We start from the raw sequence: 138628 nt of genomic DNA, 5'->3' as shown, positions 1-138628 counted from the left end.
TAGCAAGACACCGAATCCCGGCTCCTCTTTATAAAGTAAATGTTTTAAAAAGTTGTGAGAGTGACAGTTCCACAGCCTTAACAATTACCTCTACCCCCCAGCTATTCTCAGAGAAAGTCTTAGAACTGGATTGCAAAGATATGATCACAATTGATTTCAGTTCTTAATTGAACATTTGAACCACTTAATCCTAAATGAAGCGTCAATTCACTCGATTCATACTGTAGGTTGAGTTGTTTACTCATGTTCACTTTACACTGTTCTTCAGCTCAAGACTCTAGTTCGGAAAAGCTGACGCTAACGTGGTAGGAGTTAAGTTAAATAGCCATAGAAGCTGAAAGGGGCTCTGAAGATTGCCTTCGTGCTGCTTCTGTCAAGAATTTAATGGAGGAGGATCTCAGACTCTTGTGATGTATCCTCCATTTTGAAGTAATCTAGTTAAACCTTTGGATGTTACTAAGTGGAGAATACCTGGTACAGAAATTTGTTACTCATTTATAAAAATGAAAGCATATCCTCTTTAAGGTTTGACCCATAAGCTTTTCCATTGCTTGATAAGAAAAGTTGGAAATAAAACTAGTTTGGTTATTTACTGAACAAAATACAGGACTGGAAATTAGGAACTCCAAGTTCTATTTCTGTGTGCTACCACTGCCATGGTTGGTCTGGCTAGAGGCCAAATCCTAAAGATTAGGCCAAACTGTTTTGTTGCTGAGTCTATTCATCTAATGTTCAATCAAACCTTCGACTTCCTTCTCAGCTCGCTCCTTTCAGATGAGTTGCTTTGTAGTTTATGACAAATTCTACAATAGACTATTTTGTATATACCTCAGTTTCCTTTTTAAAATTTTTATTTTTTATTGAATTTATTGGGTATGCCTCAGTTTCCTAATTTGAAAATGGTATTAATGCTACCTCATAAATATTTGAGAAGTAACTGTTCTTCAGTTGCCATTTGTCTAAACATTTACTTGCTATAACTTCCTTATTTGGGAACATTAGCACTTCTGCTTTGAAGTTCATTTGGAGTAGTTGGGAGGTCTGCCTTACTGAAATGCGCCCATGGCAGTACAAAGGGTTCCCTGCCCATCCAGTAGGCTGAACGAGGGTCAGTCTCTCAGGGTACCAAGCAGTTGTTGCCACAAAGTCCTGGATGTTGTACATTTGCCTGATGGTCCAACTTTTGGGGACTAGTTGGCTATGTGGGAGCATTAAGTAACAAACTTTGCTCAAGAGCTTTTATTTATTTTTTTTTAAATATATATTTTATTGATTTTTTTACAGAGAAGAAGGGAGAGGGATAGAGAGAGAAACATCGATGAGAGATCGATCAGCTGCCTCTTACACGCACCCCACTGGGGATGTGCCCGTAACCAAGGTATATGCCCTTGACTGGAATCGAACCTGGGACCTTTCAGTCCGCAGGCGCTCTATCCACTGAACCAAACCGGTCAGGGCCCAATGTAACTGTTCTTGGTGCAGTATTAAAATCACACTATTTCAGCCAGAACCGGTTTGGCTCAGTGGATAGAAGGGTTCCAGGTTCGATTCCGGTCAAGGGCATGTACCTTGGTTGCGGGCACATCCCTAGTGGGGGGTGTGCAGGAGGCAGCTGATCGATGTTTCTCTAATTCTCTAACCCTCTCCCCTCCTTTCTGTAAAAAATCGGTAATATTTTTTTTTAAATCACACTATTTCAAAAGACTTACCAACAGTTTCCTGTAGCATCTCAACCATTTGAAAGAATTTTGATAATTGAACCAACTCTAAGAAAAACAAACAAGAAAAAGTTAATTTGGGAAGATTTGTAAAAGCTACAGCATTGATTTGTCTAAACCCAGCCTTTGTTTTTTCAACAAGAGATGGAAAGAAGTTGTAAGCTTTCCAATATTCAAAGACAACTGGCAAAACTTGGCCAAAGATTGAAACTTTCCCTCCTAGACCGTAGATCTGGTCCCATTTGCAAAGTGTGACTATTACACTTTGGTCAGCAGACTCCACTGTGTTCAGGTCCTAAATTTGACATTTTCTCTTAAAAATTACTTTTTATCCTACCATCAACGATTTACACTTCATGTGGGAAAGAATAGTAAAGTGGAGTTTTATTCCAATGATCTTGTCAAATGTGAAAAAATAATTTTAAAAAACCACAACATACGGAAGTGTATCTAGTTAGGTACAAGTACCATCCTTACTCTAGCCAACTTTTCCATCACACTATTGTGAATATTCATTGCCAGCAATTCTGGGTGTAAGTGGCCAGGGGGACATTTGTAGTGTATTACCTAATGTTTGATTAAATATAGCCAGTTCTTGATTTTCTGAAAGTAAACTTGGATTGTGGATTTTTTATTTTTTTAATTTTTTTTATTTTTTTTATTTATTTTTTTTTTAATTTATTGGATTCACTCTTTGGTTTCTCTAATTTTTGAAGTCATTAGGATAAAGTATGTTTGTTTACATTTCCCCAAACAAAGGATTTTTATATTTATATAAAACATTTTTATAAATCCTGGATGAAGTGAAGAACTACTGATCAGGTTATGGGTTTGATCCCTAGATGGACACGTACGGGAGGCAACTGATCCATGTTTCTCTCCCTCCCTCCCTTCCTCTCTCTAAAGTCAATTAAAAAATCGTCGGATAATAAAAAAAAACAAAAACATCAAATGGGCAACTGCTATATGCATGTGTAAAACATTTTCATACTATTCGTTTCATACTTTTAACAGTTCTGTAAAGTAGCCACAGCCCCCTTTTGCTGATTAAGAATGAGGCTCAGAGCGTTTGAGAGATGTGTCTAGGATTGCATTGCTAGCACATATATGTTAAAGATATGACTGGAACCCGGGTTCTTTGACTTCGAGTCTGGTCTAATTTTTACCATTTTCCTCTCTTTAGAGATACCTAGTCTATTTTTCAGAAATAAACTAATCGAACTCCCTGGCTTTTTCTCCTCACACTGAAATCTGAAGGTACCTGTCTCCTGAGAGCCTCTTTTATGTTCTAGGCTAGCCCAAGAAAAGTTTTTCTTACTGAGGGGAGGATTAAGCTACGCAGCCAGTTGTCTCAAAGTTTAGGCAGTGCTTTGTCCTGGCTAGATATCCAGGCCCAGTATTAGAAACTGAAATTGCCAATGTGTAAGCATGGTCTTTTGTGTCGCTCAGTTGAAATGTTTGGCAGGAGATACTTTAGTGAAAGAGTAGAGTGGATTCGAGCATATCTGTCATCACAAACCCCCTGTTAATATAGGTAATTCAGTCTTCTGCCCTGAACGCAATAGACTAGTCAACTCTTTCAATGTAGAAAGTGTTGATAGAAACTCCTATTTCACACAAAACTCATCATTCCAAGAATATAAATGCAATAAATATAGTAAAATACCAGTGCCTTTGAAAGCAGAGTTCAGAAAGTTGTATAGCTCAAGATAGCAAATTTATGAGTTAAATATATTTTTAAAAACGGGACTGCATTTGTCTCCTAAGAGTAAAACATACAGTATTTTCTGATAAATGTACTTGTGAAGTCTCTCCAAGACTAATAGTAGGGGAAACAGGATTCTTTGACATCAATCTGTCTTCAGAAGAGGTTCTGAAATTAGAGGTTATCACTGCTGCATTGCATCCTTGTGCAATCAAAACGAGGCTTCTGCTCCGCACTAAAAGCCAGAGGGCAGTGTTGCTGCCCTTCCATCAAGCAGCGCTGTTTCTGGGACTGCTGCATGATGTCATAGTAGAAGAAATATTAAAAACACGAAGAAAACTATTTCAAATTAGACATTTAATGCAAATTTTAGGCCAAAGGAAAAACTGATTATACATTGTCTCCCATGGGCCATTACCAGAATAGGGCCAGAGGCCAGCTCAGTCCAGCTTTGAGGGCCCTGAGTCAGTCTTGACCAGCATAATTCCCTTTGACTCACTGGTTTGTGTATGCTCCTTATGCATCATAAGGTGCGCTTCACTCTTGAAGTTCCACCACCTCCACTGTTTACCTGCAAAAGGATCTACGTAGTGGGAGGCTTTTCCCTTTCCCGGAAGGGGTTTTTAAACCTTCAAGTTTGACAATCTCATTCTCTTGAACCCTTTCCTTGGAAAAGTGTACATATAGCACAAGTCTACATATAATTTTATGGGGTTTGTGGACCCCAAGGCTCCCTATCGTTTCTAAGGCCCCAAGTTAAGGAACCCCTGTGCTAGTGATTTGAGTGGTGCAGTTACCCTAAGGAAACGGCAGCTGAAGGTGATGGGCAGGAGGGAACGGTCCTAATTTCTTACTATTTTGATTTGTGGGCAGAAATTCTTAGGGTCTCCCTGCATTTTCAAGATCAGAACTATTCAAGAATTGCTATCAGCGCAGTTTAGGAGACAGAATAGCAGCTGTACAGGAAATACGTGCAGGGTTCTCACTCAGCCCCCAAGGAGTTAATTTAGCTCTTTAACCAGAAGCTTTATATTCCACTTGCAGTGAGGGGGGCATTTATAATTACAGTTCTACCCTCATAGAAAGGTGGGCAGCTCCTATTCCTTTTTTTTTTTTTTTTTTTTTGGTATAGGGAGCACCCTAAATATTCGACAAGTAGGGTAAGTCCTTGGAATGCTCCAAACAGCTTTCTTTTATAAATCCAATATCTCTAAACATTTTAACATAAAGAGCTGCCCCATAAGGTTATCCAGCCATTGTTTGCATTAAGCAATAGGTTTACCTAGAGCCTCTTCCAGGTAGGTATCTAGGAGCTCCTTCCAGTCTCAAAGGGGAGGGGAGAGGAGGCGGGTGGGGTGGAGATTACTAAAAACCTACTGTAGGAATGAAAGGAGGCTGTCAGTTGTCTCACTGCCAAATTAGATGTTTATTTTTGTTAATAGACTTTTGAATGGCTAGTGAGCAGAATTAAATTTTAAGCTCCCAATTGTAGCCACTTTCTACTCCCCAAACACCCAATACTGGTTTATTTCTCCAGCATCGGGAAGGAAAACCAAGGCACTAGGAAGCAAGCACACTAAGTTAGAAGCTATTTAAATCTTTATATTTTGCCTGAACTATATATTGTAGCACACAAGAACTCATTCAAGAGGAAAATCAGCACATTGAAAATTCTCCCATTAAGAGATTTCTTCCAAACAAATTTAATAACTTCTTTACCTCCCCAAAATGCAATCGCATAAATCAGCACTATTTTGAATTAGTTCTAGAAATCACACTTAAACTATGTTACATTTACAAATATTAAATTTATTATAACTAGAATGAATTTAATGGTTCTCAGATTTGGCCACCTTATAGATCAGTTTGAGAGGATTTTTAACAGAAAATGCATTGTAACTTGGTCAAATTACACATAAAAAAAAAACAACCTTCTAAAAAGAAAAGTAACGCATCCCTCAGTTTCACATAATTAAAGAACAGGAGAAAGCACGCAAGCTACAGCATAGCTAAGTTTACCAAACCAAAGCCGGGGGGATTTTCTCTTCTGATTATGTGTCATAAAAACGTCCACTGTCTTATATACACATGTATATAATGTTACATTCCATCACTGTAAAAAGTCCCCTTTGTCCCTCCCCTCCGAAAAGTTTCGGTCTAGTCCCCAAACTTGGACAGCGGCGCCCGCTCCTGCTGCCGGTGCAGTTCGTTCTCCGTCAGCAGCTGCAGGTTCTCGGCGCGCAGCCGGTCCAGCTCCAGCTCCAGCTCCCGGACGCGCGCGTCGTCGCCGCCGCCCAGCCGCTTACTTTCCAGCCGCAACCGGTTGTTCTCGTCCTCCATGCGGGAGAGGCACTTCTCCAGCTCCAGGTACTCCCTGATGAGCTCCTGCTTGCTCATGTTCTGCAGGCTCTCCGCGTGGAACCGCTCGTACGTCTCCGAGAAGTCCCGCTGCAGAAACTCGCTGCCGTCTCCGCCCATCCCGTCGCTGCCCCCATCCTCCTCACCCGCCTCTTCCATAAACTCTTCGTCGCTGGTGTCCGATTTGGCCGCAGTCCGCTTGGGGTAGAAGCCGGTTTTGAGGTCCGGCTCCTCCTGGTCATGATCATCCATGAGGAACTGCGTGGTGTTATAGGGCGCCACCGGCTGGCCCTTGGCGAACATCTCGGCTCGAACCCTCGAAGCTCGAAGACTCTGTTTCTCGTCGAACTTTCTCTTCTCCTCCCAAGTCAGCTTGTAGTACGGCTTCCAGTGCCGCTTCTTCTTGGAAGGGCGTCGCCTGTGTTTCTTCTTGCCCAGCTGTCTCTGCTGCTGTTTCCACGACTCCTCGCCTCCAGCGGCAGGAGCCCCCAACTTGTTGGCTTCGGAGTCATGACACGGTTGGGTGAGCGGCTCGGTCTCGGGCCTCTGTTCCCCTCCCGCTGGCGGCGGGGCGGGTCCGCCAGCGGACAAGTCATCTCCATTCTGGCCCTTTTCGTCCGCTTCCAGGCAGCTAGGTTCTGGACAGACCTGGGTTGGCAAAGGAGACGGCTGGGGGTCCAGGCTCCCTTCCCCCTCTGGCCCTGGACGGCCACCCGGCTGGGGGAGCGCTCTTGCTTGCCACCTACTGTCGTCCTCGGGCACCGGCTCCTCTGCGCCCGGGGGGCGGTCGGGGTTCCGCTCTTCGTGGACAGCATCAGCACCTGCACAGTTGCCAGCTTGAGGCTGGTGCTGAAATTCCGACACGAGTGGCTCGGCCATGGCAACAAGAGTCCTCAAAGTTTGGAGAATTTTGGCTGCAAGTCCTTGAAGAAAATAGAGGTTTTTCTTTTCTTGAAAAAAATGTCCAACAGATTCCAATTCGGTAATTCCTGCAGTGATGCCTTCAGCCGGTCCTGTCAGCAAACTCCAATTGCAACTTGGGGGCGCTCAAGTCAGTAAAGGGTTAAGCGCCACCGCGCGATCAGCTAAGCAGGTCCAAAGGGGTGCAGCAGCAGGAACAGCACGTAATGTACGAAGGGGGTCGGCCTCGAGCCCCCCCCGCAGAGCGCCCCCCACGATGGAGGAATTGGTGGGCTAGATGAGGTTAAGTCCAGTGGGTTAAACCCAGCCCCGAAGGGGTTAAAAGTACCCGATGACGCTGCCTCTGAGGGGCCGGACCCACAAAGGGTTAAATCCCCTGCCGCAGAGCTCACAAGGGGTTAAGGTCCCAGAGCCACCTCCTCCCACTTCCACGGGTGTCGCTCCAACCCGAGCTCCCAGTTCCTTAGGCCGGGCCGGAGCCTCATCCGAGGACAGACAAACTCATCTCCCCTTTGGCTCAATGCTCTGCTCAGCTCAGTTCTCCTCCTCTCTTCCTCCCTCCCTCCCTCCTCCCCCTCCCGACAGCTCTTCCGCCTCCTCCCCCAGCTGCCCCTCCCAACCTGCCTCCCCACCTGCCAACTTCCAACTGCTGCCTCCCAGCGCTCGGCGCCGCTTTTATATACAAGCTTGGCCGCCGCCCATGCGCATGCGTGCTGGGGTCCCCATCGCTGGACGCTGGGACTCGTAGTCCCCATCTTTGCGGCCCGCCGCTACACGCGCCGTGCGACGTAGCCAATGCCAGGTCGCGTAGGGAGCGTCTCCCAGGCCGCCGCCCTCCGCCGCCTGTCCCTCGCTGGGAAAACGTGAGTGCCCATTGGCTAACAGTCACACGTTGCGCGGAGGAGGAAAGCCAATGCAGAGAGAGGGGGCGGGCTCTGGACCGTACCATTCCGCTTCAGGAATACGAGAAGGTTCGAAGGTCTGTGAGGGCCCACACAGAATATTTTAATGCAAAGGTGCGTCTTAAAGCATACTATCCTATTCTGTACTCAGTGGAAAGGTGCCGAAGGTCGTAATCATTTGTTAACTGGGTCAAAAAAATGGTTTACTCCTAAAAAGTAGTCCCTAAAGTGTAAAAAAAATTAAGTCTTATAAAGAGACCTATGGGCCCATGGCTGGTAGCTTTCGATTCTTAAGATTACGGAAATGTTTTAAAAGTGTATTGCTAGAACCTCGGACTGACGATTGCGGACGGATATTGTGACACATTTTGCAAAAAAATGAAAAGCGCATGAAGAAGTAAACAAATGAGGTATAAAAAGTGCCGCCTTAAAGGGACAGTGTGACTGCGTTAGCACAGCAACGTCGGACTAGGCCTCGGAGATGAGAAGGCAGGTTCGAGTCCCGAGCGACGTCCACCCGCGGACTGGCCTCGAGACCTAGGGGGGACGTGGCCCAGCCCCAGCCCCAGCCCCAGCGTGGCCATTCGGTGCCGCCGCTGCCCCGGGGAGGCCGCCGCTGCCAGACGGTGGCCTGAGACAGCCTCTCGCCGGCCGGTATCCGGGGAGCGCGGGGTGTGCGCCAGGGGCTCCCTGGAAACCCCGGGGTAGGAAGGCCTCGCCCCCCCCCCCCCCCGGGGGCCTCAGCTTCTAGCGAAGAAAATGGCCTCTTGGGGCCGACGTGGTCCGCGCAGAGCATTTCCTGAGACGGACAGGGGAGTCGGCCCGCGGGTGACCTCCTTGTTGGTGAATTAAGTAAATAATAGTGGATTTAATCAACCCTGGCTCCCTGAGAGGAGGGGTATCGCCTGCAGAGGCGCTTATCGGCAGTGGGTGCGGGGCAACACCGGGCGGGGAGCAGCCAGAGGCTCCCCAAGGAGGAGGCTTTATCCCGAAACGGGGGCGGGGGCTTGGCCCCGACGGGATAGATTCATGGGGCGCGGGAGGAAGGCTTGTTCTCGAGAACATTCTCCGGATTCCGAGCACCTGCCCCCAGGACAGGGCCGCCGGGGAGCAGCTCAGCCCTTTGGTCCTAATTACTTAGGCCTAAGCCCATCCTAATCGTCATGTCTCCCTCCTCCCACACACCCAGCGACCCGTTCTGATGATTTCTCCCTTAATAGCAGTAGCGGCTGACATCCCAACAGCTTTTCATCGGATCGTGTGCTTTTACCGCAGAACCGTTTGACCCCACCACGGCCCAACCCCACCACGGCCCAGGGAGAAAGGATAGAAATGATTGCCTCCATCTTAGACATGGAAAGTCTCTAAGACCCAGAGAAATTAAGTGACTTGTCCAAGGTCACATGACAACGAAGTGTGACGGCCTCTGTGACCCCCGGGCCATTTTTCTTTGTCACAAACACAGAATTCCTCCCCCCCCCCCCCCCAACAACTCTAGATTTAGTTCCTTTTCATTCCTAACAACTTCAGCATAATCCAGGCCCCCTTTTCTTCATTTAGCAAAGATCTGTTAGGAGGGCATGATATTTAACATGTCATCCTTGCTGCTCAGAGGCTGCGTACAGAGGCCGTCAAACACAGCCAAAGTGGCAGGGGACAGAAATCAGCTGGGAGTCGGTGGGCCCAGCCGCTGAGGAGTGGACGATTGTGTGCAGGTTTCCAGGGGAAGTGACTTACTAGCTGTCTTTGAAGGATGAGTGGTTTCCAGGCAAAGTGGCACAAAGAGGGGCATTCTCTGAAGAGCAAGCCTCCGTTCAGGAGTGGTTCTGTGGGAAAGTGGCGAGGGCATGCCCAAAGGGAGAGGCGGGCGAGAGTGCCTGTGGGGCAGGGCCGGGTGTTCTGAAATGGACCATCCCCGCCTGTTTCCCCCGAGCTGCTGAGAACTCAGTCCGTCTGACAAGCCTGCCTTCTGCGCTGCTTCCTCCGTCCAGCAGGAGGTTCCTCGCACTGGGAGCACCGGGTGGGCGCCAGGGGCTCCCTGGAAACCCCGGGGCAGGAGGGCCTCCCCCTGGGGCCTCATCTTCCATCAGGGAGTCCGAGACCTCCAGTTTGTTACCACAGTTTTAGACTCCGAAGGACTCCTGGGTACCCTTCATCAGGGAATCTGGAAGGTACAGCTGAGCCCAGCCGCAGTTTTCTGGACAGGGCTCAGCTGTATGGACTCATTTGTCATATTGGGGTTCCCAGACCAATAGGTTGTGGAATTCTAGAATGCTGTCAAACAGGAGGCCAGGCCCTTACTCTTAGCTGAGTTTTAACCCGTTGCCAGGCGTTTTATATACCCTGGTCATTTAAACCCCAGGACTGCCTTATGGTCACCATCTTTATTTCACAAACAAGACCACCCAGGCTCAGAGCAATCAAGATCTTGTCTTGCCCGGCTGGTGTGCCTCGGTGGTTGAGTGTAAACCTATGAACCAGGAGGTCATGGTTCAGTTCCAATCGGGGCATAAGCCTGGACTCCATCCCCACTCGGGGGCATGCAGGAGGCAGCAGATCGATGATTCTCATCATTTGATGTTTCTATCCCTCTCCCTCTCTGAAATCAATTAAAAAAATATTTTTAAAAGATCTGGTCTTGCCCAAGTCCCAACAATTAGTGTGTGCAAGTGGTGGAGCTGGCTTCCGCTCCACCCTGCATCCCCAGCACCAGTCTGCCCCTCTCCCCCTGCCCTGCGGTGGCCTCGACTGTAACCCTGGGCCAGCTGTGGAGCAGCGGGGCCATGTGTCTGTTCGGAGGGATCGCCTTGAGAACAGGACTGAGGATAAAAGAGAGATGGCCGAGCCGGGAGAGTGGGCAAGGCCAGGGCTGACCCCGGTAACTCAGGAGCTTAAGGATCTCCAGGGAGGGGCATTCAGAGCTACTCTTCCTCACCCAGGGGCAGGAAGGCCCTGGGGCCCAGGTGGCAGCAACAGGGGTCTCCAGGCTGCTGCGGCCCTGCACGGGGGACGTGGCCAGTGGCCTGAGCGCCAACACGGCCTGGACAGGGCTGGTGCTGACCCAAGGGCGGCCGGAGTTGCTAGGAGGTGGGAAGGATAAATGTTACTGGGAGGTCTGTGCCCGCTCGGGCTTCTGCCCGCACCAAAGAGGGGCTCCTGGCGCAGGTCCCCGCCCCGCCCCATGCCGACGGGGGGGGGGGGGGGGGGAAGGCTCCCACTAGGTCTTGGCCTTCCAGAAAGTTCCCTGGGAAAGCCCAGGGGGAGATCACCGGAAGGGGGCACTTCCCGGCCTGGTGCCTGGAGCCCAGCCCTACGCGCCCACCCCCGGAGCAGCCGTTCTTGTCTACGGGTGACCTCCCTCTGGGCCCCGACGGGGGAGGGAGGAGGAGTCCTTGGCCGCGACCCGCGCCCCTCCCAGGACCCCCGCTCCCCCCTACCCCGGCTCTGTGCTCCCTTCACTCCCCGTGGAGGAGGGACAGCCTTCCCCAGAAGCATCACCCATGGCCTCTCGGGTTGTCGAAGGGACATGGGGTGGGGGAGCAGGGGAGGGACTGTGCCTCGGGCGCTCGGGACTCGACTTCCGCCTCACTTCGCAGATGGCAGAAGATTGTTTTATTTTATTTAGTGAAACATTCATTTGTAAGTGAATCTTCAGAGAAGACGTCCTGAGTGTGCGCGGGAGAGGAAGGCCAGCACTCGGGGCGCTCGCCCTCCCGGGGCCTGCTCTCTGCCTTCCCCCAGCTCGGCGGGGCCGCCCCCAGCCCCCAGGCAACCAATCCCAGGACCCGGCCCAACCCAACCTGCCCGACAGCCGGGCCTCCGCGGGGAGGGGCTGGGCCGGGAGAAGTCAGGTGACCCAGGGTTGGGGCGGGCAGACGCAGAGATGGGCAGCCCCGCCCCCAGGACGGGCACTGCCACTGCAGCCTTCCCAGGAAACCCGGGATGGACTGGGGAAGGGGGAGGGGTGCGGGGAGGGGGGGCGGTGGAAGCATCCCGTGAAGCTGCGGGAAGGGTGGGGTCTTATTTGCCGTGCTCCCCATTAGGGGAGGGGTGCCAAGGCAAACACTGATTGGTAGTGGTGGCGGGTGGGGTTAATGCTGTTCTCTTAAACCCTGGCAGGCTCCGGGCACAGCAGGACAGGGGGCACATAGCCTCCTTCGTTGGCTGCAGACTCCTCCATTGAGAATCACCTCTTCAGGATCCGAAACTGCCTGACGAGCCACTGGACAATGAAGGGCCACAGGAGGAAGAAGAGCAGCGTGGGACCTGAGAGCCTGGGGGACGAAGGCCGAGCACCGGATGGGAGCCTCGGCTGCCAAGAAGGAGGGACGGAGTCAGAGGCCAGCCCAGCCTCAGCACAGCCGGCCCTCCCCAGGAACCTGCTTCCAGAACTCAGGTCTAGAGGCCTGGAGCAGAGAAGTCCTGCCCCCACATCCGCACCACTAGAAGGGAGGGATCCTGGGGTTCCTAGTGGGTCCCTGACAGATGAGCTCCAACTCACTTCCACACCCTCCGCCAGGGCAATCCCCGGTGCCAAGAGGCCTGCAGGCTGGAGGGGCTGCCAGGTGGAGGGACTGGCTTCCAGGCTTTTTCCTCTGGGCCACAAAGCAATGGCCCCCTTGGTGTGGCCTTAAGACCCTCATATTGTAAAGGATGTGCCACATATTTCAAAGGAGGACCCCAGAATGCTCAGATTTTAATCTCTAAATATTTTTTGCTAAAAGGAGCCAGGACTCCTTGGAAAAGTGGCCGATTCCAGGTCTGGAGCAGGAAAGGTAGAGGTGAATGAAAGCAAGGAAGCTTTTAGGGATTAATGAGGTCATGATAGGACCCAACTTGAAAGGGTCTCCACTGACCAAAGTTGTGACAATCTGAGCATTAAAAAGAATGATTGCAGTTGATTAAAGTCCTTTAAAAATATTATGAGTCCTAGTCAGTTTGCTCAGTGGATAGCGCATCGGCCTGCGAATCAAGGGGTCCTGGGCTCGATTCCAGTCGAGGGCACGGACTTTGATTGCAGGCTCCTCCCCAGGCCCTGTTCAGGGCACATACAGGAGGCAACCAATTGATGTATTTCTCTCACATTGATATTTCTCTCTGATTTTCCCTCTCCCACTCTCTCTAAAAATCAATGGAAAAATATCCTGGGGTGAGAATTTAAAAAAAAAAAAGATAATCGAAGAGAATAAGCTCTTATGCTGCCTTTTCATAAGGCACTGTGTTCCAGGGAAATCCTAGATGATCAAGACAACTACAGCCCTGACCGGTTTGGCTCAGTGGCTAGAGCATCGGCCTGTGGACTGAAGAGTCCCAGGTTCAATTCTGGTCAAGGGCATGTACCTTGATTGCGGGCACATCCCCAGTAGCTGTCGATGTTTCTCTCTCATGGATGTTTCTAACTCTCTATCCCTCTCCCTTCCTCTGTAAAAAATCAATAAAATATATATATATATTTTTAAAAGAAAACTACAGAAAAATAACAGCTAATTTAAAAGTAAACCTTTTTGCAACTACTAAATAAATTATTGATTCAGGCAAGGATTACCTATCAATTGTTGTCAAAACCTGTGTGACAAATGGGGTAGACAGAGCACTGGACATTCACTGGCTCCAAGAGAAAAAGCTGACTTTACAATAGTGGGACCAGACTGTCACCCCTTTACCCGTGCTAGTGGTCCGGGTTAGGATCATTAAGGGCAGGACATGGATATGTGTTCCCTGATGTGAAGGACGCCACCTCTGATGAAATCTGGCCATGTAAACCGCCTGCCAGGATGCAGATAGACCCAAAACGTGGAACAGTTCTACAGGACCACTGGCTGTCTCATTAGCAAGTTAGTAGCAAGAAAAAGGGACTGGTCTGGGTTAAAAGATTCTCAAAAGGACAGCAATTAGATGCCGCGTGTACTCCTGGGCTGGACAGACAGAGCAGCTGGAAAAGGCAATTTTGGGACAACCGGAGAGATTTGAATTTGTATTGGCCATTTGACGATATGAAGGAATTATTGTGTGTGATAAAATTAGATAATAGAATGTTTTTGTTTTTAGAGATGCAAACCCAAGCATGTCAGGGTGGAACTCTTTAAACTCTTTAGCATATAAAATTAGTAAAAGGTAAACAAAATATAAAAAGCCTCAGAGGGTGGTGGGGATGGTGTTGAAATGTTAGCCACTGTGAATGTGAGGAAATTCCTGCCACCCTGGTTGATACTCACTGTGCCAAAGGGATTAGGGGTCACCCAAATGACTGCCCACATCCAGCAACTCAGCCCTCGCCTGCCCCCACCTACCCAGGCTTCTCAAGAACAGATCCACTCAGAGTTAATGGTGGGTGCCAGCTCTGGAGACAGACAGAGCTAGGGCCACTCCCAGTTCCATCACGTAATGTTAATAATAATACTAATCACAATGAACTCCATTCCAGGAGGTCGTTGTGTGTGCTGAGCTCAGGGGAGTAACAACGAGTATTATCTAGTCCTCACAGCAGCTCTGTGAGAGTCTTCCCGGCTGTTACTCAACCTCTCAGAGCCTTAGTTTCCTCATCTGTAACAGGGAAATGAAAGCCTATTTCACAGGGTTGTTGTGTGGATTAAGTGAGATAATGCAACTAATGGTATTTGGCACATAGATGGGCTCCAGAAATGGCAGAAGCTGAGGTGTAAGGGGCAGGCAGATCTTGGAGTCCAGGGGGGAGTGAGGAATGCAAGGGCTGAACTGTTTGGAAGTAAACCCTAAATCTGGGAACAGAAGTCCAACTGAGGAACAACAGGCACCCCCAGCCCCAATGCAAAGAGCAGACACATCCTGGCCCTTCCAACTGTTGGAATTAGCCCTCCTGCTCAGTGTCTCTTCAAGCAAAGGGAGGTGAGGGCAGGAAAAGAGGAAGCGCTTCAGAGTCCGGCCTGCACTGTGAATCACGCCAGTCTCTGGAGGAGGCAAAGGTGCGGGCAGGTAGGGATGTGGGGACAAAGAAGTGGCTGGATGAAGAGCCTAGGACAGAGACCTTCAGAGCTCTGCCCCGATCCTGCCTTAGGCCTTGGGGGCTCACCTCCTCGCGGGGGGCAGGCATGCTCTCCAGGCTTTGCAGTCGCCCCTGGACATCCCGCATGCTCTCCTGCAGCGCTCGAACTGTCCCCACCAGCCATGAGTCCAATTCCTGGGGCCCCGGCAGGCTGCCTCTCAACCCCTCTGCGGAAAACGGACACATAGGGAAGAGGACTCAGGAGGCAACTCAGCCAGGGGCAGGGTGTGGGCAGGCTGGGGCAGGTCCAGGAAAAAGTAAGAGTAGGGCACAATTCCTTGTACCAAGTGTGACTTTTGTCAAGTCCATCCACATGGCTGAGTAACAGGCTACCAGGAGTAGCTGTGTGACTTTGGGCAAGTCACTAACTTCTCTGAGCCTCTTTTTATCACCTGAAAATTAGGAGAAGATAGCATCTCCCTCACAGGGCTGCTGGCTCAAAGGAATAAAGGAGATGACATTTATGAAAGTGCCCTTTACTGGACATTATAGAAGGGAATGGGGCAGAACTCATTATTGTCTTTTGAAAGTCCAAAATGGGAGGCTCAGAGAAAAGAGAGAGCGAGTCTGACTCCCAAAGCCATGTCGCTGCAGCTACGTGGGAGGCCAGCACTTCCTGCCCCAGCCTCCCTTCCTCAGTGCCTGATGGCTCCCGATGGCCTTCAGGGAGAGAAGGCCAGGCAAGGACTTTGCCCATCCAGTGTCCGGCTGTTTGGCAACCCTTCCTGGGCATAGGCTGCTCTCTCCAGTTCCCAGAACTAGACTTTCATCTCTGCCCCAAGAGGGCAGCCAAGGAAGGGCCTGGGCATTAGAACCACGGGGCAGGCAGAAGGGGGTTAAGGGTCAAACAGTGATTCACCTTTCCCTGTTGGGGGCACAGGGCTGTGTCTGCTGTCAGGCTCTCCTCCAGGGGCGCCCTTCTGCTCTGCCCACACCTGCTGGGATAAGTCACAAGGTCCAAAGGGAGCAGTGGGAGCAGCCTGGGCAGAGTTGGCTGGGAGAGGGAAGATCCAGGGGTTATCTCACCAGCTCAGGCTCCAGCTGCTCCAGGGAATCACAGAAAACCTCGGGGTCCGGGTCCCTGGGTGGCTGAGACTCTGGGGAGGGTGCAGGTAGGTTAGTGACCAGAGGAAGGCTATGGAGGGAGGGGAGGAGTGTAGAACTGGGCAGATACTGCCACAAGAGGCACAGATGGGTCCTAGAAGTGAGGCCCTAGATTCTAGAACTAAAGTCTCAGAAACTTCCTCCTGGCTTCCCCTGGAGCATAGGAGGTCTCTATCTGTGGGCATGAGGTATGACGGGCACAGCATGGCATCCAGCCTTCTCCCCTTCACCACACCAGGAGGTCTTCCCCATCCCTGGCCTGTATTTGGCCTCTACCCCTCCTGCCCAACCACTGACCTGGGCTTGGGGGCGCTGGTTCCTTGGGAAGGCAGGGAGACTCTGGGGTAGTCCCAGTATCTCCATTCAGTACCTGCTCTTCAAAACCTGCAGAGACATAGCACCCAGGGGTGGGGCTGGCGCCTCCCAGTGAGGTCAGACCTCTGTTCCCCATTAGCCACAGACACTGCCTGAGACCACCCCCTCAGGGCAGTAGTTGGGGTCCTTACAGGGACATCACCTGGACCCCTCTACCCCTGGGTCCCCCTCCAATGAGCAGCCCCTTCAGCCTGAACCTGACCATTGACCCAACACCTGCAGGGCTCCCGTCCTGGGGGTCCTGACCTGTGACCTTTCGCAGGAAGGTTTCCGGGGGTCTCGGCATGTCAGGGATCACCTGGTACAGGGGCTCAAAGTAACCAAACATGTCGTCTGCCACCTCGCCCAGCGGCACTGTGTCGATCACCTGTAGGGGATAAGGTTTACTGGGGAATAGCTGGCCCCTTCCATCTCTGCCCTCCCATCCCTTTGAGCTGGGCCCTCCCCTCTGCTCCTGTTGTCATACCCCCCACCTCGTGCCTAGTCAGACCAGAGAAAAGGTTGGGGGGACAGCATGAAGGTGGTAATTCCCATGGGGTGTCAACATGCAGGAAATATAATGGGAGCAACAATGGGAGGGTGGGGGGCAGGCCATCTGGCCGGGAGCTTAGGGACAGAGAGGAGCCCACAGCCTATCCCTACCTTCTGTGCCACCACCTTCATCTCAGTGATGTAGGCAAACATGGCCTCCTCCCTACTCATCTTGCCCAGGCTGTTCCAGGCATCCCTGGGGGCAGAGAGTTGTGAGAGGCTAGTTGACAATGGAGGCTTGTTTGCCCAGCCGGTGGGGAGCTCACCACTTATATCGTCCAATGGGGTCCCAAAACCCAGGCCGGGGGACCAGGCAGGGCCCCATGGTAGCCTGCTTGTAGTAGCTGTAGAATCGAAGCATCTCTTCATAGGAGGGGCGGTAATAACCTGGGCAGGAAGTTGGGGATTGGAGAGCAGAGCATCACCCCCCAGCTCCAAGAGGATGGAGGTTGGGGGGAACTACCCTAGGAGAAGGCAGAGGTGGTGAGGAGTCTACAGGGGCAGGAGGTAGAGGGGACCCATCGGATGACCCAGGCAGAGACTCGTCTGCAGAAACTAAAGGGATCAGAGGGTCTCCTGGGAGGCAGACCCCTGCCATCTTGACCCCCAAATGCAGGTCCCCGGCCCTCACTCACTGTTGTTCTTAGGCAGGTTCTGAATGACTCTGACTGCGGCCTGGAACTGTTTCTGGCAGTCCGGTTCCGGGATTTCTTTCTCGGTACCCATCTCCAGCTGCTCTGAGCCCTGGGACCCTACTTTTGCGCAACTCTGCAACAACAAGCCTCCGTGGGAGCAGGCCTCCAGGGGCCACCCCGGCACACACCTCGACAAACCACTCTGATTCACTTTCCAGAGGGGCAAACTAAGCTCTTTTAGAGACCTGAGCGAGATACCGAGGAGGTCAGAAGCTGTGGCTGCAGAGAGCCCTTTCCTACCCCAAGCAGGGTACGGGCGGCTGGGGTAGGTGGAGAGGACCGCGGTGGGTGGGTGGAGAGGCAGGTGGTTAGGGTCGCAGGACCCCTTTAGATGCGCATCTACAACTCCTAGGCAGGCGATGGGCAAGCCAAGAGGAGTCAGGCAGGCGAGCAGCCCTCCCCCCGGGCCCCCGCACCCCGGCCCGGCAGCCTGACACTCACCCCGCGGAGACCCCTGCCCGGACACCTGGGTCCTCTCGCCACTAGCCGAGGGCTTCCTACTGACCTCCCGGCCCCGTCGGGCCCGAAGGGAGACGCTGAGCGAGGTGGCATTGGAGCCAATGAGAGAGCCCGTTTCAAATTTGGCTTCTCTACTCTAGCCACTCAGCGCACCCCTTTCAAGAGTATGCAAATAGCTGTGCCTCTCCCAAGCGGGCGGGGTGGATCCGGGGGCGGCTTCCCTGTCCAGGACTGCCGGAGAGGGGCGGAAGCGCCTCCTGGTGGACATAGTGAAATAACACGGAGCACTCTCGCCCCCTGGTGGAGACCAGCGTCTGTCAGCTCAGCCCAAGTCTCTTCCGACACCTGACAGCCACTGCAGATAAAATAGGGAGCCATGCCGTGGCTGGTTTGGCTCAGTGGATAGAGCGTCGGCCTGCGGACTCAAGGGTCCCAGGTTCGATTCCAGTCAAGGGAACATGCCAGGGTTGTGGGCGTGATCCCTGGTAGGGGGCGTGCAGGAGGCAACCAATCAATAATTCTCTCTCATCATTGATGTTTCTATCTCTCTCCTTCCTCTCTGAAATCAATAAAAATATGTTTTAAAAAAATAGGGAGTCATGCCCTGGTCAGTGTGGCTCAATAGGCCAGGTTGTGGGTTCAGTTCCAGTCGGGGCGCGTAGGCGATGCAACCGATCAATGCTGATGTTTCTGTCCCTCTCTATTCCCCTCTAAAATCAATACAAACATTTAAAAAAATAAATAAAAGCCGAAACCGGTTTGGCTCAGTGGATAAAGCGTAGGCCTGCGGACTGAAGGGTCCCGGGTTCGATTCCGGTCAAGGGCATGTACCTTGGTTGTGGGCACATCCCCAGTGGGAGATGTGCAGGAGGCAGCTGATCGATGTTTCTCTCTCATTGATGTTTCTTTTTTTTTTCTTTTTTTTTATTGCTTAAAGTATTACAAAAAGTATTACATATGTCTCCTTTTTTTTCCTCTCATTGATGTTTCTAACTCTCTATCTCTCTCCCTTCCTCTCTGTAAAAAATCAATAAAATATATTAAAAATAATAATAATAATAAACTAGGGAGTCATGTCTGGGGTAAGGTGTTCTGGAGGAGGGGCATCGGAACTGAGCTGTGGAAGGTTTAGGACTAAGCCAGGAGCCCTGGCCGGATTGCTCAGTTGGTTAGAGCTTCCTCCCCATACGCCAATGCCTTCAGGGCACATCTAAGAATTAACCAACGGACCTGGCTGGTTCTGCTCAGTGGTTAGAGCGCCGGCCCGCGGACAGTTTGGTACCTCGGTTGCAGGTTTGGTCCCCAGCCCAGTCGGGGCACGTTGGGGAGGCAACCAGTCAATGTGTCTTTCTCAGGTCAATATTTCTCTTCTCTCTTTCTTCCTCTCTCTCTCTCTCTCCCTTCTCCCTCCCTTCCACACGCTCAAAAAGTCAATGGAAAAAATATCCTCCGGTGAGGATTAAAAAGAAATCAACCAATGATTGTATAAATAAGTGGAACAACAATTTCTCTCTCTCCCTCAAATCAAATTTTAAAAAGGGTGGTAAGCCAGGAAAAGAATGAGGAAGGTCATTTTGGAGGAAGAAATTGCAGGATCAAAAGTGCAGAAGTGGGGGGGGGGGGAAGTGCGGAAGTGAAGACGTGACATTCAGAAAGAATATCCAGAAAGGGGTGAGGACCCAACCCAGAAGGGGGAACCTCCGAGTCGAGGAAACTGAGAATGGGGGAGAGCCTGGGGCAAGGAGCTGGCCAATCGAGGTCCTGATGGCGCGCATCGGCCGCGCGGCGGCGTGCGACCTGCTCCTCGCCACACCTGGGCACCGGGAGCAGACAGCGTGCCCTCGTGCAGTCACGGTCCCTCCCACTCGTAGGAGCAAACACGCAGGTGGGTGTCTGTATAGTAAGTGTCACGCAGGACACCGGAACCGCACTCCACGCTCACTCGCGGGCTGGGGTCAGGAGTGACATCGACGCAGCGTGCAGGGGCCGTTCCGGGGCGATCAAGCAGGTGCTGGGCCAGCCCGGCCAAGCCTCGAACCCCAGAACCTCGTCTTGCCGGCAGCCGCAGTCTAGGAGGCACCCCCTCCTCTCCAGACCATCAGCTTCGAGCTTCTACAACTGAGGGGTCTGCCCGGGCCGGTGCGGGAGGGGTAACCCTGTGAGCCACCCCCCTTCCCGCTCCCCCACTCCTCGGGTTCGGCTGCCCTGCCACCAGCTCAGCGCCCGGGCCCCCTCGGCTTTAAGGGGCCCCGTACCCCCGGCCCGGGAGGAGCCGCCCTGAAGCCCCGCCTCCCCCCACCCCCACCCCCCTGGCTCTCATCCGAGCCCTCCCGCGGGGTTGGAGAGGGAGCGGGAGGAGGGGCCCGGGGTCCGCGCTGAGCTCGGGGTCCGCGCTGAGCTCGGGGTCCGGGGAAGGTGCTGGCGCTGGAGCGCAACCCTCGCCCCTCCGGTGCCCTCCGGTGGCTCAGGCTACTGACGGGGCGGGGATCCGGGGATCGCTGGGCGAATAGGGACCCACGAACGGGGGGGCCCCCTCCCCTTACCTCGGGGCGGGCCCCACTCCCGCCGGCCCCGCCCCCTCCGCGCCCCTCCTTCCCCGAGTCCCTCCTTCCCGAGCCTCGTCCCTTCCTCCCTCCTCCGACACTTACTCCTCCCGACTCGCTCCCGGCGCCGCTAAGTTCTCCGCTGGGACCGCGCAGAGCCGGGGCCGGGCCAGAGCGGCGCCCCCCGGCCCTGTCCCCGCGCGCAGACCGGGCCCGGCCCCGGCCCCCCCAAGACCCCCCCCGACATGCTGTGTGGCCGCTGGGGGAGCCGCCGGCGCCGGGAGCCCCCGGTGCCGGCCCAGGTCGCGGCGTCGGTCGCGCTCCCGCCCCCGCCCGCTCTCCAGGACGGCGGCGCCCGGAGGCCTGGGCTGCGGGCGCTGAAGAAGATGGGTCAGTGACCGGCGGGGCGCGCGGGGGGCACGGCGGGGGGCGTGCGGGGGGCACGGGCCGTCCCCGCGGCGCACCCGGGAGGCCGGGTGTTCCGGGAGCCGGTAGTGGGCTCCCCGGCTGCGGGGGAGCTTGGCGACGCGTGGGACCAGCCCGGTTCCGGCGGGGGTCGCACCTGCGGCACCGAGGTCCCCGGCCGGAGCGTGGCGCCCAGGACGCCTTTGTTTCCCACCAGGAGGCGCCCGCGGGGCGTGCTGGAGGGGAGTCTGGGCGAGGGGTGTGGATGGGGGGGTCACCTAAGAGTCCGGGGAGTGGAGTGGGAGACAGACTTGGGGCGTCCTTCACCCGGCTTGCCAGCACCCCGTGCCTTTCAGGGCAGCCCTTAGCAGGGCCTGAGGGTGTGGGAGACACCCGGCTCAGGCCAGCCCCCAGCCTAGAGCCCCCGGGGTTGCAGCAGCAGTAGGACTCTGGAGGGCTGTCTCACTGGGAGAACTGTCTTCAGTATCAGAAAGCCAGACCCCCGCCCAGATGTGGGGATTCCCTGGGCGAAGGGCCTGTAACGGTGACCCCTTAAGCATCTCGGAGACCCGCAGCCCCGGGTAGCTACAGGCCCGGTGTCACTCGGCCCTCCCCTTCCTGACAGGCAGGTGGGACCGTCCCCATTCCACAGGCTGGAAAGTGGAGGAATGTGTCGGTGACCACACCGGTGGTAAAGGCACAGGCTGGCCCGCAGGCTGTGCATCACCACATCCCGCCCGCACCTCAAAGTCCGGCAAAGCAGGACTGCCTGAACCAGGGGTCCTCAAACTTTTTAAACAGGGGGCCAGTTCACTGTCCCTCAGACCGCTGCAGGGCCGGACTATAGTTTAAAAAAAAACTATAAACAAATTCCTGTGCACACTGCACATATCTTATTTTGAAGTAAAAAAACAAAACGGGAACAAATACAATATTTGTATTTGCATGTGGCCCGAGGGCCGTAGTTTGAGGACCCCTGGCCTAAACGGTCGAACGACCCTTTCACCCTGTATTTAAAGGGCCAGAAGGTTGAGAACCACTGGCTAGGTGGTTGAGTGGCTTGAAAAACAGGGCTGTTTGTGTGGGAGAATTTTGTAAAGTGTCAAGTGCTGCGAAGCTGGTGTATGGTGGGAACTGCTGTTGGCAGAACAGTTCACGATGGAGAGATCGGGTGCGGGGCTGAGGGGACGGACGGGCAGGGCTGCCCAGGAGACCTGTGTGAATCTCGGAGCAGAATTCCGGGTCCCAGTTGCCAGTCTTGCTTCCTCTTTGCCACTGTTCTCTACCCCCCACCCCCCCCACCCCCCCGCCTTGTTCTTACCTCTACCTCCTCTCACTCATTTGACCTGAATTTATTGAGCACTATGTTCTGAGCAACTTGCCTGGCAGCCTCCTTATGCGGACATAAAACATGATCTCTGCCCTCCCTCCATCAATCATGCATGCATTCACCTAACACTCATCGAGTGCCTGTAGTATGCTGTGTCCTGGGAATTCAGCAACGAATAGGACAGGCACCGTCCTGGCCCTTGGAGAGCTGAGCATCAGGAAGGAGGTCAGACAGTGAAGCAAAGAAGCAAGACTAGGAAGGGAGGGGACAGAGGAGATGCTGGGCAGCCAGCGAGGGCCAGAGGCCAGCGAGGCAAAGGGGAGAGGCAGGTAGGGCCAGATCTTCAAGGCCCCTCCTCACAAATTAGGGACTTTCTCTGGAGCGCAGGAGTTGTGCCGAGTAGGGTTGGGTTGGATGAAGGGAGACTCATAGGAGAGAGGCTGAGGGGTCAGTTGGGCAGACAGACTTGGGCTGGGGTAGTAGAGAGGGATTCCGGAACTGCCTAGGGCAGCGGTTCTCAACCTGTGGGTCGCGACCCCTTTGGGGGTCGAACGACCCTTTCACAGGGGTCACCTAAGACCATCGGAAAACACATATATAATTACATATTGTTTTTGTGATTAATCACTATGCTTTCATTATGTTCAATTTGTAACAATGAAATTGGGGGTCACCACAACATGAGGAACTGTATTAAAGGGTCACGGCATGAGGAAGGTTGAGAACCACTGGCCTAAGACCATCGGAAAACACATACATAATTACATATTGTTTTTGTGATGAATCACTATGCTTTAATTATGTTCAATTTGTAACAATGAAAATACATCCTGCACATCAGATATTTACATGACGATTCATCACAGTAGCAAAATTATAGTTATGAAGTAGCAATGAAAATAATTTTATGGTTGGAGGTCACCACAACATGAGGAACTGCATTAAAAGGGTCGCGGTGGCCGAAACCGGTTTGGCTCAGTGGATAGAGCGTCGGCTTGCGGACTGAAAGGTCCCAGGTTCGATTCCGGTCAAGGGCATGTACCTGGGTTGCGGGCACATCCTCAGTGCAGGAGGCAGCTGATCGATGTTTCTCTCTCATCGATGTTTCTAACTCTCTATCTCTCTCCCTTCCTCTCTGTAAAAAATCAATAAAATATATTTAAAAATAAATAAATAAAAGGTCGCGGTGTTAGGAAGGTTGAGAACCACTGTCCTAGGGTGTGGACGGGGCTGGACTCTGCAGTCGGTGTCCCTGGTGGGCGACAGTGTTATGCATTCTCTGGGCTAAGGAGCAGGGGTGGTTTGGGGAGAGGGGGAGCGCTGTGGGAGTTGAGGTGCCACTGAGACAGCCAAAGGAGTCTGCCACTCACAGGGGTTCTGGATGCGGTGGGGAGCAGAGGTGATGCCCTGCACACCTGTCCGCCTCTTCACGCCACACACCGGGCTGTGCCGGGCTGGGGCTACGGAGATGAATAACACGGTGCCTGACCCTCAGGGGGCGCACAGGTTGGTGGCAGACACTTGTGGACACGTAATTACAGCTGAGCCCAGGCTGAGCAAGGCTGCATGGGCACTCGTCACGGTGACACTCAGGAACCATGTGGGTGTCAGAATGTCATCTGGCTGCCCTTCCTTCTCCCCACTGCCTTGTCCTGCTGAGCCACTGCGGAGAGGAATGCCCGCCCGTGTGAGGGGAATGCCCACAGGGTGGAGAAGAAACCCAGGTGTCCCGGGTCCAGCCCCTCAGGCTGTCCACACCCTCAGGGTCGCCCTGAGACGGCCATCTAGGCCATGGCCACACCCCTTATGTTCACAGAGAACAGATTTTATTTTAGATCAGGTCAAGAGAGAGATCAGAGCAGGGAGTGGCTCAGAAGTCAAAGGCTCAGAGGGGCCCAAGGAAAAGAAAGGGCCTTTCGGACCAAGGTGGGGGAGGGGGGCCAGGACGAGGGAGAGGAGAGAGGAGCACCACCCACTGTCCCTGCCCCGGGATGGCTGCTGGCTTGGCCTGCCTCCAGGAAGCCGGGGAATAGTTGAAGAGTGAGAAGAGGAGCCCAGTGAGCACCTGATGGGCCAGTCACAGGGCTGAGCCTGCATGAGCCCAGATCCTATTTAATCCCGGAGCTGCGGAGGGGAAGGTGCTGCTGTCCTCTATTACAGATGAGAAACGCCAGGGGACGGGGGTGAGGTCACCGGCCGGAGTCCACACAGCCTCTGCCCGCCTGCTGCCGAAGGCTGGTTTTTAGTGATGGATCTTTCTTGCCAGAATGAATGGATGCTAGCGAACACCTTTCTAACACTGTGCCCAGGCATTTCACATGGCTCACTGAATGCTCACAGTCATATGAGGTGGACGGTACTGAGCCTCATCTTGCAAATGAAGAAGCTGAGGTTCAGGAGGTTCAAAGCTAGGAAGTAGCTGAGAGAGGATGTGAACACAGGCAGCCTGGCTGAGAGTCCGAACTCAGAGCACAACGAATGAGTGATTTTCCCTCTCGGGCCCTGGCAATTTCCAGGGGCGCCCTCACAGGCTTGCCACATAAAATGCAGGATGCCCGGTTAAATGGGAATTTCATAGAAACAACAAGTGATATTTTAGTATAAGTTGGCCCGAATTAATTGTTGTTTGTTTGAATTTCAAATTTTACTGGGCACCCTGAATTTTATCTGACAACCCCGTCTCCCCAGAGCCCCTGTCTGACTCTGTGCCTTTAATGCTCCACCCTGTCCCTAATCCGCCCAGTGAGCAGAGCACTGAGTGGGCAGAATCCGGCTCCCTGCCCTCCTCAGCCTGCACACACCACCAGGTGCCACGGGGCAAGACGCTCTGCCGATGGCCTGCCAAAGATGTCCCCTGCGGGGTGAGTGGGGCTCCCTGGGTGGGGGTCTTCAGAGCGGCACCCAGTGCTGGCAGGTGCCTGGCCTGGTGGTGGGGAGGGGAGGGCAGCCCTCCTGGCTAAGCAGGAGCATGCCAGGCAGGATGGGGGGAGGGGGGTGTCTGGCTGCTGTGCCTTGTGCCCCCCTCTCCTTCTTCAGCTCTGGGGAGTGACCTCCCACAACCTCTGCCCTTGCACAGGCTTCATGGCTGTTCTGCCAGGAAGGGTGCTGCCACCTTCACCTCACTGGGTCCCGCCCAGGGGCAGGGGAAGCACTCCTGCCTTTCCTGACTTTGTTGATTCTCCAAGGAATGTTATGGACTCTGGCTCGGAGCTCTGCTGGGCTCCAGCCCTGGGTGTGGCAGCCAGTGGGGACCAGGGGGAACATGTTTGGTCTTTGGTGTGCTGGGGGGCTGCCTGCTGGCTGGAGGATTCAGGTGGAAGGTGTTTGGGAACCCTTGCCAGTTGTGTGTCCCCTCCCAGAGCCTCATGACCCCAGCCACCAGGGAAAGCAGCCCTCTGCCCCCTCCCCCATTGGCATGGAGCTGTCGGCTGTCACTGTTCCCTGCATGTCTCACATTCCTCTGGAGCCCATGTGCCCTCCTGAGTGTGCACTGACGCGCACGCACACACACACACACACACGCGTGCGCACACACACACGTTGCCTATTTTCCTCCCCAAGCTGATCCACCTTCCTCCTTCCCACCAACCCCATACACCACCCCCTACACACACACACACACACACACACACACACACACACACACCAGTGCACACACCCTGTATGTACACATCACTTACACACACCCTCACTGGAGACCTAGCACTCCTGTCACACACACCCCGTTCTCTGCGTCTTACCCTTCTGTCTACATGCCCATGACCACACAGCTTATCTATGAATCTGCCAGTGGCCACCTGGGTCCTTCCCACCTTTTGGCTATTTATTGTTTGTCCTTGTTTTTACTGCTGTTATTTCATGATTATTCCCCTGCCTGCTCAGTGGAGGTAGCCAAGGTGCTGCCCAGCTCAGCTTGAAGGCAGAGTGGATAGATAGAGAACCACCCAAAACGCAGAAGGCAGGCAGCTTGTGCGCCTGCTCCGAGCAGGTAGGAATGTGGTGGGTGAAACACCTGTAGGTTTGGGCTTGGCTGGACCTATAAATGTTACTGCTCCTCCCAGCATCTCTGCCCAGGGCCTGGGGACTCCTCCTGACCTCAGCCCTTTACTTCTGTTGGCCCTGCTCCTCCTGTCTGACACCCCAGACCCCTCACTACCTCAGGGTTCAGCAATGGGGAGACAGAGGCACCCACCCAAGAACTCAGCCCTGGCCCAGCCTGGCCCTGCTCCCTCATTCTTTTTGGCTTTTCCACTGGGTGTGTGGTTGGGGGATAGTGTGACCCAGGGGCCAGTACCAGTTGGGTGGACAGACTGGAATGTCACCCCTTCCCACCACAGGTTCATGGGGCGCTGAGGATGAGGGCCAGGAGCAGGGGCCCCCTCAGCATGGGAACCTGTCCCAGTGGGAGGCTGGTCAAGAGTCCAGGCTGCCTGTCGCCCCGTCCTGTTTGCAGAAGACTGGACAAAGCAGGCCCTGCATGACTCACCTCCATTTCCGGCCTTAGTCATTCACTACCCCCTCCTCTCCACCCCACCCCACCCACCCCCCAACCATGGACTTGGCATCGGAGGGCTGGCCAGATCAGGGGAGGTGGCCGCATCTGCAGAGTCTGGCAGTCGTGGGACTGCAGGGCCTTTTCCCCACAGCGGAGCAGGTGGAGGAGGGGTGGCCTTAGTTGGGGTGTCCCTGCCGGTTTCCCTGACTGTCCTGTACCTACCCCGTTGTTTCTCAGGATGAGAGAATTCATAGGTTGCCCAGATGTGGGAATAGGGGTCTGAGGGTCTGGTGAGTCTCTTGGCCTGGCCCATGCTACCTTCCACCTCTCCTTCCAGCCTAGGGGGCACCGAGTGGGCACTGCCCCTTCCAGAGGGCCACAGTCTAAACCCTGAGAAACACCGTGGAGCCATTCGGGCCACAGGGCTGGCCTCCAGGGGGACCTTCGCCTCCTAAGGATGGCAGGCTTCTCCTCCTGCCTCTGATGCCCTGATTCTCAATCACGGTTGCCCTCAGAGTCACAGGGTAGGTTGTTAAACACACAGATGCCTCGGCTCCAGCCTACACCTGCTTGATGAGAGTCGCTGGGCCACGGGTTTTGCAACCTCCCGCAGGTGGTACTGGTGCACAGCCAGGATTGAGAAACCCAGACCCACAGGCCTCTGCTCTGAACTCGGGGTGGAAGAGGCCAGGCTGGAGGTAGCGCTGTCTGTCCATCCGCCTCCCCTTTCAGAAAACTGCCTGCTAATCTGGCTCTAGGACAAGCACTGGGGTTAGGAGACTGGTCTCATCCCTGCCCTTGGGTTCACGGAAGTCCACGGAGATTGCCATTTAGGTGGACGTCTGTTTGTTTTAATTAAAGTAAAACGTTGGTGGTCAGGGAGGGAGAACTCCCATCTGAGGACAAAGTCTGGAAGACGTTCCAGAGGAGGTCATGTCTGAGCTGGACCTTGAAGGATTCTGGAATGAGGAAGAGGAAGGAAAAGGACAGTACAAAGGCTCCAGGAGAGAGTGAGAGAGGAAGCCCAGAGATTTCGACTTGATTCCTTAGGTCAGAGTTTGCAGGTGGGCAGGCAGGGGCCTGGGCCCACAAAGCCCAAAGCCAAACCCGGCTTTGGGGGCTTGTTAAGTGAAATAGAGGGAGGAAGAGACGCCCACGGTCCTGTTTCCTTTGGCCCACGTGGTAGTGTTTTGGGGTTTTGTTTGTTTGCTTCAATTTGATTTAATTGCCAACATTGGAAAATCTGGAGGATTCACATACAAATCCAGATTCCGGTTCTCTGGAAACTGGGCCCTCGTCCACCTCTGGCTGGCCCCCTGCTTCCCAGAGGGCGTGGCCCTACTGTTTGTCCAGCTCCCACCCCTTCCATTGTCCCCAGGCTCTTCAGTCTCTGGTTTTGACCCCTGCTGAGGGGATCCAAGCAGGCAGGGTGTGGCACCGCCAGGATGGGCAGCATCTTGGCTGGATTTTGGGTTGTTAGCAGGTACTACTGCCATTTCCATTTTATGCACGGAGAACATGCTGCTGAGAGCAGGGGTAGGAGAAATGGGCGAACTTTTCTTTAGTTAAAATAAATTGAATATAAAATAAACAACTAATTAAATTCTGCTCTCTCCTACCTCCCGTGCCCAGGTATTGGTGGGGCCGGGGGAAGAAGGAGGAGGATAGGAGCCGAAAAGTTCACTTCATAGCCAAGGGCACATATTTCCACCACTTCCTTAGAATTCCGGCCAGTGGCGGGGGGGGGGGGGGGGGGGGGGGGGGCGGGGAGGATTCTGGCCAGTGACTGAAGCTTGTTTCCTTGTGTGTTAGGACATGAGCAGGGTCGGGAGTGTGTGCAGTAGGTGCTTTGTACGCATTTTATTTTAATGAAACCAGACAACCAAGGTGTCCAGGCTGCCTGTCACTACTTGAGCCAGTTCAGCAGAGACAGGGTTGAATCACATATGAACGTTTATTCCAATAACGCCAACAACATGGGAGAGCAGCAGGCCGTCCACAAACATCTGCTCTGCAACCCACCCCCCTCCAGTAAGCCAGCTGTTTATATTGGGTAGGAAGACAGAGATTACATAGGGAAGTAGGGATTACAGGCCCGGGGAAGTCGCCTATGCAGTCTGGGGTGGGACTCCATTGTTTGTTTGGGCAACAAGGTTGTTAATCTTGGCACGATAACAGGCAGTTCTTGAATGAGAATGGACCCCATTCCAAGGTTGACTCCCAGGTCCAAGGTCGACTCCCAGGTTCCCGGGGTGTGTGTGTGTGTGTGTGTGTGTGTGTGTGTGTACAGCTCCCAGCCAGGTTAGAATGTCCTTTAACCAGAACAAGGCAGTCACGGTTAACAGGGCGTGATTACTATTTCCCACAACCATAGCTAGTCCCCAATATTCTATTTTTGCCCCTAACACAGGGAAGGTGGAGACTAACGGGAGAGGACCTGTGGGCCGGGGGGTGACATGGGGTTGTCATAGAGGCTGGGCAAATGCCAGACATCACAGGAGACCATGCCTTCAGCGGGGCCCCACCAGGGCACACAGATGCCAGGAGATCAGCCTCCTCTTAGCCAGGCAGGCCCTGGAAGCCTTGGTCTGTGACCCCAGAGCCAGAGTGGCCTCTGCGTCCTCCCTGGCCGGGAAAGCAGAGTGAGGAGCTTGGGTTGCAGCAAGAGGAGATTTAGGTTAGATAGTGAGGTGGCTTTCTCGATGGTCAGGGTTTCCAATAAGTGAAAAGGCTGCGGGTGACAGGTTCTGACTTGCAGGCTGGAGGGCTTGATGGAGGAGAGTGGCGGAGGGGTGACAGGGAGGCCTGAGTCCCTTATCCTGCGGGGGGGGGGGGGGCGGGGGGGGACGGGGGACGGGGCGGGGCGGGCTGTTCTGCTCCAGGGCCTCCAGAGACTACTGCCTGGCGGGGAGGAAGGGCCTGTTACTGGCACCCCTCCCAGGGGGACCTGGGCCAGGCACTCCAAGCCTCAAGTCAAACCCAGTATCGGGCATGTTCCGCTCCGCAGGGAGAGGCCTGTGTGGGTTCGGAGAGGCTCAGAGAGGGAGGCCACAGCTCTCGCGGGGAGCAGGGAGGAAGGAGGTCCGGGTGGGGCGAGGCGCTAGTGCACCCCGGCCTCCCGCCCCGCAGGCCTGACGGAGGATGAGGACGTGCGCGCCATGCTTCGAGGCTCCCGCCTCTGCAAGATCCGCTCGCGGACGTGGCAGAAGGAGCGGCTGTACCGGCTGCAGGAGGACGGCCTGACCGTGTGGTTCCAGCGGCGCATCCCGCACGCTCCATCGCAGCACATCTGTGAGTCGGGGCGGGCGGGCCGGGTGGGCCAGGGCCGGGCGAGGCCGGGCAGTTCCCCGCCGCTGACCGGGCCGCGCTGGGCATCCCCCCGCGCAGTCTTCGTGCAGCACATCGAGGCCGTCCGCGAGGGCCATCAGTCCGAGGGCCTGCGGCGCTTCGGGGGAGCCTTCGCCCCGGCGCGCTGCCTCACCATCGCCTTCAAGGGCCGCAGAAAGAACCTGGACCTGGCGGCACCCACCGCCGAGGAGGCGCAGCGCTGGGTGCGCGGCTTGGCCAAACTGCGCGCGCGCCTGGAGGCCATGAGCCAGCGTGAGCGCCTGGATCAATATCCTGCCCCAGGGGCTGATGCGGGGGTGGGGTGGGGGTGAAGGGAGGCGCTGGGGGCAGGTGGCCCTGTCCTTCGGGGTCCCCAGTCTGAACCTGAGCCCCAAACCCCTTGTCTTAAAAACTGAGAGTGGGGACATGGCCTCCTGGCTCTGGGGAGCCCAGTCCCATGGAGGACAGCCCGCTGCTGTGCTCAGGGAGCCCACAGGCCACTGGGGACACTGGGGAGCCCCCAAGCCAGGCGATGGTGACAAACCTGTCAGTCACCTGCCAGTGGGGGATGGTGCCCAGCCTGTTGCTGGTATTTCCTGAGCACCCACACCTGGATCCACTCCTATCTGCACCGGGCAGACTCCAACCAGGACAGTAAGATGAGCTTCAAGGAGATCAAGAGCCTGCTCAGAATGGTCAACGTGGACATGAATGACATGTACGCCTACCGCCTCTTCAAGGTGGGCCCCTGCCACCTCTCTGGCCTCTGCTCTCTGTCCTCCCCTGACCATTAGAGTCGGCTGTTTTCCATTCCATCCAGCTTTGGTGGCGACAGGGGCCTCTGGCAGCAGAAAGGCCACACCTGGGTCTACTTCCCTTCATACCCCCCCCCCCCCAGGCTATGGGCCCAGAGCTTCTCCTCCCCCTCAGGCAGACCCCAGGGGTAGGGAGGACCTTGGGCTGCCCACCACTCCCAAGTGAGCGTGGAAGCTGTCGTTTTCGTTTCTTTAAAACCCTTTGCCCAGGTGACCTGTGTGGTTTGCAATCAGGAGCAAAGGGAGGAGCCGGCTCACGGGCCCACGTGCACACCCTCCTCCACTGTGGCGTGTGTGGCGCCTCCACACCTGTGGGAGCACAGTCGGGGGCACACGGGGTTGGGCTCTGCATCCAGGGCCCAGTCAGAGCGCATGGCAGACCCCTGTGTGGATGCTGCTGAGTGTCCAGCCTGTGACACTGAGCGACAGGACCACGGCAGCTGTGCCCCTCCCGACAGCTCCGTGTGGACCCTCAGTTCTGTGCTGCTCACCGACCCTGGGTGTGAGCGTGGGAATCTGAGGATGGTCATGACTAGGAGGGGAGTGTAGCACAGCAGCCCAGTCCTGCCCCAGGGACACTGGTTTTCCTCCCACATCTTTTATTTTATCTCTTTTAATATATATTTTTATTGATTTCAAAGAGGAAGGGAGAGGGAGAGAAATAAACATCAATGATGAGATTCATTGATCGCCCACCTCCTGCACGCCCCCTAGTGGGGATTGAGTCCGAAACCGGGGCATGTGCCCTGAACTTAGACCTTCTGGTTCATAGGTCGGACCTCCACCTCTGAGCCACACCAACAGGCTCCTCCCACATCTTGATTCCTAGGGCAGGTCATCCAGAGTGACAGGCCCGGCACCCGAGAGATCTTCCCGGCCATCTCAGCGCTGCAGGTCACCAGCTGTGCCCTTGAGCGAGGCTGGACCTCACCAGCTGTTTCTCTCCCTGTGAATGGGAGATGGTAGATGCTGGGTCAGTGCGGTCAGCTTCCCCAGGCGTCCCCTCTCCTGAGTCGCTCCCTCTGCTTTCTAGGAGTGTGACCACTCCGACAACGAGCGGCTGGAGGGGACTGAGATTGAGGAGTTTCTGCGGCGACTGCTGAAGCGCCCGGAGCTGGAGGAGATCTTCCATCGGTACTCGGGCGAGGACCGCGTGCTGAGCGCCCCTGAGCTGCTGGAGTTCCTGGAGGACCAGGGCGAGGACGGCGCCACGCTGGCCCACGCCCAGCAGCTCATCCAGACCTATGAGCTCAATGAGACAGGTGGGGGTCTGACCGAGGGGCTGGGGCCGACACAGCCCAGGTCGTGGTGTCGGATAGACCTGGGTTCCCAGATAAGGGGGCTCTGCTGTTCCTGGCTGTGGTGCCATCCTGACTAGGTGATCTCGCCAATTCCGCACTCAGCTGCCACATCTGTAACGTGACAGAGTAACGTACCTTCCTCGTAGGGTTTGGCGTAACGTTGTCAAGTCCAGTCGGTAGACAGGTGCTCATCAGTACTAAGTGGAGTGAGCTTTGGAGCATTTGGGGCTGGACAGGGGGTCCCCTGTGTGTCCTGATGCTGTCTTCTGCCCCTCCCTGCAGCCAAGCAGCACGAGCTGATGACACTGGATGGCTTCATGATGTACCTGTTGTCACCAGAGGGGGACGCCCTGAACCCCGCCCACACGTGCATGTTCCAGGACATGGACCAGCCCCTCGCCCACTACTTTATCTCCTCCTCCCACAATACCTACCTGACCGACTCCCAGATTGGGGGGCTCAGCAGCACTGAGGCCTACGTGAGGTACCCGTGGAGGGAGGGTGGCAGTGAACCCTTCTGGAAGCCCCGTTTGGTGGGGAAGTGGGGCTCAGCTCCCACTGTGGGCTTCCTGGGGCCCACCTGTCTGTTTCGCTGATCTGTGCCACCCACATGACACCGTGCCTGTCTGTCCACAGAGCCTTCGCCCAGGGATGCCGCTGTGTGGAGCTGGACTGCTGGGAGGGCCCGGGAGGGGAGCCCGTCATCTACCATGGCCACACGCTCACCTCCAAGATCCTTTTCCGAGATGTGGTCCAGGCCGTGCGTGACCACGCCTTCACGGTGAGCCCAGCCCTCCTCAGTCCTCCCGAAAGACACCCCTGCCCAGATGCGGCTGGGACAGCGGCCAGTGGGGTAGAATAAAGCTGAGTGAGGGGCTTCCTTCTCCCACCCTCACACTTAGTAAATGTATTAAAATCTCAGAATTTCCAGGAGGGAAGGGAAGGACATTTTAATAATTGTTGCCAAAGAGTAAGCCATAAAGAGAAGCTAAAAAGAGAGAGAGAGAGAGAGAGAGAAGCTTAGCATACTATGGTGTCTACATAAAACTGCAATTTCAGCCAAGCTACACAAATCTTACCACCAACAAATGACGAAGGGGGAGGGGGAGTTTGCATACTAATGACATGGTCAATGTCATTAACATATAAAGAGCATTTATAAAAGAAAACCATTCCTGCAGCTGCCCTCAGCCTCCCCGACAGTCCACCCCTTCCCAAGGCCCCATATCTGACCTCTGTCCCTCCGTGTACAGGCTGGCCCCACCCAGGTGTGTCCCACATCCCCCTGACTCCGTCTCCTCCCTCCCCGCTGTGGGTTCTCCAAAGCCCTGCTTTGGCCTGCCTGCCCTGAAGGAGCTGGGGCTGCATGTAGTGGGGGTTCTGGTTGGGATGGGAGGAGGAAAGAAGGGGTGAGTGACTGCGCTGTTGCCTCTTCCCCTACAGCTGTCCCCATACCCTGTCATCCTCTCCCTGGAGAACCACTGTGGGTTGGAGCAGCAGGCTGTCATGGCCTGCCACCTCCGCACCATCCTGGGGGACATGCTGGTGACACAGGCACTGGACTCCCAGAACCCCGAAGAGCTACCATCCCCAGAGGTGATGCCCCAGAGCCTCAGCGTAGGTGGGGAAGGGCCTGTCTGGGCTCCAGCATCCACCCCTGCTCATGCCACTTCCCTGTTCAGGACCCCTCACCGCTCTCTGCCTTAACCTTCCCCTGCTCCTGCCTTCGTCTGACATCTGCCACGCAGTGGTCTGGTCAGTCTCCTGCTGTCCATCTTTGACCAGCGGTTCTCAACCTGTGGGTCGCGACCCCTTTGGCGGTCGAATGACCCTTTCACAGGGGTCGCCTAAGACCATCCTGCATATCAGATATTTACATGACGATTCATAACAGCAGCAACATTACAGTTATGAAGTAGCAACGAAAATAATGTTATGGTTGGGTCACAACATGAGGAACTGTATTTAAAGGGCCAGAAGGTTGAGAACCACTGGACTAGACCCACCCACCGTCTCTCCTGGCATTTAGCCTTCCATGACCTGGCCCTGACCTCCCTGCTCTGCCTCACGGCCCACAGAATCCCTGCGAGCTCAGCCAGTCCCACCTCGAAGGTCTTGGTTGATATCGTCTCCACCTGGGGTTCCCTTCCCAGCCACCTGGCTTGCCCAGCGCCACCTGCTTATAATTCTGGTGCAGCCTAAACTGCCTCTTCCTGTGGCCTTAGAAACTCCCCCAGATTCTGGCCAGAGGTGGTCCTGCCTCCTTTCATTCCAAACCTCAGAGCATTTTATCTGCCCCCCTCAGGATATGCACTCTTTTCTGGCTCCTTGAGAAAACTCTCCTCCTACTCCCTATCCCAAATATGCAAAAAATGTTGACTCACCCTGGTGTGTGTGTAATTTGATCTTTTATTAGCATGAAAATAACATACATACGGTAAACAAAAACTGAACTGTACACCAGTGTATACAATTGAAAATGGTTTTTTTTTCCCACTTGGGCTCACCCTGTCCTATTTCACACAAAGTAACCATCTTCAGCAATTTCTTGTGTGCCCTTCCAGAATTTCCCCATGCATATATACCCCTCCCCATGGCTCTCTTCTCTTTCAAATGTTACACCACAAGGGTCATTGATTCCGTGTTCTACACTACTTCTGTCAGGTGAGATCTTTGTTGGAGAGCGGCTTCTCCTTCCATCCCGAGCTGCCTCCATCATTTTCACGGCTGCTGTGTAGGATTCTGATGTTTGGAGGGACCTCATTAGCTAATCCCCTGTTGATGACCTCTTGGGGTGTTTCCTCTTTGTTTGTTTTTCTGTTAGAAACCACTCATCTTTGTGTGTCTGTTCCTGCTCCTCACCCCCGCCAGCCTCTCACACGGTGGTTGAATGACTGACCAACCGGCTGACATGGGTGAGAGGGCTAACCCTTCCATATTGGTCTCTACAGCGGCTGAAGGGCCGGGTCCTGGTGAAGGGCAAGAAGCTGCCAGCTGCTCGGAACGAGGATGGTCGCATCTTGTCGGACCGGGAGGAGGAGGAGGAAGAGGAGGAGGAAGAAGAGAGGGTGGAGGCCGCAGAGCAGAAGCGGCAGGTGAGTGGGGTGGGCTGGGCAGGTGGTGAAGGGGGGGAAGGGGAGGAGCTGGGGGCTGGAGCTAGAGGAACCTCTGAGGCTCATCTCCTAGGCCCGTGGTCGGCAAACCGCGGCTCGAGAGCCACGTGCGGCTCTTTGGCCCCTTGAGTGTGTCTCTTCCACAAAATACCACGTGTGGGCGCACGTACAGTGCGATGGAAACTTCGTGGCCCGTGCGCAGAAGTCGGTTTTCAGAAAGGAGATAGACAAAACAAGTATACAAGACGAGTGTGGATAGGAGAGTTGGAAGGGGTCGACCTCAGCGAACGTGCCTCAATCAGATTGAGGACGTTTTTAGCAAAGGCCAGCTTAGGAGTACCCTAATTAATAACAATGTACCTACCTATATAGCTTAAGAAATGTGGCTCTCAAAAGAAATTTTGATCGTTGTACTGTTGCTATTTGGCTCTGTTGACTAATGAGTTTGCCGACCACTGTCCTAGGCCAAGCAGATCTCCCCGGAACTGTCGGCCCTGGCCGTGTACTGCTGTGCCACGCGCCTTCGGACCCTGCGCCCTGCCCCCTGCCCACCCCAGCCCTACCAGGTCAGCTCCCTCAGCGAGCGCAAGGCCAAGAAGCTCATTCGGGAGGCAGGTAGGAGCCAGGATAGCTGGCGTCTGGGGGCAGGCGGCCAGTGGGGGCCTGTAGGATCCTGGGGGAGCATCCTGAAGTTGGTCTGGAAAGGAGATTGAGAGGCTTTGGGGGGCGGTAAAGAGGTCAGGAAGACCCCAGAGAGGGGCTCAGAGAATGAGCGCCCAGTACCAGGCCCGGCATGCAGGGAGAGGGCCCAGGGAAGGGGGCGCACAGCCTAGTGATGGGCCAGACGGAGCTGGGTAACTGTGATGCAGGGTGATCAGCTGGGCCAGGACAGGGAGGGGCTGGAGGAGCCCAGCACAAGGCGGTGAGATCAGGGCAAGAATGCTGAGCAGGTGAGGCCTGAGAAGACACCTGATGGATGGGTGAGGAGGAAGCCGCCAGGCCACGAGGGGGAAGGGGTGTCCCGACAGGAGGAGCAGGTTGCACCAAGGCCTGGAGGAATGACACACAGGAAGGGTTCCAGGAAGCCAGTGTGGCTGGAGGGTGTGTGGGACGAGGGATGACACACAGGATGTCAGCCTGGGGCCAGGTGTTCCAGGTGCTGAGTCAGGAATGTGGGGATTTGGGGCTGGGATGCAGAGAGGGCTGTGGGAGCGGTCCCTGCCCCTCCCTGGACTTCAGCAACCTCCTCATGAGGTTCCCACACCCACTGTGTCAGAGAAGAGGAGCTGGGGCAGGGGAAGGGGGAATGGGAATTCAGCCTCTGTTCCCAGCCTGTCCCTGGAGTTGGGGTTACAGCCCCTGACACCAGGTGAGGGTACCCCAGGAGCTTGTCACAATACCCCCGAACTCCCCACCAGGGAACAGCTTTGTCAGGCACAATACCCGGCAACTGACCCGTGTCTACCCATCGGGGCTTCGGATGAACTCGGCCAACTACAGCCCCCAGGAGATGTGGAACTCAGGCTGTCAGCTGGGTGAGTGGCTGCAGAGCTGGGAGGGGCCGGGTGCTTTGTGGGGTGGCCTCTGGGGCGTCATAGCAGGACCAGCAGTGATGGGGCCACACAGGTTACCAGGTGGAAAACAGTGTTTTGTTGATAATAACATTTATTAAAAACTTGTGAGCAGGGTATGTGAGGAAACACAAATCAGGCTTGTTCTTTTGTGTTTTTTTTTAAATGTATTTCTATTGATTTCAGAGAGAAAGGAAGAGGGAGAGAGATAGAAACATCAATGATAAGAGAGAATCATTGATCAGCTGCTTCCTGCACACCCCACACTGGGGATAGAGCCAGCAACCCAGGCATGTGCCCTGACTAGGAATCAAACTCTGACCTCTTGGCTCCTGGGTCAACACTCAACCGCTGAGCTACACTGGCCGGGCTCATTTGTTCCTGACAATGTGAAAGTCTCACATTTTTTATGAAGGTAGAAGTTAGAAATCTCCACCCCCAGGCGCCCCTTGACACATACATGCACACATACCCCTGGGAATCCCATGCTGAGCCCAAGGGAGGGGAGTGTGGTCCCCGAGGGGGTAGGTGTAGAAACCTCAGGCCTCAGCTCTGGCCCAGGCCTGGCCGGAGGGGCTCAGTGGTTGAGTGTCGACCTGTGAACCAGGAGGCCACTCACGGTTTGATTCCTGGTCAGGGCACATGCCGGGTTTCGGGCTCGAGCCCCAGTGTGGGGTGTGCAGGAGGCAGCCGATCAATTATTCTCTCTCATCATTGATGTTTCTCTTACCCTCTCCATTCCTCTCTGTAATCAATAAAAAAGGAAAAAGATACGAGGTGACAATAGAGTCTAGATCGCCTGGCTGCCACGACACACCCACTCCCTCCCCACCACCTCATGGTGGGTACCAGCAGCACTGCCCCGATCTGGGCCTTTTGGAGGAGCTGGTTCTGCACCTATAGGGTTGTGTCGGGGAGAGGGCAGTGAGGCCCCTGAAACAGCGTGAGGAGAGGGCCTCCAAGAGCCCTCCTGACCCCGCTGTGTCCACAGTGGCCCTGAACTTCCAGACGCCAGGCTATGAGATGGACCTCAATGCGGGGCGCTTCCTCGTCAACGGGCAGTGCGGCTACATCCTGAAACCTGCCTGCCTGCGGCAGCCTGACACAAACTTTGACCCCGAGAGCCCTGGACCCCCCAGAACTACTCTCACCATCCAGGTTAGCAGCCTGGGCCAGGCCCTACCCTGGGCTCAGAGCCGGCCAGTCCGAGGGCACCAGCCCGAAGTGGAGGAAGATGGCGGAGGCCTGGGGACTGCGTGGTGGGCAGGGCGGGCAGGGCCAGGCTGAAGCTCTTCACCCCCGCAGGTGCTGACTGCACAGCAGCTGCCCAAGTTGAATGCCGAGAAGCCGAGCTCCATTGTGGACCCCCTGGTGCGTGTTGAGATCTACGGGGTGCCCATGGACTGTGCTCGCAAGGAGACCAACTACGTGCTTAACAATGGTGGGTGGGCCTGCTGGTGGAGGTGGGTGGGCAGACAGCAGAGTGCAGGGAGGGAGGGGCAGAGGCCAGCTGGCTCCGACCACCATGCCTGTTTGTGCCCTAGGCTTCAACCCCCACTGGGGGCAGACCCTGCAGTTCCAGCTGCGGGCTCCAGAGCTGGTGCTGGTCCGGTTTGTGGTAGAAGATTATGACACCACGTCCCCCAATGACTTTGTGGGCCAGTTTACACTGCCTCTCAACAGCCTGAAGCAAGGTAGGTGGGGACGGGAAGGGAGAGGTCCGGCCCCCAGACACCGCTCGCCTGCGCTGTGACTTTGTGAGCGCCTTTCCTGAGTGAGGCCCAAGCGTGGCCCAGCCCCAGGGAGGGGACGTGGGCGGGGTGATGGGCAGCAAATCCGATGCCTGGCCGCCCTCCCCACAGGGTACCGCCACATCCACCTGCTTTCCAAGGACGGGGCCTCACTGTCGCCAGCCACGATCTTCGTCCATATCCGAGTCCAGCACTCCCGAGGGCCCGACTGACCCCTGCGGACACAGCTGCATGCGGCGGTGAGGCCTCCTCTGGAGTGGAGGGCAGCGGTGTACCCGGCCGGCCTGGTGCTGGGCTGCCTCAGTGCCTCCGAAAGAACAGGGGGGTTATCTCTTCCCTGCACCTGAATGGCCGAGGACTCAAGGAGCCGGACCACCTTTCATTGTGATTTATGAAGAGCCAGACCTGCTACTGCCAGGAGACCTGGGGAGCAGGACATACGAACCCTCAGCCCCTCTGCCCCTGAAAGGAGTCCAGCCACGGCCTCACCCCACCCAGGTATTGGCCACCCCCTAAGACTCCCTCCTCAGGTTTTCCTGGGCTCTTCTCTCCGGCTTTTGAACCTGAGCTCCCTTCCCTTGTTAAAGCAAGAAGGGAAAGCTGAGGTTGGGAGCCCTGGGGACCGAGAAGTAGGTTTTTAGATCGTTACATAGAAGAGCCCTGAGAGGGCAGCAGAACAAGACTGTTTTAAAAAATAAATCAGCAAGCTTCCTTTATCACCGCCACGGCAAGCACATGAGGCCGCAGGGCCCTGAGGAGGATGGGGCAGAGTCCCTTGGGCCTCTTGCCAGCAGGGCTTGGCTCTGTCTGACTGCCAGGGGGTGCTGCAGGAGGACTGTGAGGACAATCCCACGCTGCCCCACCAGCCCTCCGAGGGGCCTGGTGGGTGGGCAGATAGCAGACTGCAGGGAGGGGCCCCAGACAGACCCCCCCACTTTCCAGGCCCAGCGGGGTTCAAGGCCTCTATCTACTCAGTAGACAAATCCCAGACTTGGGGCTCACCTTCCACCAGCCAACCAGACTTTGAGATGAAGGCTGGAGGCAGTGGCTGCTCCGGGCTACTCTAGCGATGCTGGGAGAGAGTGAGAGTCCAAAGCAAACCTGTCAGAAAGGTGGCCTTCGAGGGTTAGATGTGGACTCAGGCATCAGCACTAGAACTGAGCAAGGGCAGAGCAGCTCATGTCCTCAGGCAGCTCAGGGTCCAGGTTCCCTGGAAAGGGCCAAGGCACCAGCCATGGGGGCCAGAAAGGAGCAGGGGCCGGGGAGCGGCCACGGGAAGAGAACAGGGATGGAAGGCCCCGCAGAAGCCGGCTCAGCAGGTGGGCAGTGGGGCCTGGTGACCTGCAGTGATAAAAGCACCTCGGTGGCTCAGCAGACCCCTGAACCAGAAGGGAAGATGTGGCATCGGCCGAGTCAGAGGAGCCGCTGCTGACCCGGACCGAAGGGGCCCACCTGCTCCCAGCTGTGGGTGCCCGGCACTGGCTCCTCGGCCAAGGTGCCCGGCACTGGCTGGCACGGGGCCCAGCCGCTCCTCTTACAGAGTGAAGCGGGGTCAGTACTGGCTCCTCGCTGGCGCCTGAGAGGACTGGGGAAAGGAGCCAAGTTGGCCCTGAAAGGGGGCAGCCTTGCCCTGAGTCTTCAACCGTTGCCCAGTGCTGTGATCACGACAGCCTTTCCCGCGGGGCACTGCCGCTCAGGGGCAGAGGGCACCCTAGCCAAGCCGGGGCTGCCATCGGCTCCACCGCTACTTGCTGTCCACAGCAAAACCAGGAGGACGGAAGGTTTTATTCAGCTGCTTCCTTTATTAGAAGCCAGTGAGATGTATCAAGCGGACGATGCATTTGGTATTTCTCCCCCGCCCTGGGAACGGGGCCTCTCCCCCAGCCCAGAGAAAAGCCAAGACGCAGCACCTGCAGTCAGCCAATACTTTTATTCAATTGAATGAAACCGTCCCACAGAGCCTCCCCAGGGACTGTGTTTGCAGGCCTGCTTTCACTTTGCAGGGCAAAACTGAAGCCTTGGGCCGCCGCTGACTGGGGCAGGCTGGCACTGACCAGATACAAACCCGCCCCCTCCCCTGGCCTGACCGCCCTTCACCCTCTCCTAGACTGCAGCTCCCTGAAGCTCTCCAGGCCTTTGGGACACCCCTTGGGTTGGTGAAATGCTGGTCATCTTGGAGCAAAGAATTAAAGACAACTGGGACACCCACCCTCGGGCTTCAGAGAGCCAGCAAGTAGGGGGGCTGGCAGTTAGAAGGGAGGTGCAGAAAAGGCCCGACACTTTCCATAAACCGAGGTGCTGAAGTGGCTCGGTGTGGGCCGGCCTTCAAACCAGACACTGGCGTCTTCGCATGCAGGCATGTGGGGGTAACAAGCCCGTACAGACCTCAATCCAGAACCGAGGCTTCTTTTTCTATCCAGCTCTCCCCCTACACAGACAGGGAGGCCACAGGGATTTGCCAGGGAGTCAGGGATCAAATGCAGAGTCGATCCAAAGGCAGGAGATAAACATACAGAAACACGAGTGTCCAAAAGCCCAGTGTCAGCAAGGAGTAGAGGTGGCAGAGTACGAGGGCCATGCCCGGAGGCTCTCCAACAGCAGCTGCCGAGGCAGGTCCCAGGTCCTTCCCTTGTTTGGTTCTATCCAGCCATGGCTCCACCATCCTGCAAAGCTCCTGGTGAGGAGGCCTTGAATCCCACAGTGGTTCTCTCTGGCCTGAAGTCCTGGAAGGGGTGGAGTGAAGAACCCAGGGACCGTTTGGACAAAAGGGAGCCAGCAGCCACTGAGCCTCCTCCCGAAGCCCTGCTGGCGGTGCTGAGGGCGGGCAGGGTCCCCGCCGGGAACGACGAGTCCAAGGAGGGCCGCGTGGTTTTGGAGGGAGACACGGGCCTTTCCAGATCTGTTTCTTCCAGAGCAGCCACAGGCCTCACAGTTTCCCTTCCATGACCTGGGTCAACCCAGGCAAACTCCAGGGGCTGTTGTGCACCCCACATTCCAGAGGCTGTCAGGCTGGGACTTGGCCCAGAGAGGGAGCGTCTCCAAGTTTCAGGCCTGCCCAGGTAAGAAAGAGTGGGCCCTGTGTTCTTTGATATCCTTAGGAGCCTGCACTGGGCGAGCTGCTCTGGGGCTCAGGGCCTTGTGCCTGATGTCTCAGAAGCTGTAAGGCAAGCTTCCACCTCTCTGACCCCTTGTCTGTGGAATGCAGGGAACACCTTCCTAAGAACAGCAGCTTCTTTGGTCTGGGTATCTTGGAGTCAAGGAGTCAAAGGTCAGCCATGGTCCCTGGCGCCTGCAGGTTGCGGAGCAGGGACAACAGGAGAAGGGAGGCCCCTAGAGGCCTGATGCAAACCCAATCCAGTCTACCAAGAGCAGGCAACATTCCAGCAGGTGGCACAGCCCCGATCCCAAGCACACGATTTCTTTCAGCTTCCGGGACAGCGGAATGAACCTCTGGCCAACCTCACCCAAACCACAGCCTCCAACAGCTCTGCTAGCCTGCAGGGCATGGCTGCAGCTGGTAAGACCAGACTGAGTCTGGTCTCCTGGCTAAGACTTCCTTCCCCCTACAAGTAGCTGAGAGGTGAAAGCAGCCAGGAAGCCGTCACACCACGTTATCCACCCACTTCCTTTCTCCTAGAGCAAAAGTCACATACAAACCTGGATGTGGGTTGCTGACAATTCCAGCCAAATCCTCCCTAAGCCAGTTGGCTGAGCACACGTGAGGAACAGGAATGCCTACACAGCCAGCCACGTGACCGGAGGTCCCACTACTGTGGGGAAACGGGCAGCATCATAACCATCACCACCACCACCACAAAAATCCACCGAATATCATCAGTGAAAACCACACGCAGACAATGGCAACATGAAATCATGTCTGTTCAGTTCAGATTGGCGTCTAACCACCGCTCCTTGGCATTCCTCGCAGGCTGTCTTGGAAAGGAGCACAAGAGATGGCCAATGGGTTGGAAGGCACAGGCCAGGGGCCTGGGAACCCACACCATCCTTGCCCAGCCACCCTGGGGGCGTGAGGGTGCTGGCTCTTTGCTCTAAGATGAGCTAACCAGGCCTTGCACTGACATGGTCTCCACAAAGTCCCAAATGCTACAAGGAGGTCAAAGGTCCCCTTCAAACTGCCAGTCACCCCTGGAAATGGAAAAACAATCTCATAGGGGACTCACGCCTATAAGATTGGCAACAGCTGGCTAAAGAGTTGACAGGATGACTTCCAACAGGGAGCAGGCCAAGCGGATGGGAGAAGGGACTCATTTAATGAAATCTGCTTCCACAGATCGTCACCGCCCCGTTTCTGAATGCAGAAAAGGCCCGGCCGGCGGGAAAGCCTCTGAGTAGGACTGGCTCCACCTAGGACTCCACCTGCAGTCTGTGAGATCAAGCCCTCCCCACAGCTTGGCACAGTCCCTCCACCTTCCTCTGCCTTCTCAAAGCCAATCATTCCAGCCAATTCAGAAGGGGAACTGGACAGAATTGCCCACATCCTCTTCCTCCTGCTCCCCCAAGAAAAGCCGATACCTGCTTTCAGAAGAGAACAATTCACTGTAACAATGTGTACATCTGGCCCTGTCCTTGATTCTAATTTTCAGGAATGATCTGAATTCAGCTTTTCATTAGAGACCGAACATCCTTGTACATTTGGAACATGAAAGATATTTAAAATATTTATATATATATAATATATACTTTTATTATTCACCCGTTAACTCCATAATATGCCAATCACGAGCTAGTTTTCAGCAGTTACATTCCCTTGATCATGGCTGCATAAGGATGTGATTAACTGGAAAACAGGGAGACCAGAGACACGGCCAGAGGTGACATCACGCAGCCTACGCCATCGCAAAACAATTGTCAAGTTCAGTGGCGGTTTGGTTAAGCCGGTTCACTTCTGTTCCCTTTGCCAGGGATTCTCACGTTTGTGAAAATTGGACCAACAAGTGGTGGGATTCCATTTCCTGGTTTGAATTCTCAGTGGCTTTATCCAGAATCTCACTGGCAACTGGTTACTGTAACACCAGCCCAACCTAGGAGAGCCAATCGGAGAGGCAGAGTTGAGTTGACAGTTGTTGGAAGCCTCTCCCACTTCCCCACGGACCTGAGGCGCCAAATGGCTGAGCCCACAGCGCTGCTTGGCCGTGGGAGCAGACGCACAGCGAGCCGAGGCTCACGCTCAACCTTTACATTTATCATGTCCTTAGAGGAGAGCAGCTGCCAGCGTCTCGAGCACTGGTCAGCAGGCCTCTCCGTCCAGCAGTTACTTTGTTAACTGCTGGCCACACCATGGTCCTGGGCTGCCCATTGGAGCTGGTGGAGGAAGAAGGGCCGAGGTGGGTGGAAGAAGGGCTGGGATGAGGGCAGCAGCCAGCAGAGGAAAAAGCCCTCGACTCTAACCTTCCTGGCGAACAGTGGGCAATTCACTTGCAGGGTTCCCTGAGAGAGTCCCAAATGCCCTGCCCCAGCCAGCGGAAGTGACTCACCTGGCGGGAAGAGAGGCTGGAGACAACCTTGCTTCTGTGGCTCTGGAGCCCATCCCCTCTGCCACCCTCACTAGTCTGGCCATTCGAGGGAGGGGGCCAAACACCAGTTAACAAGGGCCCAGGCGGATCCTGGATCCCAGACCCAGGCCCTGCCTTTGCTCCACCAACTCCCTGGCCTGGGCAGGCCCAGTAGCTTACATACCTTCTCTGCCCCCATGCTGGGGCACTTCCAATTGTAAAGATAATACTGCAGGTTGCCGTCCCCTATGCCAAACTTTAGCTTCTCCAAGAAGGTTTTGTTCTCCATGAGATCCAGTGCATTGAACACGTCAAACCCTTTCTGTACAGCAACAAGGAGCAAGAGAGCAGGTGAGGAGGGGTAAAAGCTGCCTCACCTTCCTGCCCTTTTCTATCCTGTCAGAGCCATCCCACAGGCGGCCACAGAGCAATCTTCCTTCGAACCTCTGGCTGCTTCCTGTTGAATTCCAACTCCAGAGAGCGCCCGCTCACTAGTGGCGGTTCTCAGGACACCGAGGCCATCCTACCCGCCTCTCCCCAGTGAGCCTCCAAGCCCACCGTGTCCTCACTGTTCCTGTCGCACGTCCCTGAAATACTCGAGTAACTGCCACAGTCCTCGCTGGAGACCCAGCCTGGAACCCCTTCCTTGGGGAAGCTAGCTCCTGTCCGCACTTGCACTGCTCCCTCACTCCCTGGACACCTCAACTCGTAGGCCTTCAGTGTACACCCTGTGACTTCAGCACACCCAATGCGCTGCTTTGAGACTGTGATGAAGATACTTCCTACACCTCACCACCTTGATCAGAAGCTCTCCCAGGGCAGGGACTGGACTGCCCATCGTCTAGCTCAGCGGTCGGACCACTAGCGGTCTTTGAGGTCCAAAAGGTTGTGACCGCTGGTCTAGCTGGCCACAGTGGGCTGGGCTCCCTGCAGGCAGAACCCATAATGAAGGACTGACTGAAGATGACTTCTTGGGTATGAGACACCTGGGCCCCTCCCCCAGGCTCTACAGTCAGCGCTCCAATGACTCACCACGATAGAGACCAATCTCCCCATTCCCACGCTGGGGAGGTCGTGAGGAGGACCCCTTTCCTCCCCGAGCAGGCCTGGCTATTCAGGCTCCTTGGCAGCGCCTCCCGTGAGAACGAAACTCACTGAAATAAATCAGGAGGAGTTCAATGCCTTCACTTCATGTGGATGCTCCTTGCTCCCTCCCAGTTTCTAGCTGCTGGCTGACAACTGCTGGGCTCCTCCCTACGCAGAGCCAGAGGACAAGGTAGGCTCAAAGCCCCTGGCCCATGGGCAACTACATCCCTAGCTGTGCTCACCACCATTCCACTGCCACTGACCCACAGAGCTGCCCCTCCCTCCAGTCTGCTCCTCACCGTTTTGGCGAGAACAAGGGCGTCACTCATGAGGTCTAGAAGAGGGGTCTGGGTGTGGACGTTGTAGAAAGAATAAGCAGCCTTTAGACTCTTGTGGGTTGGATGGTTCATGATGGTGGAGGGAAGCGTATAAAAGCTCAGGAAATCTGTCACCTCACCATTTGCATTCTGAAGGGAAGACAGCGAAAGGAGGCAATGTCACACATGCACAGGAATCCTGTAGGCTGGGAACACATGGTTTTCTCTTGCTCTCACGTCACCCACAGGCAGCTCTGCCCCGATAAACAATTGGGCGCAAGCTGAAACAGAATATGCAGGGAGGAGGAAGTACACTGGCGGGGCCCTTGAGGACAGAGCCAGAAGGAAAATCCAGGCTAGAACGTGGGCCGAGTCTGTCAGCTCTTTCCTGGCCCGCGCTTCCCCAGAGACTTCTTGTGGCTCACATTCCCCCGAAGTGTGTCCCCAGTGCCTGACCAGCACTACCTCAAGCCACGACAGGCAAGGATTGCAGGCTTTCCTGACTAAGGGGCGCAGTCTGTCATCAATGGTGACTAGGGGTGGCGGGAGGGAGAAGGCTCACAGCAAGGCCAGAGGGATCATTTTAGCAAATGCAGCCTACAACTCCCTGTCGTTAGGGAGGAGCCAGCATGGATGGTCAGGCAGTCTAGGGTGCCAACATGCCCGTCAATTGGTTCTTCAGTCACCGAGGCCAGGAAACCTAGCCACTGGAGGAGGATGCCGCTCTGTGAATGGTCAGAGGCCCGGACAGCCCTCCCCACTCACCTCCACCACAAAAGTGTCAATGATATTCTCCTGGGGGTAGAACCAGTGTTCCACCTCCTCCTGGCTCATGACTGGCGTGAGGTGGAACTGCTTCAGGTACCTGGTGAGAAGCTGGTGAACTACTGGAATGTCCTTTTTTTCCATTGGTCGCAGTCCAGCTGTTTTGGGAGACTGGAAGGAAGAGAGACAAAACAGCATCAGATGTGCTGACTGTGAGCATCCTGACTCCTCTCAGGTCCTATAGGCACCAGAAAAGTCAATGTCTCCCTTGTTACCCGACTTCATATCTATCCACCCGGGCCCTCAACACAGAACCCTCGGTCACCCTTGGCAACGCCCTCTCCCCCACTGTCCATATCCACTCAAGCACAAGTCTTGCTTCTCCAGGGTCTTTTGGCCCCTTCCCTCCTAGTTAAGGCTGTGGCTTCAACCTCTTATCCATATGCCCTAGGCCGTCTTCCTAAGAAACACAACCCACCACACCCCTCCCTTGTTCCAAACTCCAACACAGAGCACACGATCTACCCCTGAACCGGGTGGCTGTTCTGACTGCCTTCTGTCCCTCTAGTTCAGTGGTTCTCCACAGAGCAAGTCGGCCTCCCTGGCTCCCTGCCTCTGGACATTTGACACCACCGGGAGACGTTTCTGGTTGTCACAAACTAACAGGAGAGGTACTGCTGGCATCTGATGGGTAGAAGCCAGGGATGCTGCTAAAGCCAGGACAGCCCCCATGACAAAGAATTACCCAGCACAAAATGTGCACGGTGCCAAGATGGAGGAAACCCTGACCGCCCGATGGGTGTGCTGGGGCAGGCCCAGTCCAGTGCTGCTCCTGGGCTCCCACGAAGACTTTCCGGGCTCCTTTCCTCTGAGCCCTCACCACCCCCTCCCACTGAGCTGGATCTCGTCCTATGCTGGTCTCTCTCCTATAGACTCAGAGCACCGCACAGACCGGCTCTCAGCTGCAGGTACTGTGGACCCCGGGCCCAGATCTGCATTGGGTGCTTGTCTTGTCCAATTGGATGACACTGCACTAGTCGTCCCCTAACAGAACACTCACGCAAGTTAAGTTCAGAAAAGCACTGATTTCCTGGAATTTAACCTCACACAGAAAAAAAGGCTTCAGTGGAATGAGGCCATGTGATGCTCTGAAGTTATACTGGGACTGAGAGAATATTCCCAAAGACTCAATCTGTAAAGGTGGGGTCAGCCAAATCTGACAACAGAGTGGAGTTATAATTTATATACCTCAGGCAGTGCCTGATGTAACTGCTTCCCAGTGTAGGCATTGCTTTTAAAATAGCAGTTTCAGGACTTGTCGTTGCTAAAATTCCTTGCTAATCTAATCCTGATGCTGCTAGGGAACAGTGTGACTTGTTTCTACAAGGCAGCGCCCACAGTGACCCTAAAGCAGTCATGCGGAGGCTCCGCAGCCAAGGCGGGGAGGCCTGGAGGCATTCTTTGGTTGCTACACACCTTAAGAATGCTCTCCGACGACGACCTAGAAATCAGAACACCTCTGTCGTAATAACCGAAACTCGGCCCCCCGAATCTGCTTCTTTTGGACAGTGTCTAACTGCTGCCACAGTCCCTCAAAATTGGACACGAATGACCCCAATCCAGTGGTGGGGGGGGGGGTTAGCTTGATCCCAGGGTGATTAATCCAGTTGAGTGGTTTAATCAGGTCCAGGCAAGCAGCCCTCTCAGAAGCAAACACCCAATAACTGTGACGCTGCCTGGAAGAGGCCTGAGGGAACAGAAGCGATCGGAAGACCCATTAGGACCTTGAAGCCAGGTGCACCTGGAGAGCACGGAACACTTGCTTTGCTGGGAAACTAGGCAAATTGAGACCCAGAAGAGAAAACCAGCTCACTCCGGGTTGCCCATCCTTTGATGGCAAAGTCTGGATGGGGACACTGGAGTTCGAAATCTGGGTTTCCCTCACAGCCCCGGTCCTCCGTCCTCTACCTGACTTGGCAGAGGGGGCAGCAGACACTCTATGGCTTAGTTACACTGGGCTCTGGGAGGTAGTGCAGTTCAGGGAGAGGACTCGCCTTTCTATTTAGGCACATTTAGGCTAAAATTGCAGAAAAGAGATGTTCTCTGAGCCATCAACAGAGAAGCTAGCCCAGGTGCAGGCGAACTGAGGAAGTCAAACTAAAATAAAGCCCTTGCTAAAGGCGATAGAAAACAAAGGAAATGGAAAGTCAGGAATCTGGAAACTATGGGTTGAGTCCGTTTTCTGACCCCTCCCCTGACCCAAAGCCTTGCTCCTCGATTCTCTCTTGCCCCCTGCCCAGGGCCCTGGAGCACCACTGGCCTCTGGCAGTCGGTAGAGCTTCATGGTTCGCTGCATGGTCATGTTTCTGCTCAGGTGGGAGAACTTCACTTCAATCAGCTTCCGTGGGTTTAGGGACCGATGCCAGTACCTGCGGGGACACAAACGTCCTGTCCTCAGAGGATTCTGGCAAGTCCCATCAGAGAAAAATGACTTTTCAACAATAAATTTACAGCCCTAACCGGTTTGGCTCAGTGGATAGAGCATCGGCCTGCGGACTGAAAGGTCCCAGGTTCGATTCCGGTCAAGGGCATGTACCTTGGCTGCAGGCACATCCCCAGTAGGAGGTGTGCAGGAGGCAGCTGATCGATGTTTCTCATTCATTTATGTTTCTAACTCTCTATCCCTCTCCCTTCCTCTCTGTAAAAAATCAATAAAATATATTTAAAAAAATAAAGATAAATTTACAAAATGGCAAAGCAATGCACAAAAAAAAAAAAAGAAAAAAAAAAGGCAAGGGCATGGAGATCCCCAGATGGCCAGCAGGTGGCACAGGAGATACACATCTCTTGAGCCAGTGGCACTGTCCTGCTCTCCAACACCCTCCACCCTGCAACGAATGTGGAGCTCCCAGAGCTCTTCCTGGATTCTTTCTCCCTTTTTCTTTCTCAATTTCAAAAGCAACTCCTGTTACAGTAGTTGTCTGGGAAGAGCACGCCCCACTCCTGGAACCAAGTCAATGGGAACGACATAAAGGACTTACAGTTCTCTGCAAATGTTTAGCCTCCTCCCCCCTCCTCTGCTGCACTTGCCTGGTGGTTTTACTTTTGAAGTTCTCAAGGCACAGACTCTGATTGTTTCAAACAACTTTCTGACTCAGAGGTTCTCCTTGGGTCACACGGGGATCAGACTTGCTCTCTTTGGCCCACACAATATTCAAAACAAAACTGAGCCAACCATTTAAAACTTTCAGACATTTACCATAAAAATCCAGATTTGGGCTTCCTTAAAAACCAAAACAAAACCATAGCAGAGTGACCTCTTATTTCCAAATGGCAGGAATGAACAGGCGCAGAGAATGGCTGATCCCTTTGGGAGGGGCACGATGTACTTTCCAGCCTGCCCTTCCTAACTGCGCTCCTCCGTGCTTCCCACCTGCTCCTGGGTACCCACAGCCCCTCTTATCAGACACCAGAGAAGCAAGACGTTCTCGGGCACTGGGCTGAGGCAGAGATGTGACCGCCAGTGACACAGCTCCTCCACTACAGCGGACATGCCAGTACCCCAGGGCCTGCAGGGAGAGACTGTACCTGCAGGTGCCGACAGGCTTTGGTAATACCACCCCAGCAGTGTAAACAGCTTGGAAAATGCCCTCCAGGTGAACCCGCCGGGTTATCTCCCGGATCAGGACAGGAGCCACCCTCTTGGAACGCAGCTTCTTGTGGACACACAGAAAGTTGATCTCCACCATCTTCTTCTCTCTAAAGGGAGAAAATATGTGACAAGGCTTTGAACAGGTAAGGCAATCCCTACAAGCTCGTGCAGCCACCCTGCAGGGACCAGGCCTGCAGTACAGGCACGTGCTCTGCCACCACCGGGCACCTGGGCCCTTTCCCACTGCCCCGCTGCACCCGGCAGGGAGCCGCTCTCACCACAACCCAGACTCCACTTCCAAAGGTTAAGTGGGACTCAAGCAAACTGCTTTATTTGAAGGCACTGCCAGCATCTCCCTGATGAGTCTGCAGCGGCAGGCTGGGGGAGCCCCACCTTCAGCAGATAGGGAAACTCACGGAGTCAGTCAAGGGTATTCTAGGATTGCAAGGGTTTTGACACCAAGAATCCACAACCCATAAGCCTAGAAGACTATGGCAGATGGTTCTGGCATTTCCAGGGAGAATGAAGAGCAGAGCTCGAAGGCCCCGGGACTATCTGAGAGCCCCTGGCTCCGGCCCATTGCTGAAGCCGCTCAAGTGCATCAACCTGTGCTCCTGCTCAGGGAGGCCTCTTCCAGCCCAGGTCCCCGGCAAGAGAATCGGCAACAACTGAGAGGAAAACAGACGGTTCTTACTACGAATCTCGATTCCAGGGCCTGAGCTCCCTCCCTTCGTGGGACCTTCCCTTTCTATGTGGAAGGGATGTGTACCTGTTTTCCTTCCTCTCCCTCCCAGCCCCAGCAGGATGGCAGGGATGTGGGAGTTGGGGGATGGCCCTGGTGCTTACGTGTCATAGATGTGGATGTTTGCTGGGATGGCGCTGATGAACCCAACCAGTTTTCGACTTGAGACCACTCGAACCCCACAGTGCCATTGGGGGAGCCAGCCAGGTGGCCGGAGAGCCCTAGAAGAGACAGGGGCTGTGGTGCTGCTCGCCAGCAGGCAGGGCGGGCTGTTTGGGGTCCACAGCTGAGTTTGGGTCTAACCTTCTGCTACCACCTCCCTGGGGGTTAGCACCTAAATTCCCATTAGGGCCAAGCCCTCCTGGACACAAATGGAATTGAGTCATAGTCCCTTCTTGCTGCTCAGCCCACTTGGCCTACTTACCCACCCAATCCAAGGCTGTCATACTGAGGTTTTATATCCGATCCAACTTCTTTGTATTCACTCACTCTGACAGCTTAAGCCAGAGAATTGGCCTCCGTGGCTCTGAGTCCAGTGGCTCTCGTGGTTGGGAGCCACTCATGGAGCCCCTGAAGCACTGGTCTGCATCTGCCCTCAGGCCCCATCACTCCCCTCTTTCTGCTTGCCTGTCTCCCTTTCCCTCCTCCATCCCCTCTACATTCCAGCCTCTCCACTTCAGCCTCCTTCCTCTACCTTCCTGGATATTAAATGTGGCCGGGATGATGGACGGTTCAGCCACACAAGGCCATTCTCATACAACCGAGCGTACTCAGGAACTGGATAGAAAATGATCCCTTTTTAATTTTTTAAATCTCAGTAGCTTTCATTGCTCTTTCCCTTCTAACATAAAGTTCCCATACAGTAGATGATCTTTTCTTCTGGGTAACAATCCACAAAATCTCCCTCACCCAGTCATTCTATCTTAAATAAGGTTTCGATGCTAGGCTCCACTGGAAGCAAGTCTCCTTCAGACGCAGGAACTCAGAAATTACACACTAACTTGCCATCAAAGGCTGGCTCAGTGGGGACGAAAAATCTGAGGCTCTGTGTGGTTCTGCTCTCTGCCTTGGCCCAGAACCATAAGAAAGCCCTTACACTCACCATAAGAGAAATTCCGGGGAATAATCAAATCGGAACATGTTGTCATCATCTTCCACATAATTCTCATTCAGGAGGGTGTATAATTCTTTCAGCTGTAGAGAAACAGGTGCTGCCTTAGGGGTATTCTGCCGGATGGGGGCCAACTCTGATACCCTGGGGCTCCAAGCTTTTCAGAAGGACAAGGCAAACTACCAAAAACTATTTAATCTCACAAATCCTTTCCATCCCAGGCAGGGCAGGGACTCTTGAAATGAGCACCGCAGTTGTAATAGAAAACTGAGCCACAGGGGTAGAGTGGCACACGCAAGTACATAAAGTGACAGACAACCAAGAATGTCATCCAACTGACCAACACCTCCTCGTTAAGACAAGGGAGTGAGTGCATGAACAAATGAATGAATGGACGAGCAAGCAAAATGTGGCCCTGGCCAGAGTGGCTCAGTTGGGTGGGCACTATCCCATGCACCGAAGGGTCGCCGGTTCGATTCCCAGTCAGGGCACATGCCTAGGATCTGGGTTTGGCATGTGCCCTGAATCCAGGAGGCAACCGACAGATGTTTCTCTCGGTTTCCCTCCCCTCCCCGCCCCCATCTCTCTCCCCCCATTCCTCTCTCTCTCTAAAATCAATTTAAAAAAAGAAAGAAAGCTTGAAAAAAGGATATCCACCTTGAAGAGCTATAGAGGTAAACTCTCAACCTGCCAGAGAAGCTAAGTGCTATTTCTGTGGTCTTGGGCGGGCCCCAGAGGCAGCAGATGTGGGGGGTCTGCTCAGACCTGTTTGGCTCAGCTCGTAAGAGAGTCCTTGAAGAAGGCTTGGGTAGAAGCTGTCTCCACATGACTGCTGGGCTCTCTGTGACAGTGCCCAATCCACACCTGTGGCCGGCCCGGGACTACTCACCACGCCACGGTCCCCCAGGTCCAGGGCATCCCAGGTGAAGCCCTGGGGCAGGGTGTAGGGCTCCTGGCGGATGTTGTCTTTGTCAGGCTCCACGGGACCATGCGTGTTGACTACTTCTCCTAGAAGAAGAGCACAGCCATGAGCCTTTCCCTCTGCCTCCTGGGGGCGGGAAGGAGCTCAGTTCAAAAATCAACCAGAACAAATTCCTCCTGTCCCCAGGAGCCCCCCATCTGAAGAACACTCCGTGCCTGGCAACTGCAGACCATCTCTCCAGCTTCCCTTGGCCCCTAACTAAGGGCCAATTCATGGCAAAACTTCAGAACAATCACTGGGATTCAAGGTGGTTGGTATTTTGGAAATCCTTTCATATCTCCCTCTGGTTACTGAGTGACAAACATTAATCTTGACGAATTGGGCTTCCTGCCTCCTGGTTGGCGCAAAGAGTGCTGTCATGGCCCTGGCCCATCACCCTCGATGAATTTAGAAGAAGTGGTAACAAAGCTGCTTTTGTGACAACAGCAGCAACAATGTACTGGGCCCATTCCTGAAGCAGATGATGGCATCTAGGCGCCAGGCTGGATCCTGGCCCTGCCAGCCTTAGCTTTTAGCAATGTGGCCAGTTAACGGCTGCTGCCAACTCGGGTCCTCAGTGTTTACAGAGTCCTGCGAGGGCCTTTGGGCTGAATCACCGAGTCCACACAATGCTGCCGGGAAGTTAGGCTCTGACACAACACCCCCGCCCCCTGGACAGACACCGCTCCTCTGTGGAATGTGTAGGGAGTGCTTGGGGTGCTGAGGAGATACAGCTCTGAATCCCACCCAAGGCCGAGTCAGTCATTTGATAAACGTTGGACATCAAACACTCAATTGTGTCTGTTGGAGTTATTTCGCTTCTACAATTCAGAGCTCATGTTCACACCTGGAAGAATGCGGGTCTTCAACAGGAACCCGCTCAGTACACTGTTTGCTTCTAGCACAGGACACTGCATACACTAGACACTCCATTCATGCTTTTTCTGACTTTCAAACTCCTGGCCCGAACAGATGATGCTAATGTGTAACAGGCAGCTCTCGACCTGCCCAGCAGCATATCTGTGGGGCAGGTGAAGTAGAAATGGCAAGCTGTGGCTATGAGTTGAGGACAACACCTTCAGCACTAACCATCCAATTCGTTCACTCAACACATGTGCTGACCACCAATGTGCACCAGACATCATGCACTAGGATACAGCCAGGAAGACAAGGTCCCCGTCTCCACAAGATGTACCACCTTCTGGGAAAATATCCAAGAAATGAAACATTTCCAACATGCTAAGGGTCACAAACTGGAAACTACAGGCAACACTGGGGGGTGACATAGTAGAGAGGCAGCCGGCTACCTATTTACAACCTGGCTCCCCAGCAGGTTTGTTTAGGAGAGAGCTGATATTTTTCTCCCTTAGTTTAGAAACCGGCCTTTTGGTTTATTCATAAAGTGGCCCTTGTGAAGTAGTTTACTATAAGTCAATCCACTCCCATTTACTGCCACATAAAACCTAAGTGTGCAAAGCCAAGGGCCAGGTTCTTGGAAAGTACTAAGGATTTTTACTCTCATCTTATCTAGCTGCAAGCCTCTTTTTCCGTATACTGAACTTATATCTTTTCCAAAATACATTTAACTTCAGACTCTTTTTGCTATTATTATTTTCCTAAATGATTTCATGGGCAAGATACCCGTGGTCTTCCCCACTGTACAGTCAGTTATGCACCCCTGACCAGCAGGGACATGTTGCAGCAGAGACATGCACCCTTAGGGGATGTCTCCTAGTGCGAGCCTCGCAGAGCGCAATCGGACAAACCTGGATGGGATGGCCCACCACACTCCGCGGCTCTATTGTGTAGCCTATCGCTCCTGGGCTACCAGCCTGTGTAGCACAAAACCGCACAAAACAACACGGCATTAAATCAACACAAGAGAAGATGATGGAATCAAGAGATGTGGTAAACACAGGACGTAGAAGGCTGCTGTCAGCATAATGCCGCATACTGTTTTCAGCAAACGACTTTTTTTATAAGTAGAAAGAGTATACTCTAAAATAACGATAAACAGCATAGTTTAGTAAATACATAAATCAGTAACATTGTCATTTATTATTATCAAGTATTATGTACTACACACAATTACTTGTGTTATACTTTTATACAACTGGCGGTGCAGGTGTATTTACACCTGCATCACCACAAATACATGAGCAATGTATTGTGCTACAATTTTACTAGGGGATAAGAATTTTTCAGTTCCATGATAGTGTTATGGGACCACCACTGCATATGTGGTCCATTCTTTTTTTTTTTTTTTTAATACACTTTTATTGATTTCAGATAAAGGAAGGGAGAAAGAGAAACATCAATGAGAGAATCATTGATGGGCTGCCTCTTGCACGCCCCCTACTGGGGATCAAGCCCACAACCCAGCCATGTGCCCTAACCTGAATCGAAGCCAGGACCTCTTGGTTCATGGGACGATGCTCAATCCACTGAACCATACAGCCAGGCTATGTGGTTCATTCTTGATTGAAACATTATTGTGCAACACATGACTGTATTATAATAATCTCAAGGCCAACTCTTTTAATTTAGGCTGGTTACTAGGTCCTGCCTGCAAAAGCATTTCCATTTACTCCTTCACCACTTGTTCGTGAAATCTTAGAATGCACCAGTTCTGTGGCAAGAGCTGGTAAATGAAATTGACATAGGTTGACTTTTAAAAAGTAAAATGACTCCTAGCCGGTTTGGCTCAGTGGATAGAGCGTTGGCCTGTGGACTGAAGGGTCCTGGGTTCGATTCTGGTCAAAGGCATATGCATGGGTTGCAGGCTCGATCCCCAGTGGAGGGTGTGCAGGAGACAGCCAATCAATGATTCTCTCTCATCATTGATGTTTCTCTCTCTCCTTCTCCCTTCCTCTCTGAAATCAATAAAAATATATTAAAAAAAAAAAAAAAAAGTAAAATGAGCCTGGCTATGTAGCTCAGTTGGTTAGAGCATCGTCCTGATTTGGCCAAGGTTGCGGATTCGATCCCTGGTCATACAAAAACCGACCAATGAATGCATGAATAAGTAGAACAACAAATTGATGTTTCTCTCTCTTTCCCCCTCCTTCCATCCCTCTCTAAAATCAATAAACTTTTTAAAAATATTTTTAAATAAAAATGAAATATGATCTGAAAAAGAGTTTAAAAATTTTATTTGGGAGCCGAGGCCGGTTTGGCTCAGTGGATGGAGCGTCGGCCTGCGGACTGAAAGGTCCCAGGTTCGATTCCGGTCAAGGGCATGTACCTGGGTTGCGGGCATATCCCCAGTGGGAGATGTGCAGGAGGCAGCTGATCGATGTTTCTCTCTCATTGATGTTTCTGACTCTCTATCTCTCTCCCTTCCTCTCTGTAAAAAATAAAATATATTTTAAAAAAAATTTTATTTGGGAGCACACAGAATTATTACATAGCCTAAAACACTTGCTGTTTAGAAGGCCTTTAAATGGGTGATTTTAAACTTCTAAATTTAGGGTGATTTTAAACTAAATTTAGGGTGATTTTAAACTTCTAAAGAATTCTAGGTCTCTTTAGTGGAAAACAATTTATATCAGTCCCAACAAGGTAGGGAGTGGTAAAAACGTGGCTCACTTAATATATTTGAATTTTACAATCAGTAGCTCATTTCAGTGGAAAATATAAAGGCAACTGCTAGACATCGCACAACATTAAGGGCGCTCGCAAGGAGAATGAGGGCAGCACCTGCCACGCAGAGCAGCTGACACCAGTAACGTGGTTGGTACTCTATGAGCTGATTCACGGAAACAAAGGACTTCACTGGCTATGGACCTAAAAGGCAGACTGATCAGATGCTCAGAGCAACTGCTCTTCCACAAAGCCCCACACCATACACTGCACAGAAGGCATGTTCAAAAGAAATAGCACTGAGCATTGCTGCACCTTCCTGAGTGTATCAGGGCGCCTGTGAGCAACTGTGTGGCTTTCTCACGAACTTTCTGAAAACAAACAAACAACAACAAAAATGTAGCACTTTCTATAATTACAGGTGGAAAAACTAGAATAACTGGACTGAAGAGGAAGAGAAAGAAGCCTATTACTTAATTCGCTTCATCCCCAGGTTCCACTGTCTGTAAAAAAAGGAATTAAGTTATCCATTCGCAAATTCCCAGTGAAAAATAAAATCAACCCGAAACCCAAAACCCCATCTGATAACGAGCCAAGATATCCGGCAGTCACCACACGTCTCCCCATGCACTTCGCTTAGAGGCAGAGCATGTTGGCTCTCTGCATTCTTCCTCCGGGGAAGAGGTCACCAGAACTGGTTACCAGTAATGCCCTAGGAACAGCATTACTGTGACCCAAAGCCCTGCTCGAGGGCTAAGGCTGTGGGCCTGGGACCTGGGTGACTGCGGCAGTCCGACAGACAAGGTGGATGGGTTGGGGCAGGTTCTGGAATAGTGCCTCCTTGCCGATTCATGGCTCATGACCATCCAGGCAGTGTTTTGCCTGCAGGGGCAACCTCAGCTTACTTCTGGATTGCCCAAGAACTGCATCTGCTTTAGAGCAGAGCTTCTGACACTTTCAAAGTGGACACAACCCCCTGTAAGTTATGATTCTAAAGATCTGGAGCGGGGCCTGAGATTCTGCATCTCTACACACCCTTAAGCAATGCCCATCCTGCCGGTCTGAGAACCAGTTCGAGTAGCAAGGCTCTTAACTGTGTACTCCCCACCACCGGAGTAGACGAATCTCCTTGGGCACAGCTGTCCCTCCCCAGTCCTTGGCCCTGGCCCTGCCCTCCTCCTCCTCCCCACCAAACACACTGTCAAATCACACTGTTTCTGGAGGGAGCAGTAACACGAACCACCTGAAGGTCATTCACTTTTGGTGTTGGAAAACACATTTTTTCCCAACAGACTTACTTTCCCAGTCACAAAGAAAATAGGAGTTGGGCTATCAATGGGCCCAGAATCCTGACACAACCACTCCGGAAACTTTTTGTCAACAGCAACCCTCTGAAGTTAGCATCAAGGTTAGCTGTAGCTTGGTCTCAGCAGGTACCTCTAACTCTGCTATGTCCAGTCTCTTCTGGAACCCTTTTAGATTTTCTAGCTATCCCGCACTTTCAAGAGTTCACTGTAACTTTCTTAAGGGATGCCAACCAAACCTGCATATGGTATTCCAGTTGTTGAACCATCAACGTTAAGTAAAATGTCAAATTACTTTGTATTTAGCAAGCATGCATTTGCAAGCGATAAGGGGAAGAGGCTGAGGATTTCGCCATCCCATGATTAAAGATTTGCCCAGATAAACAAGACAGTCTCTCTATAAAATCTATGTGGGAAGACAGACTCATGGGCAGACATCCCCATTCATCATGTGCCAATGCATTGTTTTTCTCTGTAGCTTCGCACTGAATGATGATGGACTAAAAGAACCATTATTTGTTTTCAGTGTGCTACTGTGCAACGATAAGGTCCCTGAACAATAGCCTTTTCTATACCGCACTTTCAAGACTACCCTCTAAAAATAACCCCCAAGGCGCTCCAGGACAATATAGTCCTCACAAATTAAGTATGGAACCCTTAGCACAGCTAAGGCACACCCCTTGCCTCCCACCCTCTACTGGAAGGAAGCACACACATACCCAGTTTGGGGACAGGCTGCGTGTCCCAGAACTGGTAGCTTCTTTTGCTGGCCTCCTCCAATGTTTTGGCAGGTCCCTGGCCCACAGAAAACAGTTCAATGGCCTTCTGTATTTCCTGGATCCTCTCTGCTGGCAAAGAGTTCATCTAGACAAGACAAAGTCGGGGAGGGAAAAGGTCCATTATGTTAATAAGCACTTTTGATTAATTATAGGGTCAACAGTTAAAGGAGTACAGCTTGCGGGGCTGGTGTGGCTCAGTGGTTGAGCTTCAGCCCATGAACCCGGAGGTAATGGTTCGATTCCAGTCAGGGCATATGCCCCGGTTGTGGCTTGATCCCCAGTGGGGGATATGCAGGAGGCAACTGATTAGTGATTCTTTCTCATCATTGATGTTTCTATCTCTCTCTCTCCCTCTCCCTGAAATCATCAATTAAAAAAACAAAATATATTGAAGGGATACAACTCAAAGAAGGGATATGATTCCTCTATCCCAATCCCAGAGGTCACATATTGTACAACTGGAGAAAGTTGTTGATGAGCAATATGATGGGGGGTGTTTCCTGCAGGGTTTCTGTTCAGTATAAAATTCCAAACAATGCAGGAATGTGTAATCCATATCGAAAGTAAAAACCCAACAATCCCATCCCTCAAATATAATCCTTGTCATCAACAGTCTTAATTTGGGAGGTAGAGAAGAGGCAATTATAATTTCAGACTTTTTTACATGCAAGCTCCAAACACACACACACACACACACACACACACACACACACAATTTCAAAAACTAAAATTGGATCATATAGTATTATTCTACAAAATGCTCTTAAACACTATGTCTAAGAGACCTACCCATGTGGCCACACAGTCTTGCCCATTCTAACTACTGTGCATGGGCCACAGTGTATTTAGCCAACCCCCTACCAATGGGCATTTTGGTGGCTTTGTTCTTCAGTCTTACAAGCATGCTGCAATGAACTTTCTTGTATGTCTATTTTTGCTCATTTGGATATGTATCCCTGCAGGATAAATTCTAAGGAAGGAGGTTTGCTGGATCAACAGGTATGTACATTTGAAATTATAATATATAGTGTCAACTTTCCCCTAAAAATAGGTTAATAAGCCAATAAATAGTGTTATGAGAACATGTTTCTCCAGACTCTCATAAAATAATTTACCAAATCTTAATTTCTACCAATCTAGGAGGAAAAAAAAATACTGCTTTAATTTTCATTTCTTTCGTTGTAAGTATAATTTTCTTTTCATATATTAACTAAACATTTACATTTTTTCTTTGTGAACTGGCTACTCATTTCATTATTTTAAATTGACTGATTCATATATTATATTTTCCCAGTTTATTGTTTATCTTTTTTAAAAAATTGTCTTTTGACTTTTATAAATATGTTGTAATTTGTCATTTTTTTATGGCTTCTGGTTATGTCAGGCTTATAATTATAAAAATGTGCATAATTTTTTCCAACACTACCTTTCCCCCCCCACTTAGATTGTGAAGGAAAGGAAGACTATAAACCAACATGCTTACATTGCCTTGGGAGTTAGGGTTGTCAACATAAGACAACCTTTAAGCCTGTAGAGAATTTTTATGAATTTACTTGAGCTAAACTGACGACAAAGGCCAGGAAGCAAAATCTCAACTGATTGAGAAAATGTTCCAGAGAATGGCAGTTTTGTACCCTATTTTATAAATTACAATCACAGGAGGAAGTGTAAGGGGTTACATAAAATCCACTGGTGATAGATTAGTGAAGCGGGAGAAAGTGGGGGAATCTCTGGGCCTGGATAAAAGTAAACCTTGCCGAAACCGGTTTGGCTCAGTGAATGGAGTGTCGGCCTGCGGACTGAAAGGTCCCAGGTTCGATTCCGGTCAAGGGCATGTGCCTGGGTTGCGGGCATATCCCCGGTGGGAGATGTGCAGGAGGCAGCTGATCGATGTTTCTCTCATCGATGTTTCTAACTCTCTATCTCTCTCCCTTCCTCTCTGTAAAAAATCAATAAAATATATTTAAAAAAAAAAAAAAAAGTAAACCTAATAAACACATACTTTTACATTCGCGGGTATTGGATAGTTAACAATGAACATAATAACAATAACAATGAGGGATTTTGTGGCCTCTGCTCTGGTGCAGTGGGGGAGGAGGGAAGAAGGAAAGAAATTACAAAAGGTGTGTTATCATAGATGTAGATGCAAAAAGACCATAAGACAAGCTCAGTTAAGGTAAAGATTTATCGAGGAAGATACTGGCCTAGGACATGACTACCCACCATGACTGATTTTCAGTTAGAAAGTTGTTTTGTTTTGCTTTTTAATATATTTTTACTGATTTCAGAGAGGAAGGGAGAGGGAGAAATAGAAACATCAATGATGACAGAGAATCACTGATTGTCTGCCTCCTGCACGTCCCCTACTGAGGCCTGAGCCTGCAACCCGGGCATGGACCCTTTGGTCCGCAGGCTGACGCTCTATCCACTGAGCCAAACTGGCTAGGGCCAGTTAGAAAGTTTTAATTTCAAACCATCCTATGTGGTTACTTTAGGTCTTTGGGCTTGTAAGGTCCGCCATGCAGGCCTCCCCTGAGCTTGTCAGGTTTAGTATGTGGCCCCTTTTTCGTCCACAGGATTATAAGTGATTTTAGTTTTCTTCCTCTTGCTATGATTTCCCCCCCTAAATTCTCTACAACGAACTACTTCACTTTTATAAAGAAGAAAATGGAAGAGCTATATAAATGGTGTTTTATTAATATTTTCTAATTTCAAAGAGAACCATTTTGATATAGGCTCAAGGTCAAACCTCCCCCTCCACTCCCCTCGCCAGCCCCTGGAGTCACCCAAATACCCATCCCCAGACAAACAAAAATAAAAATAAAAATCCTAAAGCCAAAGCATAGGCTTGGGCTAGGATTCCTGACTGAAAAACCTAGGTAAGCCACCTCTCTCATCTTTAGAACGGGAAGACCCCCCCCTACCTTGTAGGGATGTTCAAGTGCCTGGCAAGAACCTAGCCAACACTGTGGTCAATATGATGGTATTTTTTCCATAGGGGGTTTGATACTGAAAATAGTAAAAAATTACTTGAAGTCATATCTCAATAAGATAGAAGACTGAAGTATAACATTTGAGGCATGAAACGAAGTTTAGGTAGATTGGAATGAGACCACATTTCTCATGAGACTTAAAACTGTTTGAGAGGCTATTCTAAAAGAGGAATTATGGGTATGTTATGAACTTCCCCCAGAATCTATTCTAAAGAGGATAGGACTAGCCCTGGCCAGTGTGGCTCAGTTGGTTGAGTGTCATCCTGCACACCAAAAGGTCACTGGTTCAATTCCTGGTCAGGGCATGCACCCAGGTTGCGGGTTCCATCCCTGGCTGGGTTGTGTACGGCAGGCAACCAACCAGTTAAGCTCTCACATCGATGTTTTTCTCTCTCCCTCTCTCTGTAAAAATAAATTTTAAAAATATATTTAAAGAGGATAGTACTAACATGAAATAATAGGTGTTTTTTTTTTAAATGTTGTTTTATTTATAAAACAAAACAATCCTTGCTAATACCTCCAGGTCCAGTCTTAGGTTTAAAACTCTAGGCCAGTGGTTCTTAGCTAGTGGAACTGGGAAACTGACTGTGCAACTCATGGTTTTCATTACAATGACTATGCATTAACCATTTGTATGCCATAAGCGGAGGACCTTTTTAAATTAAATTCAAAATATCGTGGCAGTTAACTGATTAGGAGAATGCTTGCAATACATAAAGGTCTGCCTTAAAAAGAATAGGCCTCATATTCCCACAGGGGTGGGGACTTAGAGGAAAAGGCTGAGAACCACTGCTCTAGGTAACGGGCTGGCGCAACGTAACCACGCTCCACCCGGCACCTTGCACAGCTCCACATGCAGCGTGTACCTGTGCACCTCAGAGGACAGCATGCTTGGGAGTCGGTGTCTAACCTGCTGTGTCCTAAGGTAAGAGAGCAGATTCATCACCTAGGTCTGGGGTGGCAGAGGGATCCAAGTCCTCCGTCTTGAAGTAATACCAGTGGACACTGTCAATCTAAATCGTTTCTACACATTTACCCCAAACCTTTCTCATCTGAAAAATCAACTCTCAGGAGCAAGAAAACAGAGCCTCCTTGTTACCTTCACAGGCTGATCCTGGGCTGAATCTGTCTCGCTGCCTTTCTCTTTCTTCTTTTTTTGTTTCTTTTTCTTCTTTTTGGCTCCAGTGTCATTGGCTGGACTCAAACCACTGTAAAACAAGTAAATACCAATGCAGGGTTTTTAAAAAAATCATCTGTTTTGGGCTACACTGACAAAGGGCTTTCTGTGGAGCCAGACCTTCCTTCATCAAGCCCTTGGCTTCAGAACAGACTAGAGAATCATCCAGGTTCCCAGAAGAGGCATTGGGAGGACACCAGAAAACACAGCTCTCCTCCTACTCCCACCAGCTCCCAGGGAGGGCATGCTGTGCAAGGAATGTCCTATTTGTTTGAAAGGACTGTTTCTATTCTTGTTTTTATTTTCTATGATTATTTTCTTTAGATTGTCAGGTTACTGGCACCAAAGGCAAATGATAACTGTTGACAGGGCATTCATACCACCAAGAGCCCTACATTTAAAAGGATGACAGCCAATAACAGTCTTTGTGGAAACCCTTCCTCACCCCCACTCCTACCCTCCCAATGCATTAGCTTGAATGAGTTTCCCTGGCTGCATCTAAAGCACAAGGCAGTATTGGACATGAAGGAAGCAACAAGGAAAAAGGTAATTTAACATTGCTGTGTCCAAAATAGTCACACAATCATGAAAAATGCCTAAATCAGGCCTGCAGGATTGAGGACAACTGTCAGCTGGCTAAGACTGGGTGAAATCACCACAGGCAAAGTCCAGTAGCAGGGATCTTGGGAAAGGTGAAGCACCAGCCATTCCTGCACAGAGAGATGACGTGAAGCCTGAGTGTGAGTATGAGCGTGGTAATGGGGACTTACTCATGTCGTTTTCCTTCTCTGCGACACACCCGATGAATGCAGCAAAAACAGTTTCTTAGCCACATTTCGGTTTTCCACCATCTCTTATGACTTTCAAAATCTCTCTCCGTATCGTCAGTGAGACACAAATCACATACTATACTGTTTCTTTGACATTTTCAATTCATTTGCTCTGAAATGTCTCTCCCAATTCTTGTTGATCTTAGGAAATAGTTTTGATTCTGGGTTTTCTTCATTTTATTGATGAATTTTAAGGTTCACCTTGCATTTGCAATTACTGTGTGGTTTCTGCCATGTCTAAATTGATGTTGGCATTGCTAGCCTGGGAGTAATGCCTGGTATCACTCTGCCATCCTCCTTGGAATTCTTCCATTAAAAAGTCAAAATTAATCATCATCTCCTGGTTTCTTACGCTGTGGGATCAAACCTCTCCTCTGGGTTCCCCCTTGGATTTTCAGGCCCCAAACCTATTTTTATTTCTTGGATGGAAGGGGAGGTGCAAGCGTGGAGCTGGGAGGCCCAGGGTCTAGAGCAGGGGTTCCCAACCTTCCTAACACCGCGACCCTTTAATACAGCTCCTCATGTTGTGGTGACCCCCAATTTCATTGTTACAAATTGAACATAATTAAAGCATAGTGATTAATCACAAAAACAGTATGTAATTATATATGTGTTTTCTGATGGTCTTAGGCGACCCCTGTGAAAGGGTCGTTCGACCCCCAAAGGGGTCGCGACCCACAGGTTGAGAACCGCTGGTCTAGAGGGTGAGAACCCAACAATTTGCAGCAGAGGCGAGGAAAGGTTGCAGGATCCAGGGATGGAAGTGAGGAGAAAGAAGGGCTGAAGAGGAGTCCAAAAGTAAAAGCGATGGAACATGGGAGCTCTCTCAAGGAGTGGCTGCACCTGTCCCTATCACAAAGCTGCCTGCCCAGAGCTCTACTGGAACTCTAGGTGAAGCTCTCACTGAGCCTTGGCTCAGACACTCCCACGGCAGACCGCCCTACTCTTGCCTAGACTGTGGCTGCAACTTCAGCTAATCCTCCCTCCTGGCTATCCCAGGCCAGAAGGCCTATCCCTGCCCTGACTGTGGCCTGCGCATCATCTACTTTCCCCCTCGGTCACCAGCACGTCCACGCTAACAGGCGGCCTGAGTGTAGAAAAGGCTTCAAGCCAAGTCTGCCCTGGAAGCCCATCAGTGGGTCCATCACTCTGGCAGGACCCCAAGGTGGCAGCAGCCTGCAGCGGGCTTTCACAGCCCATCCCTGATTTGGGAGGCCAGGATCCCCTGGCTCATTTACAGTTCAGTACTGTCTCTGGAAAACAAGAGGCAAGGTTTATGTGTCTGGGGGGTAAGGACAGGAAATGGGCATTTAAGGAAAACAAAGTTCTGTGTTAGGAAATGAGTAGAGGTGAGGGGGGCAGAGATGGTCCTTTGGAAGGAGGCTGGAATCTGAACTCATTGTCTGAGGTTCCTGCTCCCACTTCCAAGTCCTACTTGGGATTTCTTCACAGCAAACATTTCACCTGGCTTTTCTTTCTGGATTGTTCTCTCCCTTCAAGCATTCTGGTAGGTCTCTCTCCTCGCCCTTAGAGATGGGGTCCCTTAGACATGAAAATCTATTAAAGGAGCTGGCACCCACTCTGGGGATCCCCTGGAATAGAGGACGCACTGGGCCTGTTCCCACCGGAGGGAAGCTCATCCAAGGATTCTGCCTTTTAGTCAGTGCAAGTGAAACATCTGGCAAGGAAACACATGTGGAACCAAGCCATTGTTGGCACTCTTTGGTCTTAAAGACCTAGAGGGGGTCATAGGAAAAACGCTTCAGGTGGGGATCTCTCCTGCCTCATCCTCATTCTGCACACAGTATGCAAAAGCATTAAGCTTGCCCTAGCTAGTTTGACTCAGTGGATAGAGCGTTGGACTGCGGACTGAAGGGTCCCAGGTTCGATTTCAGTCAAGGGCATATGCCCGGGTTTCGGGCTCAATTCCCAGTTGGGGGCATGCAGGAGGCAGCCGATCAATGATTCTCTCTCATTAAACATTCATGTCCATCACTTAAATTCTCCAATTAACCTAGATTCTTTGTTATTTTTATTTTATTATGTCAGTCCATCTATCCCTCTATCCATTCATTTATCCATCTTATTTACTCTATTTCATAGTAAGTTACAGACCTTACACTTCACCCCTAACTACTTCAAAGTAAGGCTAAGCTTTATATGCAAGGAACTTTAGCTCTTTCTTAAAGTTCAGATGTACCCTGTTAATTGACAAGTAAAATCTATGAACCATAATTATCTCCTGTATATTTTATAACTTCTCATAATTAATTATCTGATCAAGATTCTTGAACTAATATTTACAATTCTGTGGGTAATAAAACAATTTGAAAACAAAACAAAACAAAAAAGTCAAAATTAGGAGTTCAATCTGAGAGTACACTAAACCTTAATGCCGGAAGCCGGTCCATCCTTGCTGCTTGACATAGTCACTGCAGGGAAGAAACATCTGCACAGCGTATGTTTCAAGGGACCTGGCATATATGGCATACTGTTCTTAATATGCTTGCTCCCCTTCTTAGCTCTATGTGTTTTAACCATGGTCACCTCTCCGAGAAAGGTTGTTTCCCCAGGTGGGGATTTTTTCCCTGGAGTTAGGGATTAACAGGACTAAGGAAGAGAATAAATTAGTAAAACCCCCTAGTGTTACAGAAATACCATGTACTACTTATGTAGAACTTGGACCAAGACTGTTGGCAATAAATTTGGGACTTGTTGGGCCCACATCCCCAGAGGTCTGCCCACCAGGGAAAGCACCAAGGCCAATACCCCTGGAGACCCACCAACACAGGGCAGTCCCAGGGAAGGCAAGCCGCGAGGCAGGGAGGACATAACCTTTACTGGGTAGGATAATCTCCTTCAGTCACTTCCTTGTAGCTTATCAGTAGAGCAGTAGAATAATGTTCTTGGAATAGCCCTTATAATGGAACACAGAGATTAACCAAGAAAAGATTAAAATCAACAGAACTAGATAGAGATAGGATTTTTGGTAAAGGTCAGATAAGAAACTTATAGAAATTAAACAAGGAACTGTAGAAGACTACCGAAAACATACCATGATGTGATTATAGAGGCATGCTTATAGGATCAAATGGTATAAATACAGATGTAACAGGACAATAAAAAGGGAACCTCGCTATGCTGATCAACTGAACGCTGCCTCTGTGTAATTCCTTCTTCGCTGACTCTGTCCACACCTATGGGAACCCCTGGACCTGCTGGGGCTGGACCCCAACACCTTAATCTGTAGAATTAGCTAAGCTCAGATATTGTTTTAGCCGTATATTCTAGAAAACCAACTTTCAAAGAATTAAGACAGTATAAAATACATTTCCCATACATTATGGTAAATACCATTTAAGCTTTATTTTATCATTCAGAAAGCCTTCATGGTCTTAAATGCCTTGGGATCACTATGAATATTAATTATAACTTCATACTGTGTAGGGAGAAGGCAATCTGTAAACACATGCTGCCATTTCCTGTTGTAGAATGTCTTCTTCCCAATCGTGGTAGGAGCACTCAAATCCAGACTTCACACCCTTACACACAGACTAAAGTTACCTCCAGCCTTTACTAAATCTCCTTGATTTCACCTTCCTGCATCCTAAAATCTTACAGCTGTGGACTCACCGCCGTGAAAATGGCTTTCCATGTGTTCCTCCCATGCCTGAAAGCCTACAGTGACAGCAGCTTCTTATGCTGGGAGGTATCAAGCCCAACTTTTCCCTAGGAGCTAGGGCCTAGGCCAGGGGTGGGCAAACTTTTTGACTCAAGGGCCACAATGGGTTCTTAAACTGGACCGGAGGGCCGGAACAAAAGCATGGATGGAGTGTTTGTGTGAACTAATATAAATTCAAAGTAAACATCATTACATAAAAGGGTACGGTCTTTTTTTTTTTTTTTTTTTTTTTAATTCATTTCAAACGGCCGGATCCGGCCCGCGGGCCGTAGTTTGCCCACGGCTGGCCTAGGCCATTGACACTCAGAGCCAATCTGTTCATCAACCCTTACCTCCTCCTGCTCTGGAATAACTGTGCTTCCACCTGTCTGGCCATGTTCTCGCATCAGGTTCCTGATGCAAAGACTGGAAAATCAGGAAGATCCAGTGAAGGCTGGAGGTTACTTTATTCCAAATGTAAGGTCATGAAGTTACAAGCAAGTGCACCCTCCTACCTATTATATTAATGAGATAAAGAAGCATATCATGGAAGAAAGACTGATAACATTCAGAGGAGGAATGAGATGAACTCCTTAAAACCAGATGCTCAGCAAAACCCCCAAGGCCATATCAATGAACAGGAAGCATAGTCATTTATGCCCTGAAGATAATTTTTTTCTTTTAATAACTCAATTTTGTTACCACACAGAGGCCCATTTGTAGCTTATGACAACTCTGTTTTTCTTATTCCAGAGACAGTCTCACTTCAATCTCAGAATTATATGCAGCATTAGAAGGTTTAAAAACTGGTTGAAGGGGGTAATGGGAGGATAAGGACACATATGTAATACCTTAATCAGTAAAGAAATTTTAAAAAAAGGAAAGAAAAAACAAACTGGTTGATATTAGGACAAACCATCATCCCACTATTGATACAATTTACAAATCCTTATTCATTTTAGCGTATAGAGTGAATTCTCTGGTCTCTGTATATGAATTACCTTAAGAGTAATTTTTTTATATAATTCTACGGAAAGAAGAATCAAAAGGTCAAGGTGAATAACTGTTCTAGAGTAACCAACTGGATATTACTAAGTACAACTTCAAGTAAGGAAAAGAGAAGTTACTTCCTCCAACTTCAGACACCTTTATCAGTGTGCAAATCACTAAAAATCTACCTTCCTGCCTTTGCTCTTGCTCTCCAGTGGAGACACTTCTATGAAGCCATCTCCTCACAACTCTATTTTTGTGGAAGGACCTTGGGCTGAACTCTTGTTCTGTTTTATGCATTATTGATACTATTGCTGGCAAACTCCAAGACCCAAACTAAAATCATTTCCTTGTATTGGCTTGACTTTGCACAAGCAGCTACTGAGCAACAATCCTGTTTCAACTTGTACATCAAGCCTACAGAGTCCGCTGAAGAACAAAGCGAAGTTTTCTTAAAAAGTCATTTTTACTGAGCTACCAGGTATTGAGCCATATCCATGAAAAACGTTATGAGCTCACCATGGTCTTACAGCCAACATCTCAAATAGACTCAGAGAAGAGACTTCCAAGGAGCCCACTAGGGTTAGCTTTTAAGGTGACTGTAATTATTCACAAGAAACCAAGCTCAGAGACCTTGAAAGTAGGTCTTCAAGAAACATTAGGAAGCCAGTATCATTTCACAGAAGAATGACCTCAATTTGGATTTGGGGATAACCAAACCAGAGAACCCCACAGAGGCCAGGCTAGCCCTTCTCTAAGAACTGGGCATCACGTTTAAAGGGACTTGAGGTTCATATGGACTGGATAGGTGTCCCAGGGCATGCTGGGATTCTACAAATTGACACAGACATCTCTCAGAGTTCTCTAAGCCTGCTGGTCACCTTAACATACTCCAAAGAGATCGACCAGACTTGGAATACAAAAAAATCAAAATCTAACTTTGGTTCATTTGGTTCCAAAATAATGAGCAGAGAATTCGTGAAATTTGCCCTTTTTGGGGGGAGGGGGAGGAGGTAGAGGAGTGATCTTCGCCTGCAATGGAAAGGGCTGTGGGAGTTCACATAAACATTTTGAAATTTACATTCTAAAGTAAAGTTGATCAACCCAGTCATTAACGAACAACCTAGTGAACATGGGACGAATCAGCAGAATGACAGACCCAGAGGCCAAAATATTCTAAATTCAAACATACAAGAAATCCTATGGATGCTGTGGCAGAAAGTTAGGGCTGGGGGAGGAGATGGAAAATGAACCTCAGTACTTACTTCTAGAAACCGAATGCAGTGCCAGGTTTGTGAGTGGGTGGGAGGGAAGGGCAAGTTGACAGATAAACTACAGGAGCAGCAAACTTCCAGACAAGATAAGTAGTAATCATCTTAACCTGGACCTCCTCCCCATCCCACTGAACGACAAAATCCGCTCGGAGGCGCGTGGCTGAGGAACAGAAAGCTGTTGCTGTGGGAGCTAACCCACCAGAGCTGGAAGGAGTATCAGGGCTGTCTAACTTGACTTGTTGTTTACAGAGAGGAAACCAAGACCCAAGATGTGAGGCAAACTGGTCATCAACTAACCAATCAGTCCCGAGAAAGGCCACCAATCTCTAAAGACCTGGCCCATTCTTCCCCCAACACTACAGTCGTTCCCTGTGAGAATTTACCCGAGAATCTCCAAAGCCAAAAGAACACTGTTTCATCACATTGTTTTTATATGGAAAGCCTCCCTCCTCTGCCTACTATATGTCCCCTTGATGCCTGATTTAAGAGTACAATCTCCCAAACAATTTAATACTTTATATATAACAATGTGCTGCTTCCTGGCTTCCCAATGAAATTAAAAATGTCCTAAGTGTTGTGACCGCATCTTATACAGCTGTTCTAGTTGTGCTGAGCACACAGCTAAAAATTCAACAAATATATGCTTAACTGCTGCTTTCCAGGCACAACTCTGAAAAGCTAGAGCTTAAAAGAGGGTCAGAAAACATCTTTAGTAATGTTTCCATAGGACAGCTATATTAATATTCTATGAAAGCAGTGGACATGCTGTGTTCATTAGAGCTACTGGTTAAGATTTTAAATGATCAACTTTCTTATTTGTTGCTTCTCTCTCCTTAGAACCTATCCTATTCCTGTAAGGGTTAAAACAAAAACTCTCCACTATAACTACATCAAATGGTTCCAATGTCTTAAACACAGACCACAGGTTTAGCTTTAATTACGAGATCAACAGGAAGAGTCCAGAAAATAAAATTCACAATTTTCAGTCACGTTTCCCCCCCTAAAAACTGGAAATTAATTCTTTGGGCTAAAATTCAAAATTTCCAGAGAAACTTACTAGATACATCCTAGCTTCTAATAGCCTTTTGATTCCACCTTTAGATATCAGGAAATCCTTCTGCAGATCAATTTACTCATGAGTATGATATGTTCAGCAATCCTATTAGTGCTCAGCAGGCTCAAGGAGAGGTGAACAAAGTGGCATTTACAAAAGTGCCCAAGTAGAAACCACCTGGTATGAATCAGTACTCACTGCCTATCCTCTCTACCGCTGTGACTGCAGGATCACGTAATGCAAACTCTGCAAATTTCCACCAATCGGTTATTTATATAAGAAACTGATGTGAATCCTGTATGACAGAAAAAACACTCAGTACGCCATCGAAGTACCCTAGGAGGCCTGTGAAAAATAGCAGGTTGTGGGAAGGAATTACGAAAGATTGCTTTTACTGCCACCCTCTACCCTCTCTGGGATAGTGAGCCAGAATTGTGAGGATGAACAAGCCAATTCCTGTCATAAAGGAAAAGTGTGTTTTGGGTTGGTGTGGTGAGCTAGACTGTAACCTGGCAACTCCGAGGTCAAGCCAAATGCTATTCAGAGACCATTTTCAGTAATTTTCTGAGCAATGACTCAATAATGGCAGCAATTTCACACACTGGAATGACCTCTGAAAAAGATTCTGGTCCATAAAGGAGAGTTTAAAGGGGCCACCTTTAAGCCACCTCCATCACCAACTGGCTTCCTAGTTAGGGTAAGTCCCTCCCTGGGTTACTGAATGGATCCGAAGACAGGGCTCACAGCCTCAGAGAGTCAGGATGTAGAAGTCAATGCAGTAGGGAAAAGAAATCCGTAAGTCCATAATGGGTCCTTCGGGGTGTGAAATGGAGAGGTGAAGATGCAAATCCCAAGCCTCATTATGTAAGCTAAACCAGTTATAACTGCAGTGGAGCTGAGATAATCCATGCAAAGGGCTTAGCAATGTCTAAGTGCCCAGCACATAGTAAAAATAACAAAGTGTAACATTTACTGAACACTTAACAACAGTGAACCCTCCTCAGTTGCCTCTCAAAGTCAGCAGCACCAGAAAAAAGTTTGAAGGACTAAGCCCACTGAAGAATTTTAGTTTCTTTGTGTGTGTGTGCCCTAAATGCAACAATTACAAAAGCACCCTCCTTGAAAAATTATAAGAGAGGCTAGCAGGGTAGAGATTTAAAATAAACAGTTAAAGAGGAAAAGCTAAAGAAGCATCCTCCTCAAGTTACTAAATCTATGGTCCTAAAATCTACAAACTTCACAGGGAAAGGTTAACTGCAGACTTAGTAAAGCTGGGACATTTTGGAGTGAGCACATTAAACAATGAAAAATCAGCAAAACTTGTTTGCCACGAGCAGCCTCCCTGAAATAGGCTCTAATTTATTTTTCGTTTCTTCTGCTTCCAGTCTCTTCTCTTTGAAGCAGCTCTTGATGAGTTTCTTTTTAATTGCCACTTAATTGGGAAATAAAATTAGAACACTTATTTGATATCAGTGATGAGGCTTCTCTTTTCATTTCTGCTTTGATCTAGTTTTGAAAAACCAAAGGCTGAAGGGGGCGATTACGAAAAAGAAACGAAAAGATTTCTTCTTTCCAAGAGCTCGATGCAGCTATAAGCCACCAAATAAATACGGAAAGAATAACTCTTTGGAGAATCTGAAGAAATCAAAAAAGCAAGGATAGCTTATGAAATTCCTTTAATAAAGACCATTCTTTTCTGTTCAGCTTCTTCATATGGGATAATAATGCATAATTAGGAAGAAGGAAAGCTTTTCAAAACCCATCTTAACCTGTCCCCTGGAGTAAGAGAACAGGACGGAAAAGAGGCCCTTATTAAAGGGTTCTTGACCTATGGCTTAACAGCATCTCAATGGTACAGACGACATTGCAAAATAAATTCCAAAGACTCCTAGGAACCAAAGAGTTTAAAAGTTCCTTCCTGTTCCAAAACACCGAGATAAATATTACCTATTTGGTACTCCAAAATCTGCCAGCTGGTAAGGTTTATTCTTTAGTGATACTTCTTGGAAAGCCTTTCATGAAAAACAAACAAGCAAATAAACCATATATGTAGATGGATCATGAACTGCTGGGTAAGTGGCATAACGATGGTCTTAGTCTGACCCTCCTCTCAATTGCTGAGGGTAATTAACTTACGTCAGGCAAGTTACCAGGGTAAAAATACTGCCCTCCTTTTCTCTGTTGAGTGAATTAAAAAAAAAAAAAAAAAAAAAAAGCTGACAGGAAAACTGCAGACAGATACATCTATACACACACACACAATGTATATGTATGCATGTGCACTTACACATTCCTATGTACATATGAAATTTAGACTCACCAAATGTTTAATTAGGGAAGAAATACAAGACAAGAAAGAAAGGTCAAGAACTTATACACAAGGGAACATAAGGAAATAGCACAACTGAATTTCCTGTTATTCCAGCGCATGAATGTAGCTCATTTCATTACTATAAAGCACTGTGAGCCCATCCTGAAAGAAAGACCTAAGAGAATAAGGGTTAGTTTGAATTAACTGCATATTATACTTTATAATTATTAGCATCAAAGGGAGATAGTCCCCTTCAACTTTTATATCACTTTTGAAAACATTTTAAATAATACAAGTAAAGACAATAAAATTTTCAAGAAGCCAAAAAGCAGTGGAAAACTTCCACAGTAAACTGGGGGATCATTGATCTCCATAGGTATTTCACAAAATCTGTAGTAAGGCTTACAATGGGACTTATTTGAGGACAGAAAGTGTGTATGTAAGAAAAACCTGACATCTTCACCCTCAGTGAGGAGAAATGAAACTCCACCAACACTGGGTAAGAACTTTAACACTTGCCATTCATTCATCCAGCAAATACTCATGAAGGCACACTAAGAGCCAGGCATCTCAAAGATATGAACCCTGTTCTCAGGCACCTTAGAGTCAGGTGAGGCACGGACTGGACACCTATGTTGCTTAACTAATGTTATGATAAAAGCTACAAAAAATACAGTACGTGATAAGGGCGGGCAGGCAAGCTGGAAGGAAGCTTTGAAGACTACGAGGGAGGGGGAAGACTTCATTCCAAATGCTATCTTATTAATCCCTACAACTAAAGGTTAAGTAACTGTCCCAAGGTCATAGATTATTAAGTGTCAGAACCAGGTTTTTGTTGTTGTTTTAAAATGTTTTTATTGATTTTAGGGGGGGGGGAGGGGAGACATCAATTGGTTGCCTCCCATACGCACTCTCACCAGGAACAGAATCCATAACGGGGGCATGTGCCCTAACCAAGAATCGAACCTGAGACCCTTCCGTGCACAGGACCAGGCTCAACCAAATGAGCCACAGTGGCCAGGGCTGACCCCAGGTTTGAATGACTCCAGTGTGTATGCTTTTCCTACCGTGCCACATGGCTTCTTCCCAAAACTGTTTACTCTGACAATTAACAGGAAAATGTTGAGTCTACCTTGGAATCTAAATGCCAAAACCAGACCCTGTCCACCAGGCTGGGTCCTTTGGTTCTCACCTGCCACTTCCAAACTCATTTTTTATAAAGACCTCTAGGTTCAAGATGCTAATAAACTTAATTTGTTCACCCAGACTATAACTGTAAACAAAACCACCACCAATAAAAGAAACCCATTCAAAGTTTTTTAAGGTTACCACTTTGTTATACTTGAATTAACCAGGGGAGTTTTGCAAAATGATTCATCGATTACAGGGAACAAAAACCATTAATGAGCTATAGACACTGGTCAGAGCAACAGTTTAGTAGAAAAAACAAAACAAAATAAAAGCAACTACACAGAGAGCAAAGAAACTGTACTTTCACTTCTGAAATGACTTTCTAATTCAACAACTCTCATCTACGAGTGGGATCTCCATTCAGAAGGGCTGCACTCTCCCTTCTTTCTGTTCCTATTTCCTCTTTCTCAGCTCTTCCGTTCTTAGGAATCCCAAACTTCAAAACAAGGTTTTTATTACATTAGATCTGTTGGGAGTTATAGCGAAAGAACATAGTCTTATGAAACCAAAATTGACAAGCTTCCTTTTCCTCGACCTTCTTCCCATTTTTAATGCTGGCTGAGAAATAGATCTTTTAACCTAAGAGTTCATCACAGGTGGATTATAAGCCACTTTACTATTCCTATATTCTCTCAGAATTTTTTTAAAAAGTTTATCCAAAGACATCAACCTTCTACCTTTACCTCCAGCAATACCATCAATACTGCAAATGACAAGGTGGCTATGAAAAGCAGACCACAGATTCGGCCGAAGTTACACATCCAAAACAGTCTTTCATGACTTTCCATTAACATCACATAAATATAGATATAGATATAGACAGGGAGGGTGAGCATCAGCACCAGCCACTGCAACCACCTGAAGAGGAATGACGGGGTGTGGCTTACAGAGTGAAAACTGATTTGGAAACAGAACTCAACATTCAAACGCCCGGTACATTTCTCCTGCCCGGGGGACATACAGGTACCTGTAGGCAAGACGCTAACGTCCAGGAGATGCAGTATTAAACCCACTCCCAAGCACCGCCCAAGAAGCATCACCACTCAATTTCTTGAAGCTTGAGGCGACTTCGCCAAGTTAACAGAACCAATATGCTGGAGGACCTAATTATATATTGTTCAGGCAACTTGTGAATTATGTGGAGCAACAGACACCCTATACATCAACACATTCTTACACAGTGGTTGTGTAGGGTTTATAAGGTGAGTTTATATTTTCAGATTCTCCGGTAGGGACATTTTACAACATAATTATGGTTTGTATAGCCTGGTTAACTTCCTCCTTGAAGACGAAGCGCAGCGAAGTGTTTTATTAGTTATTGCTAATCACGTTGTTCACACAACACCTCTATAAGTAACGTTCCCTTTGAACTGTACGGTTATGTGGACCTGTGTTGTGCCATCGAAAACCATCATCCTACAGGCTCTTTTTCCGGGATGCGCCTGAAGCACACACAGAAGAACTTTTATATAATAAAAGTATTGAATGTCTCCGGCCCTTAATATACTGAGCACCCACCCCTGGTAAATGACAAAGAAAGCAACCAATCACCGGGCAGAATCTCAATGCCTCAGCCAATAAGAATATGGGGGTGGGGTTACACTAAAGCTCCCGGTGACTTCCCCGCACCCCAGAAACCCAGGTGGTGGGAGACTGGACAGGAATTGGACTCCGAGGATCTCGTTACCCCCGGTTGCAGCTGTTGTCCTCCTCGTTCTCGCAGTCGCTGCAGTGCTCATGGCCGTTTCCGTTCCCTTCCATCATCTGCGGCCGCGGAGGGGCCGGCGACTTCACTGCTGTCTCACTCTCGTCCGCCATCTTGAGTTCCAAGAGCCGGCCTCCGCGCCTCGCTACATGGGGGGTTTCTATTGGATGAGGGGAACTGGCGCTATATTCTGGGTTTTGTAGTTTTTGTGGCGAAGGGAGACGTAAGTGGGCGCGGCTCATTCCCCGGAAACCGGAACAAGGTGAACTACAATACCCAGAAATTATGAGGGGAAGCCGTCCTAGGCCAGGGCCCCCCACTACTCGGAAACACTGGGCGTTGGGCTTTGATGGCCGGCGCCGCGTGGCATGCTGGGAATTGTAGTTCGGCGTAAGTTTAGGGTTTCGGGCGTGGAGGCTCCAAAAGCCAAGGTTTGACCTCAGCCTGCCCTTGCTAGTGCCCGGGCGATTGGAGAGCCGTTATTGACTGCCGTTAAGGACCGTTACCATTTCCGAGTAAGTAAGAGGGCCTGAGGCCCGCGTGTGTGACCCACCGGGAGCCTGAATGCATCAAGCCGTCTTAGAGGGGCTTTCCTGCAAGAAGCCAGGTTGGCTCCGGGCCGCCATCCTTACTCGGGACTCTGCGCGGCCTCTGGTGGGGCGGTGGATTGTGATGTGCGGAGCACTGCTTCTGAGCCAGGAGACTTGGCTGCCGGATTAGACCTTGCTGCTTCAGGACCTCCAGGTGCCGGTCGCCACCGAGCTCTTCCGCACACGGTGTCCCTTTCTTTTGTTTTCTTTGATTGTTTGCATCGCCTGTATCCCCTCTGTGGCCTCTTTCCCCTCCACCCTACAGTGTCCCTTTCATTCTCTGCCGCAATCCTCCACCAGGCTCTGTGGTAAAGATTTTCAAACTTCTCATTTAATTCTTTTTAACAAGCCTAGAATGTGGGCTCTGTTCCCTTTTTTTCGTAGAGGAGGAAATGTGGCCCATATTGGTTGGTTAAACTACAGTCACGTAGCTAGTAAGTGGCAAAATCAGTATATAAATCTTCATTTGTCTGCCCTGAGGCCCTCTTTCTTCTTTATCACTACAAAAGCCCCAATGTGGGTACATCTACCCAAGGACATCAGTTATTAGAAAGTAACTGTAACATCTTTTTTTAAAAATATATTTTAGTGATTTCAGAGAGAAAGGGAGAGAGAAACATCAGTGATGAGAGAGAATCACTGATGGGCTGCTTCCTGCACACCCCCTACTGGGGATCAAGCCCTCAACCCAGGGATGTGCTCTTGACCGGAATCGAACCTGGGACCCTTTAGTCCGCAGGTCGACGATCTATCCATTGAGCCGAACCGGCCAGGGCGGAAAAGACAACACCAAAGAGTTCCTTGGCCAAAAAAGGGAAGTGATCTTTGCCTTTGGGAAACTCTCAACATGGGAAGAGACAGTTCCCATCTGACTCAAGGAAACAAATAAAAGAGCTAAATATTGCCAACTTTTGGTTTTTATATCAGTAGCAAGATCAGAAGTATTTTCCAAGTCAGATAATCTTAAATCATTTATATTTGGCTTTGGAGGGCAAAGACACCTGTTCAGCCTGAGAGCTGTCACCTCCACCCATCTCTGCAGGGCCAAGACATACCACCTTACCTGCAGCTGCAGGTGAGTGGAGGAGGTCAGAGATAATAGTACACTTTACATGTGTTAGTTTCACCTGTTGTAGCTGTGCGACCCTGGGAAGTACATAGGGAAGGGGACTTGAAGAAAACTGTGCTTGAAAAAAGAATTCACAATGATACCTCGTTGCAGAACTAGAACCCACACTGGGTATTCCAGTTCCCAACCCTGCATTTTCTTTTCTCACAGATACCCAGAGGTTAACTGAAGGCTAATGAAACATAACCGAGGAAGAGGGATTATAGGGAAAGAAGGTGCTGGTTGGTCTCTGGACACTGCCATTCTTGCAGTGCAAAGCTTAAGTAAGATGCTGCCTTGTATTTTACTGTAAACAGAGCTGTTCTTGCTCAGCAGAGAGCCTTTTCGGGGAAGTAGGCAGGCAGTGTGAACATGACCAAGCTCAGAATGCAAATCCAAATCCAAAATTCTGGAATCCAGCACCTCTCAGAATTTCAGAATTAGAAGGGACCTGAGAGAGGCTCCTACTCCCTCTCTCTTAGGGTTTTTCAAGTGTGAATCCTCACTTAGATTTTGTAGAATCCATGATTTCTGAATAATAAAATTTAACCTTATGTTTTTAAAAAGAAATTGATCTCTTTCCTTTCAGCGTGCCACTGAAGATCCTGGTGTCGCCATGGGTCGCCGCCCTGCCCGGTGTTACCGGTATTGTAAGAACAAGCCGTACCCAAAGTCTCGCTTCTGCCGAGGTGTCCCTGATGCCAAGATCCGCATCTTTGACCTGGGGCGAAAGAAGGCGAAAGTGGATGAGTTCCCACTCTGTGGCCACATGGTGTCAGACGAATACGAGCAGCTCTCCTCCGAAGCCCTGGAGGCCGCCCGCATTTGTGCCAACAAGTACATGGTGAAAAGTTGTGGCAAAGATGGCTTTCACATCCGAGTGCGGCTCCACCCCTTCCACGTCATCCGCATCAACAAGATGCTGTCCTGTGCTGGGGCTGACAGGCTCCAGACAGGCATGCGGGGTGCCTTTGGAAAGCCCCAAGGCACCGTGGCCAGAGTCCACATTGGCCAAGTCATCATGTCCATCCGCACCAAGCTGCAGAACAAGGAGCACGTGATCGAGGCCCTACGCAGAGCCAAGTTCAAGTTCCCTGGCCGCCAGAAGATCCACATCTCCAAGAAGTGGGGCTTTACTAAGTTTAATGCCGATGAGTTCGAAGACCTGGTGGTCAAGAAGCGCCTCATCCCTGATGGCTGTGGGGTCAAGTACATCCCTAATCGTGGTCCCCTGGACAAGTGGCGAGCCCTGCACTCGTGAGAGTCTCGGTGCTGCCTCCACCTTACACCCACCACTAAGTCAACTTTCCATCCATGAAAAAAAAGACTCAGTGGTTGAACATCAACCCTGGAAGGTCACAGGCTCCACTCCCTGTCAGGGCACATGCCTGGGCTGTGGGCTCTATCCCCAGTGGGGGACAAGCAGGAGGCAGCCGATCTATGATGTTTCTCTCTCATTGATGTTTCTCTCTCTCCATCTCTCTCCCTCTCGTTCTAAAAAATCAATAAAAACATTTTTTTAAAAAGAAAGAAATTGAGTATATGTAACTTTAAAAAAAATGACCACTTGATAACTGAATATGACCACATGTGATTTTGGTGCCTTTTGAGTTTACAGTCACAGGGCAATGTAGTTTCCTAAATTGGGACTCCATATAAATGCTTTCTTAAGGCTCTAAGTTTTCATATTGGGTCCTTCCCACTCCCTCATAAGAGTCCGCCTTCCTGGCCTGGCCAGTGTAGCGCAGTTGATTGGAGTGTTGTCCTGTACATCAAAGGGTCAAGGGTTTGATTCCTGATCAGGGCACATACCCAGGTTGTGGGTTTTATCCCCGGTTGGGGCACATATGGGAGGCAACCAATCGATGTTTCTCTTCTCTCTCCCTCTCCCTTCCTCTCTCTAAAATCAATAAAAACTTATCCTCAGGTGAGGATTAAAAAATAATAATAAAAGATAGCCTTTCTCTTTCGGACAGCTCTCATTAGTGGAAAGCTGGCTAAGTTCTGCCTTATGGGGCTATGTAGAAACATAATCCTGTGTCATCCTAGGTAGTTGTTACATATTCTACAATTAATAGCTGGTTTCCTAAAATTCTTATTTTTTTCAAAGTAAACATTCCTGGCTTTCTGAGCACCTCATCACACTAGAATAGCAGGACTCTCCCATTTAGCTCTGCTGGCTCTTCCTACTCACCCGTTCTGACAGGAGCATTAAGGAAGTGGGGTACAGCAGGGCCCAGAGGGTGACTGAGGGATGTGCCTGTGAAGCTCTGCACATTATGGAAATTGCTCTTCATATAGATACCTGCATTATCCCTTCATGGTTGTTACTGGGGACAGAATATAGTGGTTAAGAGGACAGGCTTCAGAGTCTGGCTCCCTGGTTGTAATTCTTTAAAATAATTCATCTTAGAGAGAAAAACACTGAGGTTGTTTCTTGTATGTGGCCTGCAACCTTGGCGTATTGGGATGACATGCTAACCAACTGCGCTACCTGGCCAGGGCCTCCCTGGGTTCTGGCTCTGCCTTTGCCTAGTGAGTGACCGGAGGCAAGTCTCTGAACCTGAATACCCTCATCCATAAAATGAGACAATGCACACAAAACACTTAGTGAAGTGTCTGGGACAGTCAACACCTAATAAAGTATTTCCCTTCCCAAGAAGCCTGCATTACTACTGTGATAAAGAAAAACACGGATCAAGGCCCTTGCTGTGCTCCCAACATCTCAGGTACCCTTTCTTCCAACGGGCCTAGGAAGACACGAGCCAGGTTGCACATACTCAATGCCTTGGAGCACTCACGACGTGTTAGGCTCTATGGGAGGAACTAGGGAATCAGGGATAAAACAGTCCGTGCCCTGGGTTCATTCCATGAGTTGGTCAGTACACAGACTAACAGTTACAGAATAGTGTATAAGAGAGTGGGGAACAGGGATGTAGCAGGAGCCTCGGAGGGACTCTTTAACCTGGGAAAGGGGTCCTGGAGGAAAAGACAGCTAAGCTGAGTTTTTATAGGGGAAGCAGACAAATGGGTGGATGTTCTGGGCTGAAGGTGTGAAAGCCCAGCTGCCTGAGGGTAAGGTGCTTTTGAGGTACTGCAACAAGATTGATGTGCCTGGCCCAGCCGGCATGGCTCAGTGGTTGAGCATTGATTGACCTATGAACCCGGAGGTCATAGTTCAATTCCTGGTCAAGGCACATGCCCTGGTCATGGGCTTGATCCGGTGTGGGGCATGCTGATCAATGATTCTGTCTCATCATTGATGTTTCTCTCTCTCCCTTCTCCCTTCCTCTCTGAAATCAATCAAAAAAATATTTATTTAGGCATATCAAATAGGTTTGATTTTTTTCTTTTTTAAAATATTGTTGAAAAGATTATACATGTCCCCTCTTTCCCCCCATTAACCTCCTCCAGCCCCCCGCCCTGTGCTGCCCCCTCCCTACCCCCCAGCCCCATGCTCTCATCCCCCCACTGTCTGCGTCCATGGGTTATGCATACATGCATACAAGGTCTTTGGTTGATTACCTCCCACTCACCCGCCCTCCCCCACCTTCCCTCCAAATAAAAATATTTTTAAAAATATTTTAAAGAAAAAGAATGATATGACTGGGGCTTAGAGTGTGAGGAGCATTTTGGAAGTTGAGGCTGGAGAGCTAGTCTGGAGTCAGACCATGAAGGGATGTGGGTGCCATGCTGAGGAGTTTGGGCTTTGTCCTGAAGACTCGGGAGCCACTGAAGATTGTTAGCTGGGGAGAGATATGATCAAATTTTTGTTGGAGCAAGATGGCACACTAGGAAGTCGACTGGATGTTCTAGGGAAGAGTTTTTCCTCCTCTGAAGGAGAACAGGGCCAGGGGGCACAATCATGAGATAAGGGATGGGGAGGTGGAGCTCACTTTCAGGTAGGGGACCCTCCTCTTGGGCTTTGGGGCCATTATTAAATGACATCCCTGACACACGAGCTTAGAGCTCATGTGACATTGAGTTTGCCTTCTGCTTGGTGTTGTGGTATATAAGAGAGCGTGCCAGGCATTCCCTGCCCAGAAGGCACTTACAGTGAAATCCAGAAAACCAGGCTCACTAGAAAACAAAATAGCAAGGCCTGACTGGGTATGATGACATGAGCTACGGAGATAAATTAACTGAAATTGGGGGCAGGGTGAGGGTGCAGCTCTCTGGGGCGCTGTTAGAAAAGGTTTCCTGGAGAAAGCAGACTTTGAACTTGGCCCTGGAGACAGCGTAAATCCTGGGTCCCCTGTTATAGCTTCTGAGGGCAGGCCCTATGGACCCACTCCTGAGCTTTTAAGTCACAGCTGCAATTTTACTTTTGTCTGGATGATTGTTCCGTTTGTAACCATTTCCCCCTACAAGACCCTATGTTCTGTGAGGGCGGAGAACAGATGGGATTTTCCTGGCCTGTGTATCGGGGCCAGCACACAGTGTTATTTCTGTTTTACAATGAGAAAACAGTGCGTCCAGGCTCCTGCGACATCCATCAATATCTGTTGGGTGTATGCGTGAGTAAATGAGTGAATGCTAAGGAAGAAGGGATAAAGCTTTCAGGGTGTGGAAATGACACAAGCAAAGGGCAGAGGCAGGAACACAGTATTGTTACCCCTTAGGTTTGTACAGTGCTTTTTTATTTTTTTATTGCCCACAAAATGCACTGATACATGATCTCTGTTGATCATTACCTTCAACTGCCTTGTTTGACCCTGTGCAATGAGCAGGGCAGGTTTTACAATGAGAAAACGATAAGTTCAGTGATTTGCCCCAAGTTTCACGGCTTCTTAATATGAGTTCAGACTTGAACCTGGTGTTTTAACACACAGTCTGGTACAATAACTAAACTACCATCCACCTTGGCCTTGTCCAAATGTCTCATCTGGTGAGACATTTGTTGAGACATGTCTGGAGGGGTGATCAGGGTCTAAGTCACTGAAGGCCTTAAGTTTCAGGCTAAAGAGTTTGGACTTTATCTTCTAGCTGGTGACAACCTTTGGGAGGATTTTTTAAAGCTATTTAATAAAGAATAAATATTAATGGTATTTGTGAGGTACGGTATAAGTTTAATTGCACATTAATATTTATTTAAAATAAACACAGAGAAAGTAAGTTTAATTTTAAGACCAAGAGTCAAAGAGCCAGGAGTCAAAGGAGTCACCTCTACCGGACTCAGAGGATTGTTCATCACACACAACTTGGAGCAGCGCTATAGTCCAGGCATCATGCTAGATGCTAAGGACACAGAGGTGATGGAGATGCAGGTCATTGTCAGGATGGAGAGAGATCGTGTGAGCAGCTAGAGCCAGCTCAAAGATCATTATTGCCATCCTGAATAATGGAAGATGTGTGTTTGAGCTGAAAAAGCCCGGAGGCATCACCTCAGAACGGCAAAGGCAGAACTTCAGTTCCTAGGAGGTGCCTGGGATGAAGCCCCTGCAGCCGCCCTTCAGCCTTCCCTCTGGGACCGCCCAGAGCCAGATGCAGCTGCTGTTGACAAATCAGACCACAAGATGCCGACTTAGAAGACACAGACTCCATTTGTACACCAATAGCTCACTTTACTGTGTGGCAGTATCTGGGAAAAGCAGAGCCATCTGCAGGGGTTTCCTCACAAAAGGCCCCAGGAAGAGCCTGATGATTTGGGGGGAAGGGCAGGCATGTTCCTATCCCTATCACTGCCATGGCCAGCCATGGGTCAGGGTATCCCTCTGATATGTCTGGAATAGGGAAAGGATTGAAAACCACAAACCTATGCCTAACCGGTTTGGCTCAGTGGATAGAGCGTCGGCCTGCGGACTGAAGGGTCCCAGGTTCGGTTCCGGTCAAGGGCATGTACCTTGGTTGCGGGCACATCCCCAGTGGGAGGTGTGCAGGAGGCAGCTGATTGATGTTTCTCTCTCATCGATGTTCCTAACTCTATTCCTCTCCCTTCCTCTCTGTAAAAAAATCAATAAAATATATTTAAAAAAAAAAGTCAGTGAGTTCCCTGAACATATCCACATATAGACAGGAGAGATGATGTGGAGGAGATTCGAACCCTGGAAGGATGTTTGGACCAAATGGCTCTTTTGATCATGAGATGCAATCCTATTTATTGGGTGGTGGTTGTCAGTGCTGTTGATGTTAAGAAGAAAGGTTCCAGTGACTGACGTGATCAGAGAATGATATTGAAGTACTTCATTCCTCCATGTATTGGGTCCACCATGCTCTGCTGGGCATTATTCTAAGCACTTGGGATATTAGGGTGAAGAGAGAGACAATTACTACCTTAAAGGAAGCAGAGCACAGACGTACAGTTTAGGGAGAGGGAAACGAGTTAGAGCAAGAGTTAAGGGCCACCTACTGTGCGTAAGGCACCATTAGATGCTTTTATGTACAGTAGTCCCCCTTATCCATGGGGATACTTTCTAATACCCCCAGTGGATGACTGAAACCGTGGATAGTACCAAACCCCATGAATATTATGTTTTTTCCTATACATACATACCTTTTCACTTAAAATAAACACTTTATAGCTTCTCTTCAGTGTACCAAATTGCCAGCTTCACTGCTCTTAGGCTTTGGGGCCATTATTAAATAATTATTAAATATTATGGTGTCAGCCTGAAGTGGCATTGACCTATTAACCAGAAGATCACAGTTTGATTCCCGGTCAGGGCACATGCCTGGGTTTCGACTCCACCCCCAATGTAGGGCGTGCAGGAGGCAGCCGATCAATGATTCCCTCTCATCATTGATGTTTCTATCTCTCTCCTTCTCCCTTCCTCTCTGAAATCAATAAAAAATATTTTTAAAAAGTATTATGGTGTTATATGGGTACTAGATTTATCAGGGTGACCATTTCATAAGTTATGTAAATGTCTAATCATTTATATGGTTTGTACACCTAAAACTAATATATTGTACATCAACTGTAATTGAAAAATAAAACATTATTTAAAAAAAGGAAACGAGCCAAAACCGGTTTGGCTCAGTGGATAGAGCGTCGGCCTGCGGACTGAAGGGTCCCAGGTTCGATTCCGGTCAAGGGCATGTACCTGGGTTGTGGGCACATCTCCAGTGGGAGATGTGCAGGAGGCAGCTGATCGATGTTTCTCTCTCATCGATGTTTCTAACTCTCTATCTCTCTCCCTTCCTCTCTGTAAAAAATCAATAAAAATATATATTTAAAAAAAAATAAAAAAAGGAAATGAACACTACATAACTGTATTACATAAAGTAAGAGTGAAGAAACATTTTTTAAAAACTCAAGTAAAAAGTATGAGCCAAGGATTTTAGTTTTAAACTTTCAGAACTCAAGAAATCTTATATTCAAGAACTCCTGCTGACAATTCTACAAGGGGTCAAGTTTCAGCTAATTAAGAGATGATTGGAAAAGTTTGGCAAAAGAACAGATAATGAAAATTGAATAGGTTTAATTATAAATCTAAGACTAAAATATGGAGATACGAATTGAAGGGCATTCTCTGACAAGGTAGAAATACAACTTAAATTGGGGGCAAAGGGGACATGTAGAATAAGCTCAATGATTGGTGCGCAGGGTGGACGTGGGAGTCAGACGATGTAATCTAAACTAGCACATTATGCCGAAACCGGTTTGGCTCGGTGGATGGAGCGTCGGCCTGCGGACTGAGGGGTCCCAGGTTCGATTCCAGTCAAGGGCATGTGCCTGGGTTGCGGGCACATCCCCAGTGGGAGATGTGCAGGAGGCAGCTGATCGATGTTTCTCTCTCGTCGATGTTTCTAGCTCTCTGTCTCTCTCCCTTCCTCTCTGTAAAAAATCAATAAAATATATTTTAAAAAAAATAAACTAGCACATTACATAGTAGAGACCTAAGTGGTAAGGGTGCTATGGAGTGAGAGCTGAGGTCCTGAGGCATTCCAGCATCGACCACCTCCTCTGTCCTGGCTGATGGCTTCACCTAAGCTTCCTCATGCTCTGACCCTTGTGGTATCTTTTAACATTTCAAGCATTAAATAGGCTCTAGACAAACCTGAAACCGAAGGTCTTTATGATGTTGATTAAATTTAGCTTTAAATCTTAGCTCTAGAAATCATATCTCTTTATATATACACAGTCAGAAACCTAGCCTTCCCCCGGATAATCAGCAAGAACATTAGCCTGAATCTGCCCAATGGTCACAAGGTCCACACTATGACAGGCTAACGGTAACACCTTTTTCTTTTTAATATATTTTTATTGATTTCAGAGAGGAAGGGAGAGGGAGAGAGAGACAGAAACATCAATGATGAGAGAGAATCATTGATTGGCTGCCTCCTGTACACCCCCTACTGGGGATTGAGCCCGCAACCCGGGCATGTGCCCTTGACTGGGAATCGAACCCAGGACCCTGCAGTCTGCAGGCCGACGATCTATCCACTGAGCCAAACCGGCTGGGGCAACATCTTGACCTAAGTTATATTTCAGCTCCTGAGCCCTAAGGTGGAATGACTCCTGGCTACTCTATCATGAAACCAGGAGGGACACCGGCACAGACCTCAGAACTGTCCCCAGTACCTGAAGAAATGACTTACTACCCTTCCCTCACCTCTGACCAATCCGCTCCCAGCATGATCCTCCGTCCTCTCACCCAGTGTCTTGTGACTTTACCTTCTATAATCTGTAATCTATACACTATTGGGGAGTTCAGGTGTTTGTGCATTAGCTTCCAGTTCTCCTGGGTGGTGCTGTTTGTAATAAAATAGCCAATATTTCTCCGCTGCAAAAAAAAAAAAAAAAAAAAAGAAGAAGAAAAGGAAAAATAAGCGTTACTTGAACACAAGGGCTGATACTGGGACAGTTGACCTGGTAACTGTGATGGCCGCTACGTCACTTACAGGTGGTTAGGGTAAAGGGATAGTTCACAACACGGGAGGGTTCATCACCCTACTCAAATGCAGGCACTTTAAAACTTAGGAATTGTTTAATTCTGGACTCTTCCCTTTAATATTTTCAGACTGAGGTAGACCACGAGTACCTGAAACCATGGGCACAAAAACCGCGGATAAAGGGGGATTTCCAATTCTTTCAACAAGCGGAGACTTGCACGTCAGTAGAGGAGCCAGAATGAGAGGCTGAACGACTAGCCAGGCGTCTATGAACAGCTTCTGAACTCTGCGCCAAACGGCTGTTACAAGAGGGGGGACCGCTCTCTCCATATCAGCTTCCTCTTGTGTAAAATGAGGAGGGTGACAGCATCCGCCTGCAGGCCTGAAGATTCAATGAGGGGAAGGGTGCTCAGTTAACCGCAGCGACCACTGCCTTCGCCAGAGGCTGCACCGCCAAGGATGGCCAGGCCTGCTTCCGAGTCTCCCCCGCACCCTCCCGCGGGGGCTGCGGCTCCCCTGGAGGAATTACGCTTCGGTCGCAGCCTCGCCGGGGAGCTAAGGCCCCTCTGTCCCCGCCCACTCTCCCCAGCACGCCCGCCCTCGGTCCCGCCCCTTCCGCTAATCGGACTTCCGGCTCGCGAGCGCGCGCTGACGAAGCCCCGCCCACCACCCAGTAAGCGCCTCTGAGATTGGGCGAGCGGCGGCGGCAGCGGCCGGATCAGAGGCCCCGGGTATGTAGCACGCCGCGTGGGCGGGGGCTGGGGGGGCTGGTGGCTGGGCCCCCGGCGATCGGGCGGGCTGGGCCCTTTTAATCCCGTTTCGGGCCACGCGGCCCGTGTCCCGAGCTGGGCTGGGCTCTGGGCGCAGGGAACCACCGCCCGAGGGGCCCCAGGCGTGCTGCGGGGTGTGGAGTACGCGCCTTTTTTCCAAGCCTTGGCTGCAGTTTATTGAGCACCTACTATGTGGCAGCCCCCGGATCCAACGCTTTGACTGACATCAATGGCTCACTGCCTGGACAGCAGCCCTACTGAGCAAGGTGTTATTTCCCCCGCTTGACAGCTGTGGAGAAAGGTTTACGAGCAGAAAGGGATGGAAAGTGTGGATTCAAACCCAGGCTCAGGCCAAAGCCGCGGTTCTCACTCTAGAGCAGTGGTTCTCAACCTGTGGGGTCGCGACCCCTTTGGGGGTCGCCTAAGACCATCGGAAAACACATATATAATTACATATTGTTTTTGTGATGAATCACTATGCTTTAATTGTGTTCAATTTGTAACAATGAAAATACATCCTGCATATCAGATATTTACATTACGACTCATTACAGTAGCAAAATTACAGTGATGAAGTAGCAGTGAAAATAATTTTATGGTTGGGGGTCACCACCCCATGAGGAACTGTATTAAAGGGTCGTGGCATTAGGAAGGTTGAGAACCACTGCTCTAGAGTTTTGTGGTCAGACCTAAAATTCATTTTTGAATCCAGCCTCTGCCGTGCCCAATTTTGTGGCTTTGGGTACTATTCCGACTCTCAGTTTGCTCATCTGGAAAAATGAGAATGATACCTATGTCAGGGTGGATGGGACGTTTTTCTGAGTGATCATCTTCGCTTTTCAGACGGGCACCCCTCGCTTCTCTCTTCCCCAGGAGGCTAGACGTGTTGTCAAGTTTTAGTGAACACCCCCTTGGCGCACAGAGGGCGGCTGCACTCCCTGCCTTATCTTCCTTTCCCAGCTTCCCCAATAGAGGCGTTGGCACCTTTGACATTGAGTTTGCTTAGGAAGTTTTCAAAGAGTTTCCTCTCTCCCCTACTTGTGGGGAAATTTTCACCCAAATTAACTTTGACTAAGTCCTAAAGTTGTGGAAATGGAAGCTTTTGATTTGGGCTGGTGATTTTTACCTGAATAAATCAGATTGGTTTGGCAGGGTGCAAACAAAGGCCTGGAAAACAGTGAAATGCTAGAGAGAGAGCTGGCTGATGAATAGAAAGTGGACCAGCCGGTTGGGTGGTATTTTTCCTAGCAGGGCCCTAAATTCCCACCAAATCCGCTTCTATCTTGAGCAGTCAGAACTGCCCTGGATAAAACTTAGAGGGTCTTCCTTCCCTGGGCTTTAAGAAGAAAAGACGAGGTCTGATAGCTGAAGGCAGGCAAACAGCGAGCTTAGCTTGGTTTTGAAAATTACCCACTTGCACATCTGGAATTTTTCTCTGAAAGTTTTAGTAGTTGCAAAGGATATAATTTATAGTTAATTGTAAACATTGACATTAAAAAATAAAACACCAAGAATTTAAATCTTCAGTGGAATCTAAATACCATAGTGATTTGATTTCCCTCATCCTTTGGGGGGGAAAAAATACACGAACCAGTTTTTATTTAACAGTTGAAATTTTGCATCGTTCCTTTTTCATTCTTTTTTTTTTTTTTTTTAAATATATTTTATTGATTTTTTACAGAGAGGAAGGGAGAGAGACAGAGAGTTAGAAACATCGATGAGAGAGAAACATCGATCAGCCGCCTCCTGCACATCTCCCACTGGGGATGTGCCCGCAACCCAGGTACATGCCCTCGACCGGAATCGAACCCGGGACCCTTCAGTCCGCAGGCCAACGCTCCATCCACTGAGCCAAACCGGCCTCGGCCCTTTTTCATTCTTGAACTCCTATTTCTGTTTTATTTCCTCCACAGAATTTTTTTCTAGTATAATAGATTTTATGCTTGAAAGCCTTTGGTTTGTCATCCTCCTTCTCTGCAACAAAAATTAAAACATTTTTGAAAATTGTGTTGTCATAATATTAAACATTTTCCTTGAGATTGAATTTTTACAATTTAAAATACACAATTGATCAAAAATATATTACTAGTTTTGATAATTGTTAAACATAAAAAGTTTTCTTTGAAATGCTTCTTTTCACAAGCTGAGTGGAAGTACTTGTTTTAGTTCATGCATTCATTCTATAAATGAGCACAGCTTTTTTTTTTTTAATATATTCTATTGATTTTTTACAGAGGAAGGGAGAGAGATAGAGAGTCAGAAACATCGATGAGAGAGAAACATCGATCAGCTGCCTCCTGCACATCCCCCACTGGAGATGTGCCCACAACCCAGGTACATGCCCCCGACCGGAATCGAACCTGGGACCCCTCAGTCCGCAGACCGACGCTCTATCCACTGAGCCAAACCGGTTTTGGCAAGCACAGCTTTTTTATTCCATGGCTGTAAGCATTGAAAAAGTTGTTTCAGTCCTCTCTGGTTTGGCTCAGTGGATAGTGTCGGCCTGAGGACTGAAGGGCCCTGGGTTTGATTCTGGTCAAGGGCACATGCCTGGGTTGTCGGCTCGATTCCCAGTAGGGGGCGTGCAGGAGGCAACTGATCAATGATTCTCATCATTGATGTTTCTCTGTCTCTCCCTTCCCCTTCCCCTCTGAAATCAATAAAAATATATTAAAAAAAGAAAGAAAGAAGTTGGTTCATATCCGGCCTGTGTGGCTCAGTGTTGAGCATCTACCTGAATCAGGGTTTGACTTGCACTCTAAGTGAGATGAGAGCCATTGGAGAATTTTGAGCATAGCGGTCACATCATCAGACTTGCATTTTTAAAGGGACGCACTGGCTTAGCTGATATATTATGAAGAGACTGTTGGGGAACAAAGGTGGTAGCAAGGAAATCACTCAAAGGCCACTGCAGTAACCTGGGAGCAAGATGATGGTGGTGGATGGAAAGGGGGTGTCTGGCCTAGTTGTGGAGGTGGGAGGCAGAGTTGGCAGGGGGCACTGATGGGCTAGATAGAGATTGTGAGACAGGAGCCAGGAGGACACTCGGGTTTTTGGCCAAAGCAATTGAAAGGATGAAGGTGCCCTACAGGGACATAGGGTAGACTTCAATGACGTGTCGCACACTGAGTTGCAGGTGAGGTGACCATGACATATGTTCCCTCATTGAATCCTGACAAAACCCCTGTGAGTAGTCATTATCAATCCTGTTTTATACGCAACTTAGCAGAGTTCCACAATGCTGGCGTATTGCCCAAGGCCACATGGCTGGTTTAGGGGACCGAGTTGAGATGTCAGCGAAGGTCCCTGTGACTTTGAAGTTCCTGAGAGGTGACAGTCCCTTTGATCCTTTCTCTGCATAAATGCCAGCATTGTAGTCCAGTCCGAACAGCCTCCCCGCTTGCCCATAAAAGCTCTCTGGAGCGATGGTTTGTGCTTAGAGAGTGCTCAAGAAGAGAGACCTGTTCCCGCCCTTCCCCGGGTGTTGGCAAGGGGAGAAGGAAGAGGAATACTGACTGCCAACCCCTTGACTGGGGGCCCCTTCAAATAATTGGCAGCCTGGAGAAGGTGGTAACGAAACAGACCAAGCAGGCGGGGGAACTTGGACTCAGGTTTACACAGCAACGTCTCACCAATCAGACAAGATCAGCAATGGGGAAACCACAGATAAAAATAGCACTTACCAGTTAGCCGGAAAACAACATATCTTTGCAACCACTGCTTCCACGAGAAAATAATTGGGTCCCTAGACAGGTAGTGACTCATATTCATGAATGATTATATTGATCATTGGAGCAAAATGGATACATGCCCTGTGAAGAGCAATTCATGGCTGGTCAGTCATGCCCAGTACGAGATCCTGAGAGGCCACCAGAGGAGGAAGAAGCGAAGCTGCCCGCTAATGAGGGAGCCAGGTCCTGCCCCGGCACCAGCAGGTTTGGGTTGTTGATTGGGAGATGCAAAGCATAGAACTCACTTCCAACGGAAGCCCTCAGTTCTCCCAAGGGAGGGAAGGAAGAGTATTCACTCAGGTATCAATTCCTTATGCTGTTTAACCCACTGGGTGTTTGGTTTGTTTCCATTTTTTTTCCCCCCCGAGAAGGGAGTGACTAGCAGCAAGCAGCACATTGTGATGGGAAAAGGAATAAGCTGGGAGTTTGGTTTCAGCCTCCCCTTTGGCACTGACAGGAGAATGTGACCCCAAGCACTTCCCCTCCCCTTTCCTGGTCATTCAGTCATTCATTCTATAAATAGTTATCAAACACTCGCTCATAACTAATAAAGAACATTGGTTGCGTGCTTAATGTGTTGCCAGGTACTATTCTAGGCACTTTACACGTGTTAACTCATTTCTTCTTCACGGCAACTGAGAGTAGGTGCCATTAGCTCCATTTTGCAGATGAATCGAAGAAAGGTTAAATAACTTGACCAATGTCACTCACCTGGTAAGTGACAGACAGGCATTAGACCAGCGGTTCTCAACCTGTGGGTTGCGACCCCTTTGGGGGTTGAACGACCCTTTCACAGGAGTCGCCTAAGACCCTCGGAAAACACATATATAATTACATATTGTTTTTGTGATTAATCACTATGCTTTATTTAATTATGTTCAATTTGTAACAATGAAATTGGGGGTCACCACAACATGAGGAGCTGTATTAAAGGGTTGTGGCTTTAGGAAGGTTGAGAACCACTGTATTAGATACTATGCTAGATGCTGGAGAAAAAGGGTGCAAAATGGACATAGCTTGTGGCCTCACGGAGCTTATTTTATCTGATGTGCTGGGAACAGTGACACAAATAAAAGTACAAAGTATTTCTGTGAACAGCTCTGGGTGTTGACTCCCAGGCCCCAAGGTCGTGCCAATCTTTGGTTGGTCAGGAGAGAGATTTCAGAGAGTGTGACTCAGCCTCCCCCAGGAGCTGATGCTGGTATAAGCAATGGAAGTCCGTTTCTCTCCTTTACAGGTGTGGAAACCAGGGTTCAGAGAAGGGCAGATGTTTGGGGCTCAGCTTACCCCAAACTTACAGCCCTAGGGCCGGGCTGGCGAGAAGGATTCCTGCAGTCGTACAGGTAGTTTCATGGCAGAGTTCAGAGACTGGGACCCAGGCCTCTCCACTTCCAGCCCACGACTTGGCATTTTAGCAGCGGCTCTGCTGCCTGGCTGGCTGGGATGCGAAGTCCCACCCTAGACTCAGATTCAGGGGGCTGGGGTGGAGCCTGGGTTTCTGTACCTTTTCTAACGTTTCCGAGGGGATTCGGATCAGAGCCAGCTTTAGGAGTTCCTCCGTGTAGATGGCCATGGAATAAGGAGAAATGAGCAGGTTCTGGAGCATGGACTTGAGCCGGAGCAGGAAGAGGGTCATCAAAGGTTACCAGAGGCGATCACTTCTCCATGGTGCCTGGAGAGGAGCTGCGGGGACAGGTTTGGGTGGGACTTAGAGGCAGCTTGGAACCTAAGCTTTCATTTCCTGCTTAGTAAGCCTTGAGGGACAGTGGGCTCTTGGCTGCAGCTCCCTCCTGGGCAGACTTGTGAGCAAACCTGTGAATGGGTCCACACACACACGCACACGCACACGCACACATCCAGGCCCAGGGTGAGTACCACATGACTGCTCTCCCTTGCCCTTCAGCAGGTGGCCTTTGTTACTGTCCGTCTCTCCAGGTTTCCTGAGGGGTGAGACCTGTGTGTTCCTTTGGTTGCCTGAGGGGTCCCTGGCATCATGATCAAAGCCCAGAGGAGCTCAGCCAGTGGTTCGTGAAGGATGAATACAGGGGTTTGCTGGACAGGAACAGCTGTTATGTGTCCAGCCCCTTTAAGCCAGGGGGCCACGGCCTGTGCTCCACGTCCCCTTGGCCTTCCTGACGGAGGCCAAGCAGCTGTTGGTCTGTTTCCGCAGATGGTCCAAGGCACGGAGAAGGGCAGATATTCATTAGTTACCCCAGGAGCCTGGGCTGAGCTGAGCCTGGAATTCACATCTGTGCCCTGTTTGCTGTCCATAAGACCCCACACTTATTCTGCCGAGGGAAAACGCCAATATGATCAAGAAATCATTTTTCTTTGGCTCTGCATTGATTTGCGTGCAGGCAGATTCACCATCCTTAGTATGTCCTAGACCAGCGGTTCTCAACCTGTGGGACGCGACCCCTTTGGCGGTCAAACGACCCTTCCACAGGGGTCACCTAAGACCGTCCTGCATATCAGATATTTACATTACGATTCATAACAGTAGCAACATTACAGTTATGAAGTAGCAACGAAAATAATTTTATGGTTGGGCCACAACATGAGGAACTGTATTTAAAGGGCCAGAAGGTTGAGAACCACTGTCCTAGACTAAAGGTAAATTAATTTTCGTTCCCTGAGTACAGAGAAGCATGGGTCTAGAGACTCAGCGTTAGGGGCCTTGAATTCTATCCAGCCTCCACGAATAGCTGTGGCTCTGGGCCAGTCCCTTCCCCTCTCTGGTCCTTCATCTCTGCTGCTGTAAGTGCAGAGTTAGAGTCTATCCCAAGCCTGTTACGCAGCGCAACTGCCGGGGCACCGCCGTCCCCAGCATTCGGACTCCATCGGTTTCGACAGGGTCCTGGTTCTGTGGACCGGCAGGAGGTAGTCTCAGCCGCATGGCCTTCCAGGCCCTTTCAACCCACTCTGGCAAAGCCCTGAGACCGAGGCTTGCTTTCCATGTTTCCTGAGATGTCAGGACTGTGGAGAACTAGCCTTTGCCTTTTCGCTCCGCCACGACCTATTCTCGAGTCCCATTCCCATTGTTCCAGATGGGTCTTCAGCAGAAGAGTGGCAGCCCTGATTCAGAGACAACAGGACAAAGTTGGGATTAAAAAGGCCGTCCAACTTCAGCCGAGTAGATGGACATTTTTTTTTTTTTGACAACGGAACCTATCCTTCACTCCTTTTTGTGAGCTGGAGGGAGACGACTCCTGCAGATGACTCCAGTCTCAGATGGAGAAGAAATGCTTTGTAAATGGCTTAATAACTTAGAGCTCTCCGTCTGGATGATGAAGCTGTGGATATCCCCCTCTCCGCCCTGGCTTCCCTGGGGGAGAAGGAGCTCGGGTAGATTTAAGCTTTTAGGTTGGTCCCCGTGCTGCTCCAAGCCACCCACCCACTCAGCCCTCATCTGAGCAGCTGCCTCCCCCGTCATTTGGTGCGTCCTCAGGGGAGCCAACTCCTTTCAGTATAAGCTCAAGCAAAAAGTAATTAGGACAGTAAATCTGCTGTTTAACAACAACAACAAAAAGTCACGACAGATTTCTGGGTTCTGGAGATGTGGTTTGACGATGAAGGAAGGGTGGGAAGACCTGACCTTCAACTTAATTTATTTCAGCCTGGCAACACAGCTCCAGGCAGGTAACCCTGTGACTGCAGGTGATGCAACATGACTTTTTTTTCCTTTTTTTTTTTTTGAGAGAGAGAGAGAGAGAGAGAGAAACATCAACTTGTGTTTACCTTATTCATGTATTCATTGGTTGATTCTTGTATGTGCCCCGACTGGAGATTGAACCTGCAACTTAGGGGTATCAGGACGATGTCTAATCTATTGTTAGGTAGTCTTGAGGTTGCAGGGATGGGGACATAATTTTATGAAATCTTTTTTTCCCTTGCAATCTGACTAACCCCCACTTCCCACCCCACATCACCATCCTCACTTCCTTTACAGTATCAGGCAATGTACCGAGAGTTTCATAAACATTTTCTCATTCAGTCTGCACAGCAGCCTCTGAGACAGATTCTATCATCCCCGTTTTATGGATGAGAAAACTGAGATTCAGAGAGGCAAGTGACTGGCCTGGGGTTGCACAGCATGTAAGCGAGGAACTGGATTTGAAGAGGTCCGTGCTCCTAACCGTGCTGTAGGCTGCTGCTCAGTCTGAGAGCTGCAAGTCACACCAAGCTCAAAGTTATCCCCACCCCAAGCCTGTCATCCCTTCCTGACACTCCTCTTTGGCAAGACCCCTACTTCTCTAAACCTCAGACGTAGTGGCCATTGAACCACTGCTTGCCATTGAGGTTTTCATCTGGTCCACTTCTTGGCTGAGGAGGAGGGATTACTCGTCTAGATTAGCCACCCAGATAGTCCTACTGCTGGTGTTGGGGGGGGGGGGGGGCAGGCCGGCCATTTCTTCCTGAGAGCCTAGTCTAGGTGTGCCAGACTAGAAAGCGGAGGCTGGGGCCCTGGCTGGTGTGGCTCATTTGATTGAGTGTCTTCCTGTGCACCAAGAGGTTGCTGGTTCCATTCCCGGTCAGGGCACATGCCCAGGCTGTGGGTTCAATCCCCCGTCAGGGTACATGCAGGTAGCAGCCGATCAGTGTTTCTCCTTCATCTCTCTCTCTCTCTCTCTCTCTCTCTCTCTCTCTCTCTCTCTCTCTGTCTACCTCCCTCCCTTCCTTCCTCCCTCTTTCTCTCTCTCCCTCCCTCCCTCTCCCCCTCTCTCTCCTTCCCTCTCCCCCTCTTCTTCTCCCTCAAATCAGTTTAAAACAAAGCGGAGGCTGGGGAGGGAGGGTTGCTCTGTGGGCGTGGGAGGGTGCCTTGGGTCACAGGTGTCCCTTCCCACTGGAAATGTCTCCTCAGCTCTTTGCTAAATGTAGACTGTGTTCGTTTGCCGTCTGTATGAGTGTTTTTGTTTTTTTTTTTAAATGTATTTTTATTGAATTTAGAGAGAAAGGGAGAGGGAGATAGAAACATCCATGATGAGAGAGAATCATCAAGTGGCTGCCTCCTGGACGCCCCCTACTGGGGATCGAGCCCGCAACCGGGCATGTGCCCTTGGCCGGAATCGAACCCAGGACCCTTCAGTCCACAGGCTGACGCTCTATCCACTGAGCCAGACCAGCCAGGGCTGTATGAGTGTTTTTTAAATAATACTGGAGGCCTTTCCTGAAAGGGTTTTCGGTTTCAGGATGGACCCAGAGCTCCCTAAGCTAAGCTCTGGGCTTGACTGCCCAGCCAGGCTGCGTCTCCCTCCCCTGCCTTGGCCTTCCTCTCCCAGCACTGATCGGGCCTGCTCTTGTCCCACAGGCAGGTCCTTCTGGCATTCCTGTGGAGGCTCATCCTGATTGGCTGAGCTTGCCCTACTCCAGTGATTGTCCAACTTCTGGGACTCTGGGCTCACTGACCGCCTGTCCCTGGGAAGATGTTCCTGGTGGGCCTGACAGGGGGCATTGCCTCGGGCAAGAGCTCAGTGCTCCAGGTGTTCCAGCAGCTGGGCTGCGCCGTGATTGATGTTGACGTCATCGCCCGACATGGTGAGTGGAGGGGTCACGTTGTGGGGTTACACATGGCAGCTCCCTTGTGCTTCCTTTTTATAAGGCCTTCCAAGGCCTCAGAGTCGGGGAAGACTTTCCTTTGACCCTGTCTGAGGTCCTGCTCCCTGCCTGAGGTCCTGCTCCCTGCCTCATGCTTGTCCTCTCGCTTTTCTCTTTATTCCTCCATCTCCTCCTTAGATGTCTCCCGCCTTCACTTCACCCCATGACCAACTTGAGGGACTCCGTGCACTTTGCTCTCTTCCTTCCCCTCATTTCATTGTTGCTTCTATTCAAAGGAGCACCCTGGTCTCCCCCATCATTTTGCCTCTAGTTGTTTAGGGTCCTCTGGCTGGCCCAGAGGCTCCGAAGCGTGACCCAGCCTTCCTCTCTTGCCACAGTTGTGCAGCCAGGATACCCCGCCCACCGGCGCATCGTGGAGGCTTTTGGCACTGAGGTCTTGTTGGAGAATGGAGACATCAATCGCAAGGTCCTGGGGGACCTGATATTTAACCAGCCCGACCGGCGGCATCTGCTCAACACCATCACTCACCCTGAGATCCGCAAGGAAATGATGAAGGAGACCTTCAAGTACTTTCTTCGGGGTAAGACCCAGGGCCGGGGACAGGTGTGGGCGAAGCCCTCGCCGGCCAGGGCCAGGGCCAGGGCCCTTCTCCTCTGCAGAAAGGCTGTAGAGTTCACAGTATTGGCACCCCGCCCCCCCTCCCCCCGCCCCGCCCCATGCAGAGCCCCGTACCAGTCCCAGAGGAAAGGAGCACATACCCCTCAACTCTTAAGGATGTTGACACTTTAATGAGAAGAGACCCTTTTGAGCCATGATCCCCAGGAAGCGAGTTGATTTTTCTAGCAGGGATGGGAGTAATAACAGCTGATGAATAATGGGTCATAAGACCTGAGTTTAAGGCCTGGCCCTCACCGTTTCTAGCTGTTTGGCTTTGTCCATGAGCCAACCCCTCTGCCTGTTTCCTCATCTGCATTGTGAGACTAATAATGCCAACCTTGCAGAGCTGTTAGGGTGACTAAGAGCCCACGTCAGTGACTGTCCATCACCCCACAAATAGAAACCACAGTCAGAGTCGGATTTGGTGCTAGTCGAGCCTCCTGGGAAAGTGAGTTAGCAGACAAGAAATTGGCGAGGACCCAGGATGGCCAGGGCGGGTGGTGGAGGGGTTCTGAGGGTCAGAGGCAGGGCCCAGTGGAGTTAGCCCGGCGTGTGCACATGCAGCCAGGTGCCTGCTGGATTGAAAGAAGAGGAGAGGTTTGAAAAGCAGGGGTCTGTGGTCAGTTGGCAGGAACCTTCTGCAGCTGTTGCTAACCTTTCCCCAACCAGAGGTCACAGTTCGGGTCCTGTTCTTCAGGACGGTGTTGGGCAGGGGGACCTAATACTTACTGTCCACGATGGAGTCGGTCACCAGGAGAAGTGGGTGAGCAGAGAGCAGTGGCTTGGGATCAGGCGAGAGGCTAGGCTAGGGCCCCTGCAGCCTTTGGCATATGTGGCCTCCAGTCTGCGTCTCAGTGTTGAAGGCCTGGCTGCTTGTCTCCCCACTGTCAGTCATGATGCCGAGACTTTCCTTCCTGGAGGGTATGAGCGAGGCTTCTAGGTTGCCTTCTAGCTTTTGCTCTGTGATCATGGCCAAATCCCTTACTTTCTCAGGCATCAAGTTCTCATGTACAGAGTGGGGAACCCCACCCCTGTCTGGCCAGAACCTTTCTCCAGAAGGAAAGGGATGACTTTCCAGACATCCATGGATCCTCCCTGCTGGACCAGCTTTTGCTCTGCATCTCAGTACCTTGCCGCAGGCCTGCTTCCCTTCCTCCCTTCCTCCCCTTCCTCCCTCCCCTTCCTCCCTTCCTCCCTTCCTCCCTTCCTCTCTTCCTCCCTCCCTCCCTTCCTCCCTTCCTCCTTCCTCCCTTCCTCCCTTCCTCTCTTCCTCCCTCCCTCCCTCCCTCCCTCCCTCCTCAAGGAGAGTCTCTAGATTCCTTTTCTGTTCTGCCTCTTGTGTCTGTGCCAGGATCCCCTCTTGCCCCCACCAGGCACGAAGCCTCTGCCTTTCATTTGTGCCCTTTCGCGTTCGCTCCCAGGCCAGTTGCAAGTACATCTGCAGGGCTTTGAGAGAACAGTGGCTTTCCCCTTATGAAATTAAGTCGGATAATGTCACCTGCTCCAAAGTCCTCCCGCGGTGTCATCCACCCAGCCTCCCCTCTCGCCAGCCACCACCACTTAAATAAAAGCCAGAAAGCTCTTTTCAGCTCGATAAGGTGAAAAATGGGGACGACAGCTGTGGCTTCCACAGTCCCAGCTTTTCCCTGATGACTGTAACAAATACAACTGTCAGAGTTGGTATAATCAAACGTCAGATAAGATCACCAGCTGTTGGGGAGGTCTCTGTGTAGGCAGGCGGATGTCTTAATAGAGTCAGGATAGTTTGCAGAGCTTATCAAGCAGGAGGGATGTGACAGCTGAAAAGCCCTTTTGCCGGTGAACCAAAGAACTGGCCGTGAGCTCCCGAGAGGGGCTGAGGAGAAAGGGCAGTGAGGGGAGAGGAAGGGATGGGAGCAGAGCAGGAAAGAGAGATAAGAGGCCCAGAGAGGCTCTGGCCCTGGCTCCTGTTCTGAGTTGGGGGGCGGAGGGGCAGCGGGGGAGCCAGTACTGCAGGCCTCCCCTTTCAGAGAACAGTAGTAATAATAACCATCATTTATGGAGCACTTAATGAGGGTCTGGGTGAGGGGGTGCGGTGTGGTCTACATGACTTCCTTCATTTAATCCTTCCATCTTCTTGTGAAGTAGTCTTTTCACTCATTTACACAGATGAGGTTTATTAAGGGGCCCAAAGTGACATGGTGAGAAAGTGGGGCACTTCAAACCCAGGCGTGTTCTCAGAGCCCATTCTTTTAACCCCTCATTGAGTAGGAGGTTTCCTGAGCCATAGATCCTAGGGAGCAGGAAACCCAGGAGCTTGTGCTGTCACTGTTCCCTGCATCACCCCTGGACCCGTGGAACCGGTGTGTGATGTGTGTCTGGTTCTGTAGGCGGAAGTGTTTGCAGTGGGACACCATCCAAGCCAGGCCGGGGTCTCTAGGCAGAGCAGTGCCTGTTCCTTCCTCTTACGGCTCCTGGACCCCCGCCAGCTTTATGACACCTACACCGGGCTCACTGGCATAAAGAGAACTAAGAGTATGGAGCCCACAGTATCACTGGGTGAGCAGCCAGGGATGTGCCCACTCACAGTGGGTGTGGGTGCCACATTGACTGGCCCTGGCTTGTAGCAGGAGGGCCAGCCAGTGCTTTTGTCCCCCTGGAGTTAGTTTAGTCTTAGCCATAACCACCGTAGCACCTCCAGACCCACCCCTGCATTCCCAGGCTGGAGGTCTGCCTCTGACCCTAAGAAGCAGCGTCTTTCCTGTCGGGGCTGCTGCTGCCACTGCCACCCCCAGGTGAGTCTCTCATGGAGAACTGGTAGAGCCATACAGGACTCTACAGCAGGGAGCCCGGCTTGGACCTGGCTGTTGGGGAAGAATCATTTTTTATTTTTTTTTTAAACGAAGGTGAGTGAAGCAGGGCAGAAAGGGCCCAGTCACTCCTGGAAACTCTCCCCAGTCTCCTACAATTTTGGCTGTCATTTCCCTCCTCAGAAATAACTCTTTGGATTCAAGTTCAAGGTGAACTCAGTGCTTTGTGCCCGCCTGATCACCGCGTCGGTTTTGCCTCACACTGCTCCAGGCCCCCCCTTCAGCCGGAGCAATAGGACCTTGCTTTCCTTGTGATTTGCGGTCCCCATTCCTGGAACCCTCACTCTCACCCATTCATTTTCAGGTATCAGAAGTCCTACATGCCTTGCAAGGCCAGTACAAACGCCATTCCTTCTACAAGGTCTTTCCTGCTCCTCCAGTCAAAAACAACTTTGTGCAGCATTCTGCTCTGAATGGAGCCTGCTGGCTGTCAGGTTATGCCTATCCTTGGAAGGCCGCCCCCGCTTTGGGGCGCTTTCAATGGTAGGAGCCAGTGGCCAACTCAGTTCCCACACCCAACACCTAGCAAGTCCTCAGTGTGTGCCTGCAGACCTGACCCTGTGGCTTTCCCACCTTTTCTCCAGGATACCGCTACGTGATTCTGGATATCCCTCTGTTGTTTGAGACCAAGAAACTGCTCAAGTACATGAAGCACACAGTGGTGGTGTACTGGTGAGTGTGTGGCATTGCCTGGCCTAACTGAGGCTAGGATGGAGGACCCCTGGAGTAAGGCATGGCCCTGAGAAATGGCCCACATCACTGTGCCCTTTCCCCACAGGGCGGCCAGGAAGCACAGGGGGTAGGGGCAGCAGTGCCCAGAGCCTACGGAAACCAACCTCTGTGTCTGACCCAGATATGCCCCCGGGGAAAGGGTAGGAAGGGATGGGCCCCCAGGCTTCTCTAGTGCTTGGGAAGGGCTCCCCCTGCTGGCTGTTGGAGGCACTTCAGCCCAGATTCCAAGCCTTGCCTTGGGCTACCATGTTGTTATTCACTGGATCCCTGCTCCCTCCTCCAGCGCTTCTCAATTTCCAAACGGCTCCCACCCTTACTACTTCACCCAGTTTACTTTTCAACGTGAAGTATTCAGGTTGATACTTCTGTGCTATAGAAGAGAAAACTGTGTGTGTGTGTGTGTGTGTGTGTGTGTGTGTGTGTGTGTGGCGGGGGTGCGGGGGAGGGAAGGGGCGGTGTACATGGGGAGAGGTAACAGAATTTGTCCAAGGTCCCCCGCTGGCAACACCTCTGGATGGAAAGTTGCAGAGAGCGAACTGTCAGAGCCCAGCTAAGGCAGGAGCTTTGTTCTCAGAATCCCCCAGGATATGAAGCAAACCCGAATCCAGGTTTGGCAATCAGAGGAGGATCAAACTGTCAGAAAAAAATGAGTCATAGTCCCAGGGGGGTGAGAGCAGAGATGAGTCTGTCTCCCAGAAACTTCCCGGATGCCGCCCACAAGGAAAGCAGACACAGGGTGGGCACTTGGCTCTGCCGGCCCTTGGCACTGAGTGGCTCTCAGAGACCAATGCTTGGGAGGTTTCTGGAACACTAGAGATGGGGCCTAGAGTGCTCAGTGCCCTGAGCATCCCCCTGCCCCCCAGCTCCCTACCGCCCCCCAGCTCCCCACCATAGACTGTCATTTAAAACCTCGCCTGAGTCCGCTGAGCCTGGTGCGGAGACACAGGCTTCCTCATAGCTCCCGCCTGGGCCCATGTCTCCCCCTGTAAATCTACTACCTCTCTGGGTTCTTTGTCCCGTTTGTGAGAGACTATCAACTGAGGCCAGGCAAACTCCACGGACACTTGGAATTCTCTTGCCTTGGAGTCTTAATACAATTGGAACTTTGTACCAAGGGATCCAAGTAAAAAGGATCTTGAGTGCAGGTGAGAAAAGAGATGGCATCTGCAATCACCGACCCTTGCCGCCTCCCTCTTCCTGCACTTTCTTTCGAGGTTGGTCTGTTTGCTAAGGGCAGAGGTGGCTATGGCTCCTGCCAGATAAATGGGACTTGGTAGATTCTTCCCGTTCTCCTGGAGATCCCCCAGCCCCACTTACCAGCAAGGAACCTTCGCCAAAGTCCTGGGTGCTGTTCTTGTCCCAATCTTGGCACATGTGGGTGTCTGGCTCAAAAGAGATGCCAGAGATATAAGTAAATGAGTGTAATTATTTGCTTTTCATAAAAGGGATCTACGCTTTACCATGTAAATTTACAAATGAGGCTCCCCTCATGGATTCCTTTACCCGTCACACTAATCCTGGTGCGTTTGAAATAGTATGATGTGGGCGTTTGCCAAAGCATGATGTGGAATACCAGTAAGTGTTTGGTAAAAATCTCGTTACTACAAATAGCATTAATCCTTAAAGTATCCACATGGGATTATTTCTGGGTCACATTCTAAGAAGCTCTCTGGTCTAGGCCACACCTTCCAAAGGATGTGCACTCAGGGGTCCCTAAGCCATCTCCATTTTCCCAGCTCTAGACCAGAGAGATTCTTGTTCGGTATAGTTCTAAGGTTGGATATAGTTCTTGTTCTCAGCCAGGCAGGGATTGGCCCCATGACCTTGGCAGCACGCTGTCCCCATAACAAAGGAAATCAGAGTCTTACTTACTTTTCAAGGCCATTACTAATGCCGTCTCTTCTGAAAGGTCTCCCTGATCAGCCAGCCAGAAATGACTTTCTGCAGCATTTTGTTCTGCGTTTTGAGTGGAATCGGAACGGAACTGGCTAGTGTTCAGGTCATATCTGTCCTTAGGTCTGTCTTTACATCCCAGGAGGCCCTCTGGTGTAGGCCAGACCTAAGAGAGGACCAAGTTATAGTGATCTGTCATCCCATCGTGTAACTGGGAAATCTCAGGCCTAGTGGCAAAGCAGAGGCCCCAGTGGCAGAAAGCAGCTGCTGCAGCCCTTTTCCTTTGTACCCGTTGAGGGGCGTGGGTGGTCACGGAGCGAGAGGGGTGTGAGAGTACAGCGGGCAGTTCCCGTGCAGCCATAGGCAGGACAGGGAGTTTCCTGAGGAGGGACCCGGGTAACACCATAGTGGGCCTAAGAAGTATCTTTGAATTCCCTTTGGAGTGGGGAGACTGGGGTTGTTCAGCTTAATGTGCGGTGCTGCGTCCTGTCCCAAGGACAGTTTGCAAGTCCTTGCTCCACTAGAAGCATCTTGGGCTTGCCCGTCCCTCTTCCCAGGTGGCATCAAGCACAGCAGCCACCATTCCCACAGGGTCCTTTTGCTCTAAATATGGGGAGTGGGAGTGGGAATGGGCGGCAGGGAGAGGGGCTTCTGGTGGCCCAGGAAGCTATTTGTGATGCAGCAGGCCCCGCCCCGGGGAAGTGCAGGAAGCGTTGAGCTTGCAGGCACAGGCCTTCCAGTAAAGGTCACCGATGTAGGTGATCAAACCCTCCCATCTTGTAACTAGGAAGTCTCAGGTCTGGTGGGAAAGCAGATAGGCCCCAGGTGGCAGGAAGCAGCTTTTGCAGCCTTTCCCCCGGTGTATGTGAAGCCCATTGTGCTACCAGAGTCCTCACAGCGTAGGGTGAGGTGGGGGGAGCCTGTGAGCTCCCAGGCCCCCTTCCCTGTCTGTGGGACCCCAAATATATTTGCGAGAAGGGGCTGCCCACCCCCTTCACTTGCTGGTGGGGAGGGAGGCTGGGGCCTACAAAGCCTGATCGGCCCTTGTGCCGGGTCCTTAGCGAACGGGAAACGCAGCTGGCACGCCTGATGCGACGGAACAACCTGAACCTCCAGGAGGCAGAGGCTCGGGTCAGTGCTCAGCTGCCCCTGAAGGACAAAGCCCGCATGGCCCGCCACGTTCTGGACAACTCGGGCGAGTGGAGCATCACCAAACGCCAGGTCATCCTGCTGCACGCCGAGCTGGAGCGCTCCCTGGAGTACCTGCCCCTGAGGCTCGGGGTGCTCACCGGCCTGGCCGGCATTGTTAGCCTCCTCTACTTGCTCACCCGCTACCTCCTGCCTTCCCCCTAGCTGGGCACTCCGGGCCTGGATCTCCCCGGAAGCTAGGTAACGAATGCATCCTGTTTCCTCTCGGCCTCTTCAGCGCTCTCTCTCTGTCTCTCTCTGTCTCTCTCTCTCTCTCTCTCTCTCTCTCTATATATATATATATATATATATATATATATATCCCTTCTTTGGGGTACATTCTGAGGCAGAGAAACATCCCTGTCCGTAGATATTCCTTCCCACCTTCCCTGGGGCTCCTCCCTCTAGAACCACTTACAGGGTCCGCAGTGGGACATGAAAGCAGCCGTGGGAGACTATTAGCAATTTCTTGTGGGTGGGGGTGAGGAACACTATCCCTGTGGCCCAGCAGTGTTTAAAGCTGGGAGGTTCCCCAGGCTCGGACATGCCCGAGGAGCTGAGCACTTGCTCCACTGTGTCCCAAACCTCCGTCATGGACCAGGCAAATCATTTCAGACCCAGGGCTACCACCTTCAGACAGGACCCTCCCTTAGGCTGATGCCTTGGACAGGATGCTGTGAGGATTCCCTGTGGGTAACGCGGTAGTTGGCAGAGGCCAGGCCTCTTCTGGGATGACCCGCTCTCCCCCTTGGGCATTTGTCCAATACTCCCCTTACCCTGCTCACCACCTCCTCCCACTCTGTACCTTCCGTTCCCTGTACTCCTAGCCCTGAACTCTTGGGAGTCCATGTGCACCAGGCTGTTTCTGACCTCTGTGCCTTCGCTGTGCTATTCCCCCACCTGGAATTGTTTGTGTGTGTGGTTTCCCCCCCGATAACTGGCTCCCAGCTCAGGCTGTCTGAAGCCGCAGGCTGGGTTAGGTGCTCTGTGATACCACCCTCATATTTTATCTGGATCCATAATATAGTAATCAGCCCAAAGCTGGTTGGTCTCTCTACTAGATTGTAAGCCCTTTGAGGGCAGGGGCTGTCTTGTTCATCTCTTCCTGGTGCAGAGCCTGCCTTAATAAAGAGTGTTGATCTGCCGAAACCGGTTTGGCTCAGTGGATAGAGCCTTGGCCTGCGGACTGAAGGGTCCCGGGTTCGATTCCGGTCAAGGGCGTGTGCCTGGGTTGCGGGCATATCCCCAGTGGGAGATGTGCAGGAGGCAGCTGGTCGATGTTTATCTCTCATTGATGTTTCTAACTCTCTATCTCTCTCCCTTCCTCTCTGTAAAAAAAAAAAAAAAAAAAAAAGTGTTGATCTGAAATACCCTGCACTGCCATTGCTTGGCTGATACCCCTTGGCCTCCTCCCACACGGAAGCCTGGGCCCCAGAGGTACAGTCGCCCCCTGACTTCTCCTGGGACCCCAGGAGGATTCCAGCGAGGTCCGTGTCTGCCCCTGGGAGAGGTAAGTGGAGGTGCCGGGCAGCGTCACACCCCCTTACTCCATCTTCCTCCCCCAAGCCAATTAGACCAGGGTAGACGTCAGCTTTCCCTGGCCAGCAGCCTATTAAGGCCAGAAATGAGTGTGACAAATGTGAATGCTCTGGTGGCCATATTTAGCGCCCCATTTCCCAGAGCTGCTCATACCTCGGAGACCAGCTTATTAACTCACCTCAAACCCCCAGGGGCAAAGCCTGGGCCAGGAGACGCTGAGCTTCGGGGTGGGGCCGGGGCAGGATGAGAAAGGCAGAAAGCAGCTGCTTCCTGGGTTTAGTGGGACCTGGCAGGAGGGGTAAAGGTATGGACCCCTCATTGAGGTAACAAAGTGTCCTATTACCCCAGCCATTGAGAAAACGACTCTTCATGAATGCCTGGAATGTGTTGGACTTTGCTAGATGTGCCACACTCCAGAGGTGACATAACATTGATTATTCCGATTCCAGGCCCAGAGAAGTGGAGGGATCTGATTTGGGTTGCGGCCAAGCTTCAGATTCCACCCACTGTACCCCTGAGCCTCCTCCAGGAGGAGCAGAGCTGGGAGTGGGACTTGGTCTTGTCTCCTATTTATGTGGCCTCCTGGCCCTTGTGTCTTCTATCAGGTAGGCATGATGCTTAGGTCAAAGGACCTAATGAATGACCGTGAAAACCCTTTGCAGACTGGAAAATTCCAAAGAATTACTTTCTTCTGTGACCCGGTCTGTTGAGTTTGATGCAAGAATGTCAGAGGATGGCCAACCTGGAGGGTCCTCCCCAGTGCCCTGGTCCCGTCACAACCCCCACTTCCTGTCCTCAGGCCTCCCTCCTCACCATCTCCTCACGCCCAAGGTAGCCTTAGAAAAAGGCCTGCTTTCCCGAGGGGCGTGATGACAGGGTTAGGCCACGCATGGGGCTCCAAAGGCCTTGGGACAGATTGGGAACAGCCTGGGAACAGCCAGAGCCAGGCCACCTGGAGCCCCAGCCCTACACCCCAGTGGGCAGCATCCCCTCTGGCCAGCAGGTGGCAGCACCCGCCCGGGTTGGGGTCCAACCTCTGCAGTGGGCACTGGTGAAGAAGTTACTTTCTCCCAGTGGCATTCTTGTCTTCCCTCCCTGCAGGGCCGCCTCCACCAAGCACCGAGCTGCTGCAGGCACTGTAGGGAGGAGACAAGGCGGGGGGGGGGGGGGGGGGGGGCCGGGGGGGGCGGGGGGGGGCCGGGGGGGCAGAGGCACAGCCGCTGGGCCCTGGGCGCTAATTAAGAAGCTGTGTTGGGCCCGGCTGGGGTGGTTCAGTGGTTGAGCGTCGACCTATGAACCAGAAGATCAGGGTTCAATACCCGGCCAGGTTGCAGGTTCGATCCCCCGTGTGGGGCCTGCAGGAGGCAGCCCATCAATGATTCTTTCTCACCACTGATGTTTCTAACTCTCCCTGTCCCTTCCTCTCTGAAATCAATAAAAATAGATATTAAAAATAAAAAGAAGCTGTGTTGTGTCCCCATCCTGCCCTACCCACCCTTCCGAGGGCAAGAGCCCCCCCCCCCCAGGGCGTTCCCCGCTTGGGGCCTCACCACCCTGACACAGAGCAATGAAGACACCAGCGAGGGCAGCGAACGCACCTGTCTCTTGGGGAACGAAGGGGACAGGCCCCATCCCACCAGCCGGGCTGGCCCTCGGGTAGTTCGCAAAGCTTTACAGTTTACAAAGCCTGCTCACCTGGTTATCTCCTTGAAAACTCCCGATTCTGTGAAAGAGCCCAGGCTAGAATTTCCCAGAGGCTCAGAGGCTGAGCCATGCAGTAGAAAAACCAGCAGGCATAAAGGCCAAGTTTCTGGGCTTCCAAAACAGTGCTCCTCTCACTACCTGCACTGCCCCCATTAACTATACCTTGGCTCCTTATCTAGGAGTTATTGTCAATTCTTCTGATGTTTAGCCTCACTCTGCTTGGGGAGAGGCGGGGAAGGTTCGGGCACTCCATGATGAGCCTCCATGGCTAGAAATTGGATGAGAGGGATACCACGTCTGCTGGGCACCCCCAGTTCTTGCTAAGACCTTTAGGCCAGGAGGAACTGGTGCTAGGAGCAGGAGAGGGAATGGGGTGGCAATGATGGCCTGAGGCCATAGGGGCACATAGGGGTGGGCAGGGGAGACCCCCAGAGACGGCCAGAGAGAAGGAGCAAAATGAAGGAGGTGGTGAAGCCCTATGGGTTGCATTCCTGCTCCTTCCCATAAGGGAGGATGTGGAGATGTGGCTGGTGGCTCCTCTATCCCACCCACAGAGCTGAGGCTGCACTGAGCTGGCGCCCAAAGAGCCTCCTCTCTCCCCTCCCCTCCCCTCCCCTCCCCTCCCCTCCCCTCCCCTCCCCTCCCCTCCCCTCCCCTCCCCTCCCCTCCCCTCCCCTCCCTGTCGCTCAGATTCCAATACAATTTCCAGCTAACCAGCATGTCGATAGAACAAGTCGGGCAGCCGGATTGCTGGCCAATTACAGGAAATCATTCTGCTCCACAGCTCAGCACCCAGGGAGAAGGCGGGTGGAGGGAGAGAATGTGAGGGAGTAGGCACCCAGCTCACAGGCTGGGAAGGGGCTTGAGGCAGGGAATGCGGCAGCCCCTGGCAGGAGCTGGGAGGGAAAGTAGTGGTGTATGGGGAGGCTTATGGACTCAGCTCCCCTGTGAGAGAACTGAGGGCTGATGAGCAGTGTTGGGGGAGGGGGGTAAGGCAACTGCTTGGAGTAGAAGGGGGACTGAGGGGGTTTTGTGAGACCAGTCTCCCCCAGAGCCCTGTGTTTGTGTTTGGGGATGGGGATGGCACTCAGGCCTCCCTGGTCCAGAGTCCTGCAGGGCCATCTGATTACCTAGAAGCTGGGGCCCACATGGGCCGGACCTGTGCTTCCACACCCAGCCATGGACCAAGACTATCCTTGGGGGGTGAGCGGGGAGGGAGAGGGAAGGAAAGGGGCTTCTGTCTGCAGCTGATTGGACAGCATCAGTGTCACTCGTTGAAGGGGTAAGTGTGGAAGCAATCCCTTCGTTCCAGAAGGTGGGCGCAGAAATGTGGGAGGGGACAGTGGCCTCCTCATTTATTTTCCCAGCACCTCAGCCCTACTTCACAACTTGGGCCCTAAGAAATGCTCACTCACATGAAAGCACCCGAATCCCCTCCACCTTCCGTCTATCTACATCTGCCCACGCCTCTGGACCTGGGTATCTCTTTGCCAACTGCACCCCCACCCTTCATCAGATCTTCCCCAGAACTGTCTTAACTACCACCCAGGCAGACCATCCAGCAGACCCTGGGGTGCCCCCGCTTCCCAGCACCAATGACTAGCTCCCCCTCCCAGTCCTGGGGTCACCCGCACAAAGTCCTGGAAGATCCTCGAGGCACAGAAACTTCCCTGTGGATTAACGCTACCCAGTGAATGACTATTGTCGCTATGTTTGTCCTGTACCCCAAAAGAGGCAACTGTGACCCAGTGATCCCTTCCCCTCTCCTGGCTGTAGCCACCTCCCCAGGCCCTCTTCCCAGTTCCCAGCATCTCACTGCTGCCTCCCCCATCGCAAGCCCTCTCCTTCAGACCCAACTAGGGGTGGCGCCTGGCTTGGATTCACCCTCATCACTTCTCCCAACCCAAGTGCAGACAGATGGGCAGACAAGCCAGAGGGGATGGACCTCAGCACAAGGCCATCATCAGAGTTCCTGTGGTGGGTGACTGGGAGGGCTCAGCGCCCTGGGGCTTCTTCCCGCTTCCTGTCCAAGTACACAGGCCTGGGCGTGGGGGTTGGGGCTGTCAGGCTCCATACACCGGGGCACCCTCTGCTCTGCCGGTTGAGGCTAAGCCGCTGCTCCAGGCTCCCAGCGCTGCCTCGCTGGGGCCAGCACCCAGAACAGGGTGCCCTCCCCAAGCCCCCGCCCCAGCCTGGTCCACGATTCCTCCCGCCCGCAGGCTCCGCACCATTGATTGGGCCTCGGGGACCGGGCGCGACGCCCCCACCCTGCCCCTCGCTTTTCACTTTTAATTGAAGTTTGTTTGAGCAGAGTGAGGAGCGGGCAGAGGCAGAAACCAAATATTTAGTTGCTGCAAATTGGCACCTCCAGATCAATGACCCGGCCCGCGTCGGGGCCCGCGCCTCCTCCCCGCCCCCCGCCCCCCGCGCCCCGCGCCCGCGGAATCTCAATGCCCTGCCGCCCGCGCTGCCGGCCTCCATTCCTCCCCACGTTTCTCATCAGCTTCAGCCATACATCACCCGTGGCCGCGAGGGGAACAGATTTTCAATGGAGAAGTGATCCTGGAGGGTCCTCGTTGCGGATTCCTGCCGCGCCCCGCGCTGTCTGGCCGCCGCCGCCACCAACACTGTCTGCTGGGGATCGCCCACCGGCGGGAGTGAGCTGGAGAGGGAGCTCCGAAGCCGGGACTTAGGGTCACACGGACCTGACCCAGTCCCAGCAACACCTCTTACCGCCCGGGTGACCTGGAAGATGCTGTGCTCCCGCCTCGGTTTCCTCATCTGTAACATGGGGCTCGACCTTCACCTTGCGGCGTTGTTGTGGGTCGTCCCCTCGGGGAACAGGGCCTGCAGGGCGGGCACACAGTGGCACTCCACAGACTAGTGCTCAGTCCTGCCAGGGGTAAAATAGGTCCCAGAATGAAGTGAGGGGCACTGGTTGGAAGCAACGCAATCAAGCTGCTGGACAATGCCAAAGGGAAAGCAGGGGGGCAGTCAGCCACCCCCCCCTTATCGTCCCCCCCATCCCCCAGTCCCTGGCAGAGGCTGGGCAGACAGTGGGATGGGGTCAGGATCCACCAGAGCAAGTTTTGACCCCCAGCCCCGGTGTCTCTGAGCACAACCAGAAGAGGAACTTCGGGACCAAGGGTGGGGAGTTAACTGGGCCTGGAGCTGGGCTGAGAGCCACGACCCAAGGCTGGGCCAGGGAAGGAGGCTGGAGGGATCTGAAGGCCACCATAGGCTACACCTGAGGAGCCCTGCAGAAGAATTAGGAAACCAGGTGGTAGTCGAAGCTTACCTTGTCCCAGCTGTAGGATGCTGGGCAAGTTAGTGAGCCTCAGTTTTCCCATGTGTAAAACGGGACTGACACCCTCTCCCGAAGAAGGTGATGTATATAAGCAAGAGGGAAACTCACCTCCAGGCATTAAGAAGATGGTGAGAGTCGGCGTGTGAGTCCCATGCTCAACCTTGCTTCCATTCCAAGCGCCTCTTGAAGGAGCTAAAAGTCAAACATTTTGGCGTTTTTAAATGGCTGCTCCACCAGACAGAGTGATGGGCGTCTGCATTTAGAGCTCCAGGAGCCCTTCCTTCCCCCGTCTCACCTTAAAGAATAAGGATCTCCACATTGTCCTCCTCCTGGCTTCCACCACCACCACCTCTCTCCAGCCGGACACCTATGCCCCAGCTCCACTCCTCAGGGCAGGAGCCACCCAGGCCTGGAGGAGAGCCTTTTGCCCATCCAGCTTAAGTCTAGATGGGAGGCCAAGGCTGACATGAAATTCAGAGCCCCAATGGGGAGTAAACACACTTCTCATCCTTGTGCTTTTCCCAGCTGTGGAATGGGGCCATAGGTGGTGAGCCAGTAATTATGAGATGCTGTCTGGAGTGGTGGGTGACCCCTAGAAGTGACTGAGTCCATTGCCCCACCGTCCACACAGGCTCCTACCCACCCTTACCCCCAACAACTACAGGATTATCTGTTAGCAAGACAACCCCACCAGCCTCCTTGGGGATGGCCGGCACCATTTGTCAAATCAGGAAGTCCTTCCAACGGTCTACCTTAAATCTCTCACCTCTTCCTTCAGGGGAAATGTAAAGAATGGACAACAAAAGATAAATGCTTATGAATAGGCGATGCCACACTATTTTTAAAAAATATCCCCAAAGAGGGCAGCGGGGGTGGGAATTACCTCGGACACAATGCTCTTTACACTAAACATCTTGGTGATAAATAGAGCTGTGTAATTCTTTTTTCTCCTTGGCAGAGAGAAAGGCTGGGGCTGGGCAGAGAGGCAGAGGGACCCGAAAATATAAATCAATATGTGACTTTAATATATGTGCTCTCAGTGTCTGTGTGTGCTGGGGGATTATTAGTAACCTTGATTCTAGCTCAGTGTCCGTGTGAGGCAGGGAGACACGCAGCCCCCAGGGAGGAGAAGAGAAATTAGGAAGCCAAATTCTTCTCCTGATTGACACCTGGGTAAACATTACCCCGGCAGAAGGGGAAGAAAAAAAGATCAATGCTGGGTATTTTTATCATGTTCCAGGGACTATGGACAGGGGGGTGGGGGAGTTAAAGAAACAGTTCCTTAGCCTCATTGAATATGCCCCCCTCTAAGCAGGAGGCAGAAGGGGGGGAACCAGGTGGAGGGGGCCAGCCGAGGATCGGAGTGCAGGGAAAGAGGGTGTGTCCCAGGGAGCATGGCCACTGCTTCTTTTGCCCTGGGACACTTATGAGGATGACAGCAGGTACAGAGGAGCATGATTTTATTTTTATAAATATATTTTTATTGATTTCAGAGAGGGAGAGGGAGAGATAGAAACATCAATGATGAGAGAGAATCATTGATCGGCTGCCTCCTGCACTCCCCCTGCTGGGGATCAAGCCCGTCACTCCGGGCATGTACCCTTAACCTTCAGTTTCCAGGCCGACACAAAGGAGCATGCTTTTAAAGACAGGGCAAAGGCACCAGCTTTTTTTTAAAAAAAATATATATTTTATTGATTTTTCACAGAGAGGAAGGGAGAGGGATAGAGAGTTGGAAACATCGATGAGAGAGAAACATGGATCAGCTGCCTCCTGCACACCTCCTACTGGGGATGTGCCCACAACCAAGGTACATGCCCTCGACCGGAATCGAACCCGGGACCTTTCAGTTCGAAGGCCGACGCTCCATCCACTGAGCCAAACCGGTTAGGACCAAGGCACCAGCTTTGATAGACTCTGGCTTTAGTGGAGGGCCCATGGGCATGTCTTAATGGGGTTGGCAGGGGGATGGTTTTAGCAGGAGGTTCCCAGAGTGTGGGAAGGGGAAAGGGCTTCAGCAGGGACTGGGGGAAGTGAGTGGTGGCTCAGTGCCAATGTGGAGAAAGGGGCATTTCTGGATTGTCTTGGAAAGTGGTCTCAGGCCCGGCTGGCGTGGCTCAGTGATTGAGGGTCGACCTATGAACCAGGAGGTCACAATTCCATTCCTGGTCAGGGCATGTGCCCGGAGTTGCCGGCTCCCTCCCAGTAGGGGGCGTGCAGGAGGCAGCCGATCAATGATTCTCCCTCATCATTGACGTTTCTATCTCTCTCTCCCTCTCCCTTCCTCTCTAAAATCAATAAAAATTCATTTAAAAAAAGAAAGAAAGTGGTCTCAGTTCCAAAATCAGGAAAACCTGGCCTCCACCCTTCCTAGCTGTATGACCTTGACCAGTCATTTGACCTCATAGGGCCCCACCTTCCTTACCTGTAAAATGAAGGCTTGTAACCCCGAGTCCTCTCAGCTCACAGAATTAAAAATTTTAATTTATTTTTCAATTGTACTTGACATTCAAATCAGCTCACAGATTTTTAATGAAATTATACAAAACACTGTACAGGGGTGAGGGGCTGTTGCTATCGAGAGCTGCACTGTCCAGTAGAAATATAGTGCAAGCCCCCTATGTGTTTTTAAGTGTTCTGGTAGCCACCTAATACACGGTGCCATATACAGATCTTGTAACATGGAAACCCACACATTTGTTCCTGTTGACAAATGTCACCCCAATCAATTTAATAAACACATGTCAAGAAAGTAAAAGTACGAAAAAAAACCCCAAGGAAAATTATTTTAAATTATATTTTTCATTCAATCAGTATGTCACAAACGTTATTTAACATGTGGCACCAGCCACATTCTCCGTGCTCAGTTGCCTGAGCGGTAAGTGGCTATCATGTTGGACCAGCGGAGATCTGGAATAAGAAGCTCACGGGTGTACACCTTGGAGGCTGTGAGCATGTGTGAACAAGAGAAAGGAGGAGGGAGGGCCGGAGGGCAGGGAAGCCTCTTCCAACCCCTTCCTTGGTGGCGACTAAGGGGCATGTTCAGCTAAGGGGGAGAGCTGGGATTTTAGGAGATCTAAGAGATCTAAGCCCTCCTGGGACCTAGGAGGTCCAGCAAATGGGCCTCAGGAGCTCTGTTAACACACCTCCTGTCCTCCTTGGTTGAAGGCATCATCCCCCTTGAGTATGTGCATTTTTCTAAGCTAAGGGTCCGAGCTTTTGTCAAAACTTAAAAGCATCTGTGACTTCTTAAAGGGTAAGAACCACTGCTCCAGACACAAACACACTCACAAATACGCACACATATACACACTCATACACTCACACACAACCAGTACATATGCACATACTCACATAAATTACACATATAATCTGCCTCTCTTTCTCTCTCTCGTCCTATTTTCCTATTTCAGGTTTCTTTCATCTCGGTTCCGTCCTACACAAAACTGCCTTTACAGACATCTCTCTCCAAACTGCTCTAAGCCCGTCCTTCCCAGTTAGAGACGTGCGGTGACTCCCTGTGACTACCCAATTCCCTTTCAGACTCCCGGCTGGTACTCAAAGATGCGCCATAGAGCCCTCTCTTCCTGACACACAGACAGGAACAGCCCAGCCTGCAGGACCAACCATGCTGGGTGCAGTCCACCCCCTGCCTTTGCCCGGGTAGTTTTCTCCTGCGGCACCCTCCCTCTCCTGCCCACTTCTACTTCCTCAGTCCCACCATCCGCAAGGCCTGGCTCACATGCCACCCCTTCTATGAGGCCTTTCACAGCCTCACCGGAAGGGCCTGCCCTCCTTGAATCCATCTCCCTTAGTCCTTTGCACGTTTAGGCCCTGGACCCCTATCTCTCACAGCCTGAGACTCTGGGCCATCTGAGACTGCACTGAGCTTGTCACCCTGGGGAAGCTGTAAGCCCTTGGAAGGCAGGGTCTGTGGGGTGGGGGTGGGGGTGTCCATGAGTCCCCTCTGAATCCATTTCTCACCATCACCCTTCCTGTTCACTCCTCTGCCCCCAAAGCAATTCCAAGGTCAGATGTGGGGCAAAACAGATGAAACAACAGTTTGCAAATCACAATGTGAACTCCGTGCCGGTGCTCCCCTCCTACCGATATTCTTCCTGGACTCCCGCCCGCCTTGGCTCCGTCCCTCTGGCCCCTTCCCACCCGCTCAGTCCAGATGTCCAAAGTCTGAGCCGCTCAACCGGGAGACCAGTGTCTCTCTATCTCTGAGCCCGGATCTCTGTCTGCGGTCCCAGTAGACATCTGGTCTCCCCCATCCCTGGACTCACTGGGAATGTGAGGACCTACCTTTTTTTTTTTCTTTCCTTTCATTTCCCCACTCCATTCGAATAAGGGTTCAAACAGCTTTCAGAGACACACATGACCAGATAAAAAATGAGAGGGGAAGCCGGGGGTGAGAGAGGTTCTGCATTCTCCTCCCCGAGGCTCTATCTCTGGCACCCAGCGAAGGGCACTTCCAGAATGGCCCATCACAGTCTCTGCTGAGCCCATTCATCCTCCTTTACAGAGACCTCGGGTGGCCCTGGCCAGCACCCTTCTCCCTCGCCACCCTATTAAGCTCCACCGCCAACTTTGGCCCTGGCAGCCCCAGCTCACCCGAACCAGCCCTTTGTGCTTCGGTTCTCTCTCTCTCTCCTGCCCCCATCTGCAACCACAGCACATCCCAGCTGTCTGATTAACTCAATTGATTAATTAAGCTCTAATGAGAGCTGTGACTCACCCCTGCAGCTGCTGACCAGGCCAGCTGTGCAGGAAGGGCCCTGGGGCCACAGGCATGGCCTTAGGAGGATCCACGGGGCAGCACGCCCAGTGGTTGGTGCCACTGGTAAGGGAGGCACAAAGCTTGCCCATGGCTGGGTCTCCTCCAGAGCCCTCTTGGGAGGAGGGTGTTCTGTAGGGTTGGGAGGAGGGTCGCTCTCTTGGCCAGCCGGTCAGTTCCAGAACGGCACATCTAGCACAAACCCTGCTGAAGGTGGGGGGCGGGGGGGGGGGCGGGTGCAGAGCAGGTATTGATTGGCTGAGAGGTGCAGGAGGGGACTAGATCCCCTCAGAATCCCACCTTGACTCTCAGGACCTGGAGTGTCCAAGGCCCAGAAGGTACTGTTATGTGGAAGCTGGACACTGATCACGGGCACCAGGCTTAGCTCTGCCAGCAACTGCCTACTCTGTAGTTTCTCCCACCCCCACAGCTCCCAGTCCTGTGGCCAAGGCACTCTCCATGCCAGTCACTGGCTCCCAAGGAACCACAAGGGCTCTGCAGAGCAAATCCAGAATTCATGTTCTTCCCACCTCCAGCCTCCCCCACCCACCCTCCTCCCTCCGACTCTGTCCCCTTGTCTGGGGTGGAGGACCAATGCCTTCCATTAACAACAATACTCAGTTGAGTGGAATTTTCCATCTCACAAAGTACATCCGTATCCATTCTTCTCCAGGACCCCGTGAGGCAAACAGAGCAGGGAGTCCATTCTAGAGATGAGGAAACTGAGACTTCAGCTTGCCCAAGATCACACCTGGTTGTGTCTTGCCCCCTAGCCTTCGAGTTCATCCTGGGAAAACACACTCCTCTTCAGCTCTGAGGCCTCAGCTTAGCGCTCACTTCAGCCAGAAAGCCCTCTGTCGCCCCAGCGGCAGGTAAGGGCCCTCCTATTCCATTGCCGTGGTTGTTCATTTGTTCCCATCTGCCACTGGGACCCGAGGCCAGCTGCTGCTCTGCCTGTTCCTACTCATCCCTGGCACCCCGCTCGGGCCTCACATGGAATAAGGACTTAATGAATATTTGCTGAAGGCGGGGGAGAAGGAAGAAGTGAGTGAGCCACCACAAGTGGCCGGGATTCTGTTTCCCAGTCTAGTGCCGGGAGGAAGGACACTGCAAAGGACAGGGCAACCCAGTGCGGGCATTTCATGTGGGGGTGCCCAGGGGTTCCACTGCATGCACGGGCCATTGGACCAGACAGCGAGCAGGTAAGCCCTTGCCTTTCCCTCTGCAGAGAATGTGGGGGGGGGGACCCACTCAGGGAACCATGGGTGATGGGGGTGGTGGACAGGGCAGGAGAGGGTGGGTGGGGAGGATGTAGCTGTGGGTTCTGGGGCTTCCTACATGGGGAGATGGGAAACCTGGGGTGGAGACAGAGCTCTGGTTAGAGACTTAAGACCTGGTTGGAGTCTTAGCTTTGCTCAGCCTCTCTGGGTGACTTGGGCATGTGGCCTCCCTCGTTAGGCCTGTGAATTGAGAAAGTCTGATGACAGGGGCTCTGGGCCTGCTGTCTTCCGGTGGTCTGGGAGCCCTGCAGCCCCAAGAGACATCTGTGACCTGAGGGAGCGAGTGCGATGGTGCTGGACAGTAGGCGTGGGGGTTGTGACACCCCCATCCCTGCGGTGAGACTGATGGTCACAGACAGGAACCTCTGATCCCCATGAAGAGCCCCCACCATTCCAGCCCCTTTGCAGTCACTGCCCCTCAGGTTCAATTTCCAGCTCGGCTTTCCAATCGAGCTCCAGCTAGTAACTTTACTGGAGAAAATGATTATGTGATTATTTCAGCCTTGTTCCAAACACCGTTTTAATTGAATCTGGGAAAAGGCGATTTGGGCACCAGAGGGCCCTTGGGCTGCGGGGGCAGCATGGGAATGTCAGGCAGGAGCCCGCTAGCCCCTGAGCCTTGAAGGGCAGTAGATGCTTCCAGGCCGCTCCCCTCAGGCCCCGCCCCCTCCCTGACATTCATCCTGGACCTGGGTGCACCTCAGCCGGAAGAGGAAAACTGGTCGGGGTGGCTCCCAGGCAAGCAGGTTGGGGAGGAGAGAGGTGGGGACAGAATCCCAGTAGCCGAGTTTCCTGCCCAGGGCTGCTCCTCACTTAAAACACTGTTTGTTTCTGCCAGTCTCCCACTCTGCCCCCAGCCCCAGCCCACCTGGGAGTAAACCTTTGCTCAAACATGACTAGCCTGAGGAAGCAGAATTGGAAAGAAACCTGATTTTCCAGAACCCTGCAGAGCCTTCTAGAGGGATTTGGTGTTATCTGCTCTGGGGATCACCCTGCCAGCTTTCTCCCTTTTAGACAAATTGCTGGGATTTGACTGCAGACTCATCTTTCGGAGCCTCAGTTTCCCCAGCAGTCACTGAGAGAGTTGGTCCTAAGTGACAGGCCCGTCCCAGCCCGGGGGGAAGCCATATGAGGGATTCCTCGTGTGTCTTGGCGCTCCTGAGGCTGGAGAAGTCCAACCCCACTACTTGGTGGACAATCCTGTGGGGACCTGTGGGCTCCAAGCCTTGCTGGGCCTGTCTGACCCGCCAGAGCTCAGCCAGGTGCCCGGTAGAGAGAGTAAGGGTCAAGAGGAAGGGCAGGGGATGGGGGGAAGGAGGGGAAAGAGGAAGGACACAGCGAAAGACCCACCTCTGGCCGTCCCTAAGACTTTCCCCCGTCATCTTAACAAACCCAATGCCAAAACTTTTCAGAAAACTGCTTAAAAGCTGCCATTTGGGAGAATGTGCTCTGGGGAGCTACCCATAGCAGGAGTGAATGTGTCCCCTGCACCTTCCCACAAAGACAGGGGCACTGGGACCGCAAGGGGAAGTGGCCAGGCCCTGGCAGACTCCCGCATCGGCCAGTCATCACCAAGCATTTATCAGGCACTTGGTGAGCATGGGTTGGGGGACAGTGAGGTAGGCACAGAGGGAATAAATAGAAAGTGTTGATTAAATTCATTCACTAGTTATTGAGCATCTACTGGGTGCCAGGCTCGGGGCCAGTGTAGCCTTGGGAAGGTGACAATCCGGTCTGGGAGACAGGACGCCCCCTTTCGGGGATAACCTGGAACTTCAAGACTTGGCAGAAAAGATGGTGAAGAAATGAGGCCCTGCAGACTCAGGAGCCATCAGGCTCAATAGGACAAAGCCCTGGTGGACTTCTTGCAGGAAGGAGGGCTAGGCAGGGTTTGGCTGTGGCAGATTGCTGGGCCTTCTGAAGGACCACACAGCCGAGCTGCACAGGGAGGGAGAGAGAAGGAAGGTAACCATCCTTTGCATCTTGGACCTGATAACACCTCCCAAGGGTGGGAGGGGTTATCATCTCCATTTTAGACATTGGAGTCCTGAGATGATAGGTTCGGGCACTTGCGGGGCCACACACAGCCAGGAGGGACAGAAAGCAAGGTTTGCCTGTGTCTTCCCCAGCCTCACCTCCCTCTGCCTGAGTGGGAGCACCAGCAGGCAAGAGCCCGGGGCTCCGTTGGGCATTAGGAGGACAGAGCCCAGGAATTTTTAGGATCTATGAGGATCTGAGACAAACAGGACCCTGGCCCTCCGGGCAAGTGCCTGCTTGGGGGTGGGAGTTTCAAAGGCACAGATCATGGGGGAAATTATATTGTCAAAGAGGAAAACCGGTGCTGCCATCCCCCCTTCACTCGTTAATATCTGGGGTAGTATTAGCTGTCAGCAAGCAGAGCCATCCAATTCAAATTACAGATTTTGAATTCTTAATTTCTTCTAATCCATCAGTGAGCTGCCTTCCTGGGCTAATATTAGCAGCGCTGGCGAGGCTTGGGGCAGAGTCACTGATGTCTCCCTTCCTCTGAAGAAAACCCTAATCGATATGGCGATATGGCGGGCCTGGGCTGGGCCCCTCGGAGGCAGGGACCTTCTCCCCCTGCCGAAGTGCCTCCAGGCCCAGGAAGAGAGTGCGGAGTTTTAGGGAGGTCCCTGGAGAGCAAAGGGGAGAGAGGGACGATGGAATCAGAGCTTGAGAGGGACTTGGAAGGAGGGAGGGAGGGCGGATGAGACTCAGGGAAAGGACAAAATTAGCGAAACTAAGAGCGGGGGACACAGACAGTGATGGAGAGACTAAGCCACAGGCCCAAAGAGATGAATGGAGACTGAGGCAGGAAGGAGGGAGAGAGCCACCGGAACTTAGGGTCAACATAACCCACAGCTGACTCTGTCCAGAGAGAAAAACACAGCAAAGCAACATCAAGGCCCCCGGGACTCCCATAGCAGCCTCCACACCACTGGGCCCACTAGTCCCCTTTGCCACTAGGTGTTCAGGGGTCAGATACCTCGAATCAAATTATACCTCAAAGGCTTCCTCAGCCAGGGAGCCCTCTTGTTTTCCATCTTGCAGCACCAGCTCTTTGCCCTTGGGCAGGGCACTCTCTCCCACCAGCCACCTGGGTCCTGAAGACCTTCTGTACCGCTGCTTCTCTTCTCTCTGTGTGTAGGTGGGGAGAACACGGGAGATGCGGCCATCCGGATGGCTGCCAGGCTAAGGGCCACATGTGCATTTCTCGTGTATCTCTTCAACAACACAACGAGGCAGTGACTATTATTACTCCCACTCAACAGGCAAGGAAACAGGCACAGTTAAGTCACTTGCCAAGGTCATGGGGCAATGAAGCAGTGATGTCTGGATTTGAACCCAAGCAGGCGGACTCCAAGGCGACATAGTTAAAACCATGTGACAGAATCTTGGGGGGAGCCCCCTGGGGATTGAATATGGTGCAGTCCCTGTCCTTGTTGACTATGGACAACAACATCCTCTCATGACCCCCTCTTCCACCAGCCAGTCTTACTAATATCTATCCAGGTAGCCATCCAGCCCAGCTCACACCACTCCCTCCTGCCGGTCCATCTCCCTGAATAACACCCTCCATCCAGGCAGGCCCAGATCAAGGCAGGCCTTCAGCTGGAAGCCTTCCTGCAGCCCCTGTCCCTGACCCCTGTGGCTTGTCCCTCCTGGACTGATCCTCGTCCTATCTGTGAATGTCCTGCCTCCTCAGCAAGTTGTGAGCCTCTCTCCACACAGCCCTGGTGCCCTCCGATGTCCTAGGACTCAGCCTTGCTTGGGCGAGGGCTCAGTAAATATTTGTGGACTTAACTGATTGATTGGTGAGTGGAGTCAGGAGGCCTGGGACAAAGATGCCTGAGAACTGAGCAGTGTCCCTCTTACACTGGGCCCTGGGGAGCCAGAGACATGCAGGCCCGATGTGGGCAGTGCAGCTCACCAGATTGCTCTCCCAGCTGCCCCCCGGGGGACCCTGTCTCTTCAGGTTGGAGGATGTGGGGATAGGAGTAGGGAAAGGAGAAAAAGGGCCCCTCGACTTGGGAAGGAAGCCTTGTGGAGGGCTCTTCAAGCTCCCCTCTCCCAGGCTCTGCCCAGGTTCCTGCAGCAAGAGGCAGCCTCTCAGATCTTCACCAGGGCTGAGGTCACTGTCCCCACTCCCTTTACTGCTCTAGCTACGCCTCCTCCCCTGTCCAGGAGGCTGAGCTCGAATAGAACTATTTTGGGCCAAATCTCTGAATTATACATGGTCTGGCCAGTGAGCCTGCCACTCCTGATCAGTGGCGATGGGGGTTGGGAGTAGGTGATCATTGTGTTTCGGTTTTGGTGTACGCGTCCGAGTTTGTGCGAGTGCCAGAAGGACTGTGATGGGGTTGCATGCATGTGTTTGTGCAGCTTTTGAGACTAAGGGATTGTGTGCATGAAAAATTAAGGGTCAAGGGACACTTTTTCACCCTCTAAAGCTTCAGCATGGTGGACCCTGGAGCCCAACCCTGTGGTCCCTAAATCTGTGTGTCTGGCCAACAGCCAGGATGGATAGAGGCCCAGCTTCACATGGAAGGATGACATTAGTCATCCTGCCCCAACCCTGCCCCTACCTTGGCTGCCCATGGGATCCTCTGGAGCCAGATGAACAGAAAAGAGATATTACTTCATCAGGGCCAGGCCTGGGGAGGTGAAGGAGAGGCCATTAACTGCCTGAGACTAACTGGCCACCATGAGTTGCGGACCTCCTCTGGGTTCAGGCACTTTACATACATGAACTGAGTGAATACTTCTGTATGGTACCTACTATTTATTGATGAGGAAACTAAGAGTCAGAAAGACTAAGTAACTTGCTCAAGATTTCCCACATGGAACTAACAAAATCAAGACTTAGGCAGCTAAGAAAATAACAAGGCAAGGTACGGCCTGGGAGAAAATATATATGATACATATGTCTGACAAAGGACTTGTATCCAGCAAACTCTTACAACTCAATAAGAAGAAGACAGACACACTCTACCTTTAAAACAGTAAAAAAATATACAGAACCGCCAATATGCACACGAAAAAGATCCTCAGCATCATTCATTATCAGGGAAATGCAAATGGAAGCCACACTCGTTAGAAGACTGACCGAGCTCAGTGTTGGTGAGGTTGGGGAGCAACTGGAACGCTCACACACCGATAGGGGCAGTGTACAGTGATACACCTACTTTAGAAAATAGCTTGCCAATTAAACATACAATTACCGGAGGACCCATTCTCAGCTATTTACACCAGAAAAATGAAAACATGTGTTCACACAAAAACTTGTACACACGTATTCATAGCAGCTTTAGTCACAACAGCCCAAACCGGGAGAAAAGACAAATGCCCATCAGCAGGCAGCCAAATTGTCATATATTCATACAACGGGATCCTACTCAGCAATAAAAAGTTGTAAACTGACAAAACAACAACATGGATGAATCACTTTATGAAAAGTGAAGAGCAGCCAGACACCAAGGGTACACATTACATAATTCCATTTATATGAAACTCTAGGACAGACAAATCTAATCTATAGTGACAAAAGGCAGAGCCGTGTTGCCTGGGGCTGGGGAAAGGGTGGGGATCGACTGGGAAGGGGCCCATGGGAGCCTTTTGGAAAGATGAGAATGTTCTGTACCCTGATTGTAGTGGAGGTTCGGTGTGTGTGTAAATTTGTCAAAACTCGTCAAACTGAACACTTAAAATGTGTGCGTTTTGTTGTATGTAAATTATACTTCAATAAAGTTGAAAAAAGAAGCCCAGGTAAGCTGAGCTGAAAGCCACACCTGTGACTGCTATGCCCTGTGTCTCTCGAGTGGCAGGTGAGTAGTGGGCTTGGAGCACCTTTGAGGAAGAGATAGGCTGTGGTTCTAAAGTGGATTCCCCGCCCCCACCAGCTTTCCTCCGCCTTATTGTCCCCCTCCCTCAGCCCCTATTGCCTCAGACTCTGGGTGGCTTTCCCAGTATCAGGAGGAGCTGACCACCTGGGGGTGTCTAAGCTGGGGCCCCTTTCAGACCCCTCCAATGGAAAGCATCTAATCGCTTCCTCAAGCAGCATCCTGACTGGCAGGTCAGATACCCCCAGGGAATCAAAGTTTTTTGTTTTGTTTTTTTTTTTAAATATATTTTATTGATTTTTTACAGAGAGGAAAGGAGAGAGATAGTCAGAAACATCGATGAGAGAGAAACATCGATCAGCCGCCTCCTGCACATCCCCCACTGGGGATATGCCCGCAACCCAGGTACATGCCCTTGACCGGAATCGAACCTGGGACCTTTCAGTCCGCAGGCCGACGCTCTATCCACTGAGCCAAACCGGTTTTGGCGGGAATCAAAGTTTTGTTTTCCTCCACCCCTGGGGGTCAAGCCCACCCCTGCACATCCTCGCTTACCAGCCAGGAGATGGGTAATGGGCCTCCAGCGTGCAGTGCCGTGCAGTGCCGTGCAGTGCGAGGGGGCAGGTACCAGGCTGACCCACCCAGAGAGCCCCAGGGAAGGCCCGTGTGCTGGTGCTCGGAGCCCTGAGTCTCACTTGCTGTGATCATCAGTCACGTGTTGAGTGCCTATCCAGTGCTGGGCTTTGCGTTAAGCCCCATGGCTGCATTTTCTCTGTTAATCCTCTGGACGACTAGAGGAGGCCAAAGCTATGACTGCCTTCATTTTACAGATGAGGATGCTGAGGCAGAGACGATAGACAAGGCCACATAGCTAGCAGGTGGAAGGAAGGCTGACAGCAGCTAATGCTGTGAGTTTCCCAGCAATTCTTGCACCAGCCCCCTTTGAGTCCCTTGGAGGGCTTTCTTAGAAATACAGATTCCTGGGCCACTGCTTTGCTTTGTCCTTATTTCCCCTCGATTCTCAGGAGTTTACCCAGATAGAGGATCAGCCCTGGCCTCTACCCGCCTTCCCTGCCCCCCTACCGCCAGGTAGCCAGGCCCAGGCTCCACGTGGCTGGGCAGAGCGCCAGTTCATCTGCCTGAGGACAGAGGCAGGGCTGAACTTGGTCAGGACCCGCTGGGGTCGGGGGCCAGCATGGAAAGGAGATCTACAAATAGCAGCAAATTGCACATTGATTTCTGTCCTGGTGAGGGGAGCCCTGGGACCAGCAGGAATGGGGTTGGGATTTAACTAGAGCCTAGGGCAGAAGGGCAAAACCAGGAGGCTGCTGTGCCTCAGAGGTACTGGGGCCTGGACCGAGGTCCTGGGGAAGCAGTACCCTCAATCCATCTGCCCCTGGGGATGCAGGTTCCTGAAAGATGATCTCAGGATCTACCTGGTATGACCTGCACCTGGGGGAGGGGTGGGGAAAAAATGCAAGGGGAAAAGGTTGCACTACCCAAAATACCTGCTTTTCCGAGGTGACCCAGATTTCAAACAACCTGCCCCATCAGTCCCTTAAGCACACATGACCAATCACACCGTATACTCAGATTTGGGGCTCAGACATAACACATAACCTTCATGCCTTGAAAGAGCACTCGAGAGGTCCCTAACCATTCCTCTTCAGTTTCTTTCCTGTTCTGCCTGCGTTCTAGGCTCCTTGGAATTGACACATGCTTCCCATGCCCCCACATCCCCCCTCCACATCTTCGCACAGGCTGTTCCCTCTGCCTGGAATGCCTTCTGCATCTCCTCTCTATGAATCCACATCCTGTGCAATCCTGAAGCTCCAGACTAACTCCTGCCTCCCCCTGAAACCTTCCTAGCCTTCTGGGGTTCTTCCTTCCTTGACCTCCTGTGGTCTGTCCCATACGCAACCTCCCTCTTGAGAGAGAGAGAGAGAGAGAGAGAGAGAGAGAGAGAAGAGAGGGAGAATGTGTGTGTGAATGTCTACATGTGGAGGCTCAGTGAATGCTCCAGATGTTCTGTGATTTCTTGGGTGAGAATCCCATCTCCTCCACTGGACAGTAAGGGCTCAGCCATCAGAAGCTATGTCTTAACCATCCCCATCATCCCCACCCCCACAGGAGGTAGCACATCACATGGTTGCTACCTGGTCAGCCTTACACCCATGCCTCTGAGACTCCTGTAACTGGAAGGAACCAAAGCAACATCTTGTCTCCTTCCCACCAGCTCAGAAAGTTCTAGTGATGGAGTCAAATCCAGGAGCCCGTTTCTGACCTGGAGTACGGGGTCTCCTGGGCTCTGGCTTCAAGGTTGGCAGCAGGCAGGAGATCACAGCTGGCACATGAAGGTCCCTGGATGGGCTTCATGGAGACTGAGTTGGACAGAGCCTCCAACCCCTAGGCCAGGGCTGGGCCAGAACTTCCAGGGACAGAGTCATCTCTTGTCACTCAGCCTCTGGATCCAGTCCATCCTATCCTCTGCCCCCTCTGAGCCTTTCCTTAAGTCCTTTACCTTGAACCCTGGCTCCTGGAGGCGATTAGGCAGGAAGCAGTGCCTCCTTCCACCTACTGTTCACATCAAAGGCAGCAATCTTAGGGCTTCCCCGTGAGATCAGCCCAGCCCAGAGCCATGACCTTCACAATGGTCACTGCTAGCAACTAACACCCTGGCTTGGCGGTAGGTGCGGGGGTGATGGAGGTGTCCAGCAAGCAGCAGTCAGACTTCTCTGAGGACAGCCCTAGGACAGTGAGGAAGGCCCTTCCCACCCAAACTCCATTCAGCCGGTCAGTGCCAGCTGGGAGGAGCCTTTAGGGCCTGGTCAGATGGAGAGGGATGAGACTGGAGAGCCAACAGCTCCACCACTGGCTGACCAGACAGGTCTCAGGAGCTGGTGGAAGTTCAGGTTAGTGCCCAGTCAGGGTCAGGGCAGCCCAGCTGTGACCAGCGGACAGCTGAAGACTTGCACAGGGCCCAGCAGAAACCAATAGGTGATAGTGATTGGGGAGGGGGGGGTCCTTGTTGGGTAGAATCTTAGATGGCCAATGGAGAGTGATTTGGAGTGGTTACTTTGGGATGGTCAGTTTGGGGAGATAAGTAATGAGGGTCATTACTATATGTTGGGGTACAGATGTTGATGATGGTTGACCAGTATTGATAGGAAGTATTAGCATATTTTTATTGGGCTATCAAGGGTAGCTGGTCAGTGATAGATTGTTGCCATTTTGTTGTTGCTTTTGTTAATCCTTACCCAAAGATATTTTTGTATTGATTTTTAGAGAAAGTGGAAGGGATGGGGAGAGACACAGAGAGAGAAACATTGATGTGAGAGAGACACATAGATTGGCTGCCTCCCACACGAGCCCCAACCAAGGCCAGGGGTCAAGCCTGCAACTGAGGTACGTGCCCTTGACCGGAATCAAACCCAAGGCCCTTCAGTCTGAGGGCCGAGGCTCTGTCCACTGAACCGAACCTGCTAGGGTGATTGTTGGCATTTAATAGTTGGCTGGGCATGGGCCATCAAATTGGGAGGTTGGAGCTGGGTTAATGGGCGGTCAGTACTGCTGGGAATGGCCACTTGGCTAGTCAGTGCTAAGAGGAAGATGTTGAGTAGTCAGTATTTGGAGTTTGGGATAAAGTGACCAGTTCCCACACCCTGAAGGCATGGCATCCCTTCACCCACTCTGCATGGTGCCTGATAAGACTCAAGCAATTCTGAGCTCAGAATCAATCCTTGTTTCCCTGCCCCAGGCTACACTCCCTGGTCAGTCAAAGCAAAGCTGTCCTGGAGCTTTGGGGATGGGGGCAGATGGGGAGGCAGGACCAGGTCCCTAGAAGTGAGGCACGGGGCCTGAGGGATGGAGTGGGCAGGGCGCTGAAGTGCTTAGGATGCAGCAAAGCTTCACAGGGGCTGTGGGCCTCAAGGCCAAGATACTCATTGATCAATCGATTCCCATGATTGATGCTGCTTGGAGAAGTTTCGAAAGATGGAGCTGGGGAAGAGGATGGGGTTCCACGGAGAAAGCTATGGCCCAGCCTGGCCACTCAGAATACAAATGAGACCATCTGTTCACCTAGCCCTCACAGCAGCCCCCTCCGGCGCCGCTGATGAGAGGTGGGGGCATGCAATGAGCTGCAGGTGTGGGTGTTGGGGAACCCATGGTAGGTTGTGGGCTGCAGCTCTTGATTGGAGCCCCCTAGCTCTGAGCAAGCTGCAGACTGGCAGGCAAATGTGCAGAGAGCATCATGTTTGCATGGGGCAGTCACAGAAGAAGAATTTTGACTTCCAGTGAGGACGGTTTCTCCAGGAAGCAGGTCATTTTCCACGAGAGAGAGATTTCCTACTTCCAGAGACACTGCGTGCCCTGGCCTGGAAGAGCCCAGCAGAGTTTGGAAGAACCCTCTCAAGAAAGGTGGCCTCTCAGACACCCCCTCTCACCACGCCTGCCTCTATATTGTTATCAGGGGCTCCATTACTGGTGTGAACTAGTGGTGGGAAATGGCTGTCACCAGCCAGGGGCACATGGATGCTTACCATGAAGGGAAAGGGAGTAGCCAACTTGGGCAAAGAGCTGCATCCATCCTAGCAGGTCGCTGCAAGGAAAGTCTGGTGGGTACCCAGGCAGGAGCCAGGAAGGGACAGTATTATTCACTGATGTGAGGAGGGGCTGGGGATGGGTTAGGATGGAGCCAACGTTAGAGCTGCTGTGACCATGCGATTACAGGGCAGAGGCTGGAGGGGGAGTGATCGGATGGGAGAGACTCAGTCTCTGCCCTGGGAGCCCCGGTCTGATCTAAAGGCACAGTCTCTGCCTTGGGGAGCCCCCAAGTCTCGGGGGGGGGCGGGGAACAGTGCCTTCCCCAAGAGCAACCATCCCTTGGGAGGAAAATAAGAGGCCGGTTGTCCTGATTGGAGCAGCTCTCCGGTGCCCCAGGCCTGAGAAGGGAGGCAGGAATGTGGAGGCCAGCAAGGCCCCATGCCTGCAGCTGAGCGGGCTTGGTCTGAGGACCTAGGCATGCTGACTTCCTATCTCCAGCTTCCTGGCGCTGGCCTAAATTCACTGCCACTGGCTGTGACATTCCCCACCTCACCTTCTGATCGCTGCTCCGGGCTCCGCTCTGTACCTGATAAATTATTGAAGATACTCACACCAGCTGGAGTCCAGCGCTGAGGCTCCCTGGCAGAGAAGTGGCATTGTTACCCCCTCCACTGAGAACACATGTCCACTCAGGTCACCCCCTGTCTTGTCTACCTTGACACCCCTCACTCAAGCACTCCCTGCACAGAAAGTCTCCAAGGGGAGTGACGCTAAGAAGGGGAGCAAAACCCTCTGCATCAGACCTGAGTCCTCAGCCCGGATGTGGCAGAAACTTACTCTGTGACTTGGGACAAGTCCCTTCCCCTCTGTCCCTCTGGGCAATGAATGGGTTGGACCCAATAGCCTCCCAGGTCCTTGCAAACGCGCATCTCTGAGCCTAAGGAATGAGTGAGAGCAGACTCTTCCATTTAACAACATGTGACCTCAGACAACTCTTTAACTTCCTGGGGCCTCAGTTTTCTGTAAAATGGGCACAAGGGCTAGACCTGCATCCTGGGGCTATTGTGAAGATCATGAAATAAAGCCAGTAAAGTGCTTGGTACAGGACCTGGCCCAGCTACATGCTTGAAAAATGTTATTCGTGGCTATTGTTATTATTCTCTTCCCAGGAGTAGGAATGTCTCTGACAGCTCTTCTCCAGACCCTCTGCCCCCTTCTCTGGGCATCTCTGCCACAGCTGGCCTCCCGCCCAATTCTTGTCCCGTATGATCAGCTCCCACACAGCCTACCATCCTATTTCTGTGCCACCTTCCCCGAGTTCCCCCTCCCAGGGACCAGACTGCACAGCCCCTCCCTATACACCCGCTACCATTCAGTGGGCCCTCTCCCAGCCCCCTTTCCTGCAATTATGTAGAGCAAACAAGAGCAGCTGATGGGAAAGAAGCTGCTATTAGCTTAACCTTTCGGGACTGGAGCTGCTGGGATGAGATGGGGAGGCCTGTGGGGAGGGGGGGCTCCTGAAGTAGGTGGGGTGGGAGGAAGGGAAGGTCGAGGAAGGGAAGTGGGGAGGGAACTTGCTCTGAGCTACTAACTGGTAGAATGCAGACCAGAAAAAGCAAGAGAAGGGACAGAGAATCAAAGGAAGACACGGAAGAGGAATTACAAAGACTGGAGCAAAGTGATAGATATGGGAGAGGTGGAGGCAGAGGAAAGGGTGGGAAAATAAAGCCCCAGATTGCTGTGTTGAGAGCTCTGTGCCATGTGCATCACAGTACCCCAGCCCTTCACCCACAGTAGGAGGGAACATTCAAGGCTATGGACAGGTTTATCCCATCTGACACTGGAGAATGGTAGGGAGAAGATTGCCAGATCTCAGACACCACCTGGCCCAGCTCTCCCATTTTACAGATGGGGAAACTGAGGCCCAGAGAGGGCTTTCGGCTTTCCCAAAGTCACGGTGAATGTCATAGAAACTGAGTGAACATTTAGGCCCCTGACTCATGACCCTGAGTTCCTCCCTCTGTATCGCCTCACATCCATCCATCCGTCCATGCATTTCATCCACTCATTCAAGGAAGCAAGCCAGGTTCCCAGCCTGGAGGGACTCAGATGTGGTGGGAGTGACACGTAAATAAGGAAACAAAACACAGGGTGGAGAGTCCCACGGAGGTCCCATCAGGCACGACAGGCGATTGCCTCTCCTCAGTAAATTTAATCTTATTAAAAGGTGTCAGTATATACAGTGAACAAATAGCTACTTCTGTGTGGATGAGGGAGCTTCAGGAAGGCGGTGACTTTGAGCTGGAGCTTGAAGGATGAATTGGAGGAAGCTGTGACCATTGCAGTGTTCCCAGCAGAGCCAGGCTCAGGTGTCAGTAAAAGCTGGGGGACTGAGGGGGACCCTTCCTCCTTCTCTGAGTTCTGGGAGGCGAATGACGCAGGTGTGCAAGGGGGTGAAGAAGGGACTCGGCTAGCTCCCTCCTGAGGGGGGAGGGACGGTAGATGGGGTGGTTCCCGTGAACGTGATCAGGAGTTGGGGAGGGATTGCCGAGGTGGGCAGGAACTTCAGAAAGGCTTCTGCCTTTCTTTCTGCTCCCACAGGCGTCTCACCTGCCTCTCTCATCCCCAGCTCAGGTGGGCTCGCTGGGGCAGGGGAGGAGCAGGAGTCAGAGATCTTGCAAGGCCTGGGAGACAGCCCTCGTGCCTGACCTGGCCTCACCAAGCCCTGACACTGACTGTGACCCTTCATCCTGCTGCCCACTCAGGGGCCGAGGGAAGGAACGGGATGGGAGGGGGAAGGGAGGCTTGACTCACACTTAGCCCACAGCCTCGGCGAGACAGCAAGGAATATTTTTAGGATCTCATTAAACAGGGAAGAAAGAAAGGGAAGGGAAGGAAGGAAGGAAGACGAGGATTATGCATTATTTTTCATCCAAGTGACAGCTCTGAGCATCTCCACTGGAACTGTCATGAAAAAGAAATGGCATGTCTAATATTATTACAGAATGCGTGTGCGTGTGTGTGAGTGCGTGTGCCGCCAGTAGGCAACTCTGCGGGGTGGGGGTCCGAGCGTGAGCCTGGGTGAGTCCGCATGTGTGTGAGACACGGGGCAGGGTGCTTGCGTGGGTGAGCAGCGGGGGCGGCTGTGTGTGTAGGAAGAAGGCGGTGTATGCAAGGGCTCCGGAGGACCTGGAGCCCGTGACTGCAACTGCGGGAGGAGCTGCGCAGCTGTGTGTAATGGGGCATGCAGACTGTGTACAACTCTGTGTAATTGGGTGTGTGTAACTCTGGGTGCGCGAGACGTCACTGGGAAGCTTGTACCCCCAGAGCTGTGTGGGGTGGGTCTGGGGGTGAGGGAGCAGCTGGGTGGGGTGGGTCTGGGGGTGAGGGAGCAGCTGGGTGGGGTGGGTATGGGGGTGAGGGAGCAGCTGGGTGGGGTGGGCCTGGGGGTGAGGGAGCAGCTGGGTGGGGGCGCACAGGTCGGAGGGGAGAATGGGTGCAGAGCTAACTCAGAGTCAAGCTCCCAGGAGGTGATAGGGAAACAGGAGAAGTGAGGGGGCAGTGGGCCCACCTTCCCTGCGATGAGGGGGAAGGGAGCAGGTGGCCAGAGCCCGCCCGCTCACAGCCACACGGTCCCTGTCTGGCCTGGCTGACTGGGGGGCGGGAAGGACCACCCCCCTGGTGTGAGTGCCCAGTTCTCTTCCCTGAGCTCCAACTCTTCCCTGGGCACTTTAGATGATGCCACTGAATTTCCACCCCATTCTGGTGAGGTAGGTAGTATTATTATTCCCGTTTTGCAGTTAAGAAACCTCCCGGACATCACAGAAATCAACAGGGGGCCAAGCTGAGGTTTCAGTGGGCCTCTGTGGAGTCTCCATGTGGCTTCTCAGGTCTGGGTTCGTGTGGAAGAGGGGCATCTAGGGAGGCTGTGACTGTGAACTTGAGATTTGGGGAGCTTTCCTAGGATGTCACTGAGATTCTTAGGGGTTCTGTCTGGCTGACAGGGGCCCAGCGTGGGGAGGGGATCCCCGGAGAGCTGGTGGGACGCCTGGGAGCAGGCTGCCAGGCAGGGTATGAGGAGATTCGCTTCTGTCAGCGGCTGCGCTGGGACACGGGCCCTGCCGACGCGGTAACTAAAGCCAACCTCGTAAGTGGCTAATTGATTTCTGTTCCCTGATTAAATGTGCAGCACTTTACATGGCAGCAGAAGGAGGTCAGCGCTCCCCCCACTTCTCCAGCGCGCGTGCGGAGAGACAAAGAAATTGATTTTCCAATCGATGCTCTGAGCAATGATTAAATGTTCTCTGCACAGCGGGCCTAATGAGTCCCCAAGGGGCGTGCCAGTCCTTTAATTAGAGACTCCCATGGGGGCGGTAATAGGGGCTGCCCTGGAGAGAGGGGGTCCAATCGGAGAGGAGGCCTCCTCTCCAGGTATGGGTGGGCTGGGCCTCTGGGGGAGCACCTGGCCGCAGGGACGCTGTCTAGGGGCCCCTGGGCATAGAGAACCTGTGGGTCTCTGGGTGCTCAGGGAGCCTGAGACCTCCCTGCCTCCAACCCCAGCATCCAGGTGGCCAGTAGTCCTTCTTTCCAGGGGCCAGTCCATTGTCGCTGGCAGATCAGACCGGACAGGAAATGAATCCCCTGCTCTAGGCGGCGTGTTCATTACTCAGCTGCCCCATTGGAGGAGCCGACTAAAGACTTTAGAAATTCAAATGAGGCTCTCGGGGGAGAGCAGGGCTTAAACATTCCCCTGCGCAGGCGGCTTTATTGAAGGAATAAACTATATTTGCAAAGTAAGATATTGAGGCTGTCAGTTTCTCTTAGAGGTATAATGAGATCCTGGGAGGGAGGCTGGCAGGAGGGAACTCCCAAGGGCAGGAGCCCGAGCAGGGGCTGGAGTGAGGGCCCCACATGGTCGGGCAGCGCGCCCCCCCCCAACCCCCAATTCAGTGACCATCATCTGGTGGAGTCTAGTCCCTTCCCCACACCCACAATCCTCCTCTCCTTTGTCAGAGCTCCTGAGCGAGGTGGAGGCAAGAAGAGAGTCAGAATGGCAGGGACTGGCCATGGAAACACCATGATAGTGGAGTCCACCAAGACCCCCGACCTCCAGCCCCGCCCCCCACACTTACCCAACAGCAGCTCTCCAAGTGTAGAGCTCTGTTCAGGTGGCAAAAGTAGAGGGCAGGAGTCAAGAGTCTGGTGTGGGGATATGGCTGAGTCTCTAGCCCAGGGGTGGGCAAACTTTTTGACTCGAGGGCCACAATGGGTTCTTACACTGGACCGGAGGGCCGGAACAAAAGCATGGATGGAGTGTTTGTGTGAACTAATATAAATTCAAAGTAAACATCATTACATAAAAGGGTACGGTCTTTTTTTTTTTTTAGTTTTATTCATTTCAAACGGGCAGGATCCGGCCCGCGGGCCGTAGTTTGCCCACGGCTGCTCTAGCCTCTGCTGCTTGTTAGGTGTATGACCTTGGGCAGGTGACTTAACCTCTCTGTGCCTCAGCTGTCTCATCTCTGAAATATTAGTACCTGCCTCACAGGATTGTTGGGAGGGTTCAATGAATTGTTCATTATAAAGTACTGAGCATGCACCTGTTTTATGGGTGACAATAAGGAGTCGCTGCTATTAAAGAGGTGGAAGAAGATGTAGAGGAAGGTAGTGACCAGTCAACCTTTTTCCGCCAGGAGGCCCTACCTCACTCTGATCATCCAAGAGATGACATCCCCATCACCATCACTCCCATCCCCATCAGCATCAACATCACCATCATCTCCATTACTACTACCTTTACTATCATTACCATCACCTGAACCACCTCCACCATCGTCACGACTACCATCACCACCATTTCCGTCACGACTGCCATTACCACCTCCACCCTCGTCACCACCATGACTGGGAGTCAGACACACAGTTTGAGATTGAAGCGATGGTCAGAGGGGTCAGAGAGAGTGGAACTGTGTGAGATGAGTCCAGAAGGCTTCCTGGGGGAGGAAGTCTATAGACAACATGAAGCCTGGACACGATTCTTTCTCGCCTCTTCCCTTTTTCAGTAACTCCAGGGGAGGGGGATTAACCATTGTTTGTGTAAGAGAGTAAGGTCCAGGACCAGAAAAGGATGAAGAGAGCAAGATGCCCTGACTCCCAAGCTCACTACCTCAGAGCTCAGTCAGGGGTGAGTGCAGAGGGTGCCAGCAGCCCCTGTCCCTCCTCCTCAATGCCAGTCGGAGCTGCTACAGCAACGTGCGCAGGCCAAAGGAGACCCATGGTCGGATCTGGGGGAGGGGATGTCAAGTATAATTGGTCAGGCAGTAGCTGGGTGTCCGTCACTCTTACTCTGAGGCTGGAGGAGGAGACTAGAGTTGACAGTGTCCAGGGTCAGGAGGACAGCAGAGACAGAGCCTGCCCCAGGGGCCTGAGGAGGTCTGGGCTCTGGGCCTCTGTCAGGGCTGTGAGGGGTAATGCACTGAGTACTCCTCAGTGAGCCAGCCCTTGGTGATGGGAAGGCTACTGAGACCTAGAAGTGCAGAGAAAACAGCCAGCCCCTGCTTGAAACTGCTGCATGGCCTTGGACAAATCAACGAACCATCCTGGGTCTCCATGTCCCCTACTGTGACATGTGGGTGGCCTCATGATGGCACAGAGAAGGAGCATGAGGCTAGGAGTCAAAGGAACCAGGGTTTAAGTACCTCCATGTTGTACTAGCTTGAGCCGGTAGCCAGGTCACTTGTTATCTCTGGCCTCAGTGTCCTTACCTGCAAAAGGAAACAATAATTTCTGTGAATTGCTGTGGAAATAAAGTGAGCATCACAGGTCACACTGCATAGTAGGCCCTCAATAGATTAGCCAGAACTGAGCTCCCTTCTAGCGCTCAAACTCTGAGATGAGTTCCTACCACCATCATCACGTCCACTATCATCTCTATCATCACCACCACCACCACCATCATCATCATCACCTCCAGCATTACCACCACTATCATCACCATCACCGCTATCTCATGACCATCACACATACAATATTTAAAAAAAAAAAAATTTGTGGTTGAATTTATTGTGGTGACATTGGTTCACAAAACCATGCAGGTTTCAACACGACAATGCTTTTTTAAACTTGAAAGCCACAGGGAAGGAAAATGGTGAAGAAAAGGGATGTTTCCCTGGAATGTTCAGGTGGCCCAGGAGGCAAAGCCAGACCTTGCCTCCCTCCTCCTCCAAGTAAGAGTCCAGAGCAAAACCAGACTTCTTGGTAGGATGACATGAGCATAGATTCATGGTGTATGGCATGCTAGGACCTCCTGCACCTTCAAACTCCCCCCAAGCTTCCTCCCCCCGCCAGTGAGGAGCGATTCAGTGTATACCCCTGGCAAAGGGGCAGGGAAAGGGCCAGCAGGAGTTGAGGCCCTGCTTTGTGCCAGGCACTATCTTTATATACTTAACCTCCCTTGATGCGGATGGTGCTAGTGGTGGGTATTAGCTACTGCATTTTAACAGAGGAAGCTGCGACATGGAGAGATGAATGACATGCCTGAGGTCACCAGCCAGTGAGTGTCCAGGCTGAGATTTCAGTTTCTACCATTCTCAGATGGCCTGGTTGCCCAGGAGGGCAGGCCTGCAGAGGCAGGAGAGGGGTGAGAAGGCAATGTCTCTCCTGGGATGAAAGAGAGAGTCTGTGTCATTTTTGAGGATCCAGTTGAAAGAGCAGGGGATCTGGGTCCCCAGGCAACGCTTCCCTGGCCCCTTGCGGGCATGACGCTTTGTTGTGCATTTGTTTGTCGTCTTCTTCCATCAACTCTAAACACAGTGCAGCCCAGCCAGTGTGGCTCAGTGGTTGAGCATCGACCTATGAACCAGGAGGTCACGGTCCAATTCCCAGTCAGGGCACATGCCCAGGTTGCAGGCTCTAACCCCGGTAAGGGGCGAGCAGGAGGCAGCCAAACAGTGATTCTCTCTCATCATTGATGCTTCTATCTCTCTCTCCCTCTCCCTTCTTCTCTGAAATCAATAAAAATATATATTTAAAAGTAATAATAAATAAATAAACACAGTGCAGGTAAGAGCCTTGTCTGGCTTTTGCACTGGATCCTGGGACACAGCACAGGGCCAGGCACCTGGCTGAGTAATGGTTGAGTAAATACATGAATGAACCTGTGAAAGCATGAATCAATCAGGACATGGGTGGAACGCTGCACTGATGATAAAAAACGAACAGGAAAAGAGCTGACAATGCAATTTTCCCTTCTTCTTGCTGTTGTTGTTGTTCTTATTATTATTTGTTTGCCTTTCTGATTTTATACAAATGGTTGTTTTCAAATTGCAGAGCACAAACTGACTGATTGTCACCCCAGAATGAATACCCTGAGACAGACCCCAGGCGAGAAGGGCAATTATTTAACACAGCATCCAAGGATACAGAGTGTGGGGACATCATTCTTGTGCACAGTAAAGGGTTGAAATAGAAAGTGTATGCCCAAACCTGTTTGGTTTCTCATAGTGGCTTTCTTCCCCATGCCCCTCCCCACGCCCTGCCTCATGCACTGGTTCTGCTCCATGACTGGTGGGTCCTGGGTGCCCGGGAGCAAAGAGTTAACCCGTGGTTTCCAAGTCCAGCTCCAGAGACCAGGGGTCTGGGCAAGGTCTGGTTAGCACCGTCCACCTTTCAGGAGGGCAGTTCAGTTGCCTCTCTCCCCTGCTGTGAGGTAAGGGCAGCCAGGCCAGTCCCTGGTCTCATCTGGGCCCCTGTGGGCGATGCGATGGGCACTGATGGGTGAGTTAGCAGCCGGGCCAGAGAGGCACAGCCAGCTGCCCTGGGCGCTGTCTCCCACTCAGCCGCCCTGGGCTGTCTTCCCTGCTTGTCACCACTCCCGGCTGCCCAAGCGGCAAAGCAAAGCCACAGTGACAAGATCCAGAGGGGAGAGGCTTCAGCTGCGGGGTGCTGCTGGTCTCACCGGCCAGTGGAGCAGCAACGTGACAGCTTCCCGGGGAGGGGGGGCTCGGTCCCCGGCTCCTGCTCCCTCGGCCTTGACTCTTGTCAGTCTCCATTTCCTTGGCTTGCCTTTGTCTCTGTCTTGCTTCCATTCTGAGCTGATATCAGCTTTGAATGCTCTTGGTCCGTACCTCTATCCACTCCTTCTTCCCCTTCTTTACCCCCTGACCTCAGGGCCTACTCCCTCATGCTCCCTACACACACACCACCACCACCACCACCACCACCCCCCACCACCCCCACCTCAGACAGGAAACAGGGCGGTTCCCTCCCAGCACCTGTGGGGAGTGGCTGGGATCTGGGGCCCCAAAGGGTTTGTGAGTGAGCTGGCCTGTGTGCAAAGATGTGAGCATGAGAGTGAGCATCGATGTGGAAGTTAGAAAACATATGTCTACACCCATGAGTGTGATAGTGAATGTACATGAGTGTTGAAAGGGTGTGTGTGAGGGTGGGATGGGTGTGGCATTGGGTGTGAGCACACGAGTGAGGTGGGTGAGGGTGGAAGGATGCGCGTGACTGCGTGTGGAAGCAGAGCCGTGGACACATGCGTCCTTTGAGCTTGTGTTTCTGACTGTGGACGCTGCCAGCCCCATGCCCTGCTTGATTACCCCCATCTCTGTCATCCTGGGCTCCCTCAAATCAGGTCAGCGTGTGGGGAAGGGAGAGGGAAGCTACCGAGCTCTGGGTAGGGCCCCTGCCCGCTCCTTGGGCCTGTCAGCCACTGATCTGCTCCATGTTCCTATAAATATTTACAAATCCCAGCTGCCGAAGAGCAAGACATCCTCCGCCAGCTGGGGCTCCCGGCCTGGAAGCTGATGGGGAGGGAATAGGGGGGAGGAAGGGGTGGGGCTGCATTGGCCAGGCAGGTGCCAGGACTCCTGGGTTCGGCTCCTCGGTTTTGTCAAAGGTTAGCCTGTGTTCCCCAGTGTGTCCTCATGGAAACTGTGGAGCCAGAAATCTCCTCATCCATGCACCTGCCTGGGGGAGCCTGCACCATCCCTACCTGATGGGAAGGGGGTCCCTTCACAGCAACCTCCTGCCTCCTAGTCATGTCTCTCAATTAGGGGGAGGGAAGGGTCTTCTTATTTTTAAAAAGACACAGAGAATTCTCCCTTAGTCCCTAGAGCAGCAGTTCTCAATCCGTGGGTCGCGACCCCTTTGGCGGTCGAACGACCGCTTCACAGGGGTCGCCTAAGACCATCCTGCATATCAGATATTTACATGATGATTCATAACAGTAGCAACATTACAGTTATGAAGTGACGCAGCAACGAAAATAATTTTATGGTTGGGTCACAACATGAGGAATTGTATTTAAAGGGCCAGAAGGTTGAGAACCACTGCCCTAGAGGGTACTGTGTCTCTGAGCTCAAAATCTTCCCCAGGACACCTCACTAAATCCATCTGGATCTTTCCAAATCGGAGGCTGAGGACTTGCAGCTCAGTGACCCCCACCACAAGGGCCCCCTCCGTAGACCCTGAGGGGAAATAAAGCGTTTTCATCTGGCTTCCCCCTCACTCCCAGCCAGTCCCGTCACTTCTGGAGTTGGGCTGGTTGTGGGGACCTGGAGGAAGGGGAGTTAGGTGGGACCTGTGGGGAGGGCTCACCTGCCCCAGCCCATCAACACCATGGCCCAGGCCACCCCGGTGACCTCAGACAGAGATTAAGTATTGATTATTGATCCTCTATACCAGGTGCCCAGCTCAGTGTCAGGCACACCCACCGGCCCTTGGGCATTTGTGTAGCGTCATCGGCCATAGGCCTTGATCTCCAAGTCAAGTTTCCCAATAGCACTTGGTGGCAGCTTCCAATTTTAGTCCCAGAAGGCATGTGCCTGGGGGATGGCACCAAGTCCTGGGTGCCCTGGACCTCCCAGCTCAAGCAGGCCCAGCACGGACACAGGAACCCCTGACACCAAGTGAGCTGAGATCTCTTCCCCTGTCTTGCCCAGAGTTTCAGATTTATTCATGCTGGGCCCTCCCAGCCCCCAGTGGGACTCCCCTTGGCCTCGCACAGGCACTGCCTCTATCCTGGCCTAGATTTGCCTAAGAAGCCAGACACTGGAGTCGGAGAAAATAACAGAGCAGGAGCCATGACACTGTGGGGCTCTGACTGCTGTGTGGACATCAAAGTCAGGCAGGCAGGCGCCGATGCTCGGCCAGAGGGTGGGCCCAGGGCTGTGGCTTTCCATCTCCTTCTGGGACATTTCCCAATTTCATAAGATGAGAGGAAGGGGCTTTGGGCGATGCTCACATCTGCTACTCTCCTTAGTCCAGAGCTCTCATGAGGCGGGGATGCAAAGGGCACAGAGCAGGGCCAAAAAGGGGGCTTGGAAGACCTGCGATGGGAACTTTCCTGGGTGAAAGGCAACTGGCCCCTGAGAAAACTGTGACCTTCTCAGCTGCCAGAAGGGAAGAGCAGGGCCTGGGAGGAGGGCTCGGGAGGAGGCCAGGCTGAAGCTGGCATGTGCTCTGCAAGAGAGGTCCGGTGAGGGCAGTGGCGCAGGAAGAGTTAAGAATATTCCTAAAATAGCCCAGCCAAAGCCTAAGCCAGCCGGCTAGTGCCTCTCCTGGAGCGCAGATCTATAGCAGGGAAAAGTCAGCCTGCTCTGTGCCCACCGCCTGCTGCCTGGCTGGGGCTGCTAATTAAGCCTTCCACCCCACCCCTGCACCAGCCCCTCCTGCCCTAGCAGGGGAGGGGGTGGACATGAGTAACCAAAAGGGCCATGTCTCCCCAGTGACAGGGCTGTCCAGCTGGGCCCAGGAGTCCTGGGGCCCAGCAGCCCGCGACACACACACCCCTGGCCTAGGGCAGTGATAAGCACACAGATGGACAGGCAGGCAAAGTGTGGCCCTGCGGATGAGATCGAGGCTCACAGGAAGGAGCAGCCAAGTCTGCCCAACCCCAGACATTGTCCACAGTCACCCATTGTAGGATGGGGACCCCTCCCAGGGAGCCCATTAAATGCCAGCTTCTCCTAGCTCTGTGCTCCCCTCCACTTGGGGCATCTTGGGATGAGGTTGGGCCAGGCAGGGACCAGGGGAGCCCCTCCAAGAACAACCCTTATCTCTGGTTCAGAAGCAGGACCAACTACATCATTTATGGGGTGCGGTGTGAAGTGAAAGTGTGAAGTCCTTCGTTCAAAAACGGTTAAGAGTGTCAAGGCAATGACAGAAGAGCATTCAACCAAGTGCAGAGCCCTTCTGAGTGGGGGGCCTTTGTCCACTGGCCCTGTTCAGGGGAACATTCACTCAGCACCCCTAGTGTAG

The 138628-nt window shown here is 51.7% G+C and overlaps 6 protein-coding genes and 1 long non-coding RNA gene across 17 annotated transcripts; 4 read left to right on the top strand and 3 right to left on the bottom strand.

Moving 5' to 3' along the window:
- Window positions 1–5211: 5211 nt before the first annotated feature.
- On the bottom strand, window positions 5212–7285 carry HEXIM1 (HEXIM P-TEFb complex subunit 1). Its single transcript, XM_059670437.1, has one exon. It carries the CDS (start codon window positions 6658–6660, stop codon window positions 5581–5583), a length of 1080 nt encoding a protein of 359 aa, XP_059526420.1. The 5' UTR covers window positions 6661–7285; the 3' UTR covers window positions 5212–5580.
- Window positions 7286–11198: 3913 nt separating this feature from the next.
- ACBD4 (acyl-CoA binding domain containing 4) lies at window positions 11199–18158 on the bottom strand. 4 transcript variants are annotated; one of them, XM_059670433.1, is made up of 10 exons: window positions 17772–18155; window positions 17271–17403; window positions 16902–17022; window positions 16747–16831; window positions 16351–16471; window positions 16027–16113; window positions 15652–15722; window positions 15485–15560; window positions 14653–14792; window positions 11199–11916 (listed from the first exon to the last, which is right to left on the bottom strand). In XM_059670433.1, the coding sequence occupies exons 1-10, from the start codon at window positions 17880–17882 to the stop codon at window positions 11791–11793; spliced, it is 1071 nt and encodes a 356-aa protein (XP_059526416.1). In that variant the 5' UTR covers window positions 17883–18155; the 3' UTR covers window positions 11199–11790. The 4 variants fall into 4 exon arrangements, with proteins under 4 accessions (XP_059526416.1, XP_059526415.1, XP_059526419.1 ...); XM_059670432.1 differs by having other exon boundaries at window positions 15485–15563; window positions 17772–18152; XM_059670436.1 differs by lacking the exon at window positions 16027–16113 and having other exon boundaries at window positions 17772–18158.
- Window positions 18159–20449: 2291 nt separating this feature from the next.
- On the top strand, window positions 20450–39158 carry PLCD3 (phospholipase C delta 3). 5 transcript variants are annotated; one of them, XM_059670453.1, is made up of 15 exons: window positions 20450–20722; window positions 29692–29853; window positions 29950–30178; window positions 30500–30629; window positions 31738–31966; window positions 32288–32489; window positions 32642–32786; window positions 33449–33601; window positions 34957–35100; window positions 35583–35733; window positions 36537–36653; window positions 37681–37847; window positions 37995–38130; window positions 38234–38383; window positions 38552–39158. In XM_059670453.1, exons 1-15 carry the CDS (start codon window positions 20578–20580, stop codon window positions 38650–38652), a joined length of 2361 nt encoding a protein of 786 aa, XP_059526436.1. In that variant the 5' UTR covers window positions 20450–20577; the 3' UTR covers window positions 38653–39158. The 5 variants fall into 5 exon arrangements, 4 of the variants coding, with proteins under 4 accessions (XP_059526436.1, XP_059526437.1, XP_059526438.1 ...); XM_059670454.1 differs by lacking the exon at window positions 20450–20722 and adding an exon at window positions 24365–24928; XM_059670452.1 differs by lacking the exon at window positions 20450–20722 and adding an exon at window positions 28378–28593.
- Window positions 39159–43119: 3961 nt separating this feature from the next.
- On the bottom strand, window positions 43120–75582 carry NMT1 (N-myristoyltransferase 1). Of its 2 annotated transcripts, XM_059670456.1 has the most exons (12): window positions 75421–75582; window positions 62345–62453; window positions 58193–58337; window positions 52516–52634; window positions 51618–51709; window positions 50620–50736; window positions 49710–49880; window positions 48442–48550; window positions 46122–46292; window positions 45339–45506; window positions 44138–44275; window positions 43120–43482 (listed from the first exon to the last, which is right to left on the bottom strand). In XM_059670456.1, the coding sequence occupies exons 1-12, from the start codon at window positions 75549–75551 to the stop codon at window positions 43462–43464; spliced, it is 1491 nt and encodes a 496-aa protein (XP_059526439.1). In that variant the 5' UTR covers window positions 75552–75582; the 3' UTR covers window positions 43120–43461. The 2 variants fall into 2 exon arrangements, with proteins under 2 accessions (XP_059526439.1, XP_059526440.1); XM_059670457.1 differs by lacking the exon at window positions 62345–62453.
- Window positions 58771–59793, top strand: LOC132218767 (uncharacterized). The gene is made up of 3 exons (XR_009449258.1): window positions 58771–59251; window positions 59393–59433; window positions 59697–59793. It is a non-coding gene; the product is annotated as an uncharacterized LOC132218767 (long non-coding RNA).
- Window positions 75583–75792: 210 nt separating the features above from the next.
- On the top strand, window positions 75793–78670 carry LOC132218766 (large ribosomal subunit protein uL16-like). Its single transcript, XM_059670459.1, has 2 exons — window positions 75793–75953; window positions 77726–78670. Exon 2 carries the CDS (start codon window positions 77753–77755, stop codon window positions 78395–78397), a length of 645 nt encoding a protein of 214 aa, XP_059526442.1. The 5' UTR covers window positions 75793–75953; window positions 77726–77752; the 3' UTR covers window positions 78398–78670.
- A 7924-nt stretch (window positions 78671–86594) lies between these two features.
- DCAKD (dephospho-CoA kinase domain containing) lies at window positions 86595–104488 on the top strand. 3 transcript variants are annotated; one of them, XM_059670430.1, is made up of 5 exons: window positions 86595–86702; window positions 95781–96007; window positions 96406–96609; window positions 100120–100207; window positions 103222–104488. In XM_059670430.1, exons 2-5 carry the CDS (start codon window positions 95896–95898, stop codon window positions 103511–103513), a joined length of 696 nt encoding a protein of 231 aa, XP_059526413.1. In that variant the 5' UTR covers window positions 86595–86702; window positions 95781–95895; the 3' UTR covers window positions 103514–104488. The 3 variants fall into 3 exon arrangements, with proteins under 3 accessions (XP_059526413.1, XP_059526412.1, XP_059526414.1); XM_059670429.1 differs by lacking the exon at window positions 86595–86702 and adding an exon at window positions 86785–87007; XM_059670431.1 differs by lacking the exon at window positions 86595–86702 and adding an exon at window positions 91737–91815.
- Window positions 104489–138628: the final 34140 nt, after the last annotated feature.

Source organism: Myotis daubentonii, chromosome 16 (assembly GCF_963259705.1).
Source record: "Myotis daubentonii chromosome 16, mMyoDau2.1, whole genome shotgun sequence".
NCBI classification, from domain to species: Eukaryota; Metazoa; Chordata; class Mammalia; order Chiroptera; family Vespertilionidae; genus Myotis; species Myotis daubentonii.
Note: the sequence above shows the minus strand (reverse complement) of the source record. Positions and strands in the feature narration are given on the sequence as shown.

Excerpts from the sequence above, each read along its gene's own strand:
- DCAKD (XM_059670430.1), top strand. The coding sequence starts at position 95,896 with ATGTTCCTGGTGGGCCTGACAGGGGGCATTGCCTCGGGCAAGAGCTCA. Across the intron at positions 96,008-96,405 it reads TGACGTCATCGCCCGACATG|TTGTGCAGCCAGGATACCCC; the intron begins GTGAGTGGAGGG and ends CTCTTGCCACAG. Across the intron at positions 100,208-103,221 it reads CACACAGTGGTGGTGTACTG|CGAACGGGAAACGCAGCTGG; the intron begins GTGAGTGTGTGG and ends CCGGGTCCTTAG.
- LOC132218766 (XM_059670459.1), top strand. The coding sequence starts at position 77,753 with ATGGGTCGCCGCCCTGCCCGGTGTTACCGGTATTGTAAGAACAAGCCG.
- NMT1 (XM_059670456.1), bottom strand. The coding sequence starts at position 75,551 with ATGGCGGACGAGAGTGAGACAGCAGTGAAGTCGCCGGCCCCTCCGCGG. Across the intron at positions 58,338-62,344 it reads CCCAGGATCAGCCTGTGAAG|ATGAACTCTTTGCCAGCAGA; the intron begins GTAACAAGGAGG and ends TGTCTTGTCTAG. Across the intron at positions 46,293-48,441 it reads AGCTCTACCGACTGCCAGAG|TCTCCCAAAACAGCTGGACT; the intron begins GCCAGTGGTGCT and ends TCTTCCTTCCAG.
- PLCD3 (XM_059670452.1), top strand. The coding sequence starts at position 28,431 with ATGAAACCAGACAACCAAGGTGTCCAGGCTGCCTGTCACTACTTGAGC. Across the intron at positions 32,787-33,448 it reads TGCGTGACCACGCCTTCACG|CTGTCCCCATACCCTGTCAT; the intron begins GTGAGCCCAGCC and ends CTTCCCCTACAG. Across the intron at positions 33,602-34,956 it reads AAGAGCTACCATCCCCAGAG|CGGCTGAAGGGCCGGGTCCT; the intron begins GTGATGCCCCAG and ends TGGTCTCTACAG.
- ACBD4 (XM_059670432.1), bottom strand. The coding sequence starts at position 17,882 with ATGCCACCTCGCTCAGCGTCTCCCTTCGGGCCCGACGGGGCCGGGAGG. Across the intron at positions 17,023-17,270 it reads GAACCTGCCTAAGAACAACA|GTTATTACCGCCCCTCCTAT; the intron begins GTGAGTGAGGGC and ends CTTCCTGCCCAG. Across the intron at positions 11,917-14,652 it reads TGCCTGCCCCCCGCGAGGAG|CCGAGGCTCCCATCCGGTGC; the intron begins GTGAGCCCCCAA and ends CCTTCTTGGCAG.
- HEXIM1 (XM_059670437.1), bottom strand. The coding sequence starts at position 6,660 with ATGGCCGAGCCACTCGTGTCGGAATTTCAGCACCAGCCTCAAGCTGGC.